Source organism: Phocoena phocoena, chromosome 10 (genome assembly GCF_963924675.1).
Source record: "Phocoena phocoena chromosome 10, mPhoPho1.1, whole genome shotgun sequence".
Classification (NCBI taxonomy): domain Eukaryota; kingdom Metazoa; phylum Chordata; class Mammalia; order Artiodactyla; family Phocoenidae; genus Phocoena; species Phocoena phocoena.
Window position 1 is genome coordinate 80,514,029 of NC_089228.1, and position 143,396 is coordinate 80,657,424.

The following is a 143,396-nucleotide window of genomic DNA, read 5'->3' on the forward strand; positions in this document are numbered from 1 at the left end:
AGGGCTTCTCCTAAAATTTCTTCATTCCTCCTTCCCCCAGTACTTCCAGCCCTAAGCCAGTACCGTTTTTGCTCATATGATTCATGATTGTTCCTTTTCCACTGCTGTTCTTCTGAATCATATCTTCCTCCTTCTTTGATTCAAGTCTCACTTCTGCAAACGAACTACATTTTCAAGTTTCTTCTAAATACTCCAACCTATATGAGTATACCCTTTTTCTACTATGTTTAAACTTGATTACTTTAAAATAATACCCATTTGTATTTTCATTGTAATTGTCTGTCTTTTTTTCTTTTTAATTGAAGTATAGCTGCTGTACAATATGTTACATGTGTACAATAGAGTGAGTCACAAGTTTTAAAGGTCGTACTTCCTTTATAGTTATTATAAAATATCGACTATATTCCTAGGGTTGTATATTCTCGCAGCTTATTTTACACCTAATAGTTTGTACCTCTAGATCCCATACCCCTATGTTGCCCCTCCCCTTCACTGTATTTATTCTTAATGTATTGTTTATTATTTCAACAACTATTTATGATTACCTCCAGCTGAACCAGGTGTTTCTCCAGGAACTGAGAAAGAATGGTGCACAAAGAAGATAAAAGTCTCTGACTCACAGAGCTATTATCCTACGTGTCTTTCTTTCTTTCCCGGTGGAGATGGTTAATCCTATCTTTATCTTGGTATCGCTAGCCACTAGCACTCTTTTGAATACAAGAGGTATCCAGTAAGTGTTTGCACTTTGAATTGCACCAGTTGTGCTCCATGCTTCTATGTCCACATAGCACTTAGCATGATGCTTGACGTTCATAGGTGAGCAGGGTTACATTTGCTGTTTAATTTATATCATTGAGTCAAGGAGAAATTAAGATGAATATTAAGGAAGAGTTTTTTGACTTTGGAAGTGATGATTTTAGGGGTAATCTCTGCCATGCCACTCTCCTTCCCCTCTTTGCATTTTCACACTTTGGTTCATCACCTTCCTAAATGTCACCTTGTTTCCCAGATTTAACTGCCCCTTTCCTTCCAGTGATTTCCAAAGTATTCGAGAGTGTGTTCCTCTGTCGTTCTTATTCCTCTTTTTCCTAACCATAGAAACTGGAGCCCAGCTAGTGAGAGGCTTCTAGAATCAGCATGATATGCTTGTTGAAGGTCCTCATCAGGAGTTTTCCTAGTACATCCCATGATACTCACTAGTTGTACCCAATACATTCTTACTATCCTTATTTAAATGTTATACTTGTGACTGCCAGGTAATCTTTTTCTTTATGACTAGTGAAATTTGTATCCTATTTTTAAAATCTTTTTATACTTCGAGGTCATAAAGTTATCACCTAACATTATCTTCTAAAGATTTTATTGCATTGCGTTTTTATATATAGATATACAATTCAACTGGAATTAGTTTTGTGTATGGTGTGAGATAGGTGTCAATTTTCATTCTGTTTTTAAAAATAAGGGTATCCAACTGATTCAGCAGCATTTATTGACAAGACCATCCTTTCCTAGCTGCTCAACTGAAAACAATTAGGTCACAAAAGAGGCACAAAAGAGAACATACTGTAATAATTCAATTTATATAATGCTACAAAGCACGTTTAGAAATAGATGTCAGGCTGGGAAAGTACATGGAAAATCAAGGAAGTGATTGGCATAGACATCTGGATAATGAATTATCCTGGGAGAGAGAGAGGAGTGTAGATGGAAAGCGGTACATTATGCACTTACAGGGTGTTGGCCCAGTGTCCCCAGTGTTCTATTTCTTGATCTGAGCAGTGGTTCCATGAATATTGGCACTATAAAAATTAAGTTGTACATTTATGCTTTCTGTGTTTTTCTATATGTGTGTTCTACTTCACTACAAAGTATTAAGAATGTAAAATGTTTAATTTCCTGACTAGACCCTTGTAGTCAATATTACTGAGTATCACTAAGTGATCAGCATTTTGCCATGTGTTGGGGATGCTGCAGTTAATTGAAAATACAGTGTGATACAACACGGCCATTTCAAGGCTATGATGAGAACTAAATGAACTAGAGCGTCTGGAAGTACATAATCAGTGCCTTGTAGAAAATAAATGATAATTCATTCTTTGATTTTCCCTTCATTTGTCTGTGCAACCAGCGTTGGGATAGTAGATCTCATTCACAGTCCCCATCGCTTCTAGGTCAGGAACAGCAGGGAGATACCAGCATCACAGCTTTTTATTTGTGCTTTTTAATCATAGCCAGGGACTTCCTACATAGGTATGAAAAGTCAGGCATCATGTCTCTATCAAAATGCCTATCTCCTCCAATCCTCACTCCACACTTTGCTTTACTCTGCAAATACTCTTTCCTCGCTAACCACTTAATCATGTCCTAATTCATTCCACTAAAGGATATTTTTGGCTTTTATTATCAACATCTAACTTAGTCATTCTGTCCTTTCCTGATTTCTACCCAAGACTTTAAATAAGACCTTCTGGTCAGATGTATCCGCTGGAGATAAGTGATGCTGCCTCATTCTTTATCCCTATTGGTTATAGGGGAAAAAACCCCCAAACAGTTATCTGAGGAAGGATGTGGTTTTTCCAGCAAATCTTTCTCTTTCTCTTTCTTTCTCCAAAATGTCTCATTCAGAAGGAAAGAACCAACTCACAGGCTGATAAAAGGGATGATTTTTCTATCTCCAAAAGGAAAGAAAAGATACTTCTAAAAGATCTCATGTTCCTCCCTTATTCATCAAATATAAGTTTTTTTATATTATACATGTCTAGGAGTCCTATATTGTTTATTCCTACTGTCATCACACTTTGTTGTCACACTCTTTGCCCAACACCTCGTAACTAACCTTGGGTTGCTGAAAGTTTTCCTAGTTAATATTTTTTTCTAATCTCATTCCCATCTTTCTAAAAGATGTAATTTTACCATTTTTACAATGACTTATCTAGCATAGTTTAACTCTGCATATCCACTCTCTCATATTGCCCAACATTATTTAGGTAGGATTACAATTCTGTCAAAAAGGACTCTTCACCACCTACTGCCTCCTGACCACTCCCTCCCTCCTACACATATGATTTCACTGTGGTTCCTATTCCCCACATGTCTCTAAACAACCTGAAACATAACCCCTTCCTCTATGTTCTAAGTCTCACTTCCTCCAGAGCTCACGTCTCTACCAATGCTTCCTTGTTATTGTAAATTATGTTTTTACTTGGTTTTAATTATTTTGTTTTATAAATTTGGATTTTGATTGTTTTTTTATAGATGTTTCTACTGTAGGTCTTGTAACATTGTTTTACTTTAATATTTCTGTCTTTATTGTGGGTTCTAGTTTTCTTAAAAGTACGATCTAAATCATATATATCTTTTTATCCCTAGCATGTGGCTCCAACAAGTTCTCCTACATAGACACAGATAACTATTTCTTCCTAGAAAATGAGAGGATGAACTGACTAGTGACCAAGGGTTAACCAGTCCCAGGATCATGTCCCAGATGATTCTCTGTGCTCCTTATTTCATAATTTATTATTAATCACAAAAGATTTTCTGGATGCTTGCTCTTTGGGTCTTCTGAATGTCCTTTATTCTACTTTCTCCCAGTCCTCAATATATCCACAAAAAGTCTCATGAAAACTGTATTCTGATATTTTATAGAATTACCTATTTCAGACCCTCTTGAGATTGATCTCTCATCTCCTCATTCTTCTGTACCAAATGCTGGAGTCCATGAAGTGCAAAGGGGCTAGTGTGAGCCATGTGCTTATTTTGGGCCTCTGGTCAGGAGCTTTCCTAGAATATCCTGTGGGAATCAATAGCCTTGCCCCAGTGTTTTCCCATTATTTTCCCATTATTCACTATCCCTATTTAATGCTGCTGCTGAGGTATTTCTTCTTTTCTTGACTAGACTTTGGTAATCCTGGCCCATGGCACCATCTTGGTTCACTCTCCATATCTTATTGTCCTTCTATGGCTCACATGTGCTACTTCCTGTGAACCATCTGTGCACTTGGTCACAGAACACGATGCTCAGCTTTTTCCCCAGGTCCTATTCCTTCTCCCAAACATTTGCATTTAAAAAATGTTTCTTCTCTATCTCCCTTTTCTACACTTACCTTCTTTTATCTGCCCTAATATTCACAAAAATATTTCCAGTTCTCTTGGGACCTTTCATTAAAAAAAAAAATGTTGAGGCAGTCCAAGATGCCCATGTAGGAAGACCCTGAACTCACCTCCCGTGAACACACTGAATCCACTGCTCTATATGAAACAGTTTCCTCTGAAAAAGACCTGAAGTAGCTGAGCAGCTACTTCACATTGCAGACAAGAAAAGGGCCACATGGAGGCGGGTAGGAGAGGCTGAGACAAGGTCTCACCATAAACCCCAACCCTGACACAGCAACCGTAATAGGGAGGGAACCCACAGGCCTAGAGTTTCTTTCTGAGAAGCAAAGTGTTTGTACCTCGACAAGGCATCCAACTTTTAGTACCTGTACCTGAGAGACAACCCTCCAAAACGTCTGGCTTTGAGAACCAACAAGACCTGTGGGACACTGGCAAACTGAGAAGACACCCTTAAAAGGGCTTATGCACAGATTCCTTTGCCTCAGGGTCTAACACAGATGCAGTCATTTCAAAAGGGCCCAGACTTTACTGAAAAAGATTTATTGCTAATCTTTTTTTTTAAACATCTTTATTGGAGTATAACTGCTTTACAATGGTGTGTTAGTTGTTGCTGTATAACAAAGTGAATCAGCTATATATATACATATATCCCCATATCCCCTTCCTCTTGCTTCTCCTTCCCACCCTCCCTATCCCACCCTTCTAGGTGGTCACAAAGCACCAAGCTTATCTCCCTGTGCTATGCAGCTGCTTCTCACTAGCTATCTACTTTACATTTGGTAGTGTATATATGCTTCTTATGAACCTAGGGGCAGGACAGGAATAAAGACGCAGATATAGAGAATGGATTTGAGGACACGGGGTGGGGGAAGGGTAAGCTGGGACGAAGTGAGAGAGTAGCATGGACATATATACACTACCAAACGTAAAATAGATAGTGGGAAGCAGCTGTACAGCACAGGGAGATCAGCTCTGTGCTTTGTGACCACCTAGAGGGGTGGGATAGGGAAGGTGGGAGGGAGACGCAAGAGGGAGGAGATATGGGGATATATGTATATGTATAACTGTTTCACTTTGTTATAGAGCAGAAACTAACACACCATTGTAAAGCCATTATACCCCAATAAAGATGTTAAAAAAACTTATATATCTATGGAATCTAAAATTCAAAAAATTTGAGTTATTTGCCCAGTGCCACATTGTTAGTTCTAGAACTTAGATTATATTATCAAGTCTGAGTATATAGAAATTCCCTTTCTTCTAAGTCAGCATACCCCTTTTGTGTTAGATTTATATATACCACATTATTATATATAAAATGTTCTGCTCTTATTTGCTCAAAATGGTAACTAGTGATTAAATTAATTGAAGACAATGCCAAATGATGATGAAGATATTACTTGCTTTAGGAAGTTAAGGAATAAAAAGATCTTGTGAGCTTGCTATCATAGGGTTAAAAAAATAAAAATGTCAATATATTTATTGAGTATTTATTATATGATCAGCACTAGGAAGTGCCACTCTTTAATTTCACACTTAAAAATATACTGTGAGGGGCTTCCCTGGTGGTGTAGTGGTTGAGAATCCGCCTGCCGATGCAGGGGACACGGGTTCGTGCCCCGGTCCGGGAAGATCCCACATGCCGCAGAGCGGCTTGGCCCGTGAGCCATGGCTGCTGAGCCTGCGCGTCCGGAGCCTGTGCTCCGCAACGGGAGAGGCCACAACAGTGAGAGGACGGCGTACCGCAAAAATAAATAAATAAATAAAATTATATATATATATATATATATATATATATATATATATATATACACATACTGTGAGGGATATACTATCATCAAATCTGTTTTGGAGATCAAGAAAAAAGGCTCATGGATCCTAAAACTGACGTAAGTAGAAGAGCTCATCTTCAAATTCAGAAGTTCTGATTCTACAGCTTGGGATTCTAACCACCATTAGTGGATAGTGGCTTGATTGTGTCTGAATTACTGACAAAATTTCTGATGTTCATATGCACAGTGTGTGTCTTGGACGTGTGTGTGTGTGTGTGTGTGTGTGTGTGTGTGTGTGTGTGTGTGTGGAGGGGTGCTGCAAGGTCTGCTAGATCCAATACAAAAGAGACATACCTACTGTATAGCACAGGGAACTGCTCAATGTTATGTGGCAGCCCGGATGGGAGGGGAGTCTGGGGGAGAATGGATACATGTATATGTATGGCTGAGTCTCTTTGCTGTGCACCTGAAACTATCACAAATTGTTAATAGGCTATACTCTTATATAAAATAAAAAGTTAAATAAATAAAATAATAAAATAAAAAATAAGATGTAAATGTCTCTTTTGTTGTTATTGACAAAAAAGAGACATTTACATTAAAAAAGAGACATTTACAAAAAAAGAGACATTTACATTCATTCTGCATTTATTAGTTGAAAAGTCCATATGTGTTCACACTTTCTGCAGCGTGCCATGGGCATGTGTTAAAGAATACAAAGAAGTACTAAATATCCTCCTCCTTCTGAGGCTACATTAGCAAGTTGGGCTAAGGTTGCCAAATTAAATACAGGATGCTCAGTTAAATCTGAAGTTCCGATAAACAACAGTAATTTATCAAAATCGAAATTTCACTGGGAATCCTGTATTTTTATTTGCTAAATCTGGCAACCTTAAGTTGGGGACAAGAACTGGACAAACAGTGCTAACCATACAAGCTACAGTGAGCAGTAACTTCACACATTTTAATTTTGTAACGCTGTTGTTATGTGTCGATAAGATACTTGAGAATTTCTAAATAGTAAAATAGACCTGGTCTGACCCAGAGTACCCTTCTTTCTGCCATCATTTCTAGGTGATGGTCTCTACTTAAAGTCTGGGGACCTGCTCATTATTTTGTAAACTGTCTATATGAGAATATCATCTTCTTCTTAGTTTCTCCCCTTCTGAGGAGACTTGACTACAGAAACAAGTTCTACATCTGGCCAAGGGTGGTAATTTGATGCCTACTTGTATTGTTGGAACTAGGAGACAAAGTTAGAAAATGAAATCGTTGAGGCATGAACAGGAATAAGATGTCTGTGGCTGTAATTTACTACTATAGATAAGTAGTGGACCAGAGGCAGAGAAATTAAGAAAAAAGATGATGTGAAGGATAAACTATGACTTTGCAATTGGTTGGCAAGCAAAGAAATAAATAAACCTTGGTCCTGAACAAATTAATTTTCCTGGAAAAACAGCTCTTCAGTGGGTCTGGATTCTTAAAAAATATAAATTTCAGTGGGACCAAGATTTTCAACAAATGTAATGTCGGCTGCCGCTTGGGGCGGAGGCCTGACTGAGCGGCGGTGTCTCCCGCAGAGAATTTCCTGCTCCAGTTTAAGAGCTACTGTTACTTCACCAACGGCACGGAGCGGGTGCGGTACATGACCAGACACATCTATAACCGGGAGGAGTACGTGCGCTTCGACAGCGACGTGGGCGAGTACCGGACGGTGACCGAGCTGGGCCGGCGGACCGCCGAGTACTGGAACAGCCAGAAGGACCTCCTGGAGCAGAAACAGGCCAAGGCGGACACCTACTGCAGACACAACTACGGGGCTGTGGAGTGCTTCACGGTGCAGCGGCGAGATGAGCGCGGGGCTGGGCGGCCAGCGGGCGGGGACGCAGTGCGTGTGAGTGTGTGTTTGAAACAAGGACAGAGACAGAGAGACACAGAGACAGAGACAGAGGAGACTGCGTTGGGGAGGCGGGGAGTGTGTAGGGCTGTGAGCAAGTACAAGTTAGGCGGGTTCCTGTGAGAGCCTGTTGTCTGGAGACCGTGTGTGATTTTGTCAGTGACTGTGAGAGGGGAGAGAGCGTGTGTGGTGTGGGGAGGCCCGGGAGGGAGGGGAGGTGTGGTGGGAGGGGTGCAGGAGGGAGGCTCCGGGCGTCCTTGGTGGTGCCTGTGGGGGAGGGGAGGGGGAGGGTAAGGGAGGGGAGGAAACCCCGACTGGGGTGAGCGGTTAGAGATGCGGGAGGGACTTCAAGGTGTCTATGGTTGGGGGAAGGTTTGGGGGAGTAGAGGTGAGGAAAGTGAAAGGATTGGGAGCCTGCGAGGAGAAGAGTCACAGCGTGCTCTGGGCACACACCCTCTTACTCCTGACACCCCGGAAATAAGTGTGCCGCGTCTGTCTGTGTGTAGGAGCACTTCACTGAGAAAAAGGTGTCAGACTACTTTTTGACAGGTGCAGGCAGGGGAGCCTCTGCGGCTCCTCTGACCTTCCTGAGACTTCTTCTAGGTCTAAATTTTTCGCCTTTTTTTTTTTCTTAGCCTATATATTTTTACATAGTTGAAATGACTGTGTAATCAGCTTTTGAATTATAATTGTGTTAACACACTAATGTTACTATTTTTATAACGCTAATAGTATTCGAGTAGTTACATAATATTTCTTTTTATAAGTGTAACAATTCACCTCACAATCTCCTTTATCAGATCTTGTTTCAAAGATATATAGTGCCAAGTACTCAGTTTAAAAGTTATATTTTTTATTTTAAATTTATATTTCTTTGACTCCTAAAGTTCTTGAATATCTCTCACATATTTATTAGCCCCTTGTTACTGCTCTATTATTTATTCTCTATTATTTCTGGGGTCCTGGTGTTTTTCTCAGTGATGTAGATTCTCTATGCAGCAAAATTAACACTGTTGATATTTGATTCAGCTTTCTATCCAGTTTGTGGTTTATAGTTTGATTCAGTTTATTATTTTCCATGATAGAAATTTAAACATTTTTACTTAATAAAATACACTGCAAAATTGTTAGGAAAGATTTACCATCAATTTTAAACTTACCATTTTAGAGTATTGTAAAAATGTTTTTCACCAAGTTTCTCCATCATTTAAAAAAATTGTGTTTATTAAGGCTGATATTGTCAGAGATTGTCTCAGGCGCTAAGCACACATATTTAATGAGTCCCAGACCCTTGCCTGAACTTATGTGTCAGCTTAAAAAGAGAGACAATTGCAAACTGATAACAATTCCAGTAGTAAATTCACTTGTTTTGCAAAGGAGAGGGATTGATTAGCAGAGTTTAATTATAAGAAAATTTTTTTTAATTAATGACTTTTCTTCCTTCTTTCCTTCTCCTTCAGGACTCATGGGTTTTTTTTGGAATTCGACTCAGAGTTAGAGATTCACTTGTGTCTTTCCTTCTTCCTAGGGTAGAACCTTTTCTGAGGTGTTCTAAGGTGTGAGTGCCTGGAGACAGCTTTCCCAGGATTTCATCCTCTGTCTCCACACACTGCACCCCCTGCTGTTCCCTAATTTAACCACACTGCTTTGAATCATATTTTCTTTCAAATTAAACAAGGGTAATAAATAGCTCTGATATATTGAAGGCTAAATTCCAGTTATGGTTTTACATACTTCAGGTGCATTAATCCTCACATACCCCTAGGAGGTGAATTAGAATTATTATTCCTTTTTATAGGTGAGAAAGATGAGACACAGAGGAATGGAAGAATTCTCCTGGGATGAATCTGTAAGAGACAGAGCCTGGATTTGAACCCAGGCAACATGGATTCAGAAATGACACTTTTAATTAAATGCCTTGCAAAGAATTGTAAACACATCAACAATAAACTGCTTCATGCAATGGGAAAAAAAGACACACAAGTGTCCTCAGCATCTCTAAAATCTAACGGGTCCATGCGGTAAGGGTTAAATTCAGGATCATGGTACTAACTCCTAAAGATGGGCCATATGGCCACCTTTGAGGGAGACCTGCCCAAGGCTGCAGTCTGGGACTGGAGAGTGGATGCAGAAAGGCAGCCAACCAACGAGACTTACTGTGTCCCTCACTTATCCCCTCTACCTTTTTCTCTCCTAGTGGCGCCTACAGTGACTGTGTATCCTGCAAAGACACAGCCCCTGCAGCACCACAACCTCCTGGTCTGCTCTGTGAATGGTTTCTATCCAGGCCACATTGAAGTCAGGTGGTTCCGGAACGGCCAGGAAGAGGAGGCGGGGGTGGTCTCCACAGGCCTGATCCGTAATGGAGACTGGACCTTCCAGACCATGGTGATACTTGAAACAGTCCCTCAGAGTGGAGAGGTCTACACCTGCCACGTGGAGCACCCCAGCCAGACCAGCCCTGTCACAGTGGAATGGAGTGAGAAGCTTTCTGGCCTCATAAGTTCCTCACCTACCAAGGAGGGGCTTGCTTACCCCTGAGTGACAGGTTTCTCCTCTCCCCACAGCATGTGTTCATTTGCTCTGTGTTCTCCTCTCCTTCAGCTGAGGTTATTATTGAGGATATCACAGGAACCTTATAATATCCTGTGATAGAAATCCTCTGATAGTTTACAGATATCCTATGATATCTTCTACACGTACCTATACCCCCTGGGAGGCAATTCTGCCTGACATGCAGAAAAGAGGTGTCTCTGTTTTGAGCCTCCATGAAATCTCAGGTCATGGTCACTACATGGCCCTGGGCACCAGTCTCCTGCCTCAGGCTGGGCTTGTACTTCTGACACTGTTTCTCTGAGATGTTCACTGTGATCTGAGAAGGGGCACATCCTCTACAATGTAGGGACCTTCCTGACATGAGGGGAGTCCAACCTCAGTTCTGCCTTTTATTAGCTCTGCCACCCTAGACAAGCTCCTTAACCTCATTCAGCCCCAGGGTCCTCACCCATCAGATGTTGTAGTCATGGCCTTACGTCAGGGCTGTGATATTTAAATGGGTTCAATGTCTTAACCTTGTAGCTACTCTGTATTTTTAACCTTTTTTCCAGAAATGACCAGTCATTCTAGTTCTTCCAGGGCATCCTTCTTTCCCCATTCTCAAAGATCTCAATCTCAGAATCTCAATTAGAGAAGTTGGATTTGGGATAAGAATCACTAAAACCAGCCTCTTTTCCCAGGGGCACAGTCTGAATGTGCTCAGAGCAAGATGCTGAGTGGAGCTGGGGGCTTCGTTCTGGGTCTGCTCTTCCTTGGGATGGGGCTGTTCATCTACTTCAGGAATCAGAAAGGTAAGGAACCTGTTGGCAGCTGAGGCTCCCAACAGATGTTTTGGGGAAGAAATATGACTTTGACCGGTTAGTTCTCTCTATATCAATGACCCTGTATAAAATCTTTCTTTACCTAGTTGACCTCAAATTTCCTGGAAATCCAGAAATTGACAGTCCATGGTTAGCTGTGGTTGAAACATAAAAGGTGATGGCCTGCAGAGATAAGAAAAAGTTAACATGCATGGAGATTTTGGGTGGAGATCCTGGGGCAAATGCAGGAAGAGACACAGGGGTGATGAAATTACACTGGATTTGTGTGACAGAAGCTTCTTCCTCTCAGTGTCTGTTCTCTCTACCCTGGCATCACGTGAAGTGGGTTGTGGTGTTAGAGAAGTCTTAGGAGCGTTGTCTGGGCCCAGGGACATTGTGTTTGGGGATAGATTTACCTCCGTATCTTTTAAGTATATAGCTCCCCTCCTCTTTTCCAGAACACCCTGCACTTCAGCCAACAGGTAATGCTCTTTGACTCTCTTTTAGGATCATATTTAGTCTTCCTAGAACAGGTGGTAGAAGTGACAAGACAGGAGACAGAAATAATGAGAAAGACTTTGGATCTGACTTCTGATCAAGCAGTTTACATTAAAGCTTCTTCTCTCCACTAAACAGAGGGCTTGAACTCTAAAAGTGGCTTTGGCTCAGGGAGACTTAAGAATTTTCCCCCTTCTTACTGCAATGCTTTAACATGAAGGTCTGAGAGACAGAGAGAGGGGAAAAAGCTGCTTGTAAAGTTAAGACAGGAAATGACACTGTCCTCTGTCTCCTGCAGGACTCCTCCGCTGAAGAACCTTCTGTCCCGGCTTCTTCATGGCCTAAAAAGGTCTCCTGCTTAGTTCTTATTCTTCCAAAACGAGAGTGTTTATCAGGATCTGGTTTGCTCCTGGTTGAGTGACCCTGCAGAAAACGTCCTTCTTGCTGGTTTCCTCAGCCCCCGCGTTTGACCTGGACATTCCTCATATTGTTTGCAACACCTTATCTTCATTCTTTCCTGGTTCCCTCTGTTTTCAATCTTTACTGCCTCCTGTGCGCCTGATCTCATCTTCTGTCCATATTATTATATAATGTTTTTCTCAAATAAATATGGAGTGACAATCACCTGCTTCATACAGTTTCAAGGAAACAAGAAGAAAGAAAAGAGAAAGGGCGGATTTCATCGCAAAACTATTAATGGTTATTATTTATATTCCTGAATTTTGGTCACTTGTGGAGCTGGAGGTTTCCTTGTTTCTTTCCCTGTTTTTTCCTCGAGTTTTCTGCATTTTGTCATTAGGCATGTTTTCCTGAGCTAGGAGAAAGCCCTTAATTGACCCTATCATGATGGTTTCCTGCATCTTTGTAATCTCAAAGATGAGCACACTTTATAAAAATCTGTTATTATTTAAAAATTACAAAATTTATAATCATGCTTTTTTTCTCTTTTTCCATGATTTTTAAAGAAAGCGTCTAATCCTGGGTTAGTTCACACCTTGATCACCTCTTTAATTAGACTAATGGTGGGCTCCAACATTTGTCGTTTTCTGTCACTCAGATAAACATCAGTGACATGCTGACTCTTTGGCTGGGATGCATTCTTCCCCATAAATAGGTTTTGGAAGGCCATCAGGACAGAGCCACAACTCATGTCAATAAGATGCATTTCTGAGGCCCTCCAGTTTCTGATACAGACTTACTGTCTTTCAAGGGAAAATCCTGTATGGATCTTATCTCAGCAGAAATCAGAGACAATTCTGAGAAACAAAGGAAAATTTATGAATACAGGGATGTTCATTCAAACAATGAAATATCCTGCAGTTGGAAGACAAATGAGAATCCCTGTTATGGAATAATCCCCAAAATGCACTTTTAGTAGGTATGGGAGATTTGTATACTATACAACATTAAAAAAAAATAAGATAGAGGAAGAGAATAGAAATATATAACTATACCCATTCTATCTATCTATCTATCACTTACTTACATTTGTAAATATAAACAATGGCAGGATTTTTTTTAAAAAAATGGTTGCCTTTAGGGCCAGATGAGAGAATAGGTTGAAGGGGACAAATACGAAAGCCAGACTTTTTGGAATATATTTAATAGTTTTAACTTGAGGGACATTCAAATATTTTATGTAATAAAAAATTTAAATCAAAAGTTTAACAAAGAGATACATAAAAACTAAAAACAAACTGGAATGATTAAAACAAACTTGACAAAAAGTATATGATGGGAAACAAGCTAGAAAAGTAAATCAAACTTTCTTTGACCCTTGCATAAAAGATTGTGGAACTATAATTGTAAATAAGTATATAGTTCTAAATTCCAAAGACTTTAATAATGTAAGCGAGTTGGATAGGCTCAGAGAAAGATAATTAAACTGGTTAAGAAGATGGTGGCTTCTGCTATTGTATGCCATCTGAAGAGTCAGTTTCAAATGTAAATCAAATCTAAACAGTAGTTAATAGATTCAGAAGTTTATTTCAAAGTAATAGTTGAATTCTCCACAGTCAGACATAACTATTATTTTATTTTCAAGCAAATTAAAAGCTTATTTTTGCATATGTTAATTATACTGTATTATTTGTGTGAAACAGGTTATCATCCTGTAGGAGTTTGATAAACCAGTAGTCATGTCTGCAAAGTGCATTCAGTTGGGATAAGTTCCATTTGATCCCAGGATTGGACCTTCACTGTCACTTTGTTCTCTGGGATGAAAAAATAAGTTGTCTCATTTTATTTGAGACCTGTGGTGGGAAATGATAAGGTAGAAGTAAAGTATACGGTATGCATATATCTATGAAGATGCTTTCTGCTGCTAGTAGCAGATAATCCAATCTAGTTGGCTTTACTTTTCTTTAAGTTATTTATCTCACATAACAGATAGACCCAAGGTAGGGAATCTCCAGAGTTGGTCAATTCATCAGGCCAGTTGCATCACCAATGATCTTAAAGGCAAGAAAAGAGAACTGTTTCTTCTCGTGTGGTTTTATAAGGAGCAACCAAACTTCTTCCAGAGTTTTCCCAATAGACCCACTTCCCCACACATTCGGAGGACCATGGATTACAACGGTAGGCTCAGACAAACCTTGATTGATCCTTTGTGACATGGGCCCGCCTCCCATGATACACAAGGGAAGAAAAGGTTTAAAATCATCTTTTTTAGAGAGAAAGAAATGGTCCATGGGTAAGGAGGATGATTTTAGGGTATGGAAGTATTAGATTGTGTTTTTAGTGATTTCCTGATGAAGGATGATAGATATTTAATGGACAGCATCATTGCAAGGATTTTTTTTTAGCATTGAGACTTAAATATCAGCCGCAAGCCACTTCCTTCCCCCCAAAAAGCAAGCAAGCAGGAGGATTATTTACTTGATTTTAGAACATATACTGACTCTTAATTTTGTGAGGAAAAGTATATTTTCCAGGGAAATTTTTTTTAAAGACACATAATGAGGAATGACTCACTTTTTAAAATGCTAAAACCTATTATACCTCTATTTCATTACGCACTTTTTGGCATTCATTCATTATTTGTTATATACACCAGTAAAACAAAGTCCAGAATTAGATCCCTGGACATTTGAGGTTTAGATTTGTATAGAGAGTTTCAAGTTGTTTGTCAGGTATAGCCCATACTCATTCCTTTAAGCAAAATGGATACTTCACAAATATGCATGTGCAGATGTTCATAGCAACATTAGTTATTATAACACAAAACTGGAAACAAGCCTAGTATCCATCAGTCAGTGAATGGAAAACCAAAATGCACTGTATCTATACAATGGAAAACTATTTAGCAATAAACAAGAACAAGAGAAACACATTTAAAGGAATTGATGATACATGATGCAAAATGGATGAACTTCAAAAATATACTAAGTGAAATAAGCCAGACCCAAAAGCCTACTTGTCATATGATTCCATTTACATGAAACATCTAGAAAAGGCAAATTTATAGACTGAAAGCGAATCAGTGGGTCTCTAGGGCATGGGGTGGGGGTGGGAATTAACTGTAAACAGGAAACTTTTTGGGGTGACAGAAATGTTCTAAAACTGGATTGTGGTGATAGTTGCACATATCTATAAAATTACTAGAAATTTCCCAGTTGAGTATGATGTAAACTGTGGGTTTGCCATAATTAGCCTTTATTATGTTCAGCTCTGTTACTTCTAGATCCATTTTATTGAGAGTTTTAATCATAAATAGGTATTGAATCTTGTTAACTGCTTTTCATACATTTATTTAAATAATCATGTAAGTTTTATCCTTCAGTTTTTAATATGGTGTATCATGTTGATTGATCTGCTGATGTTGAAACATCCTTTCATCCCTGTAATAAATCCCACATCATGGTGTATGGTCCTTTTAATGTATTGTTGCATTTGGTTTGTTAATATTTTGTGGAGGATTTTTACATGTATGTTCATCACAGAAATTGGCCTGTAATTTTTTTTGTGTGTGTTGTATCTGGTTTTTCTATCAGGGCAATGTTGAATCATAAAATGAGTTAGGAAGCATTCCTTCCTCTTCAATTTTTTGGAATAATTTGAGAACAGTACGTATTAAATCATTGAATGTTTGGTAGACTTCATCTGTGAAGCCATCTGGTCTTGGATTTTTGGTTTTTGAGAGGTTTTTGATTACTCTTTCAATCCCTGGGCTGGTGGTTGGTCTATCAGATTTTCTGTTTCTTCATGAGTCAGTCTTGGAAGGCTGGGTGATTCTAGGAATATGTTTATTCTTCTAGGTTGTCCAATTTGTAGCTGTATAGTGTTCATAATATTCTATTATAGTTCTTTGTATTTCTGTGTTATCCGTTGTTATTTCTCCTCATTCATTTCAGATTTTATTTATCAGATCCTTTTCTCTCTCTCTCTCTTTTTTTTCTTAGTCAGTCTAGCTAAAGATTTGAGAATTAAAAAAGAAAAAGTTTTGCCAATTTTGTTTATCTTTTCAGTGAATCAGCTCTTAGTTTCATTGATCCTTTCTGTTACCTTTTTACTCTCTATTTCATTTATTTCCACTCAGATCTTTAATATTTGCTTCCTACTGTCTTTGGGATTCATTTATTCTTCTTTTTCTAGTTCCTTTAGGTGTAAGGTTAAATTGTTTATTTGAGATTTTTCTTGCTTCTAGAGATAGGCCTGTATTGCTGTAAATGTCCCTCTTAGTATTTCTTTTTCTGCATCCAAAGGTTTTGGTATTTCATATTTTAATTTTCATTTATCTTTAGGTACTTTAAAAATTTCTTCTTTGATTTCTTCATTGACCTAACGGTTATTTGGTAGCATGTTGTTCAGTCTCTGTGTATTGGTGATTTTTCCAGCTTTCTTCTTGTAGTTGATTTCTATTTTCATACCATTGTGATCAGCAAAGATGCTTGCTATGATTCGAATCTTCTTAAATTTATTGAGACTTGTTTTGTGTCTCAACATATGGTTTATTCTTGAGAATGTTCCATGTGCACTTGAGAAGAATGTGTATTCTGCTGCATTTGGATGGAATGTCTTTACAAATATTTAAAATCCACCTAGCCTAATGTTTTATTTAAAGCCACTGTTTCTTTGTTGATTTTCTGTCTATATGGTCTATCCACTGATATAAGTGCAGTGTTAAAGTCCCCTACCATTATTGTGTTGAGTGTTGATTTCTCCCTTTAGATAGATTAATACTTGGTTTATATATTTTGGTGCTCCCGTGTCATGTGCACATATATTAATAACAGTTATGTCTGCTTAATGAATTGTTCCCCTTATCATTATAAAATGTCCATCTTTGTCTCTTTATCTTTTTTGGCTTGATGTCTGTTTTGTCTGATATGAGTGAGGCTCCACCCATTTTCTTTTGGCTGCCATTTCCTTGGAGTATCATCTTCCATCCCTTCACTTTGAGCCTGTTTGTCTTTAGAGCTGAGGAGAGTCTCCTTAGAGGCAGCATATAGTTTGGTGTTGTTTGTTAATCCATCCATACACTGTGTGCCTTTGATTGGTGAATTCAATTCATTTACATTTAGGGTGATTATTGATAAATGAAAACCTAGCACTAACATTTTGTCTTCTCTTTTCTGGTTGCCCTATATCTCCATTATTTCTTTTCTTTGTGTCTCTGTCTGCCATTTTAGTTTGGTGGTTTTGCATAATGTTTTTCTCAGTTTCCTCTTTTTTGTTTCGTGTGTCTGCTCTAGGTTTATGTCTTTTGGTTACCTTGAGGTTTGTATAAAATGTCTTACAGATAAAATAGTCCTTTTTCTGTTGATAGCATCGTATCTCCATTTGCCCATATGGGTTCCATCCTCCTCTTGTTCTCTTATGTTTCTGTTGTCTAAAATTATCCCTTTCCATGTTGTGAGCTTGTTACCAAATTGAGGCAGCTAGAGCTATTTTTACTGCTTTTTTCCCTCCCTTTCCCCTTCATGCTATAATGAAGTGTTTTAAGATCTGTCGTGATATAGAGTTGCAATTTTCTGATTCTGTCTGTCAGTATATCACCTTACTTAAAGTTTTGTATAGTTTTGCCTTTATGTCTCAGGTAGAAGGGCACTTTCAACTTTTCTTGTAAGGTTTATGTTGGTGACCTCCTGCAGGTTTTGTTTGTCTGGGAAAGCCTTTACTCCTCCTTCATATCTGAATGATAACTTTGCTGGATAGAGTATTCTTGGCTGACAGTTTTTACCTTTCAGAAGTTTGAGTTTGTCATTTCACCTTTCTGTCGAGTTTCTGCTGAGAAACCTGCTGATAGTCTAATGAGGGTTCCTTTGGAGTATACCATCCTGTTTCCTTGGCTGCCTTTAAAATTCTTTCTTTGTCATTAATTTTTGAGAGACTTAATGTAATGTGTCTTGCAGAGGTCTTTTTGCATTGAGATAATTAGGTTTGTTCTTAGCTTTGTGGACTTGCATATCCAGTTCCTTTCACAGGTTTAGGAATTTCTCAGCTATTATTTCTTTGAATAAACGCTTTGCTCCCTTCTCCCTCTTTTTTTATTTTCATTTTTTGGTGATACCCATTATCCTAATTTTCCCTTTGTAAAAGAGTCAAATAATTCTCATAGAATTTCCGCATTTATTTTTAGATCTTGAGTCTCTTTTCTCTTCTACTTGTATCATTTCTAGATTTCTGTCTTCAAACTCATTAAGTCTCTCTTCCATATGGTCTCCTCTATTTCCAATGCTTTTAATGCATTCTTCATCTCATTATTGATTTCTTCAGCTCTAGGATTTCTGTTTTTTTCTTTTTAGAGTTTCTACCTCTTTTGTAAATATTCCTTATGTTCATTAATTTTATTCCTGAGCTCATCGAACTGCCTTTCTGGATTTTCTAGTAGCTCGTTATTTTGAAATCTCTGTCAGATCACAATAGTCCATGACTTTAAGTTTGATTTCTGGAGAATTGCCATTTTGTCATTTTCTCTTTGTGGTACCATGTAACAATGGTTCTTCATGGTGGTTGAAGAGTTGTTCCTCTGCTGGTGTATTTGAAGTAGTGAACACCTTTCTTCTTTAGGTAAAGCTTTAAAAAAATTTTAAAACCCTAATTCTGAGTTCTTTCTGTGGTTTTCAGTAGGTGGTGCTACAGCACAGGTTTTTGGTTTCTCCTACTAGAGCTGCCTCCAGTTATGTTTGAGAGTTGGCAATTTCCACCTCTCACTGCCTCTGTCAGAGGTGTTGGCCACCTAGTACCCTCGTTGCTACTGCTTGTACTTCCTGGGTCATTGGTACCTTGCAGCTGCTAGTGTCACTGGCATTGCCATCTGGGGCAATGGGATGATGGGCACTTCTGGATGGAGCATGGGGGTCTCCTGAGTCACAGGCTCTGCTGCTGTTGGGAGGGGAAGAAGAGGGTGGGGGGAGGGGGGCCAGGGTCAAGGGCTTTTCTACTCTGTCCTGAGTTGTCAGGTACACTGGAACCACCACTGTGGGCAGAGGCCGGAGGGATGGAGTTGTGCGTTCCTCTGTGATGGAAGGATGGGGTTGTAAATCCCCCTACTGCTGCTGCCTAGTTCCCTGTGGCTGTGGGCACTGTTGTGGCCAGGAGGCTAGAGTCCTGTGCTCCACCTCCCCGGTGGCTGCTGGGTTCTCTAGGGCTGTGAGCTCAGCTGCTTAGGCTGGGGGCGCTGGATCACAGGCGCCACCTTCACTGTTTTCCCGCTTTGCCTCCTTTGTGTGTTCCAGTCCACCCACCTGCAGATATATAGATGTGTGGAATTCTCCGGCATCCTGGTGTGTCAGGCAGGGCCATCTTTGTTGAGTTGTGGATGTTTCAGTGGTTGTAGATGAGGGGGACAGACAAAGGAAACATCTCACTCCACCATGATGATGTTACTCTCACCGTTTCTTATTAATAATATTTTTTCCTTAAATGAAGAGACCACTGACCTGCTTCTCACTAAGTTCCAGTTTAGTGGTGGTAGCTTCCGAAAACTACAGAGAATATTCTGAGACTATCTGGACAAGACTCATTCTACGCCAACTGGCTTGCTGACAACTAAGACCCCATTTTCCCCAATGTATTGCAACCCTTCAGGCTTACTACAAGTGAGTCCTAGGCTGTGACGATTAGTAGTACTCAAGGCATTCTGTAATGATACAAATTTCAGTCTTCCTATTGTTCAACAAGTCTGTGCTTCTGATGCTACTTGTTTGCTTGCCCTAGTGTTGCAATTTATTTTCCATAAAAACAAACCTGTGGTCTCACACAACAAGAGCAAAGACTAGAACTTCTGTACTGATAACCACTCTCTTCCAGAAACCAGTATAACTGCCTTTTCTTCAGGAAATAAGCCTTTAGTTGACATTTCTCTTACAGAGCAGAAGCTGAGCAGGATTGCTTCTCCTCTTGCCTTCAGTGAAGGAGCTCAGCCTCAAGATCACCTGTGGGAGCAATGGTTCGGCGACAATTGCTGCATTGTTTTACGTGAACTGTCCTTCTATTGAATTAATACTGCAGAAAAGTTGAAATATATAATATTTAGAGCAGCACATTTTTATTATTCATAAATGTATACAACGTACAGAATTTAGGTCATTGGTTCATTCTCTTTTAAAATAAATTTGTAAGATTTGTATGTTGTATGTGAAATTTGTATGAAGAAGTTTTGGTAGTGCTCTCTTTAGGTTTCAGTATATATATTATACAATTATGTTTCAAATTGCACATCAAACTTATATGAACAAGTTTTTTTTTTTTTTTTTGCGGTATGTGGGCCTCTCACTGCTGTGGCCTCTCCCGTTGTGGAGCACAGGCTCCGGACGCGCAGGCTCAGCGGCCATGGCTCACGGGCCCAGCCGCTCCGCGGCACGTGGGATCTTCCCGCACCGGGGCACGAACCCGTGTCCCCTGCATCGGCAGGCGGACTCTCAACCACTGCGCCACCAGGGAAGCCCTATGAACAAGTTTTGACACTGTTCTCTTTAATTCTATTTCAGTATGTTCTTGATATAGAATTACTTTTCTTTGCCATTCTTTTTATCCTATAATCTAAGGTGAACCTTAGTTTGACTTTCTCAGATTTTCACATGTCACAGCTAGTTAATTCTGTGTAAATTATGATTTTCTCTTGGTCAAATTAAGCATGAGATTCTCATGGTTGCAACTGAACAACATCCAATAGTACTGAACTATGACTGGAGTCTTAGGGACATAGATTGTTCTGGAATCCAGGGACAGTAGTGACTTCTACCCAACCTCTCCAAGAATTTTGAATTTTCCACATTAATAGAAATATATTATTCCATGGTAAGCAAGATACTATTTCTATTCTACTCCAAAATGTTCAGATTAACACTACATTACGCCAAGAAATCTAAAATAATAATTGAGGACCATGGATTAGATTTAGGAATTTGGAGGCCTCTGCAGCCTCAATAAGCAGGAGACTTGTGGGGAGCAACGGGCATTATTACATAAGACAAATGCAAACACTGTCATTTCCAGAGGAGGGTTACAATGTTGATGAAGGGAAATTTTAAAGAATCATAATTGCTATACTGTAGCTACTTCAATTTACATGATGCTGTCAGTCATTAAAAGGAGTAGTTTTATTGATACACATATCCGTGAATTAAAGTGATAAAAATAGTTTAAATGTAAGGGACATTACTTTCTTTAGAAATTAAATCTGAGGTGGTATGATGTGATGGCTGAGCTTGCAGGGTTTGAAATCACATGTAACTTGGCTCAATCTGGAGTCTTGTATCCTTGCAAAGATTATCTAACCTCCTTCCACTATTTTATTTTCTCCATTTGCAGGATTAAAAAGGGTACTTGAATCACTGAGATGACATGAGAATTACATTTTAAAAAGACATGTAAAAAGTCTTTGTATAATTCTGGGTACTAAGTAAAGCTCTCAAAAGCTCAATAAATTTTAATCATTTTAAAGCAGCCTGGTGAGTACTGTCACTAGAAATATTAAGGCACATAAAGAATGGCTTGGGCAGAGTGTGAATTGATGCATAATTTTAAACAAATAGTTGCATTTAAAGTCCACTCTAAATCTGAAATATTCTATTTATGTTAATATAATGTGTAATAATAATCTAAAAGTAGAATTACATTTTTAAGATTATATGACTACATCAAAGGATATAATTCGTAGTTTGTTCATAAGGTTCTATTTATGAACACTCCATAATGTGTTCATTAGCAACATCTTCTTATAATATCTTCTGGGGATGAAGCAAGAGAAGGTGAACATGTTCCCAAGAAAATCAGAAAATCCTAATGGGAGCCAAGAATAAGGAATTGAACGTATTTTACATAAAATATTAATTATTCTAAAGAGGAGGTGCTGTGTCAAAGGCTGACTTTGACTTTATATTGATCTTTCAGTCACTTGCAAACTCTGATCAGTACAGTTGGCTTTATCACACTGTTAAGTTAAATGTTACAAAGATGCCTTCAAGATCTTCCATTCCATGCAGATTGCCTCCTCTAAGCCCCTTTCTGTATGAATATTCTGGAGGTGCCACTAAACTTAGACAGCATCAGGAGAAAAACCTGTAAAGTTTTGTCACTCATGTTAAGTTATTCACTAAATTTCCATTTCCTTTAGTTTATCAGAGACACCCCTGCCTGTCAGGAAGTATAGATTATACTCTAAACAACAGCTATAATTCTGTCGCATCATCAGTTACCAGGGGATGGTGTTCCTTAAAGCATCCAGAGAATCACAGCATTTTTCAGTATTGTTATACCTGAAAGATCACAGTGCCTTCATTTCAATTGCAGAGGTTAAATAACTTCGCCAAATCTGCAAGTACAAGAAGGACCAAATTAAAGGTCTCCTAAATTGCAATCACTTTCTCTCTACCTGCTCAACTCCTAAACACACTCACACATATATTTGTCAAAATATCTATGTCTTCGAGTAAGAGAAATGAACGATCTTTAGGCTCAAACGTGTGACACATCATTGACCAGCAGGGAGCTGGCTCTCAAGAGAAGCCCAAATAAACTGTGTCAGATACAACTGGATCAAACATTTAAAGCACTAAATTAAAACAATCCTTTTAATGGAGGAAATTCTAAGTTTCAGAAGAGGACCTTCATACTGAATCTCTGACCAGTAACTGATGATGTTTCTCATCTGTGATGCTGATTGGTTCTCCAACACTGAGATAACCCAATCCAGGAGCAAATACTGAATTCCTTGGTTGGTATCGCTTGGGTGGAGGAGAGTCACAGTTCCCAATTCAGCGAGGCTTGCCTGCTCCCCTCATACCCTGTCCCCTCCTGTTCTCCAGCATGGTGTCCCTGTATTTCTCCGGAGGCTCCTGGATGGCAGCTCTGACAGTGATACTGATGGTGCTGAGCCCGCCCCTCGCTTGGGCCAGGGAGACCCACCGTAAGTGAACACTTTGGGGCGTGAGCTATTGTGGGGTGGGGGAAGGAAGGGAGTTAGCTTTATCTCTGTGTCCAGACCAGCCTTCTTTAAAAGTTGTGACTTTTCAGGCTTCCCTGGTGGTGCAGTGACTTTGTTTTTAGTGACCACCTATCTTTATCACATGGATCTCCAATCTATCTACAACAAAATGTACCTGGATACTTGCCCTCTCAATGAGTGTGGCATACGTAGCCTCCATATCTATAGTCTATTTCTTCTCAAGTGTCCTGCAATGAACCTTCCCCAGCCTTGCATCCCATCCCTTCAGGTGTTTGAAAAGATTTAGAAAAAATGATGTTAAAATAATTCTCCATTAACAGATCTCTTTATTATGTTGAATGTACAAGAAAAAGAGAACGTTTCTCTGAAGATTTTATGGAGAATCTAAATAATTAAGAAGATCTCTCCTAGAAGGTCCTGTGTTACGTCCTCAACAGGATCTGTGATGCTGCTACCTCTCCCTAAAATATGAGGATGTATCAAGGGAACTCCCCCATTATCTTCTTTCCATTTTCCCTGAACTCCAATGTTTATAAGGTTTGAATCCCTGTACTAGGAGTTCTTTGACAGAAGTTGGGGTTAGTTTTCTCTCTATTGCTCCTGGGTAAGGCACCCTGGAGCTGAAGCAGGGATTCTTAGTACTTGGAATGACCCTGTAGATAAAGAGCACCTATGGGGTGTTCTTTGATGCCTTAAAAAATGTAAGCCATCTTCTGAACACCCAACACGGGTTAGTGATCATTATGAAACTATTTTGAGCCTTTCTTTTTTTTAAAAAAATTTTTATTTATTTATGGCCGAGTTGGGTCTTTGTTGCTGTGCGCAGGTTTTTCTCTAGTTGTGGCAAGCGGGGGCTACTCTTCATTGCGGTGCGCGGGCTTCTCATTGCGGAGGCTTCTCTTGTTGCGGAGCATGGGCTCTAGGCATGAGGGCTTCGGTAGTTGTGGCTCACGGGCTCTAGAGTGCAGGCTCAGTAGTTGTGGTGCATGGGCTTAATTGCTCTGTGGCATGTGGGATCTTCCAGGACCAGGGCTCGAACCCGTGTCCCCTGCATTGGCAGGCCGATTCTTAACCACTGCGCCACCAGGGAAGCCTGAGCCTTTCTATACTATCAGTTTCCCTCCTATCTCCCCCTTCTCTGGCTGGAGCATAGAATAAATTATATGAAATTCTGATTTTGTAGTTCACAGATAGTCAAATATCTGCAGTTTTACATGGGAAACCATGTACCTCGTTAGGGTACAGACAGTGTGAAAGTTGTTTCCATCCCATTGGGCTGAAAGCTGGTAAGCAAGTCAAGGGAACTCATTGGTCTCTTGGAGTCCTGGACCCAAATTTCATAAGACCATGCATCATGCCCTCTGTTTTCCTTAATCAGCTATGTTTGGTTACCTCAAATTTTAGTTCCTCCCTATTTTCCCCAGCTATGTCATCACCAGATCTGATAATCCCCAAGGTATGCACAGACCCTCAGCATTATAACAGGTTCACTGGATGATTTCGAACGTAATGAACTCTTCCCCTTCTCTTAAAATTACCATTTTCTACCTGTGAATGTTTCTTCCAACTAGTAGAAGAAGAAAGAGGAAATTTGGGTTTTTCATGAGAAGTAGAAGGGATATAATGTGTCATCAGAATAAAAGAGTGTTGGAGCTGAACCCTTTCTTGCTTTCTGGAATGCCCACAAAAATCATTTCCTAGAACCCTGGGTTTATTAATTTAGACTACAAATATTTTTCTGAGCAACTATTATTATATGCTGGGCTCTATTCTGGGCTCAGACAATCCTATTTGAATAAGATAGAAAATCCCCAATTATCTTGGAACTTACTTAATGACAAGAAAGACAACAATCCAATAAACATTTAACAACAATGACAACCAACAAAACCAAAAAAACATTTCAGAGAACAACAAGTCCTCTGAAAAGAATAGTTCAAGGCTATGGGACAGAGAGTATTGGATTCACCTGCCTTCAATTCAAGTGTCTAGGGAGCTCTCCCTGGAAAGGTGACATTCAATTGAGACATAAATGATGAGAAGAAGCCAGACATGTGAGGGATCTAAGGGACAAATGCTCCAGGGAGAGGGACCAAGGGAAAGGCCAAACTGTGGGAAGATGTTTGCTGTTTAAGGGACAGAAAGAAGGCTAGAGTGACTGAAGCAGAGCAAGCAAGTTGGAGAGTGAAATAAGATGAGGTTGGAAAGGAGATCAGGAGCCAGATCATATTGGACCCTGATGGTCATGGTGAGAACTTTGATTTTTATTTGTGGAGATATGTGAAGACAAAGTCCTGAGGGATAAGCTTGACCTTCTATCCACCAAACCCCACCATTTAATTCATTATAAGTCATACAACAATCTACCCCAAGTCTGTTCACTCTATTTTTACTACTGTCTTTGTCACTACCACACTAAATGAAGCCACAAGCACACCTTCACTGGAGAATTCTACCATGTTCCTAAATGGTCTCCCTGTCTCCACTTGTGAACTCCTAAAATCCAATCTCTGTGTGGTACCTACAATTATTTCTTAGACGTAAACATAAATGACCCTCCTTGTAACGCTTCAGTAGCTTCACGTATCTCTACCTAACCTAGGTTAGGGTTAGGGTTCCCCATTACATTTAGTATGAAGTCAAAATCCTAACATTGTCTCCAAGGCTTCTAAGTACCCCACACCATTTCTCCAGTCTAGTCTTTTACCCTCCTCCTTCCTCACTCTCTGTGCTCAGTGAACTGTTTTTTTCTGATTTCTTGCAGAAGTTCATCATGTCTTTCAAGCTTCTGCACACGATATTACCCTTACCCGAAATATGCCTCCTCTTTCCCTCACATACACCCCCCTACACCCACTCTCCCTTTCAGCTCACATCAACTTAACCTTTCATATCACATCTTAAATATCAGTCTTTAGAGACTACTTCTCTGACACCCTAACGTAAATTATTCTCTGTTCTAGATCTCCACGCTTTTCTTGTGACATTTCTGGCTGTTGTATAATTAATTCTTGTGTGGTTGGGTTTTGTCCATCACTTTCACTAAATTTTATGCTCCTAGAAGGTAGGGGAGATGTTTGTTTTTCCTTCTGTGGAATCCCAGGGGCAGCAGCACAGGCTTGGCACAAGGTCAGCACTAGGTAAGGAAGTGTTTCAGGAACAGCTAAAGGGTTGTGAGATGAGAGGAGGAAGCAGAGAGTGTTTTTCTGGTGGAGGCATTCAAGAGGAGGTGGTGATGGGGCAAATCCCCGTCCGGCTCCGGTTTGGAGGTCTCCAGCCAAGTACAGAGCTGACTGCATCCCAAATGCCTTAGGATCAGAGGGGTCTCCTCCACCCACCATGGTCTCGCTTGACCCTGCAGATCAAAGATGAACCGGTGGGGTAGTTGGGGGTGCCAGTGGAGCCAATAAAGGAGTGTCAGTGCCCCGTCCTCCGTCTGGGTGCCCTGCATTTGTGGTTATTGCCTTCAGTCTCTTCCCAGGAGCCCGCCCAGGTAATCAGATCTTTCCTGTCCCCACAGCTCTTTTCATGTGTCAGTTTAAGAGCGAGTGTCGTTTCTCTAATGGGACAGAGCGGGTGCGGTTCGTGGAAAGACACATCTATAACCGGGAGGAGTACGTGCGCTTTGACAGCCACGTGGGCGAGTACCGGGCGGTGACCGAGCTGGGCCGGCGGATCGCCGAGAACTGGAACAGCCAGAAGGACCTGCTGGAGCAGAAACAGGCCAAGGTGGACACGTACTGCAGACACAACTACGGGGTTGGGGAGAGCTTCACGGTGCAGCGGCGAGGTGAGCGCGGGGCTGGGCGGCCAGCGGGCGGGGGCGCAGTACGTGTGAGTGTGTGTTTGAGACAGAGACAGAGAGAAACGGAGACGGGAACAGAGGAGACTGCGTTCGGGGGGCGGGGGGTGTGTAGGGCTGTGAGCAAGTACAAGTTAGGCGGGTTCCTGTGAGAGCCTGTTGTCTGGAGATCGTGTGTGATTTTGTCAGTGACTGTGAGAGGGGAGAGAGTGTGTGGTGTGGGGAGGCCCGGGAGGGAGGGGAGGTGTGGCGGGAGGGGTGCAGGAGGGAGGCTCCGGGCGTCCTTGGTGGTGCCTGTGGGGGAGGGGAGGGGGAGGGTAAGGGAGGGGAGGAAACCCCGACTGGGGTGAGCGGTTAGAGATGCGGGAGGGACTTCAAGGTGTCTATGGTTGGGGGAAGGTTTGGGGGAGGAGAGGTGAGGAAAGTGAAAGGATTGGGAGCCTGCGAGGAGAAGAGTCACAGCGTGCTCTGGGCACACACCCTCTTACTCCCCTGACACCCCGGAAATAACTGTGCCGCGTCTGTCTGTGTGTAGGAGCACTTCACTGAGAAAAAGGTGTCAGACTACTTTTTGACAGGTGCAGGCAGGGGAGCCTCTGCGGCTCCTCTGATCTCTCTGAAGCTTATTTCAGGTCTAAATTTCTTGCTTTTTTTCTCCTTAGTATATATACTTTACATAGTTGAAATGATTGTGAAATCAACTTTTTGAATTATAATTTTGTTACTTAATATGCTGATGTTACTATTTTTTATAACGCTAGTAGTATTTGAGTTGTTACATGTTTTCCTTTTTATACTTGTAACAATTTACCTCATTTTACTTTACATTCCCCTTTATTAGATCTTTTTTCAACATTACCAAACAGTTGAAAATTTATATCTTTTTGTTTTTATTTAAAATTTCTTTGATTTCTAAGGTTCTTGAACATTTTTCACATATTTATTGGCTAACCTTTGTTATGGCTCTAAGAATTATCTATTGTTGACTATCTCTGGGTCCTGGTGGTTTTCTCGGTGATTTTATGGGTTCTCTATGCATTAAGAGTAACAAGTTGCTGACATTTGATTTAGCTTTTTCTCCAGTTTGTGGTTTATGTTTTGATTCTGTTCATTATATTCCAAGTTAGGAATTTAAACATTTTTATTTAATGAAATATACTGCAAAATTGTTAGTGATGATTTACCATCGATCTTAAATCTACCACTTTGCATTATTGTAAAAATGTTTTTCCCCCCAGGTTTCTCTTTTGCAAATAATAATTGTGTTTATTGTGGCTGGTGGTGTCAAGGGTTGTCTCGGGAACTAAGCACACATATTAATGAGTCTCAGACCCTGCCCTGAACTGAAATACCAGCTTAAAAAGAAAGACAATTGTAAAATGATACAATTCCAGTAATAGATCTGCTTGTTTTGCAAAGCAGAAGAATTGATCAGCTGAGTGTAATAATAAGCTTTTGTTTTGGTTTTGTTTGTTTGTTTTTTTTAATGAGTGACTTTACTTGGTCCTTTCTTTCCCCTTCAGGAATCATTCTTTCCTTGGAACTCAACTCAGAGTTCAAGAGTCACCTTTGTCTATTTCTGCTTCCCAGGGTAGAACCCTTTCTGTGGTGTTCTAAGGTGTGAGTGTAGCATTCCCAGGATTTTATCTTCTGTCTCCCCATCTACCCCAAGCTGCCCCCTAATTTATCCACACTGCTTTGAGTCATATTTTCTCTCCAAGTAAATGAAGATAGTAAATAGCTAACATATATTAAAGACTAAGTTCCAGCCATCGTTTCACATACTTCAGGTACATTAATCCTCACATAACCCTAAGAGGTAAGTTAGTATTATTATCCCCCTTTACAGGTGAGCAACCTGAGGCACAGAGGAATTTTAAACCTCACCTAGGATCAGTCAGTAGGAGGCAGAGCCTGGATTTGAACTCAGGCACCCTGGCTCCAGAAATCATGCTATTAATAATACACTATATACCGTGCAAAGATTTGTAAACACATCAATTCAACAATGAATAACTCTTTCATGCTATGAAAAACAAAACAATAGAAAACAAATTTCCTGAACATCTGCCAGATCTAATGGGCCCATACTGTAAGCATTGAAGTCAAGTCTTATGGCACTAATTTCTGTTGGGCTACATAGCCAGCTTTCAGGGAGGCCTGCCGGAGACTGGAGACTGGGGGCAGAAAGGCAGCCAACCAACGAGACTTACTCTGTGTCCCTCACTTATCCCCTCTACCTTTTTCTCTCCTAGTGGCGCCTACAGTGACTGTGTATCCTGCAAAGACACAGCCCCTGCAGCACCACAACCTCCTGGTCTGCTCTGTGAATGGTTTCTATCCAGGCCACATTGAAGTCAGGTGGTTCCGGAACGGCCAGGAAGAGGAGGCGGGGGTGGTCTCCACAGGCCTGATCCGTAATGGAGACTGGACCTTCCAGACCATGGTGATGCTTGAAACAGTCCCTCAGAGTGGAGAGGTCTACACCTGCCACGTGGAGCACCCCAGCCGGACCAGCCCTGTCACAGTGGAATGGAGTGAGAAGCTTTCTGGCCTCATAAGTTCCTCACCTACCAAGGAGGGGCTTGCTTACCCCTGAGTGACAGGTTTCTCCTCTCCCCACAGCATGTGTTCATTTGCTTTGTGTTCTCCTCTCCTTCAGCTGAGGTTATTATTGAGGATATCACAGGAACCTTATAATATCCTGTGATAGAAATCCTCTGATAGTTTACAGATATCCTATGATATCTTCTACAAGTACCTATACCCCCTGGGAGGCAATTCTGCCTGACATGCAGAAAAGAGGTGTCCCTGTTTTGAGCCTCCATGAAATCTCAGGTCATGGTCACTACATGGCCCTGGGCACCAGTCTCCTGCCTCAGGCTGGGCTTGTACTTCTGACACTGTTTCTCTGAGATGTTCCCTGTGATCTGAGAAGGGGCACATCCTCTACAATGTAGGGACCTTCCTGACATGAGGGGAGTCCAACCTCAGTTCTGCCTTTTATTAGCTCTGTCACCCTAGACAAGCTCCTTAACCTCATTCAGCCCCAGGGTCCTCACCCATCAGATGTTGTAGTCATGGCCTTACGTCAGGGCTGTGATATTTAAATGGGTTCAATGTCTTAACCTTGTAGCTACTCTGTATTTTTAACCTTTTTTCCAGAAATGACCAGTCATTCTAGTTCTTCCAGGGCATCCTTCTTTCCCCATTCTCAAAGATCTCAATCTCAGAATCTCAATTAGAGAAGTTGGATTTGGGATAAGAATCACTAAAACTAGCTTCTTTTCTCAGGGGCACGGTCTGAATCTGCTCAGAGCAAGATGCTGAGTGGAATCGGGGCCTTTGTTCTGGGACTCCTCTTCCTTGGGGTGGGGCTGTTCATCTACTTCAGGAATCAGAAAGGTAAGGAACCTGTTGGCAGCTGAGATGCCCCACAGACTATTTTGGAGGAAGAAAGATGGTTTTGCTCAAGTTTGTTTGCTGTATATCAGTGACGCTGTATAAAACTTTTATTTCCCCTTTATTGACCTCAAATTTCCAGAAATCCAGAAATCAACAGTTCATGGTTACTTATGGTTGAAAAATAAGAGGTGATGGCCTGTAGAGATAAAAGAAGAGTTAACATGCATGGAGATTTTGGGTGGAGATCCTGGGGCAAATGCGGGAAGAGACACAAAGGCTGATGAAATTACACTGGATTTGTGTGACAGAAACTTCATGGATCACATGCTCCTAGTGTCTGCTCTCCTGTCTACCCTGGCATTAGGGGAGATATGTTGTGGGGTAGAGATATATCAGGTGGGGGCCTGGGGCTGGGGACAGAATTCCTTCCATATCCTTTAAATATATATCTTCTCTTCTCTTTCCCAGGACACTCTGGACTTCAGCCAACAGGTAATGCCCTTTAATCCTCTTTTAGAGATAGATTTGGTCTCCTAGAACTGGTTGTAGAGATGACAAGACAGACATAATGGGAAAGACTTTGAATTCTAAACTTCTTCTGGCCACTTAACAAAAGGCCAGTTCTCTAAAGTAGCTTTGGCTCAGGGAGATCTAGGAATTTTTTTTTCCCTTCTTACAATACTGCTTTAACATGAGACCCTGGGAGAGGGGGAAAGAAGCTGCTTGTAGAATTAGCTTGTAGTAAAAACAACGCTATCTTCTGTCTTTTGCAGGACTCCTAAACTGAAGTGAAGATAATGACACTCATAAGAGAAAGAACCTTCTGGCTTAGCTACTTTGCAGCATGAAAGTGTTTCCTGTTGGGCTTTTAATCCACAAAGAGAGTATTTTCTCAAGATCTGGTTTGCTCCTGCAGAAAATCTCCTCCCTGATGGCTTCCTCAGCCCCTGCCCCTTGACCTGGAAATCCGGAATATTGAAAGCAGTATCCTATCTTCATTCTTTCCTGGTCCCTTTTATATTCAAGCCTTATGGCCTCCCTTTCATGTGAACTCATCTTTAACCCACATTTCTTTTACAAAGTTTTGCTCAAATAAACGTGGAGTGAGAAGCATCTGCCTGATAGAGCTTCAAGGAAAAACGTAGGCAAAAACGAAAAGAGGGAGAGAGAGAGAGAGAGTGAGAGAGAGAGAGAGAGAGAGAGAGTGAGAGAGAGAGAGAGTGAGAGAGAAAGGGAGTGTCTGGTGGGGAGGGTAGGCAGCGGGAGGGTGAGAATTTCCCTCTCTATCCTTCCTGAGTTCCTGTGGCTAGACTATTAATAAAATTGATGCAAGACAGATTAGCAAGAGAAAAAGAAACAAATTTTAATTCACGTGCATGGAGGTCTTTAGAAATAGGACCTAAGAAGTGGCCAAAGCAGGTAGCTTTTATGCTTTTTAGACAAAGAAACAATAAGTTTGTGAGTAATTGACAGGACAAAGAAACTTAGGTTTTGGGTGCTCTAATAGCGAAGAATCTAACCAAAGTTTGGGCTTGAGGTAGTATCAATAAATTAAAGATGCAACACGGTTTGTTTATATAGGTTTCTTGGTCTGAATGGTGATAAGTGTGTCATACCTTCAGATGCAGGGAGTGCGTCTTTCACATGAGAGATTATTTCCTGCTTTCAGGGAGACAGAAGGAGGGTCAGAGTGTCCCTCTTGCATTGGCCATTTCTTAAGTAACTAGTTCAAAATAATCAATATGCCATTGTGGCATATTTGGGAACAGCCTTCCCTGAACCCCAACAAGAGGTTTTCAATAATTGTTTTTATTTTTATTCCTGAATTTTGGTCACATGTGGGTCTGGTAGGTTTCTTTGCTTCATTCTCTGTTTTATCTTGAGTTTTCTATATTCTGTAATCAGGAATATTTAGCTGAGATAGTGGCCGGTTTTGGGAAATGAAGTAATACACTTCTAGATAATCCATGGCTTATCAAAGAATAAATCAGATGAGAAATTAGAAAACTATGGGAATGTTAAAATAGATTTTCAGTACATGTGATATGCAACCCAAGGAATCTCCAGAGGGAAATTTATAGATTTAAATGCTTATATTATAAAAGGAAAAATATATAAAAATCAGAGACCTAAACTTTTTTTTTTTTTTTTGCGGTACGCTGGCCTCTCACTGCTGTGGCATCTCCCATTGCGGAGCACAGGCTCCGGACGCGCAGGCTCAGCAGCCACGGCTCACGGGTCCAGCTGCTCCACGGTATGTGGGATCCTCCCGGACCGGGGCACGAACCCACGTCCCGTGCATCGGCAGGCGGACCCTCAACCACTGTGCCACCAGGGAAGCCCGAGACCTAAACTTTTATCTTAAGCATCTAGGAAAAGTAAATTTAACTTGAAAAATAGAGGAAAGGAAATAATAAAGGTAAAAGAGAAAATTAATACAATTGAAAATAAATGTATAATAAAGAAAATTAACAAAACTAGAAGGTTTTCTTTCTTTCACTTTTTAAATAAATCACCTACAAGATTGCTAAAGCAGAAAAAAAATCTAAATTACAAATTATTAACACCTGGAATGTAAAAGATAATATTCCTAAAGATCCTACAGGCATTAAAAAGATACTAAGAAGATATTATAAAGAATTTTATGCCAGTAGATTTGATATTTTAGATGAAATTCATTGAAAAACACTAAATTTCATGATCTATTTCTGTGTAACAAATCATCCCCAAACTTAGTGACTTAAAACTGTAGCTATTTGATGATTTTTCACAATTCTAAGAGTTGGTTGAACTTAGTGGGTGGTTTTCATGGATGGCCTCTCACATGGCTGCAGTCAGACAGTAGCTGGGGCTGGGGTCCTCTGGAGGCTCATCTGGGACACTGAGACACTCTCTCCCTCTGCATGAAGTTCCAGTGCCTCTAACGTGGGCTATGTGGTCCCACCAGCTGTGAAGACAAGCTTGATGCCTCAGGACTCCCGAGAAAGGAAAGTAAAAGCTACAAGACTTCTTCAAACTTAGCCTCAGAACTTGTGTGGAGTAATTTCCATTACATTATAATGGTCTAAGTGAGCACAGGGTCAGTCCAGATTTAAGGGGAGGGGATATACAATCTACGTCTCCATGAGATAAATGCAAATAATTTGTACCCTTCTTTAATCTACCCCATATAATTTACCAAAACTGACTCAAAATAGACAATCTGGGAGCTTCCCTGGAGGCGCAGTGGTTGAGAGTCCGCCTGCCGATGCAGGGGACACGGGTTCGTGCCCCGGTCCGCGAAGATCCCACATGCCGTGCAGCGGCTGGGCCCGTGAGCCATGGCCGCTGAGCTTGCGCGTCCGGAGCCTGTGCTCCGCAACGGGAGAGGCCACAACAGTGAGAAGCCCGCGTACCGCAAAAAAAAAAAAAAAAAAAAAAAAAAAAAAAAAAAAAAATAGACAATCTGTATAGTGGTACATCTGATAAAGAAATTTAGATCATCCGTCAATTGAAATCCAAGGCCCCGTTTGCTTCAATGTTAAATCTTACTAAATTTTTCCAATCCACCTGAAATTGGTTTTTATTGAAATTTGAGTAGGTGTCACATTAAATTTCCTTAAAAGGACCTTCAAACGACCTAGCAGCATTTATTGAAAAGACCGTCTTTCCCCCATTGCTCTGCAGTGTCACCGTAGACCAGAGCATTGCATTTGTGAGGGGATCTGTTTCTAGAATTTCTCTTTTGTTCTGTTGTGCAGTTTGTCTATACTTGAGCCAACACCACACTATATCAATTAATATATCACACAATGTTAATTCATATAGCTTTCATTATCTTGTGCTGAATTTCTTCCAGTTTTTTTTTCAAAATGTTTTTGGCTAATCTAAGACTATAGTATTTACATGTGAATTTTTAAATTCAGCTTGGCAATCCTCCCACACCACCACCACCACCAACAACAACAACAACAGCAACAAGAAAACCCCAAAACAGTGAAGAAACAAAACTAGCAAGAAAGCCAGCAAACAAAATTCCTTGCCATGATGTTAATGAGATTTTTACTGAATTTGGATTAATTTAGAGAGAACTGACATCTTTAAAATATTTACTCTTATGATCGATCTCCAAATTTTGTATTCTCATCATTTATGTAGTTCTATTAATTTCTCTTAATGATGATTTGTAGTTTCCACTATAGAAATCTCACTCATCTTTTATTAGATTTATTCCTTGATAATTGACATTTTTGGATGCTATTGCAAATGGTATCATTTTCTTGATTCCAAGGAATGCTTCCCCCCTCAAAAACAAACCCCACTGCTACAACTAATAAGAAAGTTCATCAAGGTTGCAGAATTCAAAATCAACCCAAAAAATCGATTTGTATTCTATATATGGCAATGAAGGCATTAAACAAAAATTAAGTATACAATATCATTTACAATCTGGTAAACTGAGACCCACCAAAATTTTTTCAAGACTTTATTTGAGGGAATATCAACTCAAATCCAGCAGTGCCAAACCGAAAGTGGTTAGGAGCACTCCATCAACATAAGCTGGGGGAAAGACTTTTATAAACACGAGGCAGTAGGAAAGAAAGGAAATTATTTGATTGGCTATAACTTAAGTGGCCGCCTTACTTGCAAAAGCCTAGTTGGGTGTTTGTGACTGGTTGCTCTTAAATTCGTTTTCTGGGATACGAGTGCATTAACGGATATTAGATCTGGCTTGGGTTTGGGTTTGCTTATGCAGGCTACCAAGGCATTCAAGCCATCTCAGTCTAATGGCCTCCTTCTGTAATTACTTCAGCAGTCCCCCCCTTTTGGTCATCCTCTCATGTGTTTGTTATTAGCACACTCAGTTATCATCAGGGTGACTTTTTTCGCTGTGAAACTTACAGGTTATGAAATCACTTTTGAAGAAGGTTTTTGCTGTTCATCTCATTGTTCATCTTGTTTCTCTTTCTCAAAGCACAGTGAGACAATCTGATGTATTAATGGTGCTGTGAACACCTATAAAACCCTTGAGAGAACAAAGCTTGTCAGGGAGTCAACAATGATGGCTATCAGGAGGAAAATACCAAGAGGCTGAAATAGGCATCTATTCATAGGCCCCATGAACCAAACCATCCTGTACCAAATAAATAAAAGAATGTACATGAAGAGGCACTAATCTCTTTTAGCCAAGTGGCTTAATAATTTTTTGTATTTGAGTTTCTACAATACCAGAGATATTTGCAGGAGATATTTGGTATTGCAGACTCCTGCGGCCAACAAGTAACTTAAATTCTATTATCTAAAGCCACCTGTTAGGTCAAAATAATCCTTATGCCAAAGAGGCATATTGTGTGGTGGCATATTCTGCTACCCTTCAAAGGTCATGCTGCCATGATTTGTGCTTGTTTGGCTTATTTTTATTTTGCTTCTCTTAGATTTTTATCAATAGGCTGTAAAAATTTTGAAGAAAACTAATGGAATTTATAATATCACTAAGCATGATATCTAACTATTTTGCTTGCATTTTAATTTGACATTTTCATAATAACTCAATGTGATAAAAATTAGTTTCAGTCTAAGTTAAGAAAATGGTTAGAGTGATGAAAGGGAAAAACCTACAACCAAGGTTACTCTACCCAGCAAAGATCTCATTCAGATTCGACGGAGAAATTAAAACTTTTACAGACAAGCCAAAGCAAAGAGAATTCAGCACCACCAAACCAGCTTTGCAACAAATGCTAAAGGAACTTTTCTAGGCAGGAAACACAAGAGAGGGAAAAGACCTACAAAAACAAACCCAAAACAATTAAGAATATGGTAATAGGAACATAGATATCAATAATTACCTTAAATGTAAATGGATTAAATGCTCCCACCAAAAGACATAGACTGGCTGAATGGATACAAAAACAAGACCTGTATATACGCTGTCTACAAGAGACCCACTTCAGACCTAGGGATACATACAGACTGAAAGTGAGGGAATGGAAAAAGATATTCCATGCAAATGGAACTCAAAAGAAAGGTGCAGTAGCAATTCTCATATAAGACAAAATAGACTTTAAAATAAACACTATTACAAGAGACAAAGAAGGACGCTACATAATGATCAATGGATCATAAGTTGTAAATATTTATGTACCCAACATAGCACTTCAATACATAAGGCAAATGCTAACAGCCATAAAAGGGGAAATCGACAGTAACACAACCATAGCAGGGGACTTTAACACCCCACTTTCACCAATGGACAGATCAACCAAAATGAAAATAAGTAAGGAAACACAAGCTTTAAATGACACATTAAACAAGATGGACTAAATTGATTATTTATAAGACATTCCATCCAAAAACAACAGAATACACTTTCTTCACAAGTGCTCATGGAACATTCTCCAGGATAGATCATATCTTGGGTCACAAATCAAGCCTTGGTAAATTTAAGAAAATTGAAATCGTATCAAGTATCTTTTCTGACCAGAATGCTATGAGACTAGATATCAATTACAGGAAAAAAGCTGAAAAAATACAAACACATGAAGGCTAAACAATACACTACAAAAAGTTAACTAAGAGATCACTGAAAAAAATCAAAGAGGAAATCAAAAAATACCTAGAAACAGATGACAATGAAAACACGATGACCCAAAACCTATGGGATGCAGGAAAAGCAGTTCTAAGAGGGAAGTTTATAGCAATAAAATCCTACCTCAAGAAACAAGAAAAATCTCAAATAAGCAACCTAAACTTACACCTAAAGCGATTAGAGAAAGAAGAGCAAAAACCCCCATAGTTAGCAGAAGGAAAGAAATCATAAAGATCAGATCAGAAATAAATGGAAAAGAAATGAAGGAAACAATAGCAAAGATCAATAAAACTAAAAGCTGGTTCTTTGAGAAGATAAACAAAATTGATAAACCATTACCTAGTCTCATCAAGGAAAAAAGGGAGAAGACACAAATCAACAGAATTAGAAATGGAAAAGGAGAAGTAACAACTGACATTGCAGAAATACAAAAGATCATGAGAGATTACTACAAGCAACTATATGCCAGTAAAATGGACAACCTGGAAGAAATGGACAAATTCTTAGAAAAGCACAACCTTTTGAGACTGAACCAGGAAGAAATAGAAAATATAAACAGACCAATCACAAGCACTGAAATTGAAACTATGATTAAAAATCTTCCAACAAACAAAAGCTCAGAACCAGATGGATTCACAGGCAAATTCTATCAAACATTTAGAGAAGAGCTAACACCTATCCTTTTCAAACTCTTCCAAAATATAGCAGAGGGAGGAACACTCCCAAACTCATTCTACAAGGCCACCATCACCTTGATACCAAAACCAGACAAAGATGTCACAAAGAAAGAAAACTAAGGGCCAATATCACTGATGAACATAGATGCAAAAATCCTCAACAAAATACTAGCAAACAGAATCCAGCAGCACATTAAAAGGATCATACACCACGATCAAGTGGGCTTTATCCAGAGAATGCAAGAATTCTTCAATACATGCAAATCAATCAGTGTGATAACCCATATTAAGAGATAGAAGGATAAGAACCATATGATAATCTCAGGAGATGCAGAAAAAGCTTTTGATAAAATTCAACACCCATTTATGATAAAAACCCTCCAGAAAGTAGGCATAGAGGGAACTTACCTCAACATAATAAAGGCCATATGTGACAAACCCACAGCCAACATTGTCCTCAATGGTGAAAAACTGAAACCATTTCATCTAAGATCAGGAAAAAGACAGGGTTGCCCACTTTCACCACTATTATTCAACATAGTTTTGGAAGTTTTAGCCATAGTAATCAGAGAAGAAAAAGAAATAAAAGGAATCCAAATCGGAAAAGAGGAAGTAAAACTGTCACTGTTTGCAGATGACATGATACTATACATAAAGAAACCTAAAGATGCTACCAGAGAACTACTAGAGCTAATCAATGAATTTGGTAAAGTAGCAGGGTACAAAAGTAATGCACAGAAATCTCTTGCATTCCTATACACTAATGATGAAAATTCTGAAAGAGAACTTAAGGAAACACTCTCATTTACCATTGCAACAAAAAGAATAAATACCTAGGAATAAACCTACCTAAGGAGACAAAAGACCTGTATACAGAAAACTATAAGAAACTGATGAAAGAAATTAAAGATGATACCAACAGATGGAGAGATATACCATGTTCTTGGATTGGAAGAATCAACATTGGGAAAATGACTATACTACCCAAAGCAATCTACAGATTTAATGCAATGCCTATCAAAATACCAATGGCATTTTTCACAGAACTAGAACAAAAAATTTCACAATTTGTATGGAAACACAAAAGACCCCGAATAGCCAAAGCAATCTTGAGAAAGAAAAATGGAGCTGGAGGAGTCAGGATCCCTGACTTCAGACTATACTACAAAGCTACAGTAATCGAGAGAGTATGGTACTGGCACAAAAACAGAAATATAGATCAATGGAACAGGATAGAAAGCCCAGAGATAAACCCATGCACATATGGTCATGTTATCTTTGATAAAGGAGGCTAGAATACACAATGGAGAAAAGACAACCTCTTCAATAAGTGGTGCTGGGAAAGCTGGACAGCTACATGTAAAAGAATGAAATTAGAACACTTCCTAACACCACACACAAAAATAAACTCAAAATGGATTAAAGGCCTAAATGTAAGGCCAGACACTATCAAACTCTTACAGGAAAACACAGGCAGAACACTCTATGACATAAATCACAGCAAGATCCTTTATGATCCACCTCCTAGAGAAATGAAAATAAAAAAAATAAACAAATGGGACCTCATGAAACTTCAAAGCTTTTGCACAGCAAAGGAAACCATAAACAAGACCAAAAGACAACCCTCAGAATGGGAGAAAATATTTGCAAATGAAGCAACTGACAAAGGATTAACCTCCAAAATATACAAGCAGCTCATGCAGCTCAATATCAAAAAAACGAACAACCCAATCCAAAAATGGGCAGAAGACCTAAACAGACATTTCTCCAAAGAAGATATACAGATTGCCAACAAACACATGAAAGGATGCTCAACATCACTAATCATCAGAGAAATGCAAATCAAACTACAATGAGGTATCAGCTCACACTGGTCCGAATGGCCATCATCAAAAAATGTACAAAAAATAAATGCTGGAGAGGGTGTGGAGACAAGGGAACCCTCTTGCACTGTTGGTGGCAATGTAAGTTGATACAGCCACTATGGAGGACAGTATGGATGTTCCTTAAAAAACCAGAAGTAGAGCTACCATACAACCCAGCAATCCCATTACTGGGCATATACCCTGAGAAAACATTAATTCAAAAAGAGTCATGTACCACAATGTTCACTGCAGCACTATTTACAATAGCCAGAACATGGAAGCAATCTAGGTGTCCATCGACAGATGAATGGATAAAGAAGATGTGGCACAAATATACAATGGAATATTACTCAGCCATAAAAAGAAACAAAATTGAGTTATTTGTAGTGAGGTGGATTGACCTAGTGTCTGTCATACAGAGTGAAGTAAGCCAGAAAGAGAAAAACAAGTACAGCATGCTAACACAACACATATATATGGAATAAAAAAAAAATAAAAATGCTTCCTATGAACCTAGGGGCAGGACAGGAATAAAGACACAGGCATAGAGAATAGACTTGAGGACACGGGGAGGGGGAAGCGTAAGCTGGGATGAAGTGAGAGAGTGGTATTAATATATATACACTACCAAATGTAAAATAGATAGCTAGTGGGAAGCAGCTACATAGCACAAGGAGATCAGCTCTGTGTTTTGTGACTACCTAGAGGGGTGGGATAGGGAGGGTGCGAGGGAGATGCAAGAAGGAGGGGGTTTGGAGATATATGTGTACGTATAGCTGATTCACTTTGTTATACAGCATAAACCAACACAACATTGTAAAGCAATTATAGTCAAATAAATATATTTAAAAAAAAGAAGAAAGTGGTAATGTCAATCTCAGTGTCCAATCTCATGCCTCCTTAAGTCTAAAATGCGTGGTGTTGATTTAGATATCCTGTTATGTATATGAACGCTCCTCTATTTTTTTCACCGCTCCACCACCATCTGTTCCCCACCATCTGTCTCATCCGTTATCAGAAGTCTTCCTTAGGATTTAAGATTCACTCTCCTGAAGATCCAGATATCTCATTGATTTGGAAGCTGAAGAATCCAAACCAGATTATGAACCTGTTGCTAAGTCATCTCTCAACAAATAAACTCTACTCTAGGGTTTTCTATATGAGGACCAGACCACAGCAACTGGATTGCTGGAAGATCCTCTGAATGGACTTGAGTCCTAATGAACCAGGCTATTTCTGATTAACTACAGAGCCTATAAGATACATTTAACATTCAGACATTTCAGGATGAAAGGATCACATATACTCCCCAGCCACCATGAAGAATTGGCTCAGATACCAAAAACTCCACTGAAGACCGACTCAAAGTTTATTGTATTCAGAAAAATCACAATTGCAGTCAGAAGAAACTCAAAATAATAACTTTACAAGAGATAGAACATTCAAAAGGTTCCATAGCAGAGAAAGGATCCTATGGGCTCTATTCCAAAGGCATTACATGGTGATAATAAAAAGACAGTGGAAAATGGAGGGAAAGCCAATACAGGAAGGAGCAATAGATAGGGAATAACTAGACATTAGAATTTGGAGATTGTAGAAGGCGTCTTTACTCTTAGAGTAGCTAAAGGGTTGGGAAGTGCTGAAGGATGGTTGCTGTCACTGAGGTGAAAAATCGGAGTACTGCCGGGTTTGTAAAGCTATTAAAGCAGAAATATCTTCACCGATCTTCTCTTTAACAAAGTCCATTACCTGCAGCAGGACACACACAGTTACTATAGAGTTTAAGATGAATATTTTGAGCTCTCACCTTTAGATTCCTTCCTCTTCACCTTTAATCCTTTGACTTTGGAACAGTCTCTTAGTATTTGTGTGACCGGTTGTAAATACAACCTTTCAAACCTTCCAAGTAAGCGTGAATGAGCAGACCATGCTTTACTTTCTCTTAGACCTTCTGACACTATTTTTCAGAATGGAGGGGCAAAAACAGGCTTTGGCCTCCAAGAGATTTCCACTTCATACAATGAATCTACCCTGAACTCCAAAGAGTGAAGCTCTGGAAATGCTTCAGAACAGATATCCTGCTCAGGAAATATAAGCCAGGAAGAGTCTTAATCTTGAAGTTGACTTTCCCAGATCACAGGACTCAGTATTCTAATGTGAAACAATTATTTTAGGCACTGGAAATAAGTTCTAAGACAGGAGGTGTGGTTTTAGGGGCACATGTATGGAAAGGGACATAGGACTGTGAGGCTTTGGAATATCAGATGACGGCAATGTCTGTTTTTGTCCAGCAAAGATAAATCAAGGGCCATGACTTTTGCACTTGTTTTCCCTTAAAGGCATCACATGTCCTTTCCCTCACTCTGTTTCCTTCCTCTGGATCATTCCATATATGTCTTCCTCTGACCACATCAAACCCACCTGCAGGTGCCTCACAGAGGCCCTCGGTGTTCAAGAGTGTTGCCTTTGCGTACACCCTTGATGATGAAGATCGTCCCAACAATGATGCCCACCAGAGCCACAACCAGGCCCAGGGCACACACTGCGTTCTCTGTGGTCTCTGTGAGGGGGGTTGGAGCTTCATACTCTGGGGAAAAATAAATCAGAGTACAGAAGTAATGCATGTGGTAGGGAGCAGCACTTAGGATCAAATATAGGGTACTTAGTCAAAAGAATATTTTTTCATCAACTAAATAAGAGGAAGACAGGATGATGTATTAAGGGAATTACAGATTACAAGTGGGGAAAGCTGAGCAATGGGAGACCAGGAACAGGAACTGGAGCAGCTGTTATGAAACAGTTAGGGGACTTGTGGCCCCAAAGGGCCAGACACATGCATCACAGGAGAAAACCGTAAAATACAGGAGATTGAAGGATGGTTCTTACCCCAGTGCTTGAGAAGAGGCTCCTCCAAACCCCAGTGCTCCACCTTGCAGTCGTAGACATCCTCGTCTGAGGGCACGAAGGGGAGGTAGTGAAACTTGCGGAAAAGGTGGTCATTCCTGGGCAGGAAGACTGTCTCTGACACTCCTGTGGTGACAGGTTTGCCATTTTGAAGCCATGTGACATTGATCACTGGTGGGGAAAACTTGTTGATGAAACAGATGAGGATGTTGGGCTCTCCCAGTTCCACAGGGGTGTTTGAGAGCACAGTCACTTCTGGAGGTACTGGGGGACAGGTGACAGAAATTAGCCTCCCCTGCTTAACCCTGCCCTTCTCCCTCCCACCAAGGCTGAAAAAGCAATCGAAATTGTGCCCTGAGAATCTGTGTCATGGTCTCAGATACCCAGCTCTGATACCCTCCCCCATGAACGGGAACCAACATTGAGGTGTAAGATACCCAAGGACCTCATTCCTGGCTCCCCCAGCATGGATTCAGGGCAATGACTTTATGAGAGACTGTAGATGCTAGAGACGAGATGTGAGCACATCAAGAAAGAAACAAACTCATAAAGTTCTTGGGCTGGTGGCATGAGAATTTGGAGCTAGCATATGGCAAGAACAGGTCCCTGGGAGGGAAAGGCAGTCACAGTAACATAACCCAAAGAGCTGAAGTATCTATTTAAAGCTACAATTCCCAAGCCTAGGAGTGCAACAGAGAGAGTTACCATTGGTGTTTGGGGTGTGGTTGGAGCGCTTTATCAAGATGTCCAGGTTGGCTTTTCCCACAGCCATATTGGCCAATGCACCCTGAGCCTGAAAGCTGGCAAAATTTCCAAATTCTTCAAGCCGCCACACTGTCTCCCTCTTTTCCATATCCACGTGGAAAATCTCATCACCATCAAAGTCAAACATAAACTCGTTTGATTGATCAGGGGACAGAGAGAACTCAGCCTGGATGATCACGTGATCCTCTGAAAAGACAAGAAAGGGAATTAGGGTGGGAACCAGGAGAGAGAGTTGAAGAAGAACCCAGGATGTGAGACACACACATGTGGGCAGGGGTAGTGGAAAGAGAGGGCCAAGTGGAAAGGAGGAGTGATGGAGAGTAGGGATGAGTGGGAAGATGAGGCCTGGGTGAAGGACATTCGTGTTCAACAGAGCTGGGAGTGGACAAGCAAAGGTTCAATGTAGAGAGTGTGGATTGAGGAAATGAGGGCTGAAAAACTAGAGTCTCGTGAAGCTTTTGTTTGTCTCTATGTTACTGCCTGAGAAATGATTCCCTCTTTAGAATTTCAGCAGTCGCCCCTAAGAGAGAAATGTTCTCTCACTCTCTTGACCTAGGAATTAAATAATTTAAGCCAGAATCCCAGGGCATGTCTCAGAGCACCATAACTCTAAGAAGAGAGAAACAATGTTTAAAAGGTTGGGTTTGAACTCTGGAATCAAATTAAATCTCGAATTCTCGTTCAGCTACCTAGTGATCTTGAGTAGATTACTTTATCTATTTATATGCAGTTTTCCCATTATATTCTACTGTGGTTTTGCTTCCATGTTGGGTTTGTTTTTAAGATGAAATGAGACTAGTTTTAAGTAATTTCTTAGTATATCATCGGGATTACAACAAGTACTTTAGCATCAGAAACTGCTTTATGTTTAAGGGCCAGACCCATGGACTATATAACTGGAGATTGTGGTACGCAAATAATTAAGTTTGAGATCTTGTAGCATTGTAGAGCACTCACTTTCCTGTATCCACACCCACACCCTGCATCCCTCTGAGGGAAGTACTATATTTGGATTGACCTCACCAACATTCCCTTGCACCTTAAAGATCTTTAGATTGAGACTGTCATTGAGGGACATATTCTATTATGGTTGATAGTGAGAATAATCTACACCAAGGGAATAATGGACTTGAAATAAGAAAGCTACAATTGAAGAGTATGCTGTCTCTGTGGTGCATGTAAATGAGCGGTGGCTTTTAAAATCTGACTGTCTATTGATAAACCTAGGGATTTATTTAGGATTTGCAGCTAGACACACACACACACACACACACACACACACACACACACACACACACACACACACATTCTAACTTCCTCTTTTAGCTCCAGGGGAAGCTATCTTTCCTGGAAGGCATCCTTGTATGTGGCTCTTTCTGGGCAATAAAAACCTACACTGTCATCATGGGTCTTGGAGTTAGGTTATTACTTTACTTATTTCCAGTCTACCTGCCACCTTCTTTGGGGGTCACTCTGGGCGAAGAATGTTTTTTCACAGTACACCTTCACAACGGCACAATATTTGCTCTGGAGATGGTAGAGAGTAATATCAGACACTTCACTTCCTTACTCAATTTTTCTACTCTCTTAAGAATATTATTAAGTTACAGCGACCAAAGATCCTTTTACGATCCACTGTAACTGGGGTTATCACCGTCCCAAGAGACAGTAAATTAAATGCAATTCATATCAGCATGGCTGCCCTTCCCCTTCCCTTGGGTGAACGGTTGCTTTTTGGTGATTTTCCTTTCTAGTGATCTTTAGTATAATGTCTGTGCTCCAAATAGGCTGACAGAATTGACAGGCCAAAAGATAGCTACAGTGGCAAAAATAGTTAAGAACAGGCGCCAAGAAATCTCATATTTTTTTCTGATTTAATCCTCATGAAATTACATGAGGTTTTTAATTTTTACTAATTTTCCAGGAATGAAAATTTAAAGAGCAGAAAGGTATCTTGTTAATGCCTGTCAGAAAACATTTCCCTGAAAGTTTGGCTTATATCAAAGTCAATAGTATTAATCAGTATACAATTGAGTTTTGCTTCTCTAATCTAAATTTTACTTCAATTGCTGGTGAGCAGAGAACTCTTCTAACTACAATTTATTATAACATTAGAGTTAGACCGAGAAAATACCTGTCACTCTTCTTTTTCACTCCAAAGATTGTCTTTCAAATGTCCACAGTTCACTTCTGCGATGCTCTCAGAACGTATTTATCCCTACTTTTGATTCTTTCAGCACTTACCTGTGATAGCCCATGATTCCTGAAGGCTTATCAGGACAGTGATGAAAAATCCTGGTATTGGGACTCCAATTATGGCCATTTTCTTTTTAGGTGTCTCGATGAGGGTCAGTAGAGCTCAAGGTGGGTCACAACAGACTGGAATACAAGTAAAGAGAATGTAGGGTTTCAGAGTCCGACTGATTAAAATTTAAAATCAGTTGAGCTGCAGCCAATCAGAAAAATCATTTGATATGACACTGCTGTTGCTAAGGGATGGGCTTTTGCAAAGGGTCCAGGAAAGGTGATGCTTTGTTCATTAGATGAAAAGGAACTTCTTAATCAATCAAACAAACTCACAACCAAACAAAAAGAACAAAAAAATCGAGTTTTCAAGAATGATGGGCAATCACTCAGAGACTCTTCCATCCCAATCCCAGTGCCAGAAATGGATCTGCCTGAAGCACATTAGTGAGGATAGAATCAATGGAAATATCCTAAGATAAGAGTTAGTGGCAGGTCATATCTCTGTGCTGTGACAGCCGGGGAATTTATTTAAGGGACAGTAGTTCATCTAAAAAGAAGGTAAATGGTCAGGCTATGAGGAATGCCTGAATCTTGGCAGTGTTGGGTGATAGAGCTGCCCTTAAGGCGTCTCTTACTGCTTCAGGCTCCCTCCAGTGTCCTAGACTCCAAGGTGGCCAACTCTACCCAAGAGTTTGGGATCCCTGACAGTTCAGGAGAACATCAGAAGAGAAACTCTGAGTTCCAACACTCCCAAAGCTGGAGATGTATGGAAAGCTACACCTTGGAACGTAGGTAGTGGTTACTGGAGATAGTAGACCGGAAAGGGGGAAACCTATTCCTAACTCCCATTACCTTAAATATGTCCTGAGATTGGAAAAGACTTTTGGGCACATACGTTTCCTGAAGAATCAGATAGATGAATAAAGAGAGTAAATGGGGCAGAGCTTATTCCCTGGAAGACTAGAGATAACAACCGGTAGGAGGGCTTTACCATTATTTCCTCATGATGAAAGTTCTGATTCAAAGAATTTATCTTGATGTTCACTGTTGAGAATACTGAAAGTTAGCACATGTTGACTGACCCTCATTTTTTGAAAATATAGCAAAACAGAAAGGAAAGTGTTAAACCAACCCTAGAAAGGGCTGGAATCCAAATACTTCCAAGGAGGAGAGACCTGGCAGTGCGGCGGCTCATGAGACGGTGAGTTTACTCTTGAAGATCAGTCATGACACATATACTTAGGGTGGGTTTTCCACAGTGTTTTTTACACTGCTGAGGTCTCATCCTGCCCTACTACTCTCCCCTCCCAGTTCAGAAGAGCCAAGACTCTACACATGGCTGATTTTTGGATTGTATCTAAGGGCTTTTTTTTTTTTCTTTATGCTGGCCTCTCACTGTTGTGGCCTCTCCCGTTGCGGAGCACAGGCTCCGGACGCACAGGCCCAGCGACAATGGCTCACCGGCCCAGCCGCTCCACGACATGTGGGATCTTCCTGGACAGGGGCACGAACCCGTGTCCCCTGCATCAGCAGGCGGACTCTCAACCACTGCGCCACCAGGGAAGCCGGTATCTAAGGGCTTTGAACATCCTGACTTCTGGATGCCTGGGAGGACGCACACACAGTTCTGCCCTAAAATTGTTGAGGACTGTGTGTCCTGGAGGCACTGGAATGGGCCAGAGGAGACTTTTACAGTATCAGTCTCTGCTGAGAGTCTGATCCTATAATTTAGGTTTGTAATCTTCTCTATCCTAACCTCCTCTAATCACACCTAACCAATATAATTTTTCTGTGCTTGCCCTTTGCTGGCTGCCACAATGCCTTGTTCTTACAAGATGCTCAATATATGTACAGTAAACTCAGAGACTATATATGTCTCTGTGTTCTACATGTTGTAATAGCACCTTCAACCCAAGATGTTGCTCAGCAACTTATGATGTCATTTAGTCCTAAAACACTGATTGGTTCTCCTCATGAGATTACTAAACTGGGGAATCTTTAGAATAGACTTTGAGTTCCCTTTCTCTGTGATGAGAAAGAAGTTTCTATTTGGACATTAATCATGGTTCCCTGTTTCCTCCTGACCCCTAACTTCCTGTGTGTTTGAGGGAATTTCTGAGGGCACCTGAATGAGGTTGTCTCGGTAGCGTTAAAAGGCGAGGAGCCTCTGTACCAGTCAGAGTTCATTCAGGAAGTAGAAATCCCTGAGGACACCCTAAATGGGATTATTTATTACAATTCTACTCTATTATAGGGAATTACACCTCAAAACTTTTGGAAGCCTGGAGGAGCACAAGTCAGTACAGACCCCTAACTTTGAGAGGGAGGGACCTGTAGGAACCACTGCTGACATCATGGCTCCTTTAGAGCTCAGGGGGAAGGAATGTCTTGGGAACACAAGGATGCTGCCAACACAAGATCCCTGTCTGTGAACCCTTGTATCCACGACCTGAGAAACCTTCAGCCTGTCTCTGCTTCCCGAATCTCGCGCTCCTAAGTTTCACTGGCAGAATGTAGACCACATTCAGAAACCGGGGGTAGGGAGAGCCTGGGAAAGGTAATATTCTTGGTTTTATTCCCTACTATACAGACAAGACCATAGAAGCAAATAGGAATTAAAAAAAAAGAACTACTAAATGCAAATATATCTCTCTACCTCTATCTCTGTATCTCTATTTCCCCCATAGTTCACTCGGGTTCTCCCCACAGTCCAAACTTAGAACCAGAGAAAATGTTATTTTGGAGTAAAAGGTGAGGGCTTGGAAATGAGATCGCTTTCTCCTTGGACCCAGGTCAAGTCTGGGACCTCTCTGCTTCATGTTTGTGTGGTTTGAGCTCTGAGAGCCTCCAGCCCCTTCCTTATCTGCCTTTCCCTCCTTTTCCCTCTAGCATTCAGAGTCTTCATGGTATTTCTCCTGCTGGGGACTTCCTACCAGAGGATCTTTGAGGATATTGATCTAGGCATTTCCTCCCCAAGTCCCCATGTAAAAAACTCTCCTTGTTCTCTATCATGTCTCCTCTCCATCCTGAGAGGGGGCAAAGGCTAATCTGCTGAAATAAACCCGTGTCAGACTGAAAACTGCCAACTGATGACATCAACAAATGTGCTGGGATGATGGGTTAATGGACCTTCCTAAGATGTCCTGTGTGAATAAAGGGGTCCGTGGTGTTTGGGCTCATCTCTACCCTGGGAGGATGAGAGTTTGAGAGTTTGATTCATTTTTTTCTTTACCTCCACTTGAAATCTGATGTTTCAAAGGCCTGAGTTTGTACAGGCTCTCAGGGGTGCAAAATCACTTTTCTTTGTTTAGCTTTTGTAAATAAGGAATTGCAGACACACACACACACACACACGTGGGGAGAGGGGTTGGAAACTTCAAATCCACATCTCAGAATATTTCCACAGGCCCCATTGTTATGATTTGAACATCTAGAGTCAGATTGTTGTATAATTCCCAATTTTCTTTTCTCTTCTAATAGGCTGAACTTGGTAGTTGAGAGACTGTGAAGGAAAAGTTTCATTCGAAAAATCACCAGTGAAGCCTGAGAGTGGCTGCCTTCACCAGCTGCCTCCTTGCGCCTGGACAATGGCTGATTCACTCCTTCAACCTTCTGTTCTTTCCACGTTTTGGCAAATTATTTTCAGAGCCATTTCCAGCTCCATCTATCATCTTTGCCACCCCGTGGCAAAGTTAAACGTGAGGAATGAATCCCTAGGACTGCTTACTGGCTGGATTAGGATAAGGAAGGTGGTAGAAAATGATCAAAAAGTACCTTGTAGTTAGGTTTCAAGTCTGAATGTTATGACAAATGAAAGAAATTTTCAAAAAATAGAGGTCATGATGAGAAGGTGGCTCTCGTTCGCGTTGACATAGCACAGGTCAAGCGTGCAGTGTAAGAGGGAAGTTTGTTAGGTGAGCACAGTAGAACATGGGAGAACATGAGTGGATGAATGTCATCTAACACACAGGGCATTTCAAGACTTAGATAGGATAATACATGAGAAATGACCAATGCCGTAAAATGCTTTAGCAAAATCAATGTTTTTATCTAACTATGATGAGAGAGAATTACCTATTTTTGATATAAGGTTACTTTTGAACTTTGAAGTTTTTATGGTAGAAAGAAAGGTGAGAAATCGGCCAGAGAACTGTCACTGGTTTTACTGAAAGTCTTTTTTTTTTTTTTTTTGGTGCGGTCTTTCTCCCTTACCAATTAAAATATTACTAATAAAATAGTAAATATCATCTTAAATATTACCATTATATTTTCTACCATTATATTTCCAATTTATTCTGAGGAAACCAAGATTTACAGAAGTCTAGACCTTTGGTCAATGTCTCACTTAGAAAGTGGGAAGGTAGTTTTGTAAATCACGTCTCTAACTCTATAGCCAGTAATATGTGGAGTCCAAGAACGAGTCCATTCAAAACACTAAAACCACTCCCATCACAAATGCAGCCTCAGGTGGGGATGACAGTTGTTTTGTCTTGTAAACTGTGTTTATTGGTGAATATTTTAAAGCTTCTTAGTAAACATGGCTTTCCTTTGAGGTTTTTTGTTTTTTGTTTTTTGTTTTTTCCTAAAGCGTAGTAAAAGCGGGACTAGGCTTCCCTCTTGTGGTCAATAGTATTTAATTCTTCATATCAGTTTTTTTGACATTGAGCGTTCAGAAAGCTAGTGAATGATCCAAGATTTTAAAAGTCAGGTTGCTTTAACTAACTTTTTCCTCGTGTACATACTCAGAAATTCCCAGATGTGTTTGATCTAATTAGGTTGCTTAAATGGTTTACAATTTAAAAACCTTTAAAATCTTTTACACTAAGCATCACAATGCTTTTTTTTGGATAAGCACACAAACAAAACATGGAATGTGTTTCTTTTAAGTAATTTGAAAAATAAAATGATGCTTGATAAAGAAAACAAGTAACTGTAAATCACTTTCATTCTTGCGGGTAAAAGTTTAATACCCTTTCTATTTCTCCAGGACAAATTTAATCTCAGACTAAATCTCTAGCTCTTTTTAGGAAACCTAAGAAAGGAAGAATGTCAGGTAACTTTCTAGACAAAATTATCTATTGTAAAAATGGCTTCTGCTTGGTCAGTTGTATTTGGCTAGGAGGAATATCTGACGAATTATAACAAGTGTGGGAACCCATACATAGCTTGGGCATCTCTGAATGCAGTGACCCTTGTAATTGGGCATGCACTTACCAGGGGTCTGGAAGCTATGCACATGAACTTGATGCAAAAGGCATTGACTCCAAAATGATGAGGATTCTACCACAGGGTAGATGCCACTTTCACAGGTGTAAATTCATCTTCCACCTAAGCTGTCACTTAGGGACGAGGTGGGCAGAGACCAGCACCTGGGCTGCATTATGGACTGTTTCAAGAACTTCTCTCACTGAAGAGAATGATCAGATGCTGCTCCCTTGAAATGCTTTGATTCTGTCTGCTATCCTTCTGAGTGAATCTGAGAGCTAAGTAAGCCTGATTATTTGATTAAACCTAAGAAGATTCCCTGGGCCTTCATACATGGACCGCTTTCATTTTATTTAGTTTTGCACAAATATGTGTATATGAGACATCCTCAGTGTTATTAAAGAGCCCCCTCTAAGGAGTGTCTGCTTCTACATTTACACAGATAAAGGGGTTACTAATGTCCCATCTTGCTTTGATCACTCTTCCCCCATTTTCCTGTAGTAGGACCATAGCCCCAAACAAGTCTCCTTATCACCACCACTTTGTGATTTATCAAAGTGGCAGAAAGTTTGAGGCAGGTAGTTTCCCTATATGTTCATGATTAAGTCTAATAATCAGTGGGTTTAACTTCCATATGACATTTAATATTTGTATTTCTTTTGATTTGTCCCAATGTACATCACGTGAAAACACTAAAAATTTTTTTTTAAATAATACTTTTGGAATCGGTACTTGAATATCCTTAAGATGCTATTTCTATCTTTAGACTCATACATTTTTTTTGCATGACATCACTCTTGCTGTCTATCAACGCTGCTTTGGGAATCAAGAAATTCTACCATTTCTCTTTGTGAATTGCTTTGCTCCTACCTGCATGGATAATTTAGGTTTTCAGTATATGTGGATTGCAGGAAACATGTTTCTGTCTACTCTGAAAGCACTCACAGCACAGGAGAGCACCCCTTCCTCTGGCATTACCTGTCTGGGATCGTCTTGATGCTCAATGCCAGGGAGATGTACCACCTCTGTAGCCTCCTCCCTAGTACAAAGCTGGGACTTTCCTTAAAAAGCTCTCTAGAGCCCCCAAAGGAGGGTGTGGGCAAAGGGTCCTCCATCCCTCACATGGATTGATGCTCACCTGGACTCTGCAGATATCCCTGGGATTCTGGGGAAAGGGGTGGGGCATACAGTGAACAGGAAGTCTCCTGTGAAAAAGTGAGGTAAGAGTTACCATCATTAAACCTTTAGGCATGTAAAGTCCATGATCTGGAAAACCTAGTCTTGGGTAGGAGCTTTTACGACACTTAGGATGTGTCCCTGATGGTGACCCCACATGAATGGTGGAGGTATGTTCCATTCATATTGCTTGCACCATGTCACACCTGGATCATGCACCAGTGTACTCACTGGGCATCATTAAACAACCAGGCACTGGATGACACTGTTCCCACGTGTCCCCTCATCAGGCTGGTTTCAGTGGCACTCCTGTTGCAATTGGGTAGACTTCCTGTCAGGCTTCTGTGAAACTGATGTCACATGTGGGGAAATAACTCAACACATTCAGCTGTGGCATGGGCTGTTTGGCCCTGGACGAGACAGCAGAGCAACTGCTGGTAATGGTCAGCAGCTAGAGACCCAAACTTGCTTATGCAGAGCCTTGTGGGCATGTCTGGAGGCCAAGAGAGAAAGCCAGGAGTAATGATCAGGCACTTACCCTGCACAAAGAATCAATTTCTGCTTTATGCTGGCTCCCACCTGGAGAAGGTATAAGGATAAAGTTTCAAGTAGGGATGGCTGTGTGGTGCTGGGCAGTGAGATAAGGGTGGAGGGGAGGTGATAGGGCTGCCAATGACCCCCATACCCACTCAGCCTGTTCAGACCCCAAATATGAAATCACAAGGATGGGTCTCACCAGAGGCCCAGTACACAACACAGAAGACCCTGGAGAAAAGGTAGGAGCCCTAGAGATATACATATTTTTTTCTTTTGTGAAGGATCTGATATATTATTGTGAGTTGCCCTGCGAAAGAAGCAGGTTCTTTGGATTATATTCCTGTTCTGGAGGCATCTCTCACCCTTGACAATCTGCCTATATGTTCAGCATGCTTCAAGGTGATGGCTCTGGAAAGTTGGAGCAAGTTTGGTGCAGAAGGTCAGAGTCCATAAGCCTATAAAGTTTGTCTCTCAGATTGGCTCTGATGTGCTAGGGTGCAGGCCAGGGTTGGAGGGGGCTTTGGTACTTTCCTGACAAAATTTTTTTGCCATTCCTCTTCTCTGTTTAGATTTATTTCTCCTCGGTCCTGCCAGTCTTATTGCTCCCCAAGAAAAATTGCCCAAGGGGCATATGAGTCTAGTTACTGCAAAATTATGTGCAGTAGGAAAAGACTGGAAACAGCTCAGATGTCCATTTCAAGTGACAGGTTGAACAAATAAAGTACAGACACACAACAGTGCAATGAAGCTGTTAAAAGTAATCATGAGGGAGGAGAGGACAAGCAGAGAAGCCCTAGAATGAGGGACTTTTGGCCTGGGCTTTGCAGGTATCGGTAATTGGAGCAGCAGAAGCTACAACTGAAGGCAGAAGCTGGAACTGGTTCCCAGAAGAAATAACGTCACTGGACCATGGAGCCAAACATAGGGCTTATCGTGGAGAGCTGCCTAATTTCACCACCGGTTCCTGGATTTTCCCTCACTCTTCTCCTCCGCTGATGTAAATGTTTCTTTATGATAAAAATCTCTGAATGGTTTCCAGACCAGAGAAAAAAATCTGACCGTGTGAGCAGCTGCAGACAGTGTTCTCCCCACGTGGACATGCTCCTCCTTGGTGATGTTTCCTGCTTTTATGTCTTCTGATTATGTCAACTACACACCAGTCATCATGAACCAGGAATTAATTTCAGCTGAGCTGATCTTATTTAGGCAAGAAGTGAGGATTGTGGGGCTGCTGAGCCCTTCCAGGGGGTGGTCACGTCCATAAGGGAATTATGATCACTAAGCTGTTTAAGAGGACCGTCAGCACGGAACACTATCAGAAAGTGATTGCTTACCGTGCGAGCGTGACTCTAACGCCCTACACAGTGGCCAGCAGGAGGGAGCCAACGCCGAATACGCACCACTCCGAAAATCCAGGTGAAGGTCACTTTCAATAGCCCTAAAAAACTTATTTATGTTTGTGAATTTAGCTATAATTTATATGAAGATATATAAAGTTATTTCACCATTCAATGGTTAACAGATACTTAAGTTGTTTTCAATGTTTTGCTCTTATGAATAAAGTTATGAGCTCTCAACAGTTTTTCTAGGTGTATATTTAAGGCGTAATGCAGTATGTACGTATTTTCAATGTTACTATGTAATTTTGACTTCCAAAATGACTGCATCAATTTATACTCCCACCAGCTGTATACTGGCAGAAACAGTGTTCCGCATCCTTGCTTACAACTGATATGTTTTGACATTTTTATTATTTTTCCAGTGTGTTTTTGGTTTGCAATCCTCTGATTAGTACTGAGGAGGTTGAACAACTTTTCATATTTGTATATAATTTAGGTATCTTTGCTGTAGAATGTTTCTTCTTGCCTTTACCACTTTTTCTTTTCACCCTGCATATTATAAGTTTTAGAATTGTTTATTTCTACAAAGCAAACCTGTTGGGAACATTGATCAGGATTATGTTGAGGAGAACTGGTGTTTCAACAATATCAATTCTTCCACAACCAGCCATATACTATCTCCCCATATATTTGAGATTTCATTAATCTCTCTCATCAGAGCTTTATAGTTTTCACTGTAGAGAGAGCAAACATATTTTGGTTAAATTCATCTCTAAGTATTTTATGTTTTTATTGCTATTGAAATTGCTTTTTAATTTTATACGCAGTATTCTGCTGCTAGCATATAAGATTACAATTGTTTTGTTGTATATTGCCCTCGTTAAATTCACACATTCTAGACATTTTAATAACTTTCTTAGGGTTTTCTATGTAATCATATAAAATGCTTTCCAGGCTGCAATGTTCATTCTTTGTCAAAAAGAGTCTGAAACAACGGGAAATCTGCTTGACTCATATTAAACTTTAAAGTAATATTATTTTGAGAAATAAAGCCTGATTAATCAAAAACATTAAAGAATATTTTAAAGAGTGTTTCTCATACCCAATTTTATGTTAAATTACAACCAGATACAGTTAATTAAACGTCTTAGACATGATCATGGAACTAGTCACAAATTGTTTCCATGTTCCAGTTTAAATAATTTTCATAGCCTTCAGGGTGTAGATTTCCTTTCTCTCTGCCAATATCTGGAATACTCTATTCTCACATGTGTCCACAAGTAGATATTTCTCTGATATTGAAAGCTCCGTGTCCCTGATAGATGCTCCACACCCGCCAGCTCCTACACCTGTGGCTCACAGCTCTCAGTGAAGTATGAACTATGCCGCATGTTCCATCCCGTGAAGCATCTCCTCCATGAAGATTTTCTTGACTCCCTCATTCGTCACTGAACTATTATAATTTAGTGCCTATGTTCTCTCCTCTTAAAACTGTAAATGCCCTTGAGAACTGGATTTATAATTTTTTCATCGTTGCTTCTTTAAGAGTACCTGATGATGAAACACGGTAAGAGTGAATGTAAGATAAGGAAGCAGCCTCTCTCTCAAGAAACCTTTCCTTTTTCCTTTTGCCTCCCCTTCAGTCTCTCTTTCCGTGTCTTTCTCTCCTTCTCTTCTTTTCCCATCCCCACCAGTATCTACAGGGTGGTTCAGTCACCGAATTCTGGAGCCCCAGGAGACTGGAGCAGATTCAGCAGCATCAGTTTTCCTATTTCTGCTCCCATTTCGCAAAATTTATGAAAGGAAGAGATTGGAAGTTAGGATCTGGGACATTTTAGGACCCAGCTCTCAGCCCTCCCCACCTCGCTCAGAAAGTCGCTAGCCTCCTTGAAACCTGGTGCACGTTCTTGGACAAACATGCCATCTACTGGTCACATGAAGAACTGCAATAGCCTGCTTGGGACTGTGCCAGAGGGCCAAGCGCAGTATTTGAACCAAGGAAGTATAGCAGGGTACAAGGGTGCAAAGGCAGGAGGCTTGCTAGGTTGGTGTGCTTTTCTTTAACCCTCTTTTCCCCAACATTCAGAAGGTTCTCCTATTTCCGGTGTGAGATGCTTGGCTATCTCTGTGATTGTGCATTCTCTCGGGTCCTGGGAGGACTTTGTAGTTATTAAGACACATCCTGTGGTCCTCCTAATTCCCAAACTGAGGCATCTGTGCTAGTTTGCTAGTGAGTCAGTGTGTGTTTCACCAACTGTTCCCATGAGCTTCACTCCTACAGGCTAAACCTGCAGCGGAATCAATTTTACATAATTTTATCACTTTCAAAAAGTCATGGATGATAATTAGTGACTGTGTTTACACTTCTGTAACTTTCTCACAAAAGTAAATTTCAAAGTAAAAACTGAAATTTAAAAGTACATTTTAAAAAATTTAAACACTTCAGAGGAGGAACTGGTTTGTCAGACACTTTTTGGATTCTAAGACTGGGATGGCTCTAACAGTATGATGAGCTCTTCAGCTAGGATTTAGCTCAGTCCCCCAACCCTAAATGTTTCGGTATTTTAAGCACCGCTGTGCAGAAATTCCACTGCTTTTTATTTTTATACTGACTTCTGGTGGAAAATCTGTAAGATGGGGAGATTTTATTAAGAAAGCTGGATCTGAATGAGAGTCCTTGGGGCCAATCACAGTATTACAGTTACCCTACTTTTGTGGCAGGAACTTTAGAAATCACTATATTCTTCCTTCTCCTTTAAATGATTCCTCAGTCTGTAGGATCTCACTTTGTCACTGATTCTTTTTCCTCCTGGGTTTTGGCCAGACGGCAATGCCGTGCTTCCCTTTGATTTAAAGGAACATGGTCATGGCCCTAAGCCCTGCAGATCTCCGGAAGGGAAGCACAATTCCATGTCCATTGTGTCCCCTACTGAGGCCAAGGTGACACTGGATAAGGTAGAGTAGGACAGGGAGGCATACACACCAAGGAGTTCTCAGAGCTCTTCCCCGAGCATTTATTACCACATCACCTTCATCTATATGAACCTGAGATATCACAGCGGGGCCTCCAATATGGCCACGGACACAGAATAACTTGCTTCTACCCCTTCAGGACTTGGGTTAATTTTCAGGCTGTCTATACCTGGGAACACACCACCCTTTGGGGTGCAACATTCCCAGAGGTCAGGGTTGCTGACTTGCACCTGGTTGGTCAGCTTCCTCCTGCACACTAAGCCCCCTGGTGGGTCTACTTCCTCCCCCTACTGTCCCTGTTACGGGTAGCTTGAACTCCTCATTTTAGGCTCAAATATTACCTTCAAGTAAGGGAATCATCCCTCTCTATCAAAGCTAATTATCTTTTATCCTGTGTCAGAAAAACACATTAGCGAGAGGAACAGATCCAAGAAATGTTATTTTAAACAAGATCTTAGAGCTTCGGGCTTCTTCCAAACAATAGTGAGAGTCAGACTTTCCTATCTGCAGTTGTTCCAGAGCGTCAAGGGTAATGGAGAAGAGAGACATAGAAGGTTACCCTTCCCTAGGTGCCAACTGCACTGTGGTCATACATATGAAGAAAGGCCACCGTCCAACTCTGAGCATCAACCCCCCTCCCCACTCTGTGCTTTGGGGACCATTAGACACGTGCCTCAGCATTTGGGTGGGCATCTCAGATCCCTGCCAGTGCTTTCTCCCCTCTAGTCAGAAAACAAACGAAGAAGACAGTAGAATGATAGACTGCTATGCCACCAGGATATGAGAGTTGAGTTGATACTTTTTCTTTCTTTTGCACAGAGAGAACTGTACATCTTTAAGACCCATTGCTAGGGGAGTCTGTGAAATAATTATTACCCTTATGGTGAGTCCACCTGACAACTCTCAAAATAGATTTCCACCAGGTCCCCCAAATAGAAGTTGACAGTGATCACCTGAATTTCTCTGAATTCATAGCCAGAGCCCTGATGTCCTCTCTCAATAAGACATTTTTTTTCTTATTTTCATTTATCTCCCCTATTGTTTTAGCCTCTGGCCTTTCCAAGACTCTCTACTCCCAATAATGAAACCTAAATAGGGATTTTGTGTCACAGTTATATTTTCACATACCCTTCAGAAATGTTTAAATGTGAGTAGCGCACATTTTAAAGCGAATGAAATTGAAACCTCAGAAATGAACAGACTTATCCAAAGAAGAAGCTTGCCCAAATTTATAGCAAAACTAGAATTTAAATCTCAGGCATCCTACGCTCAGGGCTCCTTTTGTCATCTACCAGCTAAGAGAGTCACGAATGTGTGTCATACAGGACAGTAGCATTTGGAGGAGGAAAGGTCTGAAGTGAATCAGGTTTTGAACAAAAGCCCTTGAGGGGCAGACAGTGAACATGTCTCTGCTGCCTTCTGGTGGCCATATTGATGTATGACACCCTTTCCCTCCATCCTCCCTCCTGCCTTCTCTGGAATCCTCATTCTCCCTGGTTTCCTCACTGATAGGAGCATTTGTCTTGTTTTCATGCCTCTCCCTTCCACATACCAACATGTCCCTACACAAAATGAGTATCCATAATCCACAGCATAATTCAGGACACAGTTCTCATTTCAAAACTGGGGTCCCCTTGAAAAAGTGTATGTACGGGCCTTTTGTGAAGAGATGCATAAAATTTTAAATAGAGCTTCTTTAAGTGGTCAGTTGGTGCTAATGTGACTGACCATAAAAAAAGCGCAAAGACAAGTCCTAAGGTCCTGGGAAAATCCCGACAGCATATACCATGAGGATGATACAGAATATGTGTCATGGGTAGAATATTTTCATACCACAAAACTGGGTGAGAAAAAAATAAATTTCTGTGTTTTCCTATTACTGATCTTAATTTAATTAATTAATTAATTTTTTTTTGCGGTACGCAGGTCTCTCACTGCTGTGGCCTCTGCCCTTGCGGAGTACAGGCTCCGGACGCACAGGCTCAGGGGCCATGGCTCACGGGCCCAGCCACTCCGCGGCACGTGGGATCCTCCCGGACCGGGGCACGAACCCGTGTCCCCTGCATCGGCAGGCGGACTCTCAACCACTGCGCCACCAGGGAAGCCCACTGATCCTAATTCTTATGTCAAGCCCTATAATGTCTTAGAGCAAAGGGGTCAATCTAGTAATTTCCAGAAAATTCCGTGGCTTTCACAACAATTAATAATTTAAAAACAGCTCTCTGCCCAGGGTTATTTCTAAGTCCCCAGGTAGGAGGTGGTGCAGGACTGGTGCAGAAGGCTCTCCTCATATTTACAGCGTTGGCTCCCACTGTATGTCATGGTCACACTGCCCCTGCTCGTCCCTGCCCTTCCCATGTTGGTGATGATGACTGTTATATCCATACCATCGCTTTCCTCTTCCTGTATCATCCCATGCCAGCATATTAGGCAGCAAATTTTCATTCTAATAGTTGAAGCTTCCAGGGCCCAATTCTTCTTGCCCTGGGTAGCTTTCCCTTTGCTGCTGCTCTTTGGTTCTGTTGTAGGAGAGAGACGTCTCTGGCACCGCTGCCATTCTGGGAATCAGAGGTGAAGTGGAGCACGGTCCCTTCTACCCTCATTGAGAGAAAGAAACAGGGTAAAGGAACTTTAACCAATGTTTAATTATTTTTTTCTCCTTTTCAAACCCCTCATCCTCCACAATGGGAGGGGTCTTTATCTACACTGAAGATTGGAGGGAAAAAATTCTTCATTAAGAATAGCAGTTTCAAGTTAGATGGCCCAAATATGGGCTGATCATACCAGAGGAGAGGAAGAAACTTCAGGAAAAAAAATCAGCCTAAACACTACCACACCATAATGTTGCATATGCTTCTATTTTACATTGAAATGAACACCTAATTTAAGTTGTTCTGGAGAGGGACTTCCCTGGTGGCGTGGTGATTAAGAATCCACCTGCCAATGCAGGGGACACAGGTTCGAGCTCTTGTCCGGGAAGATCCCACACGTTGTGGAGCAATTAAGCCCGTGCTCCACAACTACGGAGCCTGCACTCCAGAGCCTGCGAGCCACGACTACTGAGCCTGCACTCTAGAGCCCGAGAGCCACAACTACTGAGCCCGTGTGCCACAACTACTGAAGCTCACACACAGAGAGCCCATGCTCAGCAGCAAGAGAAGCCACCACAATGAGAAGCCCGCAAACCACAACGAAGAGTAGCCCCCACTTGCCGCAACTAGAGAAAGCCCTCGTGCAACAATGAAGACCCAATGCAGCCAAAAATAAATAAATAAATAAAAATTTAAAAAAGAAAAAATTGTTCTGGAGAACTCTTGAATTCCTGAGAATATACAGGCATACCTCAGAGATACTGCTGGTGTGATTCCAGACCGCCACAATAAAGCAAGTATCACGATAAAGCAAGTCACACAAATTTCTTGGCTTCCCAGTGCTTATAAAAGTTATGTTTATACTGTGCTGTAGTCTATTAAGTGTACAGTAGCATTATGTCTAAAAAAGTACATATCTTAATTAAAAATACATTATTGCTAAAAAATGCTAGTCATCATCTGTGCCTTCAGTGAGCTGTAGGAGTAGCATCAAAGATCACTGATCACAGATCACCATTCAAAAATAATAATAACGAACAAGTTAGAAGTATTGCAAGAATTACCAAAATGTGACATGAGACATGAAGCGAACAGATGCTGTTGGGAAAATGGTGCCAATAGACGTGCTTGACTTAAAGTTGCCACAAACCTTCAATTTGTTTTAAAAAAGTGCAATATCTGGGAAGTATAATTAAAGGAAGTATGCCTGTATCTGCAGACCCCCAGGGGTACTTGCACTCTGATTCAAGAAAATGGACTTAAGATGACTTTAAAGGAAAATCTAACTTAAACCAAAACACACACACACACACAAAATGTACCTATAACTTCCATCATTATAATTTTTGTGCCTGAACATTGTGTTGAGAAGCTTATTAAATTTCTTTGGTTTAATGTCTGAGAATAATTAAACTCTTTATTACCCAGCAAAGATAAAGAACCAAAGTTAAAAGAGCAATAAACTAGCACGGAGGAGACCTTGGCCTGGTGCTCTGATCTAGGAGAAGGTAATTCCTTTCTCTGGGCCTCTGTTTTCTCATCAGTAAAAAGAGGGGGAAGGGGGCTTCCCTGGTGGTGCAGTGGTTGAGAGTCCGCCTGCCGATGCAGGGGACATGGGTTCGTGCCCCAGTCTGGGAAGATCCCACATGCCGCGGAGCGGCTCCGCAACGGGAGAAGCCACAACAGTGAGAGGTCTACGTACCACAAAAAAAAAAAAAAAAAAAAAAGAAGGGAAAGGATATTTGGTATTCAGCCGTGCTTCCAACTCTAAGCCCCATGCGCACTGTATTCTGGTAGAAACTTGGCAGTAGATGGACATCCTTGACGTGTGTGTAGGTAGAGGGGATGCTGTAGACAGACAGCCAGCCTGAGGTGCTGTGTGAGGACCTGATGAGATGGCACAGATGGCTGTCCAATGGGACCTGGCTTTCTGGGGAAGGGTGAGGAGTGTAAACGTCACGGTTTGGTCTGCAGCTCTAAAGAACTCATAACTAAACCCAGCCAAAGTTCACTCACCATCTCAGTTTCACTTTCCAGAGGATTACAGCCAGGAGGTTAACATGCAATTCTGACTGGAATCTCATCTTCAGGGATCGGGCTCTTCCTTCAGTTTGGGTGAGATGGCTTAAATCCTCCTCCGCCCAATTCCCTGGGGGACGGGTCCTGCCTCCACCCCATCTGCCTGTCCCTCAATTCTTGCTCTAGTCAGCACTTCAAGCTCTGACCTGTCTTTGGACATCTGCTCTGTTGATGCAGGGTACAGCTGAGACGCAGTGAGGAGAAGCCCCAGCAGCCCCAGGTTTCTCCCCCAAGCAAAGAGGGGGACACGTGAGTGGTTTGGAGACTCTCTGGTAGAGGACAGCTTGGGGAGGAAAGGGAAGTTGGCTAAGATGATGAAGCGGGGCATAGAGACACCTGTCAGGGGTCCTCTGCCCCTTGTTGTCATATCACCTACTTGTATTTTTTAAATTAATTAATTAATTAATATTGGTTGCGTTGGGTCTTCGTTGCTGTGCACAGGCTTCCCTCTAGTAGCGGCAAGCGGGGGCTACTCTTCGTTGTGGTGCACGGGCTTCTCACTGCGGTGGCTTCTCTTGTTGTGGAGCATGGGCTCTAGGCGCGCGGGCTTCAGTAGTTGCAGCACATGGGCTCAGTAGTTGTGGTACGTGGGCTCTAGAGCACAGGCTTCAGTAGTTGTGGCACGTGGGCTCAGTAGTTGTGGCGCATGGGCTTAGTTGCTCTGCGGCATGTGGGATCTTCCCGGACCAGGGCTCGAACCCGTGTTCCCTGCATTGGCAGGCGGATTCTTAACCACTCCACCACCAGGGAATTCCCCCTACTTCTATTTTATACTCAACTCCATTTTACATTTTTCAAAGTGCTGCCATAGTGTATTCGAGCCTCACAATATTGCTGTGAAGCAGGCTGGGTGAGGAAAGGGCTCTAGATTAAACCTCAGAAAACCAGGATCACATGACTCCGTTGTCATGTCGGATGTTGTGCTTGTGCCTCTGAGCCTTGCTTCCTTGTCTGTCACATGGCGATGATACAGCTGGAAAAATTTTAGGAACGATTGTCTCCTTCAGAGAGGAGAGAAAGGAGAGGTTCAAGGAAATAGAGTGAGATTCTCAAGGTCACGTAAGTAAATACCAAGTCACCTTGGCTCCAAGAAATTTCATGTTACTTTGCTTTCTCTCTATAAAATGGGGATCTGTTGTTCAAGTGTATGTAGGTAAATAAGCTTCAAACTTCATGAACTGATTTAATTCATTATCACCAGTTAATTACTATGGTTACTTGGCATTTTGAGAATTTAACTTTTGAGGTTTTTTACTGAAAAAAAAACCTCTAACAACCAATGACGTGTAGAAACTTGTAATTTTCTTTGGCATGAATTTTATTTTATTTTATTTTATTTTTTTTTGCGGTATGCGGGCCTCTCACTGTTGTGGCCTCTCCCGTTGCGGAGCGCAGGCTCCAGACGCGCAGGCTCAGCAGCCATGGCTCACAGGCCCAGCCGCTCTGCGGCATGTGGGATTTTCCCGGACCGGGGCACAAACCCGTGTCCCCTGCATCGGCAGGCAGACTCTCAACCACTGCGCCACCAGGGAAGCCCTGGCATGAATTTTAATAGAACATGCATAGATCTTGAAATCTGGAATGTTATTTACCCAATGCCTAAATACCACCACTTATCACCTCATTTTAACAGTTGCACTTTATCCAGAAAACTAAATGAAACATGGATTTTTGAGAATTTGATGGAACACATGCATATCAGGTCATATCACTTGACAATATCGAAGTTTACCATATTTAATATCAATGGCGGTTTCAGAAGATTCTTGGCTTACATTCAAGTCGTAACGTGGAGATGTCAAAAGCTTATGATTAAAATGTTTTGATTTAACGCTTACAATGTGAGTCCAGTTATTTATTTACAAAAAAAAGTGCCAAAGATTTTCAGCACGCTGACAGCTGATGGTCTATGGCAATGCTTTTCCTTGGCATTATTGACATTTTGGGCTGCGTAATTCTTTGCTGTAGGGGCTTTCCTGTGCATTGCAGGATGTTTAGCAACATCCCTGGCTAATACCCATTGGGCGTCCCCTCCCCTGAGGTGTGACAACCAAACATGTCTGCAGAAATTGGCCAAATGTCCTTCAAGGGCAAAACCATCTCCATCCCCTTTGAGAAGCCTGGTCTAAGGCATTTATTCACCCTGTTTATACTCTCTCACAAATCTCTTTCTGAGCATCACTGAAGGTTAAGATGCATTTTCAAAATTTCTTCAAAAGCTTCAATGATTTGGACAGCTTTCTTTCTAGAGGGCATTTGTAGGTTTCCCCTTGGCTTTCACATAAACAGCCTAAAGGAGCACAAACCTATAAACTGGTTTGTAGCAGGTGTGAGTCCTTCTTTCTCACAGGAAAGGGCAGTGAAGCTTAGCACGGTCTTTGTGGGTTTTCTTTGCTTTTACTTGGTGGAATAACACGTTTCTGCTTTTCACAGGAGGAGTCAAGGAGTCAAGAAGGCAATTTCCTTTCATCTGAGGGGACATGACTGATCTATTTCAAGTGGCAAACTAGTACTGTTCTGTGCTGTCTTCTAATGCTCAGTCTAATTTTCCATAAATATTTGAGCACTCTTTCAGGTATTGTGGCTTTGTGACTGGGTTTGTATCACTTTTCCTAGAGATATTTTAGATGAAAGTATGCATCACTTTAGAAAGTAAATAGTCATAATGGAGTAAAAATAATCTCCTGAACCACATGGTTCATCATCCCCATTTCAGATGACTGTTGTTCCCCCTGCCGCCCCGCTCTATAAAATCGTATTGACATTAGTTTACGGGGTGATAGAAGCAGTAACTTATCATTGCTCCTGTGCAGGTTCTTCCATTTGGTGCGAAGCAAGTTTTTCTTTCCATAAAACACTTGACACAGCAGATAGAATAAGTCTTAGACGTCTTTCACTCTGAATTTTTCATTTTCCAAAACTAAAGTTAGCATTCTATTTTTTTTTCCTGGTAGTTTTAAAACTTTAAAAAATCTGTGTAGAAGCTTTTTTTTTTTTTTTTTTTTGTGGTACGCAGGCCTCTCACTGTTGTGGCCTCTCCTGTTGTGGAGCACAGGCTCCAGACGCACAGGCTCAGCGGCCATGGCTCACGGGCCCAGCCGCTCCACGGCATGTGGGGTCTTCCTGGATTGGGGCACGAACTCATGTCCTGTGCATCGGCAGGCAGACTCTCAACCACTGTGCCACCAGGGAAGCCCTGTGTAGAAGTATTTTTATAATGCTGGTACAATGGGCATGTTGGGTTTGCCCATCTCTGCCAGTTGGGCTATTTTTAAAAATTCATTTCTATATGTCTTCTAGATGATACTGAAAGGTCATTCAAGTCATTTCTTTGCCAGTCTTCTTCTGTATCACCATTTCCACTATTCTTTCCTTTCCTTTCCAAGGCATCCCCTGTCCCTGGGTCCTCCCGAGGCCCTAGTAATGGCTTCCTGGCTATAGCGTGAGGATGCAGAGCCTTTCTGCTCTTTCCTTTACATCTTGGAGACCGTAGAGATGAAGGACTTTGCAGGAGGGACTGGAAGGAGGTCTCTGAAATTCTGCATGCTCAGAATAAATGGATCTAAGGAGATTTAAAAAAATTATCTAAATATTATTGTCCCTTTGGCCCAGAAGTCATTTTCATTTAAATCAGAAATCTTCCCTCGGGGACCCCAAATAGGTTAAAGTACAACACAGTAAGTAAGAGTTTGGAAATGATCGATAAATGCAGAGAAAGGGAACCAAGCCCATTTCATCATTTGATTGTGGAAGGTGTTGATGTTGATTTTTCTTTATGTCTACGTAACCACTGGAAACACGGAAGTGCTTGCTGTATTACAGCCTCATTTAGGTACAGTCATATTTTCTCTTGTGTTTGTTCCAGGGAAGATGGTGGATTTTCCAGGGTACAGTCTGTCTGGTGTAGTTGCCTCCTTTTTCTTTGTACTGCTCAGCATGAAGCAGTCAGGTAGGATGCTCTTCTTCCCTTTACTGCATATTCGAGTGTCTCAGAGGTCCAGTCTGGGTGCAGAGTTCTAAATTCAAAAGGGCTAGTACAATATTAAGAGTGGGGATTCAGGGGTCAAAGCACCTGTGTTATAAAAAGGGCTCCTCCACCTCCAGCTGTGTTACCTTTGGAAAGTTACTTGAATACCTTCTGCCTTAGTTTTCTCATCTTTATGATAAGAATAACAACCTACCTACATCTCATAGCTTAGCACAGCCTTTAAGATTAAATCAGGCTGTACATAGAAAACACTTGAATCAGTACCTGGAACATGGTAAGTCATCCATTCTCCTGCTTCTATTTAGGACAACACTTCCGGGGTGAGAAAAAAGTGGCTGCTTCCTACCATAAATTAAACAGCATAAAAGTACTTGGAAATAAGGAACTAAAAGGAGACTTCTAAGAAATGGGGTTGGAAATCTCAGTAGCTGAATTTTGTTGGTCAAAATATTGTACCTTGAAAAGGGATTGTGAAAATTCAATGTCAGTGGGTAATATCAGAGCCCCAAGGAAAATGCAGGATTGCAAGGTGGGAAAAAACATTGGATAGGACATCAGAAGACACAGGCTCCAGACTGAGGCTGTCAGAAACTATATGATGTGGTGAGGCTTCCCTCCCTGATATGGGATGCAACTTCCTAACCTGTAAAAGAAGTCACCCAAATGGTATGACTTCAGTTCTAGCTTTATACTCGGATTCCATAAACACAATGCAAACAGATGTCTATCTATGTTCCATAGTGACCTTTTGAGCACCATCTACTTGATGTTGAGCATCAACTAAACGAGATGAAGTTCCTTCTTAGGAGGGTTGGATCTGCACAAAGTGCAAATGGCCCTGGAGCATTTTAGGATGAGAAAAAACATAATATACATGACATATGAAATTATTAAGCATAGGAACATACAGAATTATTAAACAGCTCTTCAATTTGCAGATAAAGAAGACGTCAAACATGACTTAAAATTTTATTGGAAGGCTTGAACTCTTTATACTAATCACTGCCTTTTATTTTTCTTTCTTTCTTTTTTTTTTTTTTACACAGTGTATAGTTGCTGTACAATGTTGTGTTAGTTTATGCTGTATAACGAAGTGAATCAGCTATATGTATATATATATCCCCTCCCTCTTGGACCTCCCCTCCCCACCTCCCCTCCATCCCACCCATCTAGGTCATCACAGAGCATGGAGCTGAGCTCACTGTGCTATACAGCAGGCTCCCACTAGCTATCTACTTTATACATGGTAGTGTATATATTTCAATCCTAATCTCCAGTTTGTCCCACCCTATCCTTCCCCCCTGTGTCCACATGTCCATTCTCTACATCTGCGTCTCTATTCCTTCCCTGCAAATAGGTTCATCTGTACCATTTTTCTAGATTCCACATATATGTATTAATATATGATATTTGTTTTTCTCTTTCTGACTTACTTCACTAATCACTACCCTTAATCCACCACAAAATGTCCTTGCAAAAACTGCATTTTACATAGCCCCAGTAACTAGATTCTTGCCCAGTCCAGACAAAAACAAAATGAAACAAAACAAAGCAAAACAAATCCAGTTTGTTACATAGGACAAGACAAAAACAATTCTGAAAAGCTGAAAAATCTGTTGAATAAATCTATTATCTAAATTTTAGGAAAAGTGATTACAATGTCAGTCACCAAAGTGAAATTACTAACTAGAAAATAAATCACTGTAAAATATAAAATAAATCACTAACTAATAAAGTTCCCAATAAAAAAAATCAATTTACACATTAACTTATTTGAGAATAAAAGCAACCCAGAGACGGTGGTTTTAAAATCTTAAAGATGAATAAATTGAGATTGCAAATCTTAAAATCTCATCGAGAATAATGGATTTGCCCCTGAATCACACAGCTGGTAAGTAATAGATTAAGCACGCACACTAAATTTTTTTTTTTTGCTGTACGTGGGCCTCTCACTGTTGTGGCCTCTCCCGTTGCGGAGCACAGGCTCCGGACACACAGGCTCAGTGGTCATGGCTCATGGGCCTAGCTGCTCCACGGCATGTGGGATCTTCCCAGACCAGGGCACGAACCCGTGTCCCCTGCATCGGCAGGTGGACTCTCAACCACTGTGCCACCAAGGAAGCCCATCACACTAAAATTTTTGAACTGCGTGTTATTTTCGGTACACAAGATTGTCTCTGTACAACCAAAGATGCAAATCATAATGCTGGGTTTCTCTAAAACATTGCAAATAAAACTTTCCCTCCTCCAGGTGCCTCCATTTTCATAGAGTAGACATCCCAAAACAATCATATTGATCCTCCGGTTGGCATTTCCCGGTTTCTCTTTGTCACTCTTTTGTAGATGACTTTAGAGTGATTGGTTCCGCCCATCCTACCCTGGTCATGGTCGGGGAAGATGCCCTACTAACCTGTCAGCTCCTCCCTAAGAGGACCACGAGGCACATGGAGGTGAGGTGGTACCGGTCAGAGCTCAGCACACCTGTGTTTTTGTATGGGGATGGAGCTGAGGTGACGGAGATGCAGATGGAGGAGTACAGAGGCCGGGTAGAGTGGATAGAGGACAACGTTACTGAGGGAAGTGTGGCTCTGAAGATACACAACATCCGGCCATCTGATCATGGGCAGTACTGGTGCCATTTCCAAGAGGGAAACTATTGTGGAGAAACAAGCTTGCTGCTCAACGTAGCAGGTGAGCATCTCAGAAAAGACATAGGGACTCAGAAGAAGTGTATTAATTTGTGTTAAGCTTGGTTCCAATTGAAGAATTCCCTTTGAATCATCAAGGCAATTGCTCCTGTCCAGTCCTCTATCCTGATTCATTTGGAGGCAAGTGGTTCTGAAATCTTTAAAGTGAACTCACAAAAAATTCCCCTAAATTTAACTTACACAGTTTTGACTATTCTTGAGGATTATTTAACATTGATGACATGTAGTCACTAGCAGTTTTGCTGAGGCAAGAATTTGTGCCATATAGGCTAGTGCACAAGGGCAAGTCAATTGCTGGGTGAGCAACCCTAGCGGACTGCCCTGCATCCATATTCTCTACTCAGCCTCAAGTACACAGTCACTGAGATGTGAACACATTGTTTCTTTGTGTAACGCCACCTCAAGTTAGAAAGTTAGTGATGAGACTAAGACATTAAGAACATGATGCGTTTATGGAGATTACTGTATACTAGTGTTCAGTGAATTGGGGGTTCACAGATGTTTTGGGGACATACCCATTGTGAGTGACAAGGGTCTGCATGATGTTTTTGTGTTAGCAAAGTAGGACAGAGTCAGAAGAAGGGAACGACTGAAGAAAGGATGTCTCTGTGGAGAAACAAATATCTGAAAAGTAAACTATCGTATGGTTCCCTGGCAGGAATAACTCCTCCATGTGCTAAAGAGAAAATCAGGCTTGCCTTATCAGGGAAATAGTTCTCTGGAGATGTTAACATCTCTGGCTGATGTGACCTCTTTCTGTTCCCTAACACATTTTGTCTCAACACCTATGTATGATTATTAATGTTATTATGTTCAAGTTGATTCAAGATGGATGAAATAATCCACATACTTCTGAGATGTGGAGTGGGGAGGGCACGTACTAAGGCATTTCACTATCAGGGACATTTGAAAAGAAACCATGCATTTTCTAAGCCTCTAGGTGAAGAAAGTGTGTCTCTGTCCCCAGCAAGTGATAGAGACAGAACTACCATCTATGGAAAATAGAATCCTCTTCATTTGGGTTTGAGAGTTGTGTTGAATAGAGAAAGAATTTCAGGATTATATAAAACTGGGATGTCTTGACAACATTTTCCCATGGAATGGAATATTTAGATACAGAAACTCAACATGAAGCTTCCCATTTTACATGGCCCAGATTATCTGTTTGCACCCCAAGTTCACAACCACCAACAGAAGAAATGAGAAAAATATTCTCCCTGGAAATGACGTCTCACTTTATATTAAATATTCTATTTAATTGGAGTCAAGATATTATCCAACAAGTCAAAGTGCCTGACACAATAATATTAAGATGAAACAGGCAGAGTCTGTGGCGTGAGGGAGTTCGTGAGTAAATTTTAACACATCTTAGTTTGCCGTGCTAGAGACACAAGCAAACTGTTATTATGTCCCTTTCTCTTATTTTCATGTCTGGGTCTGAATAAAAATACTGCTCATGTGTTAAAATTTAAGAATCCAGACTGGGGTATAAATAAAGTGTATGTGAACTCCAGTTTGAATGGGAAGAGGACTTTGGGCCATCTTTTGCTCCCCAGAACCTTGAACTTCTGCTCTCTCCCTATGCAATGTCATTGGACTCCCAGCCTCTGTGATTTGTGCCTCCATGGGCTTTGGGACTCAGGGCTGTGTCTTTCCACCACAGGTCTGGGGTCTGACCCTTACATCCACATGGATGGATCTGTGGAAAGCGGACTCCAGCTTGTGTGCACTGCAAAAGGCTGGTTCCCAGAACCTCAGATTTCTTGGCAAGACATCAGGGGAGAAAAGTTGCTGACTATTTCTAAGCATAGCATCCAAGATGAAGATGGCTTGTTCTATGTAGAAAGCACTCTTGTGGTCAGGAATGTCTCTACAGAGATTGTGTCCTGCTTTATCCACAGCCCCACACTCACTGAGGAGAGGGGCTCAGACATCTCCATCCCAGGTCAGTGCTCTGCCTCTAGGACCAAGATGCTCTGATTAGCAGGAAAGGTTGCAGGGACTGTTCCATAGCACTTAATATTTTTTAATCAAGAAGAATATCTAATATTTTGTAATATGCATTAAAAACTATAAAACATTTATGGCTGGAAATATATACACTATATAGCTATTGTTAATGGCATTCCAGTTTCTTTCAGATTCTGCCTTTTCTTCTTTCTTTATTAATTTTCTTTACTCACAAGTATGTGTTACATTATAAAGGAAATACAACTATATTCTTTCAACTGAAATGTTTTCTTGTGCTGTATTTGTGCCAGTTACTTCTAGGAGCTTATCATCTGAACATAATCAGAGGTGGAGACAGCTGCTTACATAGCAGCATCTTTATTATAGCCTCATTTATAAATAGCAACAAAAACAACAGCCAAAAATCCAATACAGCAGTGGAGTGTTAAGTGTCTTATGTTACTTATAGCATTGATGAAAAATGGTATTTTCAAATAATTTTAATGGTTGAAAATATCCCCCTGATGGACTACTTAAATGATAAAGATTATATCTATCTATCTATCTATCATCTATCTATCTATAAATAGATATTTCCAATCATGGAAAGATTATTGGCTTTAAATAACTTAAACTTTCACTAAGACTTTTGGGACACCCTCTACATTTAGATATAAAGAAATAAGTACATAGTTATTCATATAAATGGATACAGGAAAAAAAGTTAAAATAAATATTATATGTTAATGTTAAAAGGAACAATACATATATACACATAATTGCAAAACATATATATTTATATATCTCTCAGTTTGTAATTATGGGTGATAATTGTCTATGTCCATATATTTTTATACTTTTCATGCATTTATAAAAAGAATATTATTATTTTTATGAAATAGTTAAATATCGATATGTTAAATATAAGCAGAAACAAGCAGAATCATGGGGTGGTAGAAATGAGAGCATTTTTGTTGTGCAGAGAAAGGGAAAAACAGCTGGACCACCAGGAGGTGGATGGGGAAAAATCATTAGTTTTTTACATTTTATTTTTCTTATGAATCAAGTGTTTCCATAAGATGTAGAACTTTGGGGTTTTTTTTTGGGAAATATTTTCTCTCCTTTCCCTTAGACCAAATTCCTTGATATGTTATTTTCATTCTTTTTCCAGAAAAACTCCAGACAGAGCTGGGTAAGTAGAGGTGGTGGCTCTCACAAGTATACACGAGCCTCTGCCCTCTCCAGGGGAGGGTGGTGCTCCTTGGACAAAGCGTGCACAGAGAAGGTGACACCTCGTGATCCAGATGAGAAACTGAGGCATGACCTTCCCAAGTCTCACATTTAGTAGTAGAGGGACCAGCAAAGTGCAGCTTCCTGAAGGCACCTTTGCACCTCGTAACCTGCCACTTTCAGTGTTCATGGGACCCCAATGAGCCTCAGATGGATGCCTAAAATGGGTACAGACCTAAGCTCTGTCCTTCTGGGTGGGAGGAAAGGGAGTGTGTAGGGCAAGACAAAGGACAGCTGGCCCAGCTCTGGAGGCCTTAGTGTGAGTTTCTAGTGTGAGGAAGCAGTGCCATCACGATAACTGGCGGTCCTCACCCACCACCTGCAACCTCTGGCCCTGCTACGGTTTCTGTACCTGCTCTTCACCCCAGTAAGTCTGACCTCATCACTGTCGGGAGGGAGCTGTGACTTTCTTAGATGCAGCCTGGGACCCTGTGCTTGGGGTTATCATTTTCCTTTTTATTTCTTTACTTAATAGTTGGACTGCAGGTATGATTTTATTGTACCTAAGATAAGTGGTTTAAACAGTAACCAACTGATTTTTGAACCTCTTTCAGTTTCTCCTTTGTTGCCTTATCATCTTCCTCCTGTTCCTCATTTCTGTGACCTCTTCTCCCAGCCCATGACAACCAACCTGCCCCCTACCTGCTCGTTTTCTCCTTCCATCAGTACTCTGCTTTCCCTCAAGTCACCTGTTACAGGAATATATGCTTATGTGGGTGCGTGCCTGTGCACATGTTAGGTGAGTTTAAGCACACTTTTCGGCCCATGTAGGAGTTTTTGAGGAAAATTAGGGTGGCGAACACACCCCAATCTCTGTCAGAGTCTAGTGTGACACTTTGGACCCCTTTGGACCATAAAGATAAAGGAAAGGGCCTTGGGATGGTCAAAGGTAACTCCACAGTTTGAAGAGAGTGCACATCTGCGAGTCTTACCTTCCAAGTCGGATACCCTCCCACCCAGGTGACATCTGCTTGTGATAGGACAGAAACCTTGGCTGGCAGAGCTTGTTAGTTACAGATCAGAAAGCCAAGCTAGTGTTTGGGCAGGTTGACCCATGTCTCTGTCCCTTAAGAAAAATTTAAGTGAAGACTCATTTCTCTAAGTTATCTGAACCAAATTGACATGCCCATTGGACACCTAGCACACAAAATACAATCTGATGTCTTGTTGTTTCTAAGTTGTGCACACCTTCTGGACCCACATTGAAACAATATGAAAAGACAAAGCTTCCGTGGGTTCCCTGTCAGGAGGAGGGCTGTGCCCTCAGGAGCTTTGAGGGTGAGCTCCTAATAGAGAGTAGAGTAGGAGATTCACAGCTACCTTTGTGTTTTTAGAGCTTGTGAATTAGAGCTCAGAGGCTGCTGGTGAACCGAGATTTCCTTAGAAGTCCTGAGACTGAAATCCTAGTTCCCTTCTCTGGCAAATAATGTTGTTGGTAATACAGATAATGACTAAGTTTTTGAAATGGTAATAACATGCCTGGGACGATGCTAAGTGCTTTTCAGGAATTATTTTCTTTTCTTACAATAATTTAAAGGTGAATAGATTTATCATCATTTTACAGTTAGGAAACAGTCAATTTTAGCTCTTAATTACCAATCTCTGGAAGAGTAATTCAGTTGAGTTGATTTGTACCACAGGTCATGGACAGGAGTAAAAAAAAACCTCATATGGATAACAGAGATGAGGAAACAGTCTGCTTTATTACTATAAGATACATGGATGGAGAAATAGCAGCAAACTAACTACTAGTTCTTTTTTTTTCTTCTGATTCCTACTTTTGTCTTTATATTTAAACAGATACATATGAAGTAGAGATAATATGTTTTAGGTAAAATTGAAGAACAAAGCAAACAACATGCTGGATATAACTGGCAGTCAAATTTTAGCAAGAATAGAATGAAATGATCTGAAAATTAAAATTATGTTGGCAACGAGTTTCCTCTCTAGAGAAGTACCTAGAATATTTTGGCTAAATACATAATGAGGACATTTTGCCTTTGATCATTGACTCCCCGTCCAGACAGTTTACAAATTTATGCTTGTATTTCTTTATAAATGATCATTACACTTCAGCATTAGAATGGTAAAAACGTTCTACCATTTGATGGAAAAGGATGACTCTAAATATAGTATAGAGCATAATCAACATGGCCAGGACCTGATGAGAACTGCAAGTTGGGTCCAGGAAAAGCCAGGAAAGCCCTCAGAGAAAATCTCCATTCTTCATAATGGGGGAATTAGACTCATTTTTATGTATTCATTCTTGCTTTGGGCTTCGTATTTTGCCAATCTCCCCAATTCTTGATCTTATAACATTTCTCAAGATCACCTGAGAACATCGACTGCTGTGTGTTTAGCGCCCCACATATGTGGGAGCTTGGGAAACTGAAATACGGTGGCGGATCTGACTTATAAGGTATTATAAAACAAACTAGGGAAGGTTTCTTCACATTTCATTACTAAAAAGCCACCTGACTCAGTTTTGTTCCCTTCCCATTATCAAGGTCTAGAGTGGGATTGGCTCCAATGACCTCAAGTCTTATAATCTTAGGTCTCCACTCACACTGCATGGTCATCAAACTCTTTATATGGTTATTAACTCCAGTAAAAACTTATGATTTTGATAGTGATATATTTGTCTTATGGTATAAGAAGCTGAGACATACACAGATTAAGAAGTAGTTTAAGGTTGTGCAAATTTAAAATGATAAAATTTTAATTGCAAAATTATTTTCTTATTGGGCTGTAAACTGAATAAGATTATAGGTAGGGGCTGCAAGTGTGGGTTCTGTTAGTGATAATTTTCAGACAGACACACCTAATGAGATGGTTCTGCCTTGAATAGGGACAACCTCTATCCTGATTCCACCAAACCTCTACCTCTCCAAGGGATGACCTTGAACCTCAGGGCTCCCCTGGCATGTCCCTGGGTTCTAAACCCTACTCAAGATGTTCTTACTGATGACACTATTTGCTCCAGTTTGGATCTTCCATTGCTTTTTGTCTGCTGTATTTAACAGCTTCCTTAAAAGTGATTGGACCTTCCCAGCCCATCCTTGTCAGAGTGGGAGAAGACATACAATTAACCTGTTCCCTGTCCCCAAAGACTGATGCACAGAGTATGGAGGTGAGGTGGGTGCGATCACACCGTTATCCTGCTGTTTATGTCTATATGGATGGGGACCATGTGGCTGGAGAGCAGATGGCCGAGTATCGAGGGAGGACTGCATTGGTGAGTGATGCTATCAATGAGGGGAGGCTGACCCTGCAGATAAACAATGCGAGGACTTCAGATGATGGGAAGTACCAGTGCCTTTTTGAAAAAGATGGTGTCTACCAGGAAGCTGATTTGGACCTGAAGATCGTAGGTAAGGATTCTAGATAGATGTTTTGAAATCAACATTTGTTCCCACAGCTTTAACTTGCTAGTTCATGGAAAATTTCTCTGGCACCTGAAATTTTCTTAATGTCCATTCACTCATCAAATTTTTAGTAAACTCTCCCATGTACAGGAGCTGTAATAAATACATAAAGTCCACAAACCCTAAAGGACCAGATTTGATCCTTTGTGTGTAAATTTGTATCCTTCCCAGGATCTCCATAAAGTGGCCATACACCTAGTAAAATGTGAGATTCTTACTCCATAAGTACACAGGACTCATTATTTCAGTGTGTTTTTAAAATTCTGGGAAATATGTAGTTATTAGGAAGCATGATTATTTGAAGGCTAAACTAGATCCACCATATAAGCAAAAATCATAAATATTGACAGTATTGGCAGGACGGAGGAGGAAAGACAAAATCAATCCCTGCATCATGATTTCCCACTGCCTATGTTTGTGGGTGAGAATTGATTTTCCAAGGTTAGCAAATGCCATTGAGGACATTGCCTAAATTGAGGAAAATCTACTTGTTTCTCCCATTGATGGTGTATTCAAATTAATAAATATGTTTAGAAAACATCCATGAGAGCACATGTTAAAACTTTTAATGAACATCATTTTCTGCCATTGGACGCATGTATTTATAAGATTTTGTTCTTTGAGGATATTCTGTCTTTTTTATTTTTCTGGCTATGTGACTCATGACCTACCTGGTCAAAGTTACTTTGTTTCAGGTATAGAAGGAAAAAAATTGGATTTGAAATGTATTGTATCCTTTAATCTGTCCCAGAATGATTTTAGGAATACAAAGCATAAAAATAAAAATTTGCAAACAAAAGGAGACAAGTAAAGGCTCCAGCTAGTCTCGTTCCTGAGTGGAGTATAATTCCCCCCTAAGCTTTGCTTTCTTCTCCAAGTCTCTGAACCCTTCCTTCCCCCTCTGTGCAATCACTGACTGTGTAACCACTTGCAGAGACTCTAAATTGCCTTCCTTCATCTCTATTCCCAGGTTTGGGTTCTTCCCCTCGGATCTCCATGGAGGCACTGAAAGATGGAGAAACAAAGCTGAAGTGCACTTCAGAAGGGTGGTTCCCACAGCCCCATGTGCAATGGAGGGACATGGAAGGAAAGACAATACCATCAGTTTCCCAGGACCTGACTCAAGGCAGCCAGGGCCTGTTCCATGTGGAGGCATTTCTACTGGTCAAAAACAGCTCTGTTGTGAATGTGACCTGCTCCATCAGCAACCCCCTTCTTGGTGAGGAGAAAATGACAACTTTTTCTCCTTCAGGTTAGTGATTCCATGTGCTCCTCTCAGCTTTGGGAAATAAATATGAAGACCAACACAAACTTACTCATTTTATTGCTTTTCTATTTTTTGTTTTTTATGTTTTCTTTCTGATGAAGTCTCTTGCTATCTCTTGCAAAGCTGGTCTTCAGGACACCTAGAGATTCTCCTCTTTAGAGTTTCTTCCTGAAATTCCCAACTAAAGCCCTAAGGTTATATGGTTACATTATTATCTACTGAATTCCAAGAATTGGCTCTATCATCACTATATCTATAATCTCTTTTCTTCTAATGTGAAAACAATGACATCATTCTTTCCCCCTCATGATGGGTTTTCTTCTGGATTAGAAATTAATTTTCCTTAACACCATCTTCATGACTGTGGACTCAGTAAATTTATCCTTTTGCTGCCCTCATTATTCCAGTGATTGTGGTGGTATAATTGGAAAAGAGAAGGGGGAGAACTGTATGTGTGTGTGTGTGTGTGTGTGTGTGTGTGTGTGTGTGTTTCTGAGAGGAGCAAACAAGAAAGCTAGCATAAACCCCCAGCCTCTCCTCAGCCTCTGCAGAGCAAGGAGAAGCAGACCCACTTTCTTCTTGACAGGACTAATTCTCACCTTCCTCTCCAGTCTAAGAGCTCTCAGATGAAAAGAACGATCTTGAAAATTTCCCAGTTTCATGATTTAATGTGATTCTGGGGTTTCCATTTTAGAGCCTGGGATGACTTTTTCATGGAAGATACTGCTTATTTTGGGATTGCTTCCTCTTGTTGGGGCTGTAGGCTTGATCTGGAGGAAGAGCTGTAGAAAAGGTAAGTTAGGAAAACAGAAACAGCGTGGAGCACACTTTGTGATGGGAGCCTTACTGTACACTTTCCCTAACCTCTCTTTGCAGCAGGCACTGAAGCACAGAGACATTCAGGGGATAGTCAATAATTCATGGAACATGAGAGTTGATGGCTTACATTCATGTAATTGAGGATCAGTGCTGAAAAAGCTCAGTTTACAGTGATAATAGAAGCAAAAGAATTAAAAGACAATAATTTAATCTCCCAGTGCACATTCCCAAGTGATTTAGTTAAGGGAAAGGAAGAAAAAAAGTGGCAAAGCCATCCTCACTTTGAAGTTGAGAGCTGAGACTTAACTGGGATTCTGTTGGCATGAACATTTCACTAAGATCATTACAAATATGGTGACTTGCTTATTGGCTATTCCTGCTCTACCAGTGAAGGACTTCTCATGTATTGATAGGCTGTTTTGTGTGCCCTAGAAAGTTCTTCCACTTTAAATTTCTTAAGTCATTGTAACTTTTGTTTTCCTGTTTGGATGTTAATATCATGAAATTGATATTTTAAAATATTCCTGTATTGATTATTATCAGAATGGATTTTCTTTCTCTGCAGTGAATGAGACATTGGATCCAAATACAGCTCACTCAGAACTGATCCTTTCTGAGGGAAATGAGCGTGTAGCCCACAGACGGTCACGCAACCAGACTTCCTACAGTGATCTGACGGCATCCTCACTGCGATGGGCCAGGAGGGGCTCATCTCAGGAAGGTGGTTACAAGAAGCGGAGGTTGGGGACAGGACAGTATGGGTCCTGAGTGTTGCCAAGGATGGTGTCGTGAAGGAGTCATCTTTGTGTCAACTGAGAATGGGTTCGGGCAGTGAGTTGTTATGGAAATGAGTACTGGGCCATTTCCTCTCCTCTAAGCCTCTGCTTTCTGAAGATGTCTCTGGGACAGGTTAGAATCTCTCTGGACTACACTTCTGGATGTCTCTCCTTCTATAACATGAACAAGTGCCTTATCTATACCCCCCTAATTTTCTTCTCTGAAATTCTGCACCCCCTTCATTCTTTGGTCCCTTACTGTAGGTTCTCCTGACATTTTCCCTGCACCTAAGAGAGCCCCAGCAACACCTCCAAGGAAAACAATAACCTTGGATTCTGGAAACCAGAATTATATTCTCAGTCCCAGCTCTTTTCCCCTTTCACCAACCGCTTGAAGGGGTCTCACACGATCACCCATTTACCTAATCAAGAGGCTTTAACTTTACTCTGGCACCAAATCTGACCTGGAGACTGATCCCTTCTGTGACCTATCATATCCCAAGCTCTCTGATATCCTGCCTACGGATCACAATCTGATATCTGGTGATAAAAGACCCTTAGAAAATCCAATGGGAAATGCAATTTAGCCTAGAGGAGGAAGTGCAAGGAATGATCAAATATTTGATCGGTTTCTCTAGGAAAGTGGCAATTAATTATCCAAGTGGGGGTGAGAAAACAAAAAATACGGTTAAAATAAGGTAAAGAAAATACAGCTGAATATAAGGAGAAAAATCTGATCACTAAGACATAATCTTGAAAATCACATAAACTGTGTAATTCCTGCACCAGACTTTTTCAGAAAGTTAATTAAGAATGTGGAGTAAGGAAAATTTTCAGAAATTTTAGTCCAAGAGAAAAATGTGTTATGTTTATGAAAATATCAATTTCTGTTTTAGAGTGAAAAAAGCACACAGTTTAAAATTAACAATTATAGAATAAACATAAGCAATTAATGCAACACAAGTAATAAAATGCAATGGAAATAAAAATATTTTAAAAGTCACAATGAATTAAAAGAGAGAAGCCACACATAGGACAAGAAAGAATGTGAAGAAATAAAGATCTGGAAGAAGTCTTAAAAGCTTCTGAAGTGAGAATGAGGAATACCCGCAAATGACAGGCTGCTGCTTTCTAGGAAGGCAGACGTCACGGTTTTAACTGTCCTTTGAGGATTTTTCATCTGCGGCATTCTGGAGTTTTCTCTTTTGGGTCACGATATGTTTTCTCTATTTTTAAACTCATAAACTTGTGTTTGAAACTATGTAGTGTAATACTGTAGTATTATTATTTCACAAGTATTTGAACATTTATTTGATTTAGTTTTTAAATTTTTCCAGTAGTGGTAAAATACACATCAAATTCATCATTTTAGTCATTTTAAAGTGTCCAATTCTTATTGTTGTTTTAACTTAAAGGGAACCAAAAATCATGAACAGTTTTCAGGCCTTTTTAGACTCTGATTTTACAGTTTCTTGAAGAGAGAAATCTCAATGGCAGAATGCAAAATGGGAAAGATGTTATTACTAAGATGAGAAAGATATATAATTACTGAAATGTTGTCTCAAATCTGAGTTCAATCAAAATTAGGAAGGAATGTAATCAAAGTGTATTTAATTTTCATATCCATTAGAATTTTATTTAAAGAAAAAAATAAACTGTCCAATTCTGTGGTATTTTTACCTTCACAATATGTGCAACCTTCATCAGTATCCAGCTCCAGAATATTTTGATTACTCTAAAAGGAAACTCCATAACCATTAAGCAGTTACACCCATTTTTCTCTCCCTCCAGCCCCTAATATACTTTGTTTCTGTGAATTTGCCTATACTGGGTATTTCATATAAATGGAATCATAAAATACTATATATGGATTTCTTTGTGTCTGTATTTTTTTAATTTAGTGTAATGTTTTCAAAGTTCATCCATGTTGTGGCATGTACCAGTACTTCATCCTTTTTTTTTTAAATTAAAAGACTTTATTTTTTAAGAGTTGTTTCAGGTTTACAAAAAAATTGAGTGGAAAATCTAGAGCACTCCCTTATCCCTCCCCTCTCACCCCTTAGTTTCTTCTATTATTAACAACTTGCATTGGTGTGGTACATTTGTTACAACTGATGAACTGATACTGGTATGTTATTTTCAACTAAAGTCCATAGTTTACATCAGGGTTCACATTTTGTGTGATATATATACATATACACACACACACACATATATGTATGACAAAAGTAAAATATCCCAAACTGAACGCATTGTCCTTCCTGTTCCATATCATACTTCCAATACCATTTGTACCCATTCTGTTGTTACCCTCACATATCCTCATCCACATGTCCACTTGATTATACCTATTAATATTTTCCCCACCATTCATTTACCTCTCTCCTGCTTTTATTATTTCTCGCTTGTTATTTAAGCCCTTCCTTTATTGTCAGTAAAGTTAATATTCTGGGCTCTGGATTTATTCTTCTTGGGTTCAAATACTGACTGCCACTTAGTCGCTGTGTGTTAGGGAACTTTTGCTATGGCAGTATACCTTCCAAGAGAGGTTGTTAAAGGGACTTGTCACTTAAAGATCTGCTAGAAGTGCAGAAAAACCTAAGTGGATCTAAGTTGATCTCATCTACTGTCAGAAAGAGAGGGTTCATTTAACAGGAGGAGCTCATATTTTATATTCTTGAAAACATAAACTTTGTGATAAACACCTGGAGAAGGCTTAGCTGCATTAAAGGCAAAGGAAAAACCCTCAACAGCGGGAAGAACTTGGTCAGGAAGAAAAAAATAGGCAATGTTAATGATGACTCTTTCTTCATGAAGTCTGAGGATGTTTCTCCATTCCTATTTGATGATTTTTTTTTCTCTGAAAACATAAATTGTAACATCCATTCCTTTTTTATTCACATACAGTTCTGGACTTGCTGACCAGTAAGAACTTGTTTTTTTTTCTTTTTTTTTAAAAAAGGCTCTTTCTTCCCAGGAGGCTTTTTCTCCTCAAATGGTTTTACAGTTATTTATCAGTCTTCAACACACCTTGGCAAAGTCCAAGTTTAGAAGTTGATGGACACCAAAGTCTGAAGAAAGAACAAGCTGAGCCATTAACTTTTAAAAGACTTGAACAGATTTCTGCGTGTATCTCCAACAGTACTGCTCAACTGAGACCCTCCCCTTTAAACATCACTCCCTCTTCCATATTTGATAACAAAAATAGTAAGAAGAGAGATTTTCTCTTTAGATGTAGCTTTAAACATATTTACTTCAAAACACAGTAAGTACCAGAACTGAAGAAAGGCCCATGAATTAACTTGGAGCTTTCTCGTGACAAATCGTTGCTGCCCAGAAAGAGTATTTCCCCAAAGGGAGCACTGGAGGAAATTCCCTCAGACATTTTCTAGCTGTGCCATTTCTCTTTCTCCCTCTACCTCTCTTTGAAAGGGGTCAGATTTATACCTAGTGAGAATGACCTACTCTTCAAGAAGAAGAGCTTTCTTGGACAACATACCTATAAGAAGCTTGAGCAGAGGCAGCAGAGGTGCTGACACTTCACTTCTTATGGAGGTAATAGAGAGTTTCTTGAGGGACGCTTATATCACAACTACTTAAATGAGTTAAAGAGGTCTTTGGAGAAGAATCAGGACAATTTTCAGTGTGATCTGAAGCTGCACAGATGGTCAAAGATGCGCCAGCACCCTGAAGGCTAAAGTAAGGATGAAGGGTCCCATAGAAGGTGATTCCAGTAAAAGGATAGATGTGGGACCCATCGATCATATTGTAAAAGGACACATTCCCAGCATCCCAGTCCAAGAAAACTCCTATCTTGCAGGAGTGCTGCCTCAGTGACAGAGGCTTTCTCTGGGAGGTGGGAAATATGAATTCTCCTGCCTTGTATACCACCGCCTAGAAATTCTTCTCTGGACATTCTAAAAACCACCCCTCTCTCTTTGCTGTGTCTGAGCAAACACCCAGAGCCCATCTAGTTCTAGATCCAACTTCTGCCCAATATTTACTTCTACCTCTCAGTATTGTCTCTCCACAGTAAGAAAAATCTTGCCCAGAACACTGAAGATGGCTTCAGACTCCCCTTGCTCTTGGTGTGTTGGGGCATCACCATTCTGAGAAACACTCTCTTTTGAATAAATATGTTTTCTGCTCTCAGATAAGATGAGGTTGGGAAGAGCTGTGACTGGATCCAGAGTAAAAACCACTGTAGGTATGGGGGAAAAAAAAATAAAGGTCATTCCACAGTGGAGACTTGTTAGTTTTAGGGAAGATGCAAATTACTGGGAAAGGAGAATGAAGAAAAATAAGGGGGAGAGAAATGGAAGATTAGGTAAAACAATGCATGTTCTCTCCTATGTTCATTCATAGGAGACACATGATGTGTAGATCATAGAAGGCCAGGGATGGAAAGGACCTTGGGTAACCATGTGTTCCAGACAGGCTGAGACCATTTAGCCAAGAAGTCTGTCTCATCTGAAAATCTCCAGGATCATATATTTCAAGTTGTTGTTTCTCTAACCTCCTGCAAATGCTGGTTGCTCTACTGCTTGCTCTTAATAGTTAAGCCATGCCTTATTTCCAATCACAGTGTACCCACTTTCATTTAAGCTTCTTTGGTGTCATTTTTCTCTAGGCTTATGTAAAAACTAAGTCATCTACTTCTCATACACTCTTATTATATTTCTAATGGTTGAAATCCCAGGCTGTGTGGTCAGAAAGAGCTGGATTTTGATAATCACTCTGTCTTTCGTGGCAGTGATGTTGAAGTTACTTTGTCTCTCTCTGTCCCACTTTAATCTCATGAAGATGTACATCATTATGGTACCTCAGTACATACAGGACTAGTGTGAAAAGTCAACGAGCTAATGTGTAGAGAACTTAGTACTACATCTTGTTCATGATGAACACTTGGTAAATTTTAGCTTCTGATGGTTGTAATAACACTAATACCTGTACTCATAATAGCAATAGTGCTAATACTAGTAGTAATTAATCTGCTTCTTGTCAAACCGAACATCTTCAATAATTAAAAGTTTTCTCATAAGAATTTGTATGTTAGAAATTATAATATATTTTAATTTTTGGAGGATTAACTTAACTGGGAAATGTGTGTGGATACAGGGATATTCAGAGTGAAGTAGCAAGCAGTAGAAATCGACTCATAATTCTGGAAAGACCCTAAGATGGTCAGGGGCCATTTTTCCACTGAGATGCAACAAGCTCTTCTGTGTATCAGACTGGGTATGTAATAGACTTCCTTCTGACTGAACTATTCTTTCAATGTTATTCACATGAATAGATCTACCATATCACTTAAGTCTCAGATTAAATATCAATTCCTTGGGGTAATTCCTTTAATCCACGATTTTTTTTTCTCATGACAATCTTTTATTCCTTCATAAGATTCATCACAGTTTGTACATGCGCTTTTCCATGAAGTTAGAGACCAGCTCCACTCTATTTATTTGGCACTGAATAAATAGTTGTATAATTTTATGCTGATGAATGAACGGTGTAAGAACAGTAAGAAATCTGTTAACATTTCTGCATGAGATTGAAATGAAAGCCATGAAATGAAAAACCAGTTAGGTATTACTGGGAATTTATACAAATAGAGTAGTTTCTCATTTGTATAAAAGAGATTAAGTGAGACAAAATAGTAAGGGCACTCACCTGCTTTGAACTATTCCTTTCTCCAGTCTAAAAAGAAAATCATATGGGAAAATATGCTAAGGACGTTTCCTCCGAACTAGTGAGATGCTTATCCCTTTACCTCTTGTATTTTTTTGGACTCCCAGATTCAAAGTAAAATCTCCAGATGATGGCACCTATCTGAAAAATTCTCTGGAAATGTCTCATGAAATCCTGAAGTACGTGAAGCCCCAAGACAACATCAGTTACTCACCAGCATATAACCCTGCTTTTCTCCAATCTGAGATAGAACAAAGGAATTAGATTCTCTCATTCATTGGAATGCCACTTCAGGGTGTGAAATGGCAGTGACCACAAGAAATCTGAGGGTTTATGATAGTACTATATTTCTGCATTCATTATCTCAATGACAATTCTGATGTACTTGCCCTCTTTTACATCTCCTGTTTTATTTCTCACACTTTCCACATTCTACATCTATGTTAAAATATGAGGGTCTGGTTTTTCGCGGGAAGAAAGGAAAAGTAGGCTTAAATTGTGAGAGTGTATTGGAAAGCCTAAAATTCTATGTGCTGCCTTGATACCTTTGAGCTTCACAGGGCTCCAAATGCCTAATCGTGAGCTCTCCTGCTTTCACCAGGTATGCCCTCCACCCAGCAGGAAAAGCTCCCCCTCTCAGCTAATTTCCCTGTTGGCCAAAACAGCTGAACCACAGCTGGTCTTCAACCTAATGAACTTTACCTCCCTGTCAGCCTGCAAAAAATATCAAACAAGCCAATTACATACTTCCACAGAAAACAGCGCCACCTCATTCTCTTATTCCTGAAAATCCTGGCTCCTACAGACCATGTTAATTCGTTCTGCTCCCAGGTGCATTCTCCATGTGGTCCTGCATGGTGTGAGGTGTCTTTCTTCCCCAGGATGTGGGTACATGTGACTAAAAAACTGCTGTCAATCTCTTTTGTCCAGTGTTGGGTGTCATGTGTTTGAACATCTTATACTGTTTAGGGTATGGGATCCCTCCCTCACCAACAAGGTAAATAGGGGGTGACCAGAACAGAGGGGCCAATGAAATGGTTCATCCAACCATAACATCAGTATAACTCACCTTGCCGATACAATTTCTTCCTTCTGGCTGAAAGGAATAACAGCCTGTGAGAGGCCAGACACACAGCATACAGTAATGACTCTACTTCCTCTATTAGAGCAAAGAAAGTGGAAGACTTACCAAGCTCTTTCTCAAATGATTCTAAAAAGGAAAGAAAATAACAAAATGGATTTAACAGAAAGTAAATATTTTCTAGACTATGTTACTAAGCCCAGATCCTAAGTGCTACTTCCATATACCTAAAACAAAAAAATTACCTTAATTGAGAATTATTATGACCATTAAAAAAAAAACCTCTATGTTTATACCAGTGATATTTTCTCTCTCCAATGGACTTTATAATACTTTTTTTTTTTCTCATGGAGGTCCTGGGCTCCATGTTTTATAGGAGGTCTTGGCGCTCTAACTCATCCTTACACATATCTCTTTGTTCCCAAAAGATGCCATCCGCATGCGGAATCATGTTAACAAACCCATAAATTCACAGATCCCCACCAAGTCTGATTCACAGTTTTACCTTTGGCTTTACTTTCTTTCTCCTTTTCCTTCTTGACTTCTGATAGTTTCTTCTTTTTCTGTCGTTCATTTTGAGCCAAATACACAACAGCACCAATGAAAGCCCCAAGTATCACCAAAGTCACAACGAATGCTACCTTCCAAGGAGAGGTCCTAGGGAAGAAAGGTTCTGACACAGGACCCCCTCCCCAAACCTGATTAAAAACATACACCAAGCAAGTCTAGCCCATCCCAGGTCATAAATATCTCCTCCTTACTCCTGTCCTGCCCCTCAAATGAGCAACACTGACCTGGGATAAAAATGGTTTCCACTTGCTCTTGTCCAAAGAAAGGGTTCTTCATGGAACAGGACACTTCTGTCTTTGACCTGTCTCTCACAAGAAGGGATGCCTCAAACTGAAACAACCCATCATTATCTTGTGTCTTGTCCTCAGCGAGAGATGGGATCTTCTCTCCCTTTGCATCTTCCCATTGTATTTCAGGCTGGGGAAACCATCCCTTGCCTGTGCACTTCAGCCTTATTCCTTCATCTTCTGGACCCACCATGAAAATATGAGTACCAGAACCCAAACCTGGAGAGGAAAGTCATTCATCTGAGACTTGGACATTTTTTGTCCTCGTGTTTCACAGCTACACCAGTGGGAGAAGATGGACAAAGCACCATTGCTCTCTGTGGATGGAAGGGGGTTCTTTTCTTTTCCCATGAGATAAATGGGTATCTGAAGTTCAAAAATTACAAGAACATTGAAGCTGATACTGGAACTTATACCAATGCCTGTCATATCTCCTCTACACAAGCATATCTGCAATTGGCCATAGAAGGATAATAGGGAAGGAACAGAGTAAAATTTGCCAATGTAGACATGTTGCCCCTCTATCTATATCTGTTCTGTATCTATATCATATGTCTATTCCATTTATTGGAGTTTCAAGGAAGACTTCTTCTGTGCTTAAATTGAGACTACATGTAGTCACTTCCTTAAACAATCTTCTTTTGTCATTTTTCCAAATTTTCTTTCTTCCACTGAGTAAAGATTATCTAAAACATGAAGGTAACAAGGTGAAGTGAGTCCATGAAAGAGTCAAGATCTTTTTACTTTTCCATTCTCACTCCTTTCTTTTCCTTCCACTACTCCTCCTCTTCTTGAACTCTGCACAGGCTAGGTCAGCTAGTAGATTCACATAACCAACACCCATATCAAAATATAACAGCACCAGAATACTAGATGAATTCACTGTCTATTCAAGAATGATGGATATTCTAACTTCTGAGACTATATATTATTTTGTCTTTTTAAAACTTGATATCACAAAGTATGGAACCATCATAAGCTCAGTTCTATTCTAGTTTCTCAGTTGTGGGAAATATATTAGGAACCTCAGCTACATCATCTTTTTTTGGCTAAAAATTATAATAGAGCTAATAATTTTTACTACCAATCCCTGATCTTCCTGGGGGAATATACTTCTGGAAAACAGAAAGCAGTCTGAAAGACAATCCATCTTCTCAGAATTGTCTGAGGGAACTGCCAATTCTCTTGAAAAAAGGAAATAAACTGCTCCTGAGAAAAATGGAACAGATCAAAGCCAAGGAAGCAAGAACAAATAAACCAAAGAGACCTTGCATTTCCTGGAAGAATATAATCATTTAAGTTCCAAGTTGACATAAGCAGATGAAACCTATATCTATGTTGAGAAAGAGGAAGGAGAAGGAATACCCATTTCTGAGCATTAGAAGTGGCTGTAAAATAGACAAAGTTTAAATGAGTGAAAGATAAGCATGGATATATAATCAAACAACTGCTTCTAAAGGTTGGACTTGTCTTTACACCAATAAGTCAAAGAACTGTTATGGGAAAGGTACTGAAAAATGCTGTCACCTGCATGAGGTTATTTCCATGACTATGAAATCTTTGACCTCTTACTGGGAGGATACTGAAGTGAGATCGCAGTAACATGGCTCAGGAGAGTTTGTCACTCTTTCCTTCAAGACATAATGGATTAGATTTTTTCCATTCAAGTTATACATAAAGAAGATGGATAAAATGAGTATATCGATATCTTGTCAGTTGGTGCTAAATGAGAAGAATTAACTTAAGGTAGGCCCAACATAGCCACAGTACGAGAAAAACATTACAACTAAAAGGAAACAATGTGTTCGTCTTGGCAGAGAATATATAGCTTTAGAAATGGAAACACCAGAGAAATAGACAGATAAATCATTATAACCACACACAGAAAATTTAGACTTACCCTGGTACCTATGAGAAGTTTATGGGAAACAATGCATTGAAAACTGGTGGAAATTTTCTACACTATTCACTACTGGTATGGAGATAAGTGAATATATACATTATGAAACAATATTTTGAGCTTTTCATTAAACTTCATGCCAAAAATACATTTCTATAGATGAAAGATCTAAATGTAAAAAGCAAAACAATGAAAAAGAGATAGAAATGAACTATAGCTACATTCAATTAACTACATAGAAAAATCTCAAACAGAATGGTGAACAACAACAAAAAAAGCCAGACATAAAAGAGCCTATGAATGTGAAATTAAAAAACAATAAAACTAACCAGCACCTCAATCTACTCTGTCAAACCCTCACAGTCACTTCCTCCAAACAGTGGATTTGGTTCTGGACCACTAACACTCCCTGTTAAGCCTCTGTCCATCATGGTACCCAGATGGAATTCTGGTCTCTTAGAGTAATGGTACTTTTTGCTAATCATGGTGCCTTTCTTCAAAATATGTGAGGGGAAATGTAGAGGGAAATAAATGATCAATTTTTATGGTAGATATTTATGGAAATAGTTTAATTTTAAAGTACAGCACAATAAATGTATAAATACATGAAGAGGATTTGGGGTTAAATCCACTGTCTAAGATGTTGACTAGCTCTAAGGATAACTGCTTTTTTGCTTCTGTCCTGTTCACCATCCTCCTCCCCCAAATCAAGTACAGAACACTTAGATTTCCCTTAGAGTGATATGTATTCTCAGATATTACTCACTTATCACCTTTAGCTCCAAAACGGCTTCTTCAAAATCACTTCCTTTTTTTTTTTTTTTTTTAACATCTTTATTGGGGTATAATTGCTTTACAATGGTGTGTTAGTTTCTGATTTATAACAAAGTGAATCAGCCATACATATACATGTGCTCCCATGTGTCTTCCCTCTTGCATCTCCCTCCCTCCCACTCTCCCCCCCCCCACCCCTCCAGGCTGTCCCAAAGCCTCGAGCTAATATCCCTGTGCCTTGCGGCTGCTTCCCCCTAGCTATCTACCTTACTATGTTTGTTAGTGTGTATATGTCCATGACTCTCTCTCGCCCTGTCAAAACTCACCCTTCCCCCTCCCCATATCCTCAAGTCCGTTCTCCAGTAGGTCTGTGCCTCTATTCCTGTCTTATCCCTAGGTTCTTCATGACATTTTTTCCCCTTAAATTCCATATATATGTGTTAGCATACGGTATTTGTCTTTGTCTTTCTGACTTACTTCACTCTGTATGACAGACTCTAGGTCTATCCATCTCATTACAAATAACTCAATTTCATTTCTTTTTAAGGCTGAGTAATATTCCATTGTGTATATGTGCCACATCTTCTTTATCCATTCGTCCGATGATGGGCGCTTAGGTTCTTTCCATCTCCGGGCTATTGTAAATAGAGCTGCAATGAACATTTTGGTACATGACTCTTTTTGAATTTTGGTTTTCTCAGGGTATATGCCCAGTAGTGGGATTGCTGGGTCATATGGTAATTCTATTTGTAGTTTTTTAAGGAACCTCCATACTGTTCTCCATAGTGGCTGAACCAATTCACATTCCCACCAGCAGTGCAAGAGTGTCCCCTTTTCTCCACACCCTCTCCAGCATTTATTGTTTCTAGATTTTTTGATGATGGCCATTCTGACTGGTGTGAGATGATATCTCATTGTAGTTTTGATTTGCATTTCTCTAATGATTAATGATGTTGAGCATTCTTTCATGTGTTTGTTGGCATTCTGTATATCTTCTTTGGAGAAATGTCTGTTTAGGTCTTCTGCCCATTTTTGGATTGGGTTGTTAGTATTTTGTTATTAAGCTGCATGAGCTGCTTATAAATTTTGGAGATTAATCCTTTGTCAGTTGCTTCATTTGCAAATGTTTTCTCCCATTCTGAGGGTTGTCTTTTGGTCTTGATTATGGTTTCCTTTGCTGTGCAAAAGCTTTGAAGTTTCATTAGGTCCCATTTGTTTATTTTTGTTTTTATTTCCATTACTCTAGGAGGTGGGTCAGAAAGGATCTTGCTGTGATTTATGTCATAGAGTGTTCTTCCTATGTTTTCCTCTAAGAGTTTGATAGTTTCTGGCCTTACATTTAGGTCTTTAATCCATTTTGAGCTTATTTTTGTGTATGGTGTTAGGGAGTGATCTAATCTCATACTTTTACATGTACCTGTCCAGTTTTCCCAGCACCATTTATTGAAGAGGCTGTCCTTTCTCCACTGTACATTCCTGCCACCTTTATCAAAGATAAGGTGTCCATATGTGCATGGGTTTATCTCTGGGCTTTCTATCCTGTTCCACTGATCTATCTCTCTGTTTTTGTGCCAGTACCATACTGTCTTAATTACTGTTGCTTTGTAGTATAGTCTGAAGTCAGGGAGCCTGATTCCTCCAGCTCCTTTTTTCGTTCTCAAGATTGCTTTGGCTATTCGGGGTCTTTTGTGTTTCCATACAAATTGCGAAATTTTTTGTTCTAGTTCTGTGAAAAATGCCAGTGGTAGTTTGATAGGGATTGCATTGAATCTGTAGATTGCTTTGGGTAGTAGAGTCATTTTCACAATGTTGATTCTTCCCATCCAAGAACATGGTATATCTCTCCATCTATTTGTATCATCTTTAATTTCTTTCATCAGTGTCTTATAATTTTCTGCATACAGGTCTTTCGTATCCTTAGGTAGGTTTATTCCTAGATATTTTGTTCTTTTTGTTGCAATGGTAAATGGGAGTGTTTTCTTGATTTCACTTTCAGATTTTTCATCATTAGTATATAGGAATGCCAGAGATTTCTGTGCATTAATTTTGTATCCTGCTACTTTACCAAATTCATTGATTAGCTCTAGTAGTTTTCTGGTAGCATCTTTAGGATTCTCTATGTATAGTATCATGTCATCTGCAAACAGTGACAGCTTTACTTCTTCTTTTCCGATGTGGATTCCTTTTATTTCCTTTTCTTCTCTGATTGCTGTGGCTAAAACTTCCAAAACTATGTTGAATAAGAGTGGTGAGAGTGGGCAACCTTGTCTTGTTCCTGATCTTAGTGGAAATGCTTTCAGTTTTTCACCATTGAGGATGATGTTTGCTGTGGGCTTGTCATATATGGCCTTTATTATGTTGAGGAAAGTTCCCTCTATGCCTACTTTCTGGAGGGTTTTTATCATAAATGGGTGTTGAATTTTGTCGAAAGCTTTCTCTGCATCTATTGAGATGATCATATGGTTTTTCTCCTTCAATTTGTTAATATGGTTTATCACATTGATAGATTTGCGTATATTGAAGAATCCCTGCATTCCTGGAATAAACCCCACTTGATCATGGTGTATGATCCTTTTAATGTGCTGTTGGATTCTGTTTGCTAGTATTTTGTTGAGGATTTTTGCATCTATGTTCATCAGTGATATTGGCCTGTAGTTTTCTTTATTTGTGACATCCTTGTCTGGTTTTGGTATCAAGGTGATGGTGGCCTCGTAGAAGGAATTTGGGAGTGTTCCTCCCTCTGCTATATTTTGGAAGAGTTTGAGAAGGATAGGTGTTAGCTCTTCTCTAAACGTTTGATAGAATTCACCTGTGAAGCCATCTGGTCCTGGGCTTTTGTTTGTTGGAAGATTTTTAATCACAGTTTCAATTTCAGTGCTTGTGATTGGTCTGTTCATATTTTCTATTTCTTCCTGATTCAGTCTTGGCAGGTTGTGCATTTCTAAGAATTTGTCCATTTCTTCCAGGTTGTCCATTTTATTGGCATAGAGTTGCTTGTAGTAATCTCTCATGATTTTTTTTATTTCTGCAGTGTCAGTTGTTATTTCTCCTTTCTCATTTCTAATTCTATTGATTTGAGTCTTCTCCCTTTTTTTCTTGATGAGTCTGGCTAGTGGTTTATCTATTTTGTTTATCTTCTCAAAGAACCAGCTTTTAGTTTTATTGATCTTTGCTATCGTTTCCTTCATTTCTTTTTCATTTATTTCTGATCTGATTTTTATGATTTCTTTCCTTCTGCTAGCTTTGGGGCTTTTTTGTTCTTCTTTCTCTAATTGCTTGAGGTGCAAGGTTAGGTTGTTTATTCGAGATGTTTCCTGCTTCTTAAGGTGGGCTTGTATTGCTATAAACTTCCCCCTTAGAACTGCTTTTGCTGCATCCCATAGGTTTTGGGTCGTTGTGTCTCCATTGTCATTTGTTTCTAGGTATTTTTTTATTTCCTCTTTGATTTCTTCAGTGATCACTTCATTATTAAGTAGTGTATTGTTTAGCCTCCATGTGTTTGTATATTTTACAGATCTTTTCCTGTAATTGATATCTAGTCTCATGGCGTTGTGGTCAGAAAAGATACTTGATACAATTTCAATTTTCTTAAATTTACCAAGGCTTGATTTGTGAGCCAAGATATGATCTATCCTGGAGAATGTTCCATGAGCACTTGAGAAAAATGTGTATTCTGTTGTTTTTGGATGGAGTGTCCTATAAATATCAATTAAGTCCATCTTGTTTAATGTATCATTTAAAGCTTGTGTTTCCTTATTTATTTTCATTTTGGATGATCTGTCCATGGGTGAAAGTGGGGTGTTAAAGTCCCCTACTATGAATGTGTTACTGTCAATTTCCCCTTTTATGGCTGTTAGTATTTGCCTTACGTATTGAGGTGCTCCTATGTTGGGTGCATAAATATTTACAATTGTTATATCTTCTTCTTGGATCGATCCCTTGATCATTATGTAGTGTCATTCTTTATCCCTTTTAATAGTCCTTATTTTAAAGTCTATTTTGTCTGATATGAGAATTGCTACTCCAGCTTTCTTTTGGTTTCCATTTGCATGGAATATCTTTTTCCATCCCCTTACTTTCAGTCTGTATGTGTCTCTAGGTCTGAGGTGGGTCTCTTGTAGACAGCATATATAAGGGTCTTGTTTTTGTATCCATTCAGCCAATCTGTGTCTTTTGGTGGGAGCATTTAGTCCACTTACATTTAAGGTAATTATCGATATGTATGTTCCTATTCCCATTTTCTATATTGTTTTGGGTTCGTTATTATAGGTCGTTTCCTTCTTTTGCATTTCTTATCTAGAGAAGTTCCTTTAGCATTTGTTGTAAAGCTGGTTTGGTGGTGCTGAACTCTCTCAGCTTTTGCTTGTCTGTAAAGGTTTTAATTTCTCCATCAAATCTGAATGAGATCCTTGCTGGGTAGAGTAGTCTTGGTTGCAGGTTTTTCTCCTTCATCACTTTCAGTATGTCCTGCCACTCCCTTCTGGCTTGTAGGGTTTCTGCTGAGAGATCAGCTGTTAACCTTATGGGGATTCCCTTGTGTGTTATTTGTTGTTTTTCCCTTGCTGCTTTTAATATGCTTTCTTTGTATTTAATTTTTGATAGTTTGATTAGTATGTGTCTTGGCGTATTTTTCCTTGGATTTATCCTGTATGGGACTCTCTGTGCTTCCTGGACTTGATTAACTATTTCCTTTCCCATATTAGGGAAGTTTTCAACTATAATCTCTTCAAATATTTTCTCAGTCCCTTTCTTTTTTTCTTCTTCTTCTGGAACCCCTATAATTCGAATGTTGGTGCGTTTAATGTTGTCCCAGAGCTCTCTGAGACTGTCCTCAGTTCTTTTCATTCTTTTTTCTTTATTCTGCTCTGCAGTAGTTATTTCCACTACTTTATCTTCCAGGTCACTTATCCGTTCTTCTGCCTCAGTTATTCTGCTATTGATCCTATCTAGAGTACTTTTAATTTCATTTATTGCGTTGTTCATCGTTGCTTGTTTCATCTTTAGTTCTTGTAGGTCCTTGTTAACTGTTTCTTGCATTTTGTCCATTCTACTTCCAAGATTTCGGATCATCCTTACTATCATTATTCTGAATTCTTTTTCAGGTAGATTGCCTATTTCCTCTTCATTTGTTAGGTCTGGTGGGTTTTTATCTTGCTCCTTCATCTGCTGTGTGTTTTTCTGTCTTCTCATTTTGCTTATCTTACTGTGTTTGGGGTCTCCGTTTTGCAGGCTGCACGTTCGTAGTTCCCGTTGTTTTTGATGTCTGTCTCCAGTGGCTAAGGTTGTTTCAGCGGGTTGTGTAGGCTTCCTGGTGGAGGGGACTAGTGCCTGGGTTGTGCTGGATGAGGCTGGATCTTGTCTCTCTAGTGGGCAGGTTCATGTCTGGTGGTGTGTTTTGGGGTGTCTGTGGCCTTGTTATGATTTTAGGCAGCCTCTCTGCTAATGGGTGGGGTTGTGTTCCTGTTTTGCTAGTTGTTTGGCATAGGTTGTCCAGCACTGTGGCTTGCTGGTCGTTGAGTGAAGCTGGGTGCTGGTGTTAAGATGGAGGTCTCTGGGAGATTTCCACCGTTTAATATTATGTGGAGCTGGGAGGTCTCTTGTTGATCAGTGTCCTGAAGTTGGCTCTCCTACCTCAGAGGCAGAGCCCTGCCTCCTGGGCTGGAGCACCAAGAGCCTTTCATCCACACGGCTCAGAATAAAAGGGAGGAAAAGTAGAGAGAATTATTAGAAGTATGAGGAAAGAAAGAAGGAAAGGAGGAAAGGAAGGAAGGAAGAAAGAAGCAAAGAAGGAAAGAAAGGAGGGAGGGAGGGAGGAAGGAAGGAAGGAAGGAGGGAAAGAAGGAGAAAATGTAGAGAGAATTAGTAGAAGTATGAGGAAAGAAAGAGGGAAAGGAGGAAAGGAAGGAAGGAAGAAAGAAGCAAAGAAGGAAAGAAAGGAGGGAGGGAGGGAGGGAGGGAGGAAGGAAGGAAAGAAGGAGGGAAAGAAGGAGAAAATGTAGAGAGAATTAGTAGAAGTTTGAGGAAAGAGAGAAGGAAAGGAGGAAAGGAAGGAAGGAAGAAAGAAGCAAAGAAGGAAAGAAAGGAGGGAGGGAGGGAGGAAGGAAGGAAGGTAGGAGGGAAAGAAGGAGAAAATGTAGAGAGAATTAGTAGAAGTATGAGGAAAGAAAGAAGGGAAGGAGGAAAGGAAGGAAGGAAGAAAGAAGCAAAGAAGGAAAGAAAGGAGGGAGGGAGGAAGGGAGGAAGGAAGGAGGGAAAGAAGGAAAAAAGACTGAAAGAAAGAAGATACAGTAAAAATAAAATAAAGTATAATATAGTTATTGTACTAAAAAATATTTAGAAAGAAAAAAAAAAAAGAACAGATAGAACCCTAGGACAAATGTTGGAAACAAAGCTATACAGAGAAAATCTTACACAGAAGCATACACATACGTGTTCACAAAGAGAGGCAAAGGGGGAAAAATCATAAATCCTGCTCCCAGAGACCACCTCCTCAACCTGGGGTGATTCGCTGTCTAAAGGAGGGAAGGAAGGAAGGAAAGAAAGAAAGAAAGAACGAAGGTAAAGTACAATAAAGTTATTACAATTAAAATTAATTATTAAGAAAAAAAATTTTTTTTTTTTAAAAAAAACCATGGACGGATAGAGCCCTAGGACAAATGTTGGAAGCAAAGCTATACAGAGAAAATCTTACACAGAAGCATACACATACGCGTTCACAAAGAGAGGCAAAGGGGGAAAAATCATAAATCCTGCTCCCAGAGACCACCTCCTCAACCTGGGGTGATTCGCTGTCTAAAGGAGGGAAGGAAGGAAGGAAAGAAAGAAAGAAAGAACGAAGGTAAAGTACAATAAAGTTATTACAATTAAAATTAATTATTAAGAAAAAAAATTTTTTTTTTTTTAAAAAAACCATGGACGGATAGAGCCCTAGGACAAATGTTGGAAGCAAAGCTATACAGAGAAAAATCTTACACAGAAGCATACACATACACGTTCACAAAGAGAGGCAAAGGGGGAAAAATCATAAATCCTGCTCCCAGAGACCACCTCCTCAACCTGGGGTGATTTGCTGTCTAAAGGAGGGAAGGAAGGAAGGAAAGAAAGAAAGAAAGAACGAAGGTAAAGTACAATAAAGTTATTACAATTAAAATTAATTATTGAGAAAAAAAAATTTTTTTTAAAAAAAAACCATGGGTGGATAAAGCCCTAGGACACCTGTTGGAAGCAAAGCTATACAGAGAAAATCTTACACAGAAGAATACACATACACGTTCACAAAGAGAGGCAAAGGGGGAAAAATCATAAATCCTGCTCCCAGAGACCACCCCCTCAACCTGGGGTGATTCGCTGTCTAAAGGAGGGAAGGAGGGAAGGAAAGAAAGAAAGAAAGAACGAAGGTAAAGTTCAATAAAGTTATTACAATTAAAATTAATTATTAAAAAAAATTAAAAAAAAAAAAAACAAAAAACCATGGACGGATAGAGCCCTAGGACAAATGGTGGAAGCAAGAGTATACAGACAAGATCTCACACAGAAGCATACACGCACACATTCACAAAAAGAGGAAAAGGGAAAAAAATCACAGATCTCGCTCCTAAATTCCACCTCTTCAATTTGGGATCACTCCCTGTCTATTCAGGTATTCCACAATGCAGGGCACATCAAGTTGATTGTGGAGCTTCAATCCTCCGCCTCCGCGGCTGCCGGGAGAGACCTCCCCCTCTCCTCCCTGCTCTCACAGCTCACAGGAGCTCAGCTTTGTACCCGGCCCTGCCCCTGCGCGCAGGTCGCTGGAGGGCGTCTGTTTTTTGCTCAGACAGGACGGGGTTAAAGGAGCCGCTGATTCGGGAGCTCCGGCTCACTCAGGCCGGGGGTTGGGGGATGGGGGAAGGCGGGGCACTGCGTGCGGGGCGGGCCTGCGGCGGCAGAGGCGGCGTGACGCTGCGGCAGAGGCCGGCGTGACGCTGCACCAGCCTGAGACCCGCCGTGCGTACTCCCGGGGAAGTTGTCCCTGGATCCCGGGAACCTGGCAGTGGCAGCCTGCACAGGCTCCGCGGAAGAGGGGCGCGGAGAGTGACCTGTGCTCGCACACAGCCCCCCTGGTGGCGGCAGCAGCAGCCCCAGCGTCTCCCGCCCGTCTCTGGGCTCCGCGGTTTCAGCCGCGGCTCGCGCCCGTCTCTGGGGCTCGCGCTTCCCGCCGCGGCTCGCGCCCGTCTCGGGGGCTCGCGCCCTCAGCCGCGGCTCGCGCCCATCTCTGGGGTTCGCGCTTTTAGCCGCGGCTCGCGCCCGTCTCTGGAGTTCCTTTAAGCAGCGCTCTTAAACCCCTCTCCTCGCGCACCAGGAAACAAAGAGGGAAGAAAAAGTCTCTTGCCTCTTCGGCCGGTGCAGGCTTTTCCCCGAACTCCCTCCCGGCTAGTCGTGGCGCACCAACCCCTTCAGGCTATGCTCAAGCCGCCAACTCCAGTCCTCTCCCTGCGCTCCGTCCAAAACCGAAACCCGAGCCTCAGCTCGCAGCCCCGCCCGCCCCGGCGGGTGAGCAGACAAGCCTCTCGGGTTGGTGAGTGCCGGTCGGCACCGATCGTCTGTGCAGGAATCTCCCCGCTTTGCCCTCCACACCCGTCGCTGTGCACCACTCCGCGGTCCCGAAGCTCCCCCCTCCGCCTCCCGCAGTCTCCGCCCACGGAGGGGCTTCCTAGTGTGTGGAAACTTTTCCTTCTCCACAGCTCCCTCCCACTGGTGCAGGTGCCGTCCTTATTCTTTTGTCTCTGTTTTTTCTTTTTTCTTTTGCCCTACCCAGGTACGTGGGGAGTTTCTTGCCTTTTGGGAGCTCTGAGGTCTTCTGCCAGCCTTCAGTAGGTGTTCTGTAGGAGTTGTTCCACGCGTAGATGTATTTCTGGTGTATCCGTGAGGAGGAAGGCGATCTCCACGTCTTACTCTTCCGCCATCTTCCCGCCGACTCTACCTTAAATGTAAACGGATTAAATGCCTCAATCAAAAGACACAGACTGGCTGAATGGATGCAAAAACAAGACACACATATATGCTGTCTACAAGAGACCCACTTCAGAATTAGGGACATATACAGACTGAAAGTGAAAGGATGGAAAAAGATATTCCATGCAAATGGAAGTCAAAAAAAGGCTGGAGTAGCAATACTCATATCAGATAAAATACACCTTAAAATAAAGACTGTTACAAGGACATGGAAAGACACTACATAATGATCAAGGGATCAATCCAAGAAGAAGATAGAACAATTGTAAATATCTATGCACCCAATATAGGAGCTACTCAATACATAAGGCAAATGCCAACTGCCATAAAAGGGGAAATCAACAGTAACACAATAAGAGTAGGCGACTTTAACACCCCACTTAACACAAATGGACAGATCACCCAAACAGCAAATAAATAAAAAATTTAAATAAAATAAATAAACAATTTAAATAAAATAAATAAACAACTTAAATAAAATACATAAACTTTAAATGACACATTAGACCAGGTGGACTTAATTGATATTTATAGGACATTCCATCCAAAAACAACAGAATACACTTTCTTCTCATGTGCACACAGAACATTCTCCAGGATAAATCACATCTTGGGCCGCAAATCAAGCCTCAGTATTTTAAGAAAATCAAAATCATATCAAGCATCTTTTCTGACCACAACGCTATGAGACTAGATATCAATTACAGGAAAAAAAAAACTGTAAAAAATACAAACACATGGATACGAAACAATACACTATTAAACAACCAAGAGATCACTGAAGAAATCAAAGAGGAAATAAAAATTACCTAGAGAGAAATGACAATGAGAACACAATGATCTAAAATCTATGGGATGCAGCAAAAGCAGTTGTAAGAGGGAAGTTTATAGCTATAAAAGAAACAAGAAAAACCTCAAATAAACAATCTAAACTTACACCTAAAGGAACTAGAGAAAGAAGAATAAACAAAAACCAAAGTTAGTAGAAAGAAGGAAATCATAAAGATTAGAGCAGAAATAAATGAAATAGAGTCAAAGAAAACAATAACAAAGATAAATAAAACTAAAAGTTGGTTCTTTGAGAAGATAAACAAAATTGATAAACCTTTAGCCAGCCTCATCAAGAAAAAGAGGGAGAGGTCTCAAATCAATAAAATTAGAAATGAAAAAGGAGATGTTACAATGGACATCACAGAAATACAAAGCATCCTAAGAGAACAGTACAAGTAACTCTATGCCAATAAAATGGAAACCTGGAAGAAACAGAAAAATTCTTAGAAAGGTATAACCTTCCAAGACTGAACCAGAAAGAAATAGAAAATATGAACAGATCAATTACAAGTAATGAAATTGAAACTGTGATTAAAAATCTTACAACAAACAAAAGTGCAGGACCATGTGGCCTCACAGGTGAATTCTATCAAACATTTAGAGAAGAGCTAACACCCATTCTTCTCAAACTCTTCCAAAAAATTGCAGAGGAAGGAACACGTCCAAACTCATTCTAGGAGGCCACCATCATGCTGATACCAAAACCAAAGATACTACAAATAAAAAGAAAATTACAGACCAATATCACGGATGAACATAGAAGCAAAAATCCTCAACAAAATGCTAGCAAACAAAATCCAATAGCACATTAAAAATATTATACACCATGATCAAGTGGGATTTATCCCAGGGATGCAAGGATACTTTAACATATAGAAATCAACCAATGTGATACACCGTATTAACAAACTGCAGAATAAAAATCATATGATCAATAGATGCAGAAAAATGCATCTCAATAGATGCAGAAAAAGCTTTTGACAAAATTCAACACCCATTTATGATTAAAAAAAACTCTCTTGAAAGTGGGCATAGATGGAACCTGCCTCAACATAATAAAGATCATATACGACAAACTCACAGCCAACATCATTCTCAGTGGTGAAAAATAGAAAGCATTTCCTCTAAGATCAGGAGCAAGACAATGATGTCCACTGTCGCCACTATTATTCAACATAGTTTTGGAAGTTTTAGCCAGGACAATCAGAGAAGAAAAAGAAATTAATGGAATACAAATTGGGAAAGAAGAAGTAAAACTGTCACTATTTGCAGATAACATGATACTATACATAGACAATCCTAAAGATGCCATCAGCAAACTTCTAGAGCTAATCAATGAATTTGGTAAAGTTGCAGGATATAAAATTAATGCACAGAAATCTCTTGCATTCCTATACACTAACAATGAAATGTCAGAAAGAGAAATTAAGGAAACAATCCCATTCACCATTGCAACAAAAAGAATAAAATAACTAGCAATAAACCTACCTAAGGAGGAAAAAGACCTGTACTCAGAAAACTCTAAGTCACTGATGAAAGAAATCAAAGATTATACAAACAGATGGAGAGATATACCATGTTCCTGGATTGGAAGAATCAATATTTTGAAAATGACTCTTCTATGCAAAGTAATCTACAGATTTAATGCCATCCTTATCAAATTACCAATGGCATTTTTTACAGAACAAGACCAAAAGAATCTTGAAATTTGTATGGAGACACAAAAGACCCCGAATAGCCAAAGCAATCTTGAGGGGAAAAAAAGGATCTGGAGAAATCAGACTCCATGACTTCAGACTATACTACAAAGTTACAGTAATCAAGACAATATGGTACTGGCACAAAACAGAAATATAGATAAATGGAACAGGATAGAAATCCCAGCGATAAGCCCATGTACATATGGTCACCTTATCTTCTATAAAGGAGGCAAGAATATAACATGGAGAAAAGACAGCCTCTTCAATAAGTGGTGTTGGGAAAACTGGACAGCTACATGTAAAAGAATGAAATTAGAACACTCCCTAACACCACATACAAAAATAAACTCAAAATGGATTAAAGAACTAAATGTAAGACAGACACTATAAAACTCTTAGAGGAAAACATAGGAAGAATATTCTTTGACATAAATCACAGAAGATCTTTTTTGACCCACCTCCTAGAGAAATAGAAATAAAAACAAAAATTAAAAAATGGGACCTAATGAAACTTAAAAGCTTTTGCACAGCAAAAGAAACTATAAACAAGACAAAAAGATAACCCTCAGAATGGCAGAAAGTATTTGCAAAGGAATCAATGGACAAAGGATTAACCTCCAAAATATATAAACAGCTCATGCAGCTCAATATTAAAAAAAAGAAACCCAATCCAAAAATGGGCATTAGACCTAAATAGACATTTCTCCAAAGACATACAGATGGCCAAGAGGCACATGTAAAGCTGCACAACATCAATAAGTATTAGAGAAATGCAAATCAAAACTACAATGTGGTATCACCTCACACCTGTTAAAATGATCATCATCAGAAAATCTACAAAAAACAATGTTGGTGAGGGTGTGAAGAAAAGAGAACCCTCTTGCACTGTTGGTGGGAATGTAAATTGATACAGCCACTATGGAGAACAGTATGAAGTTTCCTTAAAAAACTAAAAATAGAATTACCATATGACCCAGCAATCTCACTACTGGGTGTATACTCAGAGAAACCATAATTCAAAAAGACACATGCACTCCAATGTTCTTTGAAGCACTATTTACAATAGTCAGGTCACGGAAGCAACCTAAATGTCCATCAACAGACAAATGGATAAAGAAGATGTGGTGCAGGTTCTGTTGGGGAAGACAGCGGCAGCCAAGAGCACCCTTCTCTTCTTGTCCCCAGGGACTTCTGACTGAGCCTTCCTGGGAAGAGTGGGGACTGCAGGCACCCTGCATCCCAGGAGCCCTAACCAACTTGGTTCCTCAATTAGTGGTGGGGAAAGACATATCCTCTTGTGTAGGACTCAGGCTCTCCCTGCCGTCAGGATGAGGGCTCAGGGGGAAACTGAGGAGTCCAAAAATGTGGGTAAGATGAGTTCTCTCTTGGAACGGCTCCATGCAAAATTTAACCAAAGTAGAACTTGGAGTGAAACCATTAAGCTTGTGCGTCAATTCATGTAACATCTTTACCAGCAATGACTGACTGGAGTCTATAGCAAGCCAGAATGGACTGGGCTGTCATCTCAGTGCCAGTGACATTGAATGTTACATCACATCAGATATGTTCTATGTGGAAGTGCAGTTAGATCCTGCAGGACAGTTTTGTGATGTAAAAGTGGCTCACAATGGAGAGAATCCTGTGAGCTGTCCAGAGCTTGTACAGCAGCTAAGGGGAAAAATTTTTGATGAATTTTCTAAGCACCTTAAGGGTCTTGTTAATCTTTATAACCTTCCAGGGGACAACAAACTGAAGACTAAAATGTACTTGGCTCTCCAATCCTTAGAACAAGATCTATTTTAAATGGCAGTTATGTATTGGAAAGTAACGAATGCTGGTCCCTTGGATAAGATTCTTCATGGAAGTGTTGGCTATCTCACTCCAAGAAGTGGGGGTCATTTAATTAACTTAAAGTATTATGCCTCTCCTTCTGACATGCTGGATGATAAGACTACATCCCCTATCGTTTTGCACAAGAATAATGTTCCTTGATCTTTGGGCATGAATGCATCAGTGACAATTGAAGGAACATCTATTATGTATAAACTCCCAACTTCACCATTAATTATGGGGTCACACCCAGTTGACAACAAATGGACTCCCTCCTTCTCCTCAATCACGAGTGCCAAGAGTGTGGATCTTTCTGCCTGTTTCTTCTTGAAATTTCCCCAGCCAATCCCAGTATCTAGAGCATTTGTTCAGAAACTTCAGAACTGCACAGGAATTCCATTGTTTGAAACCCAGGCAACTTATGTACCCATCTATGAACCGATCACTCACTTTGAGATGTCAAAGGACCCTGACCTTGTACCTTTGAATCACAACATGTGATTTTATGCTGCTGTTCCAGGTCAGCCACACTGCTATTTCCTCAACAAGGATGCTCCACTTCCAGAAGGTAGAAATCTACCAGGAACCTTGTTAGCAAAATCACCTTTCAGCACACTGGCTGGGTTCCCCTTATCCTGAATCTGATCAGACACCAAGGGGCTTAATACACCCTAATTGGAAGCTGTGTCAAAAGAACTATTCTGAAAGAAGATTCTCCTGGGCTCCTCCAATTAGAAGTGTGTCCGCTCTCAGAGTCCCATTTCAGCATATCTTTTCAGCACCCTGTGAATGACTCCCTGGTGTCTGTGGTAATGGATGTACAGGACTCAACACATGTGAGCTGTAAACTCTACAAGGGACTGTCAGATGCACTCATCTTCACAGATGACTTCATTGCCAAAGTTGTTCAAATATGTATGTCCATCCCTGTGACAATGAGGGCTATTCGGAGGAAAGCTGAAACCATTCAGACCAACACCCAGCACTGTCCCTCATTGCAGAGACAGTTGAAGACATGGTGAAAAAGAACCTGCCCCTGGCTAGCAGCCCAGGGTATGGCATGACCATAGGCAACAACCCAATGAGTGGTACCACTACACCAACCAACACATTTCTGGGGGTCCATATTACCTTGTTTAATATGAGCATGAGCATCAAAGATAGGCACGAGTCTGTGGGCCATGGGGAGGACTTCAGCAAGGTGTCTCAGAACCAAGTTCTTACCAGTTTGTTGCAAATAACAGGGAACAGGGTGTCTACCATTGGCTCAAGTCTGACCCTCCTCATCACATGCCGCCACCTGTCTCTTCGAAGGCTGGAAACACCAAGAACCACCTGAAGCTCATGAATCTTCTTAAAGATATTCCTGCCCAGGATTTCTCAACCCTTTATGGAAGCAGCCCTTTAGAAAGGCAGAATTCTTCTTCTGGCACACCCTGGATGGAAATGTGCTTGAGAAGCAACCAGAGGAAGAAGAAGAAGACATAAAGACTATCACCTGACAAACCCAAGCACTGGACTGAAGATGACTTTCAGAGGGAGCTATTTTCAATGGCTGTTGACTCACAGACCCTATCTTTGATGTCAGCATGACAGCTGACACACTGGCTATGCCACACATCATTCCAGCTCCAAGTCAGTGTAGCAATCTCCCAACAAATTACCGACAACAAGTAATTCATCCCCAACCTAGTATTCAAAGGAAAGGGTTAGGGTTAGGGTTAGGGTTAGGGTTAGGGAATGGTGTATGATTTAGGGTACAGGTTAGGGTATGAAAACAGGTTAGGGTTAGGTTACGTGTTAGGGTATGGGTTAGTGTTAGTGTATGGGTTAGGATTAGGGTAAACGTTAGGGTAAGGGTTAGGGTTAGGGTTAAGTATAGGGTTAGGGAACAGTTATGGTTTTGGGTACAGGTTAGGGTATGACACAAGTTAGAGTTAGGGTACATGTTAGGGTATGGGTTAGAGTTAGTGTACACGTTAGGATTGGGGTATGGGTTAGGGTAAGGTTTAGGGTTAGTGTTAGGTTTAGGGTTAAGGTAGGGTTAGGGTTAAGGAAAGGGTATGGTTTATGGTACAGGTTAGGGTACGACAACAGGTTGGGTTTAGGGTACATGTTAGGCTATGGGTTAGTGTTAGGCTTAGGATTAGGGTACGGATTGTGTAAAGGTTAGGGTTAGGATTAGGGTTAGGGTTAGGGTTAGGGTCAGGGAATGGGTATGGTTTAGGGTTAGTACAAAGGTTAGGATTAGGGTATGCATTAGGTTAAGGTTTAGGGTTAAGTTTAGGGTTAGGGTTAGGCTTAGGGAATGGGTACTGTTTAGGGTACAGGTTAGGTACGACAAGGGGATAGGGTAAGGGTACATGATAGGGTATGGGTTAGTGTTTGTGTACAGGTTAGGATTAGGGTACAAGTTAGGGTAAGGTTTAGGGTTAGTGTTAGGTTTAGCATTAAGGTTAGGGTTAGGGTTAGTGTTAAGGTTAGGGTTAGGGTTAAGGAATGGGTATGGTTTAGGGTATGCCAAAGGGTTAGGGTTGTGGTACATGTTAGGGGACAGTTTAGTGTTAATGAAAGGGTTAGGATTAGGGTGTGCATTAGGGTAAGCATCAGGGTTAGGGTTAGGGTTAGGGAATGGGTACGGTTTAGGATAGAGGTGGGGTACAGCAATGCGTGAGTGTAAGAGTACTTGTTAGGGTATGGGTTAGTGTTAGTGTATGGGTTAGGATTAGGGAATGGTTTAGGGTAAGGTTAAGGTTAGGGTTAGGGTTAGGATTAGGGAATGGGTACGGTTTACGGTACAGTTTAGGATACGACAACAGATTAGTGTTAGGGTACGTGTTAGGGTACGGGTTAGTGTTAGTATACAGGTTAGGATTAGGGTACAGGATAGGTTAAGGATAAGGGTTAGGGTTAGGGTTAAGGTTAGGGTTAGGGAACTGGTATGGTTTAGGGTAGAGGTTAGGGTATGACAAATGTTTAGGGTTAGGGTATGTGTTAGGGTACAGTTTAGTGTTAGTGTATGGGTTAGGGTAAGATTTAGGGTTAGAGTTATTGTTAGGGTTAGTTTTGGGGAATGGGTACAATTTAGGGTACAGGGTAGGGTATGACAATGGGTTAGGATTTGGGTAAGTGTTAGGGTATGGTTGAGTGTTAGTGTATGGGTTAGGATTAGGGTACTGGTTACTGTAAGAGTTAGAGTTATGGTTAGGGTTAGGGTCTGGTATGGTTTAGGTTACAGTTTAGGGTATGAGAAGGGTTTAGTTTTAGCATACGTGTTAGAGAATGGGTTAGTGATAGTCTACGGGATAGGATTAGGGTACGGGTTAGGGTAAGGTTTAGGGTTAGTGTTAGGGTTAATGTTAAGGTTAGGGTTAGTGTTCGGGAACGGGTATGGTTTAGGGTAAATGTTAGGGTACAACAAGGGTTTAGGGTTAGTGTACGAGTTAGTGCACGGGTTAGGATTAGGGTACGGGTTAGGTTAAGGTTTAGGGTTAGTGCTAGGGTTAGGGTTAGGGAATGGGTACGGTTTAGTGTTAGTGTTAGTGTTAGGGTTAGGGTTAAGGAACGGGTATGGTACAGGTTAGGGTACAACAATGGTTTCAGGTTAGCATATGTGTTAGGGTATGTGTTAGTGTTAGTGTACAGGTTAGGATTAGGGTATGGGTTAGGATAAGGCTTCGGGTAAGGGTTAGGTTTAGGCTTAGGGTTAGGGTTAGGGTTAGAATTAGGGTTAGGGTTAGGGAACAGGTGAATTGCAGTGCCCCTGTGCTCCATATAAAGTGATGGAAATATCCAATGAAAGTGTTAGAAACATCTTATTTTACCTGAGCCTTGTACACTGCTATATATTAATTACAGTGCGGCTCACATACCTGTTCATTGAAGTTACAATGTTCTCAATTTCTGTTACTGATCCTCTAGAGTGGGCCCCAACAAGGCTCCCCTTGCCCAGTGTCATTGGAGCCAACAGATCGAGACTGAGTTTGGTTCAGAAGCAAGCGAAAATTTATATTTTGATCAGAGAATGGAGAGATGAGAGCGTGCGCTCCCACGCGTGCTGTGGGCTGGGCTGCTGTTTAGGGATCCCAGCAGCGTCAGCGGGAGGGAGGGGGCGGAGCTCTCGAGGGCCGGTTGGCTGCAGCTAAGGCTGTAGGTCGCAGAGTGTGCATGGAGCCCCGGGAGCTGAAGTGTCGACCCAGCCATTCTGCACTAGGAAATCGGGTCTGAAGTGCCGGGTGTGGGACCTCTGCCTGTGGAACCTTAGGAGCACGTGAAATTAGACAAAGCACAAAGGAAAAAAAGGTTAGACTTTAGTTTACTGCCCAGATTCTATTTTTATCTCCCAGGAATTTTTCATGGGCTTTGGCGGTGACAAGCCCCTCCTCTGCCTTTTGTCCCATTCCTCATTCTTGGGGCGCTGTGGGTGCAGACCCCTCTTCTGTAACTGCTTCGTGCTGAGTTGGGAGTCCTCATACTCGTGGGGAGGGGCAGAACTTCTCCCCAGCAGCCTCCAGGTGAGGTTGATTGTCCCCAGGCCTCCTGCCTCACTGCTCGTCTGCCTGAGTGCCAGCATTGGAAGTGTTATAGATTCTAATGACCTTTAAGGGTGCAGGAAATAGATGCGCAGAGACGCTGTGGGGGCCGGTTTTACCCCACCCCACATTTGTTCGGCCACCTTAGGCTGACGGTTTCTGCCAGCCTAGATGCTCTGACCAGTAGTCTGTGCTTTCATCAATTAGGTCCCTGAATTAACGTACAAACAGCACCAGATGTCAGAGCCCTGCCCACTCAACTCCCAGACAGTCCAGGGCCGGTGGTGATCCATGACCATGACGGCCACTGAATCAATGGTCTTTTGAAGTAACCAGGAGTCCAGCTGGTCTCATTGACTGCCGTCACTGCGATGTCTGTAGGATTTTCTATGGTGACAGCGTGATATACGGTTCCTCCACCAAGCTTATTAGCTCCCCTCTGGGTGCAGTAACTCCTGCAAGCAGTAGTCTGCTCTTTTGGGGCACACTCTTGTTTTCTGAGAGAAACTCCAGGTCAAGTGATGGACACATGAGTCGTCATGGGGGCCTGTTGCCCCCGGTTGTCTCTCTGGAGGTTGGAGCTGGTGGGCCTCCTCACTCGAGGTCAGTGTGCCCATCGAGTGACCCCTGCAACTTCAGGGCATGGTGGGTGGTTAGGATCACCACATGGGGTCCTTTTCCTTTAGGAGGGAGTTGGCCTTGTGGACTGCTGATTTCCAGGTTTTTAGATACCCCCAGACCCTGGCCGGATGGGGCAGTAGGCCAAGCCCTTGGTGACTGTAGTTTATCCTACCTGGAGGGCATTCTTGCGTTGTTCCGTTTCAAGTGGTCCCAGTTTTTGCACTAATACTCCAAGGGTGATTCACCTTCTATGCGGATGTAAAGGTCAAAGGGCTTAGCTAAATTAGGGAGTTGCAGGGCAAGGGTCTGAATTGACTGCTCTTTGCATTCTTGACAGGCTGCTTCTGGATTCTATTCAAAAGGATCATCATCTTTTCCTTTCAGTGTTTCATATAGAGGCCCAGCTATTAGACTGTAGTTAGGGATCCAGATGCAGCAAACCCTGGCCTCCCCAGTAACCCCTACGTTGTCTTCTAGTTTTAGAAGGGGTAAGGCTGCAAATGGCTTCTTCCCTTTCCTGGGATGAGCTTCTCTGACCTTCTGTGAGAATGAAGCCCAGACAGGTCACCTTAGTCTGTGATATTTGAGCCTTTTTCTTCGACACCTTCTATCCTTTATTGGCTAGGTAGTTCAGAGGCCTCCTTAGTAGGGCTGGCGATCAGAATGTCGTCTGCATATTGAAGGAGGGTTCCCTTTTGCAGAGGTAGAACTTTTAGGTGTTTAGGTAATGTTTCCCCAAAGATGCTGTGGGAATTTTTGAACCCTTGGGGCAGGACGGCCCATCATATTGTTTTTGTTGTATGTTGAGTCCTGCCACTCACAAGCCAAAATTTCTTGTGATTCTGAGACTAATGGAATACAGAAGGCATCATTGAAGTCTAATACAGAATACCATGTCCTGCTGGATGGTAGAATGACCAGCAGGGTGTAGGAATTAGGAACTACTGGATGTATATCCCCAGTGGCTTCACTGACTGTCCTGACATCCTTTACCAGGTCCCTAGCAGCCCACGGGGCTCTCGTGGTCAGGCCAATCCCAGGATATGGAGCTCATCTTGGCAGGTCCCCAGCAGCCAACAGGGCTCTCATGGTCACGCCCCTCCAAGGATATGAAGCTCACCTGGGCAGGTTGTCCGTAGCCCACGGGGCTCTCGTGGTCAGGCCTCTCCCAGGGTATGGAGCTCACCTGTGCAGCTACCCAGCAGCCCATGAGGCTCTCGTGGTCAGACCCTTCGCATGATACAGAGCTCCCCTGGGAAGGTACCCCAGCAGGGCTGAGCACACAGGAACCGTGCACATAGCCCTGATTGCAGAGCAACCCCAGCTCACCTGTCGGTCAGAGCTGACACAGAACACCTCAGAGCAGGACTTGAACTAACAAACAGCAGCTCCAACAGGTCTGTGACCCTGGGCATCACTCTGTGCGGCCTCCCTCTGCCTGGCCTTCCAGAGACTTCCAATTCAGCTGGGGCACAGGGCCTCTGTCTCCACCCACCACCCCTCCTCTCCCTGATTCCTGGGTTCCTCTCATTAGGAGAGGGTCTTCTTGAAGTTGTCTCCCACTCATGGGCCAGATAAAATGATTACAAGACAAGGCAGAGCTGCAGCCCCTTGTTTATCCTGACTCTTAGGAGCCACACCTGTTCCTTGGACCTGGCCGGTTCAGCAAGTTCCATTTTCTGCAACTGTGAGCCCCTGAGGGGTGAGGATTGGCTGAACTGGGCAGCCTGACCATGTGGGCCAGCCCTCCCCAGGTGTGCCTGGGTTGAGGTCAATATAAACACTGTTCCAGGCAGCAAGAGCCCCTGCAGCTGTGCCTGACGCCATATTCTCTTTCCCGTCAGCAGTGTTGGGGCCGGGCTGGTGCGTGGGAGTGAGGGGCTACGGCTTTTTGGGTGGCCTGGTGTGAGTGGGGCTCTGCTGGACTTTCTGCAGGAGTTGCCAAGTTGCCACTTGCTAAAGAAGAGGACGTGTCACCCGTAACTGCCACTGGAATTTCTCCCTGGGCAGAGGTGAGGAAGGAAAAAAGCAGTGGGGGCCGGGACAGGACGGGTATCTCAGGCAGGGAAATGGAAAGCTTCCAGAAGAGCACCCGAGACCACGACAATAATGGCTGGCCTGCAGGCACCAAGTCGGCTGGCGTGCTGTCGCTGGTGTGGCTCCACGGCCCTTCCTCTAGGCTTTCAAGTCCTTGTACATATTCAGGTGTTTTACCTGGGAAGGGTGGGAACAGTTCAGCAGCAGCTGGCCTGGGGCTCAGCTCACGTTTACTCACAGATGCCTCGGCATGGTCCCCCAGCTTTGCAATGAGGATGCTCCTTGTGGGTGTGCTGCTGGCTGCATGGGAGATGATTCCACATCACTGACCAACTTCAGAATTGTTTACCACTGGAGCAAGTGCCCTGATAGGGTTTTCCTCTGTATATCTGGTGGATTCTTTTTGGTTTATTTTCTTTTTTGGCTCAAGGTAGATTTTATTCCTCTTTTTTGTATTTATAGATATAAGCATGGAAATAATTCATTCCTATAAATACATGTATGTGAAGGGAATAACTTTTTTCTGTTTCTTTAAATTTTATTTATTTTTTTAATTTTTAAATTTAATTTTATTTACTTTTTTATACAGCAGGTTATTATTGGTTATCTATTTTATAGATATAAATGTATACATGTCAATCCCAATCTCCCAACTCCTCCCACCCAACACCACACGGCTTTACCCTCTCAGTGTCCATACGTTTGTTCTTTACATCTGTGTCTCTATTTCTGCCCTGCAAACCGGTTCATCTGTACCAGTTTTTAGGTTCCACATATATGCATTAATATACAATATTTGTTTTTCTGTTTCTGAGTTACTTCACTATGTAGGACAGTCATTAGATCCATCGACGTCTCTACAAATGATCCAATTTCATTGCTTTTTATGGCTGAGTAATATTCGACTTTATATATGTACTACATCTGTACCCATTCGTCTGTCTCTGGGCATTTAGTTTCCTTCCATTACCTGGCTATTGTAAATAGTGCTGTGAAGAATATTGTGGTGAATGTGCCTTTTTGATTTATGGATTTCTCTGGGTATATGTCTAGTAGTGGGATTGCTGGATCATAATGTAATTCTATTTTTAGTTTTTTAAGGAACCTCCATACACTTCTCCATAGTGACTGTATCAATTTACATTCCCACCAATAGTGGAAGAGGGTTCCTTTTCTCCACACCCTCTCCAGCATTTGTTGTTTGTAGATTTCCTGATGATGCCCATTCTAACAGGTGCGAGGTGATACCTCATTGTAGATTTGATTTGCAATTCTCTAATAATTAGTGATGTTGGCTTAGGCTAAGGGTTAGGGTTAGGGAATGGGTACGGTTTAGGGTAGAGATTAGGGTATGACAATATGTTAGGGTTAGGGTACATGTTAGGGTATGGGTTAGTGTTACTGTACAGGTTAGGATTAGGGTACGGGTTAGGGTAATGGTTACGGTTAGGTTTATGGTTAGGGTTAGGGGAAGTTATGGTTTCGGATACAGGTTATGGTGTGACAAAGAGTTAGGGTTAGGGTACGTGTTAGGGTATGGGTGTGTAGTAGTGTACGGGTTAGAATTAGGGTATGGGTTAGGGTAAGGCTTAGGGTAAGTGTTAGAGTTGGGCTTAGGGTTAGGTTTAGGGTTAGAGAATGGGTACGGTTTAGGGTAAAGTTTAGAGTACGACAACTGGTTAATGTTAGGGTACGTGTTAGGGTATGTGCTAGTGTTAGTGTATGGGTTAGGATTAGGGTACAGGTTAGGGTAAGGTTTAGGGTTACGGTTAGGGAACAGGGACGGTTTAGGGTACAGGTTAGTGTACGACAACGGTTTAGGGTTAGCGTACGTGTTAGGGTACGGGTTAGTGTTAGTGTACGGGTTAGGATTACGTGACGGGTTAGGGTAAGGCTTCAGGTAAGTGTTAGGGTAAGGGTTAGGGAACAGGGATGGTTTAGGGTACAGGTTGTGTATGACAATGGTTTAGTGTTAGCGTACGTGTTAGGGTACAGGTTAGTGTTAGCGAACGGGTTAGGATTAGGGGACGGGTTAGGGTAAGGCTTCAGGTAAGGGTTAGGGTTAGTGTTAGGGTTAGGGTTAGGGAATGGGGATGGTTTAGGGTACAGGTTAGGGTACGGCAACTGTTTAGGGTTAGCGTACATGTTATGGTACACGTTAGGGTTAGTGTATGGGTTAGGATTAGGGGCGGGTTAGTGTAAGGCTTTGGGTAAGTGTTAGGGTTAGGGTTAGAGTTAGGGAACAGGGGCGTTTTAGGGTACAGGTTAGGGTACGACAACGGTTTAGGGTTAGAGTTCATGTTAGGGTAAGTGTTAGTGTTAGTGTACAGGTTAGGATTAGGGCAAGGGTTAGGGTAAGGCTTCGGGTAAGGGTAAAGGTTAGCGTTATGGTTAGGGTTAGGTAAAGGGGACAGTTTAGGGTACAGGTTAAGGTAAGACAATGGTTTAGGGTTAGTGTACCTGTTAGGGTACGGGTTAGTGTTAGTGTACAGGTTAGGATTAGGGGACGGGTTAGTGTAAGGCTTTGTGTAAGTGTTAGGGTTAGGGTTAGGGAATGGGGACGGTTTAGGGTAAAGGTTAGTGTACGACAACGGTTTAGGGTTGGCGTACTTGTTAGGGTATGGGCTAGGGTTTGTGTACGGGTTAGCATTAAGGGACGTGTTAGGGTAAGGCTTCGGATATGGGTTAGGGTTAGGGTTAGGTTAAGGGAATGGGGACAGTTTAGGGTACGACAACGGTTTAGGGTAACCATATGTGTTACGTTACAGTTTAGGGTTAGTATATCGGTTAGGATGAGGGGACGGGTTAGGGTAAGGCTTCGGTTAAGGGTTAGAGTTAGGGTTAGGGTTAGGGTTAGGGAACGGGGATGGTTTAGGGTACAGATTAGGGTATGACAACGGTTTAGAGTTAGCGTACATGTTAGGGTACGGGTTAGGGTTAGTGTCCGTGTTAGGGTTAGGGAAAGGGGACTCTTTAGGGTACATATTAGGGTAGGACAACGTTTTAGGGGTAGACTACGTGTTAGGGTATGGGTTAGTGTTAGTGTACGGGTTAGGATTAGGGATTGGTTAGGGTAAGGCTTTGGGTAAGGCTTAGGGTTAGGGATAGGGTTAGGTTTAGGGTTACGGAACGGGGACGGTTTAGGGTACAGGTTAGGGTACGACAAACGTTTAGGGTTAGCTTACATGATACAGTATGGGTTAGGGTTATAGTACAGGTTAGGATTAAGGGATGAGTTAGGGTAAAGCTTCGGGTAAGGGTTAGGGTTAGGTTTAGGATTAGTGTTTGAGAACGTGGACGGTTTAGGGTACAGTTTAGGGTACGACAAACGTTTAGGGTTAGCTTACATGTTACGCTACAGGTTAGGGTTTTGTACAGGTTAGGATTAAGGGATGGGTTAGGGTAAGGCTTCGGGTAAGGGTTAGGGTTTGGTTTAGGATTAGTGTTTGAGAACGTGGATGGTTTAGGGTACAGGTTAGTGTACGACAATGGTTTAGGGTTAGCATATGTGTTAGGGTACAGATTAGTGTTAGCGTACGGGATAGGATTAGGGGACGGGTTAGGGTAAGGCTTGTGGTAAGGGTTAGGATTAGGGTACGGAGATAGTATAGGGAACAGGTTAGGGTATGACAACAGTTTAGGATTAGCATACGTGTTACAGTACGGGTTAGTGTTAGCGTACGGGTGAGGATTAGGGGACAGGTTAGAGTAAGGCTTAGGGTAATTATTAGAGTTAGGGTTAGGTTTAGGGGACAGGGACAGTTTAGGGTACAGGTTAGGGTATGACAACGGTTTAGGGTTAGCGTACGGGTTAGGGTATTTGTTAGTGTTAGCGTATGGGCTAGGATTAGGCAACGGGTTAGGGTAAGGTTTTGTGTAAGTGTTACGGTTAGGTTAAGGGTTAGGGTTAGGGTATGGGGACATTTTAGGGTACGAAAACTGTTTAGGGTTAGCGTACATGTTAGGGTATTGGTCAGTGTTAGCATATGGGTTAGGATTAGGGGACGAGTTAGGGTAAGGCTTCGGGTAAGGGTTAGGGTTAGGTTTACGGTTAGGGTTAGGGGACGGTGATGGTTTAGTGTATAGGTTAGGGTACGAGAAGGTTTTAGGGTTAACGTATGTGTTAGGGTATGGGTTAGTGTTAGCGTATGGGTTAGGATTTGGGGACGGGTTAGGGTAAGGATCCAGGTAAGGGTTAGGGTTAGGGGACGGGGATGGGGACAGAGACGATTTAGAGTACAGGATCGTGTACAACAACAATTTAGGGTTAGCGTATGTGATAGGGTATGTGTTAGTGTTAGCGTACAGGGTCGAATTAAGGGATGGGTTAGGGTAAGGCTTCAGGTAAGGGTTAGGGTTAGGGTTAGAGTTAGGGGATGGGGATGGTTTAGGGTACAGTTTAGGGTACGACAACGGTTTAGGGTTAGCGTACGTGTTAGGGTATGGGTTAATGTTACCATACGGGTTAGGATTAGGGGACGGGTTAGGGTACGGCTTCGGGTAAGTGTTAGGGTTAAGGTTAGGGTTAAGGTTAGGGTTGGGGAGGGGGATGGTTTAGGGTACAGGTTAGAGTACAACAATGGTTTAGGGTTCACGTAAGTGTAAGGGTACGGGTTAGTGTTAGCGTACGGATTAGGATTAGGGGACAGTTTAGGGTAAGGCTTCAGGTAAGATTTATGGTTAGGGTTAGGCTTAGAGTACGGCTAAGGAGACGGGGACGGTTTAGTGTACAGTTTAGCATACGAGAACAGTTTAGGGTTAGCGTCCATGTTAGGGTACGGGTTAGTGTTAGCATACGATTTAGGATTAGGGGACGGCTTAGGGTAAAGCTTCGTGTAATTCTTAGGTTTAGGGTTAGGGTTAGATTTAGGGTTAGGTGACGGGGACGGTTTAGTGTACAGGTTAGTTTACGACAATGGTTAAGGTTTAGCGTACGTTTTAGGGAATGGGTTAGTATTAGTGTACAGGTTAGGATTGGGGAACGGGTTAGTGTAAGGCTTCAGGTAAGTGTTAGTGTTAGTGTTAGGGTTAGGGTTAGAAGACGGGGACAGTTTAGGGTACAGGTTAGGATATGACAACGGATTAGGGTTAGCGTCCAAGTTAGTGTACGGGTTCGTGTTAGCGTATGGATTAGGATTAGGGAAAGGGTTAGGGTAAGGCTTCAGGTAAGGGTTAGGTTTACGGGAAAGGAATGGGGATGGGGATGTTTTGGGGTGGATTTTAGGGTACAACAACGGTTTAGGGTTAGCGTACGTGTTAGGGTATGTGTTAGTTTTAGCATATGGGTTAGGATTAGGGGACAGGTTAGGGTAAGGCTTTGGGTAAGGATTAGGGTTAGAGATATGGTTAGGGTTAGGTTACAGTTACTGGATGGGGATGGTTTAGGGTACAGGTTAGGGTACGACAACGCTTTAGGGTTAGCGTACGTGTTAGGGTACTTGTTAGTCGTAGCGTACGGGTTAAGATTAGGGGATGGTTTAGGGTAAGGCTTTGGGTAAGGGTTAGGGTTAGGGTCAGGGTTAGGGGATGGGGACGGTTTAGGGTACATCTTAGGGTACGACAATAGTTTAGGGTGAGTGTACGTGTTAGGGTATGGGTTAGTGTTAGCGTACGGGTTTGGATTAGGGCACGGGTTAGGGTAAGGCTTCCTGTAAGGCTTTGGGTAAGGGTTAGGGTTAGGGTTAGGTGTAGTGTTGAGGTTAGAGTTCGGTTTCTGGGATGATTTAGGGTACAGATTATGGTACAAAAACACTTTAGGGTGAGCGCACGTGTTAGGGTATGCGTTAGTGTTCGTGTACAGGTTAGTATTAGAGGATGGGTTAGTGTCAGGCTTTGGGTAAGGGTTAGGCTTAGGGTTAGGTTTAGGGGATGGGGACGGGGACGGGGACAGTTTAGGGTACAGGTTCGGTCATGACAACGGCTTAGGGTGAGCGTACCTATTAGGGTACGGTTTAGTGTTACTGTACGGATTAGGATTAGGGGACGGGTTAGGGTAAGGCTTTGGGTAAGTGTTAGGGTTAGGGTTAAAGTTAGGGTTAGGGAACACGGACAGTTTAGGGTACAGGTTAGGATAGGACAACGGTTTAGGGTAAGCGTACATGTTAGGGTAAGGGTTAGTATTAGCGTACGGGTTAGGATTAGGGATGGATTAGGGTAAGGCTTCTGGTAAGTGTTAGGGTTAGGGTTAGTGTTGGGTTAGTGTTAGTGGACGGTGACGGATTAAGCTACAGGTTAGAGTATGACAATGGTTTAGGGTGAGTGTACGTGTTAGGGTATGGCTTAGTGTTAGCGTACTCTTTAGGATTAGGTGACGGGTTAGGGCAAGGCTTCGGGTAAGGTTTAGCGTTAGGGTTAGGGTTAGGGTTACGGGACGTGGACAGTTTAGAGTACAGGTTAGGGTATGACAACGTTTTAGGGTGAGCTTACATGTTAGGGTAAGGGTTAGTGTTAGCGTACGTGTTACGATTAGGGTAAGGGATAGGGTAAGGCTTTGGGTAAGTGTTAGGGTTAGGGTTAGATTTAGGGTTAGGAGACGGGGACAGTTTAAGGTACAGGTTAGTGTACGATTACGGTTTAGGTTGAGCATATGTGTTAGGGTACGGGTTAGTGTTAGCGTTTGTGTTAGGATTAGGGGATATGTTAGGTTAAGCTTTTGGGTAAGGGTTTGTGTTAGGTATAAAGTTAGGGTTAGGGGACAGGGACAGTTTAGGGTACAGGTTAGGATTCGAAAACGATTTAGGGTGAGTATATGTGTTAGGGTACGAGTTAGTGTTTGCGTACGGGTTAGGATTAGGGAATTCGTTAGGGTAAGGCTTCGGGTAAGGGTTAGGGTTAGGTTTAGGGGACAGGGATAGTTTAGGGTACAGGTTAGGATAGGACAAAGGTTTAGGGTGAATGTACATGTTAGGGTACGGCTTAGTGTTAGCGTACGGGTGAGGATTAGGGGATGGGTTAGGGTAAGGCTTCGGGTAAGGGTTAGGGTTAGGGTTAGGGTTAGGGCTAGGTTTAGTGGATGGGGACAATTTAGGGCACAGGTTAGTGTACGACAATGGTTTAGGGTGAGCGTACGTGTTACGGTATGGGTTAGTGTTAGGGTATGAGTTAGGATTAGGCGACGGGTTAGGGTAAGGCTTCGGGAAAGGGTGAGGGTTAGGGTTAGGGTTAGGGGACAGGGACGGTTTAGGGTACAGGTTATTGTACGCTAATGATTTAGGGTGAGCGTACGAGTTAGGGTAAGTGTTAGTGTTAGCGTATGGGTTAGGATTAGGGGACGGGTTATGGTAAGGCTTCGGGTAAGGACTAGGGTTTGGGATAGGGTTAGGGTTCAGGTATGGGGATGGTTTAGGGTACAGGTTAGGGTACGACAACTGTTTAGTATTACCGTACGTGTTAGGGTAAGGGTTAGTGTTAGCGTACGTTTTAGGAATAGCGGAGTTGTTAGTGTATGGCTTCATGTAAGCTTTAAGGTTAGGTTTAGTGTTAAGGTTAGGAGACGGGGAAGGATTAGGGTACAGGTTAGGGTACGACAACGGTTTAGTGTGAGCATACGTGTTACGGTAGGTGTTACTGTTAGCGTACGGTTTAGATTATGGGATGGGTTGGGGTAAGGCTTCGGGCAAGTGTTAGGGTTAGGGATAGGGTTAGGTTTAAGGTTATTGTTAGGGGACATGGACGGTTTAGGGTACAGGTTGGGGTACAACAAAGGTTTAGGATGAGTGTACATGTTATGGTATGGTTTAGTGTTAGCGTCCCAGTTAGGATTGTTGAACGGGTTAGGGTAAGGCTTCGGGTAAGTGTTAAGGTTATGGTTAGGATTAGGGTTAGGATTAGGGGATGGGGACAGCTTAGGGTACAGGCTAGGGTACGACAACGGTTTAGGGTGAGCATACGTGTTAGGGTACATGTTAGTATGAGCGTATGGGTTAGGATTGGGGATGGGTTAGGGCAAGGCTTCGGGTAAGGTTTAGTGTTAGGGTTAGGGTTAGGGTTAGGGTTAGGGGACGGGGACGGTTTAGGGTACAAGTTAAGGTATGACAACGGTTTAGGTTGAGCTTACATGTTAGGGTACGTGTTAGTGTTAGCATACAGGTTAGGATTAGGTGATGGTTTATAGTAAGGCTTCGGTTAAGGGTTAGGGTTAGGGTTTGGGGACGGGGACTCTTTAGGGTACAGGTTAGGGTACGACAGTGGTTTAGTTTGAACGTTCATGTTAGGGTATGTTTTCGTCTTAGTGTACGGGTTAGCATTATGGGAAGGGTTAGGGTAAGGCTTCGGGTATGTGTTAGTGTTTGGATTAGGTTTAGGGTTAGGGATAGGGGATGGGGACGGTTTAGGGTACAGTTTAGGATACGACAACAGTTTAGGGTGAGCGTACGTATTAGGGTACAGGTTAGTGTTAGCGTACAGCTTAGGATTAGGGGAAGAGTTAGGGTAAGGCTTCGGGTAAGGGTTAGGGTTAGGGTTAGGGGACAGGGACGGTTTATGGTATAGGTTAGGGTATGACAAATGTTTAGTGTTAGCGTACGTGTTAGTGTATGATTTAATTTTAGCGTACAGTTTAGGATTAGGGGACGGGTTAGGGTAAGGCTTTGGGTAAGGATTAGGGTTAGAGATATAGTTAGGGTTAGGTTACAGTTACTGGACGGGGACAGTTTAGGGTACAGGTTAGGGTACGACAACGCTTTAGGGTTAGCGTACGTGTTAGGGTATTTGTTAGTGGAAGCGTACGGGTTAAGATTAGGGGATGGTTTAGGGTAACGCTTTGTGTAAGGGTTAGGGTTAGGGTTAGGGTTATGGGACAAGGACGGGGACGGTGTTGGGTACAGGTTAGTGTACAACAATGGTTTAGAGTTAGTGTATGTGTTAGCGTACAGGTTACTGTTAGCGTACGGCTTAGGATTAGGGAATGGCTTAGGGTATGGTTTCGGGTAAGGATTTGGGGTAGGCTTAGGGATAGGGGATGGGGACTTTTTAGAGGACAGATTAGGGTATGCAATGGTTTACGGTTAGCATACATTTTAGGGTACAGGTTAATATTAGTGTATGGGTTAGGATTAGGGGACTGTTTAGGGTAAGGCTTCGGGTCAGGGTCATGATTAGGGTTAGCGTTATGGTTAGGGCACAGGGACCATTTAGGTTACAGGATAGGGTAAACGACAATGGTTTAGCGTGAGCGTACGTGTTAGGGTATGGATTAGTGTTAGCGTATGGGTTAGAATTATGGCACGGGTTAGGGTAAGGCTTCAGGTAAGGGTTAGGGTTAGGGTTAGGAGACAGGGATGGTTTAGGGTATACGTTAGTGTACAAAAATGGTTTAAGGTGAGTGTACGTGTTAGGGTACGGGTTAGTTTTAGGGTAAAGGTTAGGGTTAGGGTTAGTGTTATTGGATGGGGACGGTTTAGCGTACAGGTTGCGGTACGACAAAGGTTGAGAGTTAGCTTATGTATTGTGGTATGGGTTAGTGTTTGTGTATGGTTTAGGATTAGGTGACAGGTTAGGGTAAGGCTTTGGATAATGGTTAGGGTTAGGGTTAGGGAACGGGGATGGGGATGGTTTAGTGTACAGATTAGGGTACGCCAAAAGTTTAGATTTAGCGTGCGTGTTAGGGTACGTGTTAGTGTTAGCGTATGGGTTAGAATTCGGGGACAGGTTAGGGTAAGTCTTCGGGTAAGGGTAAGGGTTAGGGTAAGGGTTAGGTTTAGGGTTAGGGGATGGGGACGGTTTAGGGTACAGGTTAGGGTACAACAACAGTTTAGGGTTAGTGTATGTGTTAGGGTATGGGTTAGTGTTAGCGTACAGGTTAGGATTAGGGGAAGGGTTAGCGTAAGGCTTTGGGTAAGGGTTAGGGTGAGGGTTAGGGTTAGGGGATGGGGACGTTTTAGGGTACAGGTTAGGGTACAACAGTTTAACGTTAGGGTATGGGTTAGTGTTAGCGTAGGGGTTAGGATTAGGGGACGGGTTAAGGTAAGGCTTTGGGTAAGTGTTAGGGTTATGGTTATGGTTATGGTGAGGGTTAGGGTTAGGGTTTGGTTTAGGTGATGGGGACGGTGTAATGTATAGGTTGGTGTATGACAATGGTTTACGGTTAGCATACATGTTAGGGTATGGTTTAATGTTAGCATACAGTTTAGGATTAAGGGACGGGTTAGGGTAAGGCTTTGGGTTAGGGTTAGGGTGAGGGGACAGGGACGTTTTAGGTTACAGGTTAGGATACGACAACGGTTTAGGTTTAGTGTACGTGTTAGAGTACGGGTTAGTGTTAGCGTTCGGTTTAGGATTAGGGGACGGGTTAGGATAAGGCTTCATGAAGTGTTTAGGGTTAAGTTTAGGGCTAGGGTACGGGAACGGTGTAGGGTACAGCATAGTGTACAATGGGTTAGCATTACCCTACATGTTAGGGGACGGGTTAGTGTTAGCATATGAGTTAGGATTATTGGAAGGGTTAGGGTAAGTCTTAGGGTAAGGGTTAGTGTTAGGGTTACGGTTGGTGTTAGGGTTAGGGGACGGGGATGGTTTAGGGTACAGGTTAGGGTACGACAGCAGTTTAGGATTAGCATAAGTGTTAAGGTATGGGTTAGTGTTAGCGTATTGTTTAGGATTTGGGAATGTCTTCGGCTAAGGGTTCGGGTTTGGGTTAGGGTTAGGGGATGGGGACGGTTTAGGGTACAGGTTAGCGGATGACAACACTTTAGTGGTAGCGTACGTTTTAGGGTAGGGGTTAGTGTTAGCGTTCGGGTTAGGATTCGGGGATGTCTTAGCGTAAGGCTTCGGGTTCGGGTTAGTGTTAGGGTTAGGGTTAGGTGACGGGGAAGGCATAGGGTACAGGTTAGCGTACGACAAAGTTTTAGGGTTAGCACATGTGTTAGGGTACGGGTTAGTGTTAGCGTACGGGTTAGGATTAAGGGACAGGTTAAGGTAAGGCTTCAGGTAAGGTTTAGAGTTAGGGTTTGTGTTAGGGTTAGGTTTAGGGGATGGGGATGGTTTAGGGTACAGGTTAGTGTACAACAACGATTTAGGGTGAGCGTACGTGTTAGGGTATGCGTTTCTGTTAGCGTACGGGTTAGGATTTAGGGACGGGATAGGATAAGGCTTCGGGTACGGGTTAGGGTTGGCGTTCGGGAACGGGGAGTGGTTAGGGTACCAGTTAGGGAACGACAATGTTTCAGGGTTAGCGTACGTGTTAGGGTACGGATTAAAGTTAGCGTACGGGTTAGGATTAAGGGACGTGTTAGGGTTAGGCTTCGGGTAAGATTTAGTGTTAGTGTTAGGGGACAGGGCCGGTTTAGGGTACAGGTTAGTGTACAACAGCTGTTTGGAGTTAGCATAAGTTTTAGGGTACGGGTTACTGTTAGCGTACGGGTTAGGTTTAGGGCACTGATCAGTGTAAGGCTCTGGGTAATGATTAGGGTTAGGGTTAGGGTTAGGATTAGTGTTAAGGTTATGGGATGGGGATGGTTTAGGGTATGGGTTACAGTACGACAACGGTTTAGGGTTATCTTATATGTTGGGGTACGTCTTAGTGTCAGCATACAGGTTAGGATTAGGTGACGGATTAAGGTAAGGCTTCAGGTAAGGGTTAGTGTTAGGGTTAGAGCATGGGGAAGGGTACAGTTTAGGGTACACGTTTGGGTACGACAACAGTTTAGGTTTAGCATACGTGTTAGGGTATGTGTTAGTGTTAACGTACGGGTTAGGATTAGGGGACTCTTTTGGGTAAGGCTTCGGGTAAGGTTTAGGGTTACGGTTAGGTTTAGGGTTAGGGTTAGGGGATGGGGACAGTTTAGGGTACAGGTTAGGGTACAACAACAGTTTAGTGTTAGCGTATGTGTTAGGGTACGAATTAGTTTTAGCATACAGGTTAGTATTAGGAGACGGGTTAGGGTAAGGCTTCGTGTAAGGCTTAGGGTTAGGATTAGGTTTTGGGTTAGGGGACGGGACCAGGGACGGTTTAGGGTACATGTTAGGGTACAACAAAGGATTAGGGTTACCCTACGTGTTAGGATATGGGTTAGTATTAGTGTACGGGATAGGATTAGGGCACAGGTTAGGGTAAGGCTTTGGGTAAGGTGTATGGTTATGTTTAGGGTTAGGGGATCGGGATGGTTTAGGGTACAGGTTAGGGTATGACCACGGTTTAGGGTTAGCGTATGTGTTAGGGTAAGGGTTAGTGTTAGCGTACAGGACAGGATTAGGGGATGGGTTATTGTAAGGCTTCGGGTAAGAGTTAATGTTAGGGTTAGTGTTAGGGTTAGGGGACAGGGACAGTTTAGGGAACAGGTTAGCGTATGATAATGGTTTAGAGATAGCATATGTGTTATGGTACGGGTTAGTGTTAGCGTATGGTTGAGGATTAGGGGACAGGTTAGGATAAGGCTTCGTGTAAGGTTTACGGTTAGGATTAGGGTTAGGGTTAGGTTTAGGGGATGGGGATGGTTTAGGGTACAACTTATGGTGTGACAACGGTTTAATGTGAGTGTATGTGTTAGGATACAGTTTAGTGTTAGCGCACGGGTTAGTATTAGGGGAAGGGTTAGGGTAAGGCTACGGTTAAGGGTTAGGGTTAGGGAATGGGAATGGGGATGGTGTAGGGTACTAGTTAGGGTACGTCAAAAGTTTAGGGTTAGTGTACGTGTTAGGGTACCTGTTAATATTAGCGTATGGTTTAGGACTAGGGGATGGGTTAGGGATAGGCTTCGGGTAAGGGTTAGGGTTAGTGTTAGGGTTAGGGTTAGGGCACAGGGATGGTTTGGGGTACAGGTTAGGGTTCGACAATGCTTTAGGCTTAGCGTACGTGTTAGGGTATGGGTTAGTGGTAGCGTATGGTTTAGGATTATGGGATGGGTTAGGATAAGGCTTCTTGTAAGGTTTAGAGTTAGGGTTAGCATTGGGCGATGGGCATGGGGACAATTTAGTGTACAGGTTAGGGTAAGACAAAGATTTAGCGTTAGCCTACATTTTAGGGTAGGGGTTAGAGTTAATGTACGGTTTAGGATTATGGGAAGGTTTAGGGTAAGGCTTAGGGTATAGGTTAGTGTTAGGGCTAGGGTTAGGGTTAGGGTTATGTGACAGGGTCGATTTAGGGTACAGGTTAGAGTATGGCAATGATTTATGGTTAGCATACGTGATAGGGTACGGGTTTGTATTAATGTACGGGTTAGGATTAAGGGAAGGGTTAGGGTAAGGCTTCGGGTAAGAGTTAGGTTTGGGTTAGGGTTAGGGTTAGTGGATGGGGACGGTTTAGTGTACAGGTTAGGGTACAACAATGGTTTAGTGTTAGCATACGTTTTAGGGTACGAATTAGTGTTGCATACAGGTTAGGATTAGGGGTCGGGTTAGGGTAAGGCTTCGGGTTAGGGCTATGGTTAGGGTTATGGTTAGGGTATGGGGATGCTTTAGGGTACAGGTTAGTGTACGACAATTGTTTAGTATTAGCACACGTGTTAGGCTATGTGTTAGTGTTAGCATACGGCTTAGGATGAGGTGACGGTTTAGGGTAAGGCTTCAGGTAACGGTTATGGTTAGGTTTAGGCGAGGGGGTCCGTTTAGGATACAGGTTATATTACGACAACGGTTTAGGGTGAGCATACATGTTACGGTACGGGTTAGTGTAAGCGTACGTGTTAGGATTAGGGGACGTGTTAGGGTAAGGCTTCGGGTAAGGGATGGGTTAGGGTTGGTGTTATGGTTAGGGGACAGGGATGCGGACGGTTTAGGGTAGAGTTTAGTGTACAACAACGGTTCTGGGTTGGCGTATGTGTTAGGGTGCAGGTTAGTGTTAGCGTACATGTTAGGATTATGGAACAGGTTAGGGTAAGGTTTCGGGTAAGGGTTAGTGTTAGGTTTAGTTTAGGGGACGGGGACGGGGACATTTTAGGGTACAGGTTTTGGTACAACAACAGTTTAGTGTGAGCATATGTTTTAGGGTTAGTGTTAGTGTATGGGTTAGGATTAGGGGACAGTGTAGGGTAAGGCTTCGGGTAAGGTTTAGTGTCAGGGTTAGGGGATGGGCATGGTTTAGGGTACATTTTAGGGTATGACAATGGTTTAGGGTGAGCATACATGTTTGGGTAAGGGTTAGTGTTAGCGTATATGTTAGGATTAGGGGACAGGTTAGGGTAAGGCTACGGGTAAGTTTTAGAGTTAGGCTTAGGGTTAGGGGATGGAGATGGGGACAGGGAAGGTTTAGGGTACAGGTTAGGGTACGATAAATGTTGAGGGTTAGCATACATTTCAGGGTACAGTTTAGTGTTAGCGTATGGGTTAGAATTAGGGGACGTGTTAGAGTAATGAATCGGGTAGGGGTTAGGGTTAGGGATAGGGTTAGGGGAAAAGGACGGTTTAGGGTACAGGTTAGGGTACGACAATTGTTTAGGGTTAGCGTACATGTTAGGGTACCAGTTAGTTTTAGTGTACTGCTTAGGGTTAGGGGACAGGTTATTGTAAGGATTCAAGTAAGGTTTAGGGTTAGGGTTAGGGGATGGGGATGGTTTAGAGTACAAGTTAGGTGACGACAATGGTTTAGTGTTAGCGTACGTGTTAGGGTACAGTTTAATGTTAGCGTATGGGTTAGGATTAGGGGCCGGGTTAAGGTAAGGCTTCGCGTAAGGGTTAGGGTTAGGGATAGGGCTAGTTTTAGGGTTAGGGGATTGGTTCGGTTTAGGGTACAGGTTAGGATACGACAACGGTTTAGGATGAGTGTACGTGTTAGGGTATGTGTTAATGTTAGCGTTTGGGTTAGGATTAGGGAACGTGTTAGTTTAAAGTTTCGGGTAAGGGTTAATATTAGGGTTAGGGTTAGTTTTAGAGGATGGGGACGGTTTAGGGTAAGGTTAGGGTATGACAACGGTTTAGGATGAGCGTACCTTTGAGGATACTGGTTAGTGTTAGCGTACTGGTTAAGATTAAGGGACGAGTTAGTGTAAGGCTTTGGGTAAGGATTAGGGTTAGGGTTAGGGTTATGGTTAGGTGATGGGGACGGTTTAGTGTACAGGTTAGGATACGACAGTGGTTTGGTGTGAGCGTACGTATTAGGGTATGGGTTAGTGTTAGTGTACAGTTTACTATTAAGGGACGGGTTAACATAAGGGATAGGGTAAGTGTTAGGGTTAGGGTTAGCTGATGGGGATGGTTTAGTGTACATGTTAGGGTATGACAATATTTTAGGGTTATCGTACATATTAGGGTATGAGTTAGTGTTAACTTACGGGTTAGGATTAGGGGATGTGTTATGGTAAGGCTTCGGGTAGGTGTTAGGATTAGGGTTAGGATTAGGGAACAGGGACAGTGTAGGGTACAGTTTACAGTACAACAACAGTTTAGGGTTAGAGTACGTGTTAGGGTACTGGTAGTGTTAGCGTACAGTTTAGGATTACGGGACGGGTTAGGGTAAGCCTTCGGTTAAGCATTAGATTTAGGGTTGGGTTAGGGTTAGGGGACAGGGACAGGGACGGTTTAGGGTACAGGTTAGTGTATGACAACGGTTTAGGGTTAGGGTACGTGTTAGGGTATGGGTTAGTGTTAGTGTACAGGTTATGATTAGGCGATGGGTTAGGATAAGAATTCGGGTAAGTGTTAGGGTTAGGATGAGTGTTAGAGTTAGGGTTAGTGTTAGGGTATGGGGACGGTTTAGTGTGTAGGTTTTGGTACGACAACGGTTTAGGGTTAACGTTCATGATAGGGTACGGTTTAGTGTGAGTGTACAGGTTACGTTTAGGGGAGGGGTTAGGATAAGGCTTCGGGTAAGGGATATAGTTAGGGTTAAGGTTCGGGTTAGGAGACAGGGACGGGGACGGTTTAGGGTACAGGTTAGTGTACAATAAAAGTTTTGGTTTAGCATACGTTTTAGGGTATGGGTTAGTGTTAGTGTATGGGTTGGGATTAGGGGACAGGTTAGTGTAAGGTTTCGGGTAAAGTTCAGGGTTAGGGTTAGGGTTATGGGATGGGGACGGTTTAAGGTACAGGTTAAGGTAGACAATGGGTTAGTGTGAGCATATGTGTTAAGATAGGGGTTAGTGTTAGTGTACGGTTTAGGATTAGGGGAGCAGTTAGGGCAAGGCTTCGGGTAAGGGTTAGGGTTAGGGGATGGGGACGGTTTAGGGTACAGGTTAGGGTATGACAATGGTTTAGCGTGAGTGTATGTGTTAGGGTTAGTGTTAGTGTTAGCGTATGGGTTAGGATTAGGGGACGGGTTAGGGTAAGGCTTTGGGTAAGATTTAGGATTAGGGTTAGGGTTAGGGTTATGGTTAGGCGACAGGGAAGGTTTAAGGTACAGGTTAGGATATGACAAATGTTTAGGGTTAGCGTACATGTCAGGGTACAGTTAGTGTAAGCGTACTGGTTAGAATTATCGGACGTGTTAGGGTAAGGCTTTGGGTAAGAGTTAGGGATAGGATGAGTGTTTGGGTTAGGGGACAGGGAAGGTTTAGGGTACAGTTGAGGGTGCGACAACGGTTTAGTGTGAGCATAAGTATTAGGGTACAGGTTCGTTTTAGCGAATGGTTCAGGGTTAGGGGATGGGTTAGTGTAAGGCTTCAGGTAAGGTTTAGGGTTAGGGGACTGGGACAGGGACGGTTTAGGGTACTGGTTAGGGTATGACAATTGTTTAGGGTGAGCGTATGTGTTAGGGTATGGATTATTGGTAGTGTACGGGTTAGCGTTATTGGACGGGTTAGCGTAAGACTTCGGGTAAGTGTTAGGTGTAGCTTTAGGGTTAGGGTTAGGGGAAAAGGATGGTGTAGGGTACAAGTTAGGGTACCACAACGATTTAGGATTAGTGTACATGCTACTGTATGGGTCAGTGTTAGCGTACGGTTAGGATTAGGGGACGGGTTAGGGTAAGGCTTCGGGTAAGGGTTAGGGTTAGGGGAAGGGGACAGTTTAGGTTACAGGTTAGGGTATGACAACGGTTCAGGGTTAGCATACGTTTTAGGGTACTGGTTAGTGATAGCATACAGTTAGGATTAGTGGACGGGTTAGGGTAATGCTTTGGGTAAGGTTTAGGGTTAGGGTTATGGCTAGGCATAGGGTTAGGGAACGGGGATGGTTTAGGGTACAGGTTAGGATATGACAACGGTTTAGGTTGAGTGTACGTGTTAGGGTACGGGTTGGTGTTAGGGTACGTGTTAGTATTAGGGAACGTGTTAAGGTAAGGCTTCAGGTAAGGGTTAGGGTTAGGTGATGGGGACGGGGACGGTTTAGGGTAGAGGTTAGTGTACGATAACACTTTAGGGTGAGCGTACGTGTTAGGGTATGAGTTAGTGTTAGCCTACGGGTTAGGATTAGGGGACGGTTTAGTGTAAGGTTTTGGGTAAGGGTTAGGGTTATGGTTAGGGTTAGGGGACTGGCACGGTTTAGGGTACAGGTTAGGGTATGACAACAGTTTATTGTTATTGTACGTGATAGGGTATGAGTTTGTGTTTGCATACGGGTTAGGATTAGGGGACGGGTTAGGGTAAGGCTTCAGGTAAGGGTTAGAGTTAGGGTTATGGTTAGGGGACCGGGACGGGGACGGTTTAGTGTACAGGTTAGGGTACGACAATGGTTTAGGTTTAGCGTACGTGTTAGGGTATGAGTTAGTGTTAGCGTATGGGTTAGGATTAGGGGACGGGTTAGGGTAAGGCTTTGGGTAAGGTTTAGGATTAGGGTTAGGGTTAGGATTAGGATTAGGGGACAGGTACAGGGACGGTTTAGGGTACAGGTTAGGGTAGGAGACTGGTTTAGGGTTAGCGTACATGTTAGGTTTAGGGGATGGGTTAGATTAATGCTTCGGGTATGGTTTAGGTTTAGGGTTAGTATTAGGGTTCGGGAACGGGGATGGTTTAGGGTACATGTTAGGGTACAACAATGGTTTAGGGTTAGCATACGTTTTAGTGTACGTTTTAGTGTTAGTGTACGGGTTAGGATTTTTGGACGAGATACAGTAAGGCTTCGGATAAGGGTTAGGGTTAGTGTTAGGGAACGGGGATGGTTAAGGGTACAGGTTGGGTATGACAACGGTTTAAGGGTAGCAAACGTGTTAGGGTTCATGTTAGTGTACGGGTTAGGTTTAGGGGATGGGTTAGTGTAAGGCTTTTGGTAAGGTTTAGGGTTAGGGTTAGGGTTAGAGAATGGGGACGTTTTAGGGTACAGGTTAGTGTATGACAACGGTTCAGTGTTAGCTCACGTGTTAGTGTATGGGTTAGTGTTAGTGTATAGGTTAGCATTAGGGGATGGGTTAGGGTAAGGCTTCATTTAAGGGTTAGGTTTAGGGTTAGGGTTAGGGTTAGGGAATGGGTATGGTTTAGAGTACAGGTTAGGGTAGGAAGACGGTTTAGGGTAAGCGCACGTTTTAGGGTACTGGTTAGTTTGAGGGTGTGGGATAGGATTAGGGGACGGGTTAGTTTAAGGCTTCGTGTAAGGGTTAGGGTTAGGTTTAGGGAACGGGGAAGGTTTAGGGTACAGGTTAGTGTATGACAATGGTTTAGATTTAGCGTACATGTTAGGGTATGGGTTAGTGTTAGTGTACGGGTTAGGATTAGGGGACGAGTTAGGGTAAGCCTTCGGTTAAGATTTAAGTTTAGGGTTAGGGTTAGGGTTAGGGAACGGGGATGGTTTAGGGTACAGGTTAGGGTACCACAACGGTTTAGCCTTAATGTACGTGTTAGCTTAGGGTAGGGTTTGTGTATGGGTAAGGATTAGGGGACACGTTAGGGTAAGGCTTCGGGTGAGGGTTAGGGTTAGGGAACCGGGACAGTTTAGGGTACAGGTTAGGGTTCGACAACGGTTTAGGGTTAGCGTATGTGTTAGGGTACTGGTTAGTGTTAGCGTACAGGTTTGGATTAGGGGACGGGTTAGGGTAAGTCTTTGGGTAAGGCTTAGGGTTATTGATAGGCTTAGGGTTAGGGTTAGGGCTAGGGGACGGGGATGGTTTAGGGTACAGGTTAGAGTACAACAGCGGTTTAGGGTTAGGGTTAGGGTTACAGTTAGGGTTAGGGTTAGGATTTAGGGTTAGGGTTAGAGTTAAGGTTAGGGTATAGGTTTAAGGTTAATGTTAGGGGTAGGGGTAGGGTTAGGGTTAGGGTTTAGGGTTAGTGTTAGTGTTAGGGTTAGGGAATGGGGGTTGTTTAAGGTACAAGTTAGGGTATGACAACAGTTTAGGTGTAGCTTACATTTTAGCGAATGGGTTAGTTTTAGTGTATGGGTTGGGATTAGGGTATGGGTTAGGTTAAGGCTTCCGGTCAGGTTTAGTGTTAGGGTTATGGTTCTGGTTAGGGACTGGGGACAGTTTAAGGTACAGATGAGTGTCTGACAACTGTTTATGGTTAGCGTAGCTGTTAGGGTATGGGTTAGTGTTAGTGTACGTGTTAGGATTAGAGGACGAGTTAGGGTAAGGCTTTGGGTAAGAGTTAGCTTTACGGTTATGGAATGGGGACTGTTTAGGGTACAGGTTAGGGTATGGCAACGGTTTAGTGTTAGCGTATGTGTTCAGTTATGGTTTAGTGTTAATGTATGGGTTAAGCTTAGGGGACGGGTTTGGTTATGGCTTCAGGTAAGGGTTACGTTTAGGGTTAGGGTTAGGGAACTGGGACAGTTTACTTTACAGGTTAGGGTAAGATAACGTTTTAGAGTTAGCATACGTGTTAGTGTATGGGTTATTTTTAATGTATGGGTTAGGATTAGGGGTCGGGGTAAAGTACGGCTTCGGTTAAGGGTTAGTGTTAGTGTTAGCGTTAGGGAACGGGGACGGTTTAGGGTACAGATTAGGGTACGATATCGATTTGCGTTTAGTGTACATTTTAGTGTACAGGATAGTGTTAGTGTACGGGTTAGGATTAGGGTACAGGTTAGGGTAAGGCTTCGGGTAAGGGTTAGGGTTAGGCTTAGGGTTAGGTTTAGGTATCTGGTATGGTTTAGGGTACAGGTTAGGGTTCGACAATGGTTTAGCGTAGAGTACATGTTAAGATACGCGTTAGTGTTACTATACGGGTTAGGATTAGGTTTACGGTTAGGGTTAGGTTTTAGGTTAGGGTTACGGTTAGGGAACGGGTACGTTTCAGGGTCCAGTTTAGGGTATGACAACGGGTTAGTGTTAGGGTATGTGTTAGGTTATGCGTTATTGTTATTGTATGGGTTAGGATTAGGGTACCGTGTAGTGTAAGGTTTAGGTTAAGAGTTCGGTTTAGGATTAGGGTTAGGGTTAGGGTAAGCGTTATGGAACGGGTAAATTGCTGTGCCCCTGTGCTCCATATAAAGTGATGGAAAAATCCAATGGAAGTGTTAGAAACATCCTATTTTACCCGAGACTTATACACTGCTATATGATAATTACAGTTTTGCTCACACATCTGCTCATTGAAGTTACAATGTTGTCAATTTCTTTTACTGATCCACCAGAGTGGGTCCCAACAAGGCTCCCCTTGCCCAGTGTCATTGGAGCCAACAGATCGAGACTGAGTTTGGTTCAGAAGCAAGGGGAACTTTATATTTTCTTCAGAGAATTGAGAGATGAGAGCATGCACTACCCCGCGGTCTGTGGGCTGGGTTGCTGTGTAGGGATCCCAGCAGCATCAGCAGGAGGGAGAGGCGGAGCTCTCAAGGGGCGGGTTGGCTGCAGCTCAGGCTCTATGTCGCGGAGTCTGCATGGGGCCCTGGGAGCTGAAATGTCAACCCAGCCATTCTGCATTAGGAAATCGGGTCTGAAGTGCCGGGTGTGGGACCTCTGCATGCGGAACCCTAGGAGCCCATGAAATTAGACAAAGCACAGAGGAAAAAAGGGTTAGACTTTATTTTATTGCCCAGATTCTATTTTTATCTCCCAGGAATTTTTCATGGGCTTTGCCGGTGACAAACCACTCCTCCGCCTTTTGTCCCATTCCTCATTCTTGGGGTGCTGTGGGTGCAGACCCCTCTTCTGTAACTGCTTCGTGCTGAGTTGGGAGTCTTCATACTCGTGGGGAGGGGCAGAACTTCTCCCCAGCAGCCTCCAGGTGAGGTTGATTGTCCCCAGGCCTCCTGCCTCACTGCTCGTCTGCCTGAGTGTCAGCATTGGAAGTGTTATAGATTCTAATGACCTTTAAGGGTGCAGCAAATAGATGCGCAGAGATGCTGTGGGGGCCGGTTTTAACCCGCCCCACATTTGTTCGGCCACCTTAGGCTGACGGTTTCTGCCAGTCTAGATGCTCTGACCAGTAGTCTGTGCTTTCTTCAATTAGGCCCCTAAATTAACGTACAAACAGCACCAGATGTCAGAGCCCTGCCCACTCAACTCCCAGACAGTCCAGGCCCGGTGGTGATCCAGGACCATGACGGCCACTGAGTCAACGGTGTTTTGAAGTAGCCAGGAGTCCAGCTGGTCTCATTGGTCGCCGTCACTGCGGTGTCTGTAGGCTTTTCTATGGTGACAGCGTGATATACGGTTCCCCTGCCAAGCTTATTATCTCCCCTCTGGGTGCAGTAAGTCCTGCAAGCAGTAGTCTGCTCTTTTGGGGCACACACTTGTTGTTTTCTGAGAGAAGCTCCAGGTCATGTGATAGTCACCCGAGTCATCATGAGGGCCCGTTTCCCCCAGTTGTCTCTCTGGAGGTTGGAGCTGGTGGGCCTCCTCACTCGAGCTCAGCATGCCCATGGAGCGACCCCTGCAACTTCAGGGTATTGTGGGTGGTTAGGATAACCACGTGGGATCCTTTTCCCTTAGGAGGGAGCTGGATTTGCGGGCTGCTGAGTTCCAGGTTCTTAGATACCCCCAGTACCCTGGCCGGATGGGGCAGCAGGCCAAGCCATTGTTGACTGTAGTTTATCCTACCTGGAGGGCATTTTTGCATTCTTCCGTTTCAAGTGGTCCCAGTTTTTGCACTAATACTCCAAGGGTGATTCACCTTCTATGCGGATGTAAAGGTCAAAGGGTTTAGCTAAATTAGGGAGTTCCAGGACAAGGGTCTGAATTGACTGCTCTTTGCATTCTTGAAAGGCAGCTTCTGGATTCTATTCGAAAGGATCATCATCTTTTCCTTTCAGTGTTTCATATAGAGGCCCAGCTATTAGACTGTAGTTAGGGATCCACATTCAGCAATCTCCGGCCTCCCCAGAAACCCCTAAGCTGTCTTCAAGTTTTAGAAGGGGTAAGGCTGCAAATGGCTTCTTCCCTTTCCTGAGATGGGCTTCTCCGACCTTCTGTGAGAATGAAGCCCAGGCCGGTCACCTTAGTCTGTGATATTTGAGCCTTTTTCTTCGACACCTTCTATCCTTTATTGGCTAGGTAGTTCAGAGGCCTCCTTAGTAGGGCTGGCAATCAGAATGTCGTCTGCATATTGAAGGAGGGTTCCCTTTTGCAGAGGTAGAACTTTTAGGTGTTTAGCTAACGTTTCCCCAAAGGTGGTGTGGAAATTTTTGAACCCTTGGGACAGGACAGCCCAGCAGTATTGTTTCTGTTGTATGTTGAGTCCTGCCACTCACAAGCCAAAATTTCTTGTGACTCTGGGACTAACAGAATACAGAAGAAAGCATCATTGAAGTCTAATACAGAATACCATGTCCTGCTGGATGATAGAATGACCAGCAGGGTGTAGGAATTAGGAGCAATTGGATGTATATCCTTGGTCGCTTTACTAACTGTCCTGACATCCTTTACCAGGTTCCTAGCAGCCCACGGGGCTCTCGTGGTCAGGCCAATCCCAGGATATGGAGCTCATCATGGCAGGTCACCAGCAGCCCACGGGGCTCTCATGGTCAGACCCCTCCCAGGGTATGGAGCTCACCTGTGCAGCTACCCACCAGCCCATGAGGCTCTCGTGGTCAGACCCCTCCCATGATACAGAGCTCTCCTGTGCAGGTACCCTGGCAGGGCTGGGCATACAGGAACCGTGCACATAGCCCTGATTGCAGAGCACCCCCAGCTCACCTGTCACTCAGAGCTGGCACAGAGCACCTCAGAGCAGGACTTGAACTAACAAAGAGCAGCGCCTACAGGTTTGTGACTCTGGGCATCACTCTGTGCAGCCAATATCCGCCTAGCCTTCCAGAGATTTCCACTGGTGCTGGGGCACCAGGCCTCTGTCTCCACCCACCACCCCTCCTTTCCCTGACTCCTGGGCTCCTCATTATGAGAGGGTCTTCTTGAAGTTGTCTCCCACTCATGGGCCAGATAAAATTTTTAGAAAACAAGCCAGAGCTGCAGCCCTTGTCTATCCTGCCTCTCAGGAGACCACACCTCTTCCTTGGACCTGGCCGGTTCAGCAAGGTCCATTTTCTGCAAATGTGAGCCCCTGAGGGGTGAGGATTGGCTGACCTGGGCAGCCTGACCGTGCGGGCCAGCCTTCCCCAGGTGTGCCTGTGTTGAGGTCAATATAAATACCGCTCCAGGCAGCAAGAGCTCCTGCAGGTGTGCCTGGTGCCATAATCTCTGCACTGTCAGCAGTGGCGGGGCTGGGCTGGTGGGTGGGAGTGAGGCGCTACGGCTTTTTGGGTGGCCCAGTGTGAGTGGGGCTCTGCTGGACTTTCTGCAGGAGTTGCCAAGCTGCCACCTGCTAAAGAAGAGGATGGGTTACCCGTAACTGCTGCTGGAATTTCTCCCTGGGCAGAGGTGAGGAAGGAAAAAAGCAATGGGGGCCTGGACAGGAGGGGTATCTCAGGTAGGGAAATGGAAAGCTTCCAGAAGAGCACCCAGGGCCAGGACAATCCTGGCTGGCCTGCAGGCACCAAGTCGGCAGGAGTGCTGTCGCTGGTGTGGCTCCACAGCCCTTCCTGTAGGCTTTCAAATCCTTGAACATATTCAGGTGCTTTACCTGGGAAGGGTGGGAACAGTTCAGCAGCAGCTGGCCTGGGGCTCAGCTCACGTTTACTCACAGATGCCTCGGCATGGTCCCCCAGCTTTGCAATGAGGACGCTCCTTGTGGGTGGGGGGCTGCTGGCTGCTTGGGAGACGATTCCCCACCTCTGACCAACTTCAGCATTGTTTACCACTGGAACAAGTACCCTGATAGGGTTTTCCTCTGTATAACTGGTGGGTTCTTTTTTTTTTTTTTTGGTTCAAGATAGATTTTATTCCTCTTTTTTGTATTTATAGATAAAAGCATGAAAATAATTCATTCCTATAAATACATGTATATGAAGGGAATAACTTTTTTCTGTTTCTTTAAATTTTATTTATTTTTTTAATTTTTAAATTTAATTTTATTTACTCTTTTATACAGCATGTTCTTATTGGTTATCTATTTTATAGATATAAATGTATACATGTCAATCCCAGTCTCCCAACCACTCCCACCCAACACCCCACGGCTTTACCCTCTCGGTGTCCATACATTTGTTCTCTACATCTGTGTCTCTATTTCTGCGCTGCAAAGAGGTTCATCTGTAACATTATTCTAGGTTCCACATATATGCCTTAATATACAATATTTGTTTTCCTCTTTCTGACTTACTTCACTCCGTAGGACAGTCTCTAGATCCATTGATGTCTCTACAAATGACCCAATTTCATTGCTTTTTATGGCTGAGTAATATTCCATTTTATATATGTACCACATCTTTATCCATTCGTCTGCCTCTGGGCATTTAGGTTACTTCCATTACCTAGCTATTGTAAATAGTGATGCAAAGAATATTGTGGTGAATGTGTCCCTTCCATTTATGATTTTCTCTGGCTCTATGTCCAGTAGTGGGATTGCTGGATCATATGGTAATGTTATTTTTAGTTTTTAAGGAACCTCCATAATGTTCTCCATAGTGACTGTATCAATTTACATTACCACCAAGAGTGGAAGGGGATTCCTATTATCCACACCCTTCCAGCATTTGTTGTCTGTAGATATCCCGATGATGCCAATTTTAACAGGTGAGAGGTGACACCTCATTGTCTTTTGATTTCCATTTCTCTAATAATTAGTGATGTTGGCTTAGGGTAAGTATTAGGGTTTGGGATAGGGTAAGGGTTACGGAAAAGGTATGGTTTAGGGTACAGGTTAGGGTACGACAAAGGTTTAGAGTTAGCGAACGTGTTAGGGTACAGGTTAGTGTTAGAGTACGGGTTAGGATTAGGGTACAGGTTAGGCTAAGGCTTCGGGTAAGGGTTAGGGTTAGGGTTAGGGAATGGGGAAGGTTTAGTGTACAAGTTAGCATATGACAACGGTTTAGGGTTAGTGTACGTGTTAGGGTATGGGTTAGTGTTACTGTACAGGTTAGGATTAGGGGACGTTTTAGGGTAAGGCTTCAGGTAAGGGTTAGGTTTAATGTTAGGTTTAGGGTTAGGTTTACGGAACGGGGACAGTTTAGGGTACAGGTTAGGGTACGACAATGGTTTAGGGTTAGCGTATGTGTTAGGGTATGGGTTAGTGTTAGCGTACGGGTTAGGATTAGGATACAGATTAGGGTATGACAATGGTTTAGTGTTAGCATACGTGTTAGGGTACAGGTTAGAGTTAGTGTATGGGTTAGGATTAGGGGACGTGATACGTTAAGGCTTTGGGTTAGGTTTAGGTTTAGGGATAGGGTTAGGGTTAAGGAATGGGGATGGTTTAGGGTACAGGTTAGGGTACGACAACAGTTTAGGGTGAACGTATGTGTTAGGGTATGGCTTTGTGTTAGTGTACGGGTTAGGATTAGGGGATGGGTTAGTGTAAAACTTCGGGTAAGGGTTAGCATTATGGTTAGGGTTAGGGGACGGGAAAGATTTAGGGTACAGCTTAGGGTACAACAACGGTTTAGGTTGAGCGTACGTGTTAGGGTACGGTTAATGTTAGCGTACGAGTTAGGATTAGGGCACGGGTTAAGGTAAGGCTTCGGGTAAGGGTTAGGGTTAGGTTAAGGATTAGGGTTAGGGGATGGGGGCAGTTTAGGGTACAAGTTAGTGTATGACAACTGTTCAAGGTGAGCATACGTATTAGGGTACAGGTTAGTGTTAGAGTACAGTTTAGGATTAGGGGACGGGTTAGGGTAAAGGGTAAAGCTTCAGGTAAGTGTTAGGTTTAGGGTTATGGTTAGGGTTAGGGGATGAGAACGGTTTAGGGGTACATGTTTCGGTATGACAACGGTTTAGGGTGAGGGTACGTGTTAGGTTACGGGTTAGTGTTAGCGTACGTGTTATGATTAGGGGACGGGTTAGGGTAAGACTTTGGGTTTGGGCAAGGTTTAAGGTTAGGGTTAGGGGAAGGGAATGATTTAGGGTACAGGTTAGGGTACGACAACATTTTAGTGGGAGGGTATGTGTTAGAGTACAGAATAGTTTTAGAGTACGGGTTAGGATTAGGGGACAGTTTAGTGTACAGATTAGGGTACAGTAAGAGTTTACGGTGAGCTTACGTGTTAGGGTACAGGTTAGTGTTTGCGTATGGGTTAAGTTTAGGGATGGGTTAGGATAAGCCTTTCGGTAAGGGTTAGGGTTGGGGTTAGGGTTTTGGGACAGGGATGGTTTAGGATACAGGTAAGGGTACAACAACGGTTTAGGGTGAGTGTACCTGTTAGGGTACAGGTTAGTGTTAGCGTATGGGTTAGGAATAGGGGACAGTTTACTGTAAATATTAGGGTGCGACAACGGTTTAGGGTGAGCATACGTGTTAGTGTATGGGTTAGTGTTAGCGTACATGTTAGGATTAGGGAACGGGTTATGGCAAGGCTTTGGGTAAGGGTTAGGGTTACGGTTAAGATTAGGGGACGGGAATGGTTTAGGGTACAGGTTAGGGAACGACAACGGTTTAGGGTGAGCATATGTGTTAAGGTACGGGTTAGTGTTAGCGTACGTGTTAGGATTACGGGACGGTTTAGTGTACAGATATGGGTACGACAACGGTTAGGGTGAGCCTACATGTTAGGGTACGGATTAGTGTTATTGTACGAGATAGGATTAGGGGACGGGTTATTGTAAAGCTTCAGGTAATGATTAGGACTAGGGTTAGTGTTAGACGATGGGGATGGTTTAGGGTAGAGTGTAGGGTATGACAAAGATTTAGGTTGAGTGTACATGATAGGGTACGGGTTAGTGTAAGTGTACGGGTCAGGATAAAAGGAAGGGTTAGGTTAAGGCTTCAGGTAAGTGCTAGTGTTAGGGTTAGGGTTAGGATTATGAGATGGGGATGGTTTAGGGTACAGGTTAGGGTACGACAACAGTTTAGGGTGAGTGTATGTGTTAGGGTACGGATTAGTGTTAGTGTGCGGGTTAAGATTAGGGGATAGGTTTGGGTAACGCTTCTGGTAAGTGTTACGTTTAGGGTTAGGATTAGGGGACAGGGACGGTTTAGGGTACAGGTTAGTGTACGACAGTGGTTTAGGGTGACCATATGTGTTAGGGTACAGTTAGTGTTAGCGTATGTGTTAAGATATAGAGACGGGTTAGGGACAGCCTTCAGGTAAGGGTTAAGGTTAGGGGAAGGGGACGGTTTAGGGTACAGGTTAGGGTATGACAGTGGTTTAGGGTGAGCGTGTGTGTTAGTGTACATGTTAGTGTTAGCGTATGGGTTAGTGTTAGCATGCGGGTTAGGGTTAGGTGACGGGTTAGGGTAAGGCTTCGGGTAAGGTTTAGAGTTAGGTTTAGGGTTAGGGTTAGGGGACGGGGACGGTTTAGGGTACAGGTTAGGGTATGACAATGGTGCAGGGTGAGCTTACATGTTAGGGTATGGGTTAGTGTTAGCGTACGGGTTAGGTTTAGGGGATGGGTTAGGGTAAAGCTTCGGGGAAGTGTTAGGTTTAGGGTTATGGTTAGGGTTAGGGGACGAGGATGGTTTAGGTGTACATGTTACTGTACAGCAATGGTTTAGAGTGAGGGTACATGTTAGGGTACAGTTTAGTGTTAGCGTACGTGTTATGATTAGGGGACGGGTTAGGGTAAGGCTTCGGGTTTGGTTTAGGGTTAGTGTTAGGGGAAGGGAATGATTTAGGGTACAGGTTATGGTACAACAACGTTTTAGTGGGCGGGTACGTGTTAGGGTACGGTTTAGTTTTAGTGTTCGGGTTAGGATTAGGGAACAGTTTAGTGTACAGATTAGGGTACAACAAGAGTTTAGGGTGAGCGTACGTGTTAAGGTACAGGTTAGTGTTAGCATACGGGTTAAGTTTAGGGACGAGTTAGGATAAGCCTTTGGGTAAGGGTTAGGTTTAGTGTTAGGGTGGGGGCTGGGGACGGTTTAGGGTACAGGTTAGGGTACGACAACGGTTTAAGGTGTGTGTACGTGTTAGTGTATGGGTTAGTGTTAGCGTATGGGTTAGGAACAGGGGACAGTTTAGTGTAAATATTACGGTGTGAGAACAGTTTAGGGTGAGTGTACGTGTTAGGGTATGGGTTATTGTTAGCGTACGGGTTAGGATTAGGGAATGGGTTATGGTAAGGCTTTGTGTAAGGGTTAGGGTTAGGGTTAGAGTTAGGGGATGGGGACGGTTTAGGGTACAGGTTAGGGTAGGAAAACGGTTTAGGGTGAGTGTAGGTGTTAGGGTATGGGTTAGTATTAGCATACAGGATAGGATTAAGAGATGGGTTATTGTAACTCTTTGGGTAAGTGTTACAGTTAGGGTTAGGGTTATGGGATGGGGATGGTTTAGGGTACAGGTTAGTGTACATCAATGATTTAGGCTGAGCGTACGTGTTAGGGTACGGGTTAGTGTTAGCGTACGGGTTAGAATTAAGGGACGTGTTAGGGTAAGGCTTCATGTAAGAGTTAGGTTTAGGGTTAGGGATGGGGACACTTTAGGGTACGTGTTAGGGTACAACAGTGGTTTAGGGTGAGCATACGTGTTTGGGTATGGGTTAGACTTAGCATACGGTTTAGGATTAGGGGACAGGTTAGGGTAAGGCTTCAGGTAAGGGTTAGGGTTAGTGTTAGGATTAGGGGACAGGGACGGGGACAGTTTAATATACAGGTTAGGGTATGACAATGGTTTAGGGTGAGTGTAAGTGTTAGGGTATGGGTTAGTGTTAGCGTACACTTTAGGATTAGGGGATGGGTTAGGGTAAGGCTGCGGGTAAGTTTTAGGTTTAGGGTTAGGGTTAGGGTTACGGTGACGAGATGAGGACGCTTTAGGGTACAGGTTAGTGTACCACAACGTTTTAGGGTGTGCGTATGTGTTAGGGTACGGGTTAGTGTTAGCGTACAGTTTAGGATTATGGGACACGTTGGTGTAAGGCTTCGGTAAGGGTTAGGGTTAGTGGACGGGGACTGGGATGGGGACGGGGACGGGGCCAGTTTAGGGTACAGGTTAGGGTACGACAACGGTTTAGGGTGAGAATAAGTATTAGGGTGCGGGTTAGTGTTAGCGTACGGGTTAGAATTAAGGGACGTGTTAGGGTAAGGCTTCATGTAAGAGTTAGGTTTAGGGTTAGGGATGGGGACACTTTAGGGTACGTGTTAGGGTACAACAGTGGTTTAGGGTGAGCATACGTGTTTGGGTATGGGTTAGACTTAGCATACGGTTTAGGATTAGGGGACAGGTTAGGGTAAGGCTTCAGGTAAGGGTTAGGGTTAGTGTTAGGATTAGGGGACAGGGACGGGGACAGTTTAATATACAGGTTAGGGTATGACAATGGTTTAGGGTGAGTGTAAGTGTTAGGGTATGGGTTAGTGTTAGCGTACACTTTAGGATTAGGGGATGGGTTAGGGTAAGGCTGCGGGTAAGTTTTAGGTTTAGGGTTAGGGTTAGGGTTACGGTGACGAGATGAGGACGCTTTAGGGTACAGGTTAGTGTACCACAACGTTTTAGGGTGTGCGTATGTGTTAGGGTACGGGTTAGTGTTAGCGTACAGTTTAGGATTATGGGACACGTTGGTGTAAGGCTTCGGTAAGGGTTAGGGTTAGTGGACGGGGACTGGGATGGGGACGGGGACGGGGCCAGTTTAGGGTACAGGTTAGGGTACGACAACGGTTTAGGGTGAGAATAAGTATTAGGGTGCGGGTTAGTGTTAGCGTACGGTTTAGGATTAGGGGACGGGTTAGGGTAAGGCTTCGGGTAAGGGTTAGGGTTAGGGTTTGTGTTAGGGTTAGGGGAAGGGGATGGTTTAGTGTTCCAGTTAGGATACGGAAATGGTTTAGTGTGAGCGTACGTGTTAGGGGACGAGTTAGTGTTAGCATACGGGCTAGGTTTAGGTGACGGGTTAGGGTAAGAATTCCGGTAAGTGTTTTGGTTAGGGTTAGGGCATGGGGACAATTTCGGTTAAGGTTAGGGTATGACAGTCGTTTAGGGTGAGCGTACGTGTCAGGTAATGCGTTAGTGTTAGTGTTCGGTTTATGATTAGTGGACGGGTTAGGTTAAGGCTTCGGGTAAGTGTTAGGGTTAGGGTTTGGGTTAGTGTTAGGGGACGGGGATGGTTTAGTGTACAGGTTAGGGTACGATGACGGTATAGGTTGTGCATAAGTTTTAGGGTACGGATTAGTGTTAGCGTACGTATTAGGATTAGGGGACGCGGTACGGTAAGGCTTCAGGTAAGGGTTAGGCTTAGGTTTAGGGTTAGAGTTAGGGGACAGGGATGGTTTAGGGTACAGGTTAGGGTATGACAAGAGTTTAGTGTCAGCGTACGTGTTACGGTATGGATTAGTGTTAGCGTATGGTTTAGGATTAGGGGACAGGTCAGGGTAAGGCTTCGGTGAAGGGTTTGGGTTAGGGTTAGGGGACGGGGATGGTTTAGGGTATAGGTTAGGGTACGACAACGGTTTAGGGTGAGCGTACCTCTTAGGGTACAGATTAGTCTTCCCGTATGGGTTAGGATTATGGGACGTGTTAGAGTAAGGCTTCGGGTAAGGGTTAGGGTTAAGGTTAGGGTTAGGGGAAGGGGACGGTTTAGGGTACAGGTTAGGGTATGACAATGGTGTAGTGTGAGCGTACATGTTAGCGTATGTGTTAGTGTTAACGTACGGGTTAGGTTTAAGTGAGGGCTTAGGGTAAGGCTTCGGTTAAGGGTTAGAGTGAGGGGATGGGGATGGTTTAGAGTACAGTTTAGGATACTACAACGGTTTAGGGTGAGTGTACGTGTTAGGGTACGGGTTAGTGTTAGTGTACGGTTTACAATTAGGGTTAGGGTAAGGCTTCGAGTAAGGGTTAAGTTTAGGGTTAGATTTAGGCGACTGGGCCGGATTAGGGTACAGGTTAGGGTTCGACACTGGTTTAGGGTGAGATTACGTGTTAGGGTATGCGTAAGTGTTAGCTTACAGCTTAGGATTAGGGGACGGGTTAGTGTAAGGCCTCGGGTAAGGATTTGGCTTAGTGTCAGGTTTAGGGTTTTGGTTAGGGGACAGGGACAGCTTAGGGTACAGGTTAGTGTATGAAAGTGGTTTACAGTGAGCGTACGTGTTAGGGTACAGGTTAGTTTTAGCATACGGGTTAATATTAGGGGATGCCTTAGTGTAAGGCTTTGGGTAAGGGTTAGGGTTAGGATTAGGGTTAGGGTTATGGGACAGGGATGGTTTAGGGTACAGGTTATGGTACGACAAATGTTTTGGGTGAGCATACGTGTTAGGGTATGGGTTAGTGTTAGCGTACTGGTTATAGTTAGGGGACGGGATAGGGTAAAGCTTTGGGTAAGGGTAAGTTTAGGGTTAAGGTTAGGGTTAGGGCTCGAGAACGGTTTAGGGTAGAACTTAGTGTAAGGCAATGGTTCATGGTGAGTGTACATGTTAGGGAACTCATTAGTGTTAGCCTAGGGGTTAGGATTAGGGGATGGGTTAGGGTAAGGCTTCTGGTAAGTGTTAGGTTTAGGCTTAGGTTTAGGGTTAGGGTTAGTTGATGGTGACGTTTTAGGGTACAGCTTAGGTTATGACAACGATTTAGGGGGAAGGTTTGTTTTAGGGTATGGATTAGTGTTAGTGTACACGTTAGTATTGGGATGGGTTAGGGTAAGGCTTCGTGTAACGGTTAGGGTTAGGCTTAGGGGATGGGGACGGTTTAGGTTACAGGTTAGAGTATGACAAATGTTTAGGTTGAGCGTACGTTTTAGGGTACGTGTTGGTGTTAGCGTATAGGATAGGATTAGGGGACAGGATAGAGTAAGGCTTTGGTGAAGGGTTGTGTTTAGGGTTAAGAAAGGGGACGGTGTAGGGTACAGGTTAGGGTACAACAACGGTTTAGGGTGAGCGTACGTGTAGGGTACGGGTTAGTGTCAGCGTACGGGTTAGGAATAGGGGACGGGTTAGGGTACAGTTTTGGGTAAGGGTTAGGAGTAGTGTTTGGATTAGGATTAGGGATATGGGACAGGGATGGTTTAGGGTAGAGGTTAGGGTACGACAACGGTTTAGGGTGAGCGTACGTGTTAGGGTATGGGTTAGTGTTAGTGTACGAGATAGGAACATGGGACGGGTTAGTGTAAGGCTTCGAGTAATTGTTAGGGTTATTGTTGTGGTAGGGTACGGGGGTGTTTTACGGTACAGGTTAGGGTACAACAAATGATTAGGGTGAGCGTACATGTTAGGGTACGGGTTAGTTTTAGCGTATGGGATAGGATTAGGGAAGGGGTTAGGGTAAGGCTGTGGGTAAGGTTTAGGGTTAGGGTTATGGTTACAGTACGGGGACAGTTTAGGGTACAGGTTAGGATATGACAAAAATTTAGGGTGAGCGTTCATGTTATGTTATGGGTCAGTGTTTGCGTATGGGTTAGGAATAGGGGACAGGTTAGGGTCAGACTTTGGGTAAGGGTTAGGGTTAGGGTTTGGTTTAGGGGACGCGGATGGTTTAGGCTACAGTTTAGGCTACGAAAGTGGTTTAGTTTGAGCATACCTGTTAGGGTATGTGTTAGTGTTAGCTTACGGTTTCGATTAGGTGACGGGTTAGGGTAAGGCTTCGGGAAAGGGTTAGGGTTAGGGTTCGGGTTAGGGGACGGGGATGGTTTAGGGTACAGGTTAGAGTACGACAACGGTTTAGGATGAGCCTACATGTTAGGGTATGGGGTAGTGTTACCATACGGGTTAGGAATTGGTGGATGGGTTAGGGTAAGGCTTTGGGTAAGGGATAGGGTTAGGGTTATTGTTAGGGTTAGGGGATGGGTACGGTTTAGGGTACAGGTTAGGGTACGCCAAAGGTTTAGGGTGAGCATACGTGTTAGGGTATGGGTTAGTGTTAGCGTACGGGTTAGGGTTAGGGGACGGGTTAAGGTAAGGCTTTGGGTAAGGGTTTTGGTTAGGGTTATGGTTAGGGTTAGGGGACGGGGACGGTTTAGGTTACAAGTTAGGTTACGACAATGTTTTAGGGTGAGCGTACGTGTTAAGGTACAGGTTAGTTTTAGCGTACGGGTTAGGATTAGGGGACGGGTTAGGGTAAGGCTTCGGGTAAGGGTTTTGGTTAGGGTTATGGTTAGGGTTAGGGGATGGGGACGGTTTAGGTTAGAAGTTAGGGTACGACAGTGTTTTAGGGTGAGCGTATGTGTTAAGGTACGGGTTAGTGTTAGCGTACGGGTTAGGTTTATGGGACGGGTTAGGGTAAGGCTTCGGGTAAGGTTTAGGGTTAGGGGATGGGGACGGTTTAGGGTACAGGTTAGGGTACGACAACGGTTTATGGTGAGCGTACATGTTAGGGTACAGGTTAGTGTTAGCGTACGGGTTAGCATTAGGGGACGCGTTAAGGTAAGGCTTCGGGTAAGTGTTAGGGTTAGGGATAGGGTTAGATTTAGGGCATGGGGCCGGTATAGGGTACAGGTTATGGTACGACAATGGTTTAGGTTGAGCGTACGTGTTAGGGTATGTGTTTGTGTTAGCGTACGCGTTAGGATTAGGGGACGGGTTAGGGTAAGGCTTCATTTAAGGGTTTGGGTTAAGGTTATGGTTAGGGTTAGGGGACGGGGACGGTTTAGGTTACAATTTAGGGTACGGCAATGTTTTAGTGTGACCATACGTGTTAGGGTACGGGGTAGGGTTAGTGTACGGGTTAGGATTAGGGGACGGGTTAGGGAAAGGCTTCAGGTAAGGGTTAGGTTTAGGGTTAGGGTTAGTGTTAGTTTTATGGGACGGGGACGGTTTAGGGTACAGGTTAGCGTATGACAACGATTCAGTTTGAGCGTACGTGTTAGGGTATGGGTTAGTGTTAGCGTACGGTTTAGGATTAGGGGATGGCTTAGGGCAAGGCTTCAGGTAAGGGTTAGGGTTAGGCTTAGGAACAGGGACGGATTAGGGTACAAGTTAGGGTTCGACAACGGTTTAGGGTGAGGGTACGTGTTAGGGTACGGTTAGTGTTAGCGTATGGGTTAGCATTAGGACATGGGTTCAGGTAAGGCTTCGGGTAAGATTTAGGGTTAGGGTTAGGGGACGGGAACGGTTTAGGGTACAGGTTAGGGTACAACAACCTTTAGTGTGAGCGTATATGTTAGGGTTCGGGTAAGGGTTAGCATACGGATTAGGATTAGGGGACGGGTTAGGGTAAGGTTTCGGGTAAGTGTTAGGGTTAGGGTTAGGGTTAGGTTTAGGGGACGGGGATGGTTTAGGGTATAGGTTAGTGTACGACAACGGTTTAGGGTGAGCGTACGTGTTAGGGTATGGGTTAGTGTTAGCGTACGTGTTAGGATTAGGGGAGGGGTTAGGGTAAGGGTTCGGGTAAGGGATAGGATAGGGTTAGGGTTAGGCTTACAGGACAGGGATGGTTTTGGGTATAGGTTAGGCTCCGAAAACGGTTTAGGGTGAGTGTACGTGTTAGGGTACGGCTTAGTGTAAGCGTACGGGTTAGGATTAGGGGATGGTTTAGGGAAAGGTTTCAGGTAAGGGTTAGGTTTAGGGTTAGGCATAGGGTTAGTTTTATGGGACGGGGACGGTTTAGGGTACATGTTAGCATATGACAACGATTTAGTTTGAGCGTACGTGTTAGGGTATGGGTTAGTGTTAGCGTACGGGTTAGGATTAGGGGACGGGCTAGGGTATGGCTTTGGGTAAGTGTTAGGGTTAAGTTTAGGTTTAGGTTTAGGGTTAGGGGACGGTTTAGGGTACAGATTAGTGTACAACAACTGATTAGGGGGAGCGTACGTGTTAGCGTACGGGTTAGTGTGAGCGTATGGGTTAGGATTTGGGGACGGGTCAGGGTAAGGCTTCGGATAAGGTTTAGGGTTAGTGTTATGGTTAGGGTTAGGGGACAGTTTAGGGTACAGGTTAGGGTACAACAACGGTTTAGGGTGAGTGTACGTGTTAGGGTACGGGTTATTGTTAGCGTATGGGTTAGGATTAGGGGACGGGTCAGGGTAAGGTTTCGGGTAAGGCTTAGGGTTAGGGTTAGGGTTAGGGGACGGGGACAGGGACGGTTTAGGGTATA

At 42.3% G+C, this 143,396-nt stretch overlaps 4 protein-coding genes and 2 pseudogenes across 4 annotated transcripts; 4 read left to right on the plus strand and 2 right to left on the minus strand.

The window, feature by feature from the left end:
* Positions 1 to 4,327: 4,327 nt before the first annotated feature.
* LOC136129649 (H-2 class II histocompatibility antigen, E-S beta chain-like) lies at positions 4,328 to 11,770 on the plus strand. Its single transcript, XM_065885975.1, has 5 exons — positions 4,328 to 4,337; positions 7,448 to 7,741; positions 9,980 to 10,261; positions 11,019 to 11,129; positions 11,646 to 11,770. Exons 1-5 carry the CDS (start codon positions 4,328 to 4,330, stop codon positions 11,768 to 11,770), a joined length of 822 nt encoding a protein of 273 aa, XP_065742047.1.
* Positions 11,771 to 22,831: 11,061 nt separating this feature from the next.
* LOC136129260 (DLA class II histocompatibility antigen, DR-1 beta chain-like) lies at positions 22,832 to 31,208 on the plus strand. The gene is made up of 6 exons (XM_065885443.1): positions 22,832 to 22,989; positions 26,549 to 26,818; positions 29,086 to 29,367; positions 30,125 to 30,235; positions 30,704 to 30,727; positions 31,009 to 31,208. The coding sequence occupies exons 1-6, from the start codon at positions 22,890 to 22,892 to the stop codon at positions 31,020 to 31,022; spliced, it is 801 nt and encodes a 266-aa protein (XP_065741515.1). The 5' UTR covers positions 22,832 to 22,889; the 3' UTR covers positions 31,023 to 31,208.
* A 9,480-nt stretch (positions 31,209 to 40,688) lies between these two features.
* On the minus strand, positions 40,689 to 45,433 carry LOC136129923 (HLA class II histocompatibility antigen, DR alpha chain). Its single transcript, XM_065886279.1, has 5 exons — positions 45,256 to 45,433; positions 42,952 to 43,197; positions 42,229 to 42,510; positions 41,764 to 41,929; positions 40,689 to 41,091 (listed from the first exon to the last, which is right to left on the minus strand). The coding sequence occupies exons 1-4, from the start codon at positions 45,332 to 45,334 to the stop codon at positions 41,775 to 41,777; spliced, it is 762 nt and encodes a 253-aa protein (XP_065742351.1). The 5' UTR covers positions 45,335 to 45,433; the 3' UTR covers positions 40,689 to 41,091; positions 41,764 to 41,774.
* A 19,596-nt stretch (positions 45,434 to 65,029) lies between these two features.
* Positions 65,030 to 78,499, plus strand: BTNL2 (butyrophilin like 2). The gene is made up of 9 exons (XM_065885976.1): positions 65,030 to 65,108; positions 67,491 to 67,838; positions 69,519 to 69,800; positions 70,977 to 70,997; positions 74,119 to 74,466; positions 75,491 to 75,772; positions 76,482 to 76,580; positions 77,678 to 77,704; positions 78,438 to 78,499. Exons 1-9 carry the CDS (start codon positions 65,030 to 65,032, stop codon positions 78,497 to 78,499), a joined length of 1,548 nt encoding a protein of 515 aa, XP_065742048.1.
* Positions 78,500 to 80,922: 2,423 nt separating this feature from the next.
* On the minus strand, positions 80,923 to 100,030 carry LOC136129651 (butyrophilin subfamily 1 member A1-like; annotated as a pseudogene).
* Positions 100,031 to 100,535: 505 nt separating this feature from the next.
* LOC136129652 (mediator of RNA polymerase II transcription subunit 1 pseudogene) lies at positions 100,536 to 108,099 on the plus strand (annotated as a pseudogene).
* Positions 108,100 to 143,396: the final 35,297 nt, after the last annotated feature.

What these genes read in the sequence shown, in the direction of transcription:
- BTNL2 (XM_065885976.1), top strand. Translation starts at nt 65,030, where the DNA reads ATGGTGGATTTTCCAGGGTACAGTCTGTCTGGTGTAGTTGCCTCCTTT. An exon ending in CTTGCTGCTCAACGTAGCAG is followed by an intron (nt 67,839 to 69,518) that starts GTGAGCATCTCA and finishes TTTCCACCACAG; the next exon opens with GTCTGGGGTCTGACCCTTAC. An exon ending in GACAACTTTTTCTCCTTCAG is followed by an intron (nt 75,773 to 76,481) that starts GTTAGTGATTCC and finishes TTTCCATTTTAG; the next exon opens with AGCCTGGGATGACTTTTTCA.
- LOC136129649 (XM_065885975.1), top strand. An exon ending in GGTGCAGCGGCGAGATGAGC is followed by an intron (nt 7,742 to 9,979) that starts GCGGGGCTGGGC and finishes TTTCTCTCCTAG; the next exon opens with TGGCGCCTACAGTGACTGTG. An exon ending in CTACTTCAGGAATCAGAAAG is followed by an intron (nt 11,130 to 11,645) that starts GTAAGGAACCTG and finishes ACTCTCTTTTAG; the next exon opens with GATCATATTTAGTCTTCCTA.
- LOC136129923 (XM_065886279.1), bottom strand. Translation starts at nt 45,334, where the DNA reads ATGGCCATAATTGGAGTCCCAATACCAGGATTTTTCATCACTGTCCTG. An exon ending in CCACACCCCAAACACCAATG is followed by an intron (nt 42,511 to 42,951) that starts GTAACTCTCTCT and finishes CCTGTCCCCCAG; the next exon opens with TACCTCCAGAAGTGACTGTG. An exon ending in GCCTCTTCTCAAGCACTGGG is followed by an intron (nt 41,930 to 42,228) that starts GTAAGAACCATC and finishes ATTTTTCCCCAG; the next exon opens with AGTATGAAGCTCCAACCCCC.
- LOC136129260 (XM_065885443.1), top strand. Translation starts at nt 22,890, where the DNA reads ATGGTGTCCCTGTATTTCTCCGGAGGCTCCTGGATGGCAGCTCTGACA. An exon ending in TTGGGCCAGGGAGACCCACC is followed by an intron (nt 22,990 to 26,548) that starts GTAAGTGAACAC and finishes CTGTCCCCACAG; the next exon opens with CTCTTTTCATGTGTCAGTTT. An exon ending in CTTCACGGTGCAGCGGCGAG is followed by an intron (nt 26,819 to 29,085) that starts GTGAGCGCGGGG and finishes TTTCTCTCCTAG; the next exon opens with TGGCGCCTACAGTGACTGTG.